The following is a 134692-nucleotide window of genomic DNA, read 5'->3' on the forward strand; positions in this document are numbered from 1 at the left end:
TTACCTTGATATTCATTTTGATGTAGCCACATTCATGTAGGCCTCAGATATTCTCTTCTCGAAGTGCAATCATGTTTTATCTTGAAAGCCTCTGTTGACTGTCTCTATCTCCTGTGGAATCCAAGTTTTATCCCTGGATGACACATACCTTTTCCCCCAGTGGAATCCTTTCTTATCTCCCCAGTGGTGTTATACTCCTCTCTATTCCATAATCATACTTAATGCATCCATTAGCATCGCATTATACCTTAGGTTCAAAAATTGTGTGTTTTATATTTAAGTCTCTTCAATTACATCGAGCTGAGGATTTTAACCCTCACATCTCCGGAAAGAAGAAACTTAAATAGGGGCATCTGTCATACCCCAATTTTTGACCCTAAGATCACACATCATTTGCATTCAATCGTCAATCAAGAGCACCATTGTGAAGCTTTATCTTTGATACTGTGATTATCTCTGAGGGGAATTATCGAGCATTTATAGCCTTTTATTTGTTTATACTAATTAAAAATCAAAAAAATATATGTTTTGTCTCTTTTGTTTATATTTTACAGGTGAAAGATCGGGCAAAAATCAAAACAGTGCAAGAAAACAGTTTTTGAAAATTTGAAGGTGGAAATCGATTTACCCCTGTGGGAAATCGATTTCCTGTGCGCAAAATTCAAAAAAATATAAGGAGGGAAGCTTGACATCATTTTGGCACCTTTTTATTTGATCATTTTATCAATTTTCCACCTCATCAAAATTAACTCATTCATTAAACCCACTTTAACCTCATTTTACCATTTTTACCATTTAATTGCCACTTTAATCACCAATTAAACACAAGTTAATCACCAAACACAAAAAGACCAATTTGCCACTACTCTTGCTCCAATTCTATAAATAGAGCCCTCTACTCTCTCATTTCTCAAGCTTTTGATAGCCAAAAAAGTTCTTGCAAATTCATTTCTCAAGCTTTTGATAGCCAAAAAAGTTCTTGCAAATTCATTTCTCAAGCTTGGATAGCCAAAAAAGTTCTTGCAAATTCATTTCTCAAGCTTGGAGAGCCAAAAAATTGCTTGCAAATTCATTTCTCACTCTTTCCAAAACCCTCACCCAAAGTTCATTTTCATAAGATTAGTAAGGTTCACATTGAATTTTACTAATTTTGAACTAAGCCTCCTACATTTCACTCTTTTCTTTGATTGTTCATCTCCATACTTGAAGGATCTACACTTTGTGCTTGTTCTTGAAGCTACTTCAACACTTTAATTCAAGAATTGGTAAATTTCTCAATTCTAAGATGTAGATCTTTTGTGCTTGTGTGTGATGCATCTTTGATGCTATATTGGTCCTATTTGATGGTGATTTGATGGAAAATTCGTGCTCCAATTGATATGTGATCATAAGGTGTTTGTATGTTTGCTTAAGTCAAGTTTTATGCCTTTAAATGTTGTTTTTGCTGAAATTTGCACTGGTCAAATCGATTTCCTTAAGGCTCAAATCGATTTCCTGCTGAGCGTGACTTGTTTTTTTTGAAAACTGCACTATGGAAATCGATTTCCCTCTGTATGAAATCGATTTCCTGCTGGCAGAATGTGGTTTTTTGCCTTTTTTATGCTTGTTTTGGTTTCCTACTTCCTCCACTTCATTAATATCATTGGATCTAGGATGTTGATAGGTTTGAAATGACCTAATCCATAATATTAGATGAATGATATTAATGATAGTTTGAGTTGATTATCTTTTGTGAATTTTATTCTTCTTCCTCCATTTCATTAATATCATTGGATCTAGGATGTTGATAGGTTTGAAAGAACCAAATTCATAATATTAGATGAATGATATTAATGATAGTGTGAGTTGATTATCTTTATGCATTTTATCTTCTCCTTCTCCTTTTTTTCTTTTGATCGATGAAAGTCTTAATACTTTGAGAATTCTTATGGATTCTTAGTAAAGACTAGATCGTTACCTATTTTCTTTTCGTGCGGTATTGCTTTCGGAAGGCGATCTACATATCGTTCTTCTCGCATGCATTAGCACATAAAGTTTTGACCGGCCTCGTTGTAGGGTGATTTCTACATAAATCACTTGGCGATCTGCTTAACATAGCGCAATATTTCGTGTCCCGAATAAAAAAGATCAAATATGGAAGAGAATTGTATGCGGTTGATTTAAGACTTGTGGAGGTTCTTATCGTGTAGTCGCTATGATTTTATCAAGCTTCTAATAAACCCCATTGAATTTAAATCTGAGTACATCATTCACTCACCATAGGTCTTCCTACTAACTTTGATAACATACTTGACAAGTTTCAAGATGGTTATCTTTAACATTTAACAACTAACTTTAATTTCCGCACCTTTACTATACCGCTCTTTATATTACCGCTCTTTATATTACCGCTCTTTATATTTCTCGCTTTATCGCTTTACTTTATCATTTCATCATATTTACTTTCCGTCATTTTCTCTTTGTCCACTTGGACATATGTTTATGTTTCCGTTTTTTTTTCTTTGTCCACTTGGACCATACTTTATTTTTTTGCTAAAACACTAATAAACAACCGAAAATATAAAAAATACATAAGGCTCTTTGGACTATCGGTTACTATCCCTAGCACTTTGGAGATTCGGACTTATGGACCTAGTACCTCTGGACTCATTCTATTACTATCCTGTGATTGTTCTGTCTGTCTGGCATTGTTCTGTTGTATGTTTATGTGTGCAGGTATTTCCTTGAAAGCCCTTGATGGTTAATTCCAAGGCATTGATATAAGGATTTTACCTGAAAAACAGCCGTTACTCTGCCCGATTTTCGTCAGAATCTTAATGTGCTTAATGAAAAAATGGTGCTAAGACAATAAGTTCATCTGGATCCCCAAGTGTTAATGTGTTGGTATTGATAAATCCAAAGGATGGGAAAACTACCTTGGCTCTTAATGTCAAGTGTTGGCTTCTTATTCGGTTAGACCGTTTCTTTCCTTAGCTTTTATTTTATGCATTAGGTTAGCCTCTTCATCTCCTCCCATTCTTAAATTTTCAAAATCTTCTCCCTTTTTCCAAAATATTCTTATGTTTGCAATCTTTTCAAAACCTTTTTCTTAAAAATATCTTTCGCCTTTAGTGGCTTTTCTTCAAAAGTTTAGACACCGTTAATTGTCGAACGAGTGGTTATACCCCACGATTTTGAAATTGATTGATAATAACGAGATCTTTTCCGCGTGAGAGAGCTAGTGGCATATTCGTTGATTTTATCCGAGTTGGAGCCCTTCTTTCATTTGCGATGCAAAGAACTTGTTTGTTCTCATGCTCAAGTTCAATGGCTGAGTATTTCTCTCTAACGACAACAAAGTGTTTATTCGTTTTTAAAACGTTTTTCCCAAAAGCGGAACTACATTAGCTCTGACTTCTCCATTGCACCGAGGAGGTATGTAGGCCCAAAGCTTAACGCTTTGCCGAGCTTATTTTAAAAATAAAACAAACTCTTTTTTAGCACACACACACACAGATTCTCAAAAAGGTTCCTGTGGAGTACCACAGATATGAGGGGTGCTTAAAACCTTCCCCTTGTATAATCAACACCCGTACCTTAGATCTCTTCTTTTTGTTTTAAAAAACAAACTTTGGGTTTTTTTCGTTCTTTTCCCTTTTCCTTTGGAAACAATAAAGCGCGGTGGCGACTTTCACTGAAATATTGATTCGAGTCATCCTATGGCTTTGATATCAGATTTTCCCCGCTACAGACGCGTTATGGTTTTTCAAAAACGTTTTTCCCCTCTGCACCGCACCACCAATAAATCTAAATGATCGCATCATGTGTATTGGATGGCTTTCAAAATCAAGTAATTTTGTGCAAGTTTACTTGAAAAACGGGATGCCACATACCACCTACGTCACCGGAATGGGCGCTTCATCATACTGATGATGCCAAGACGTGGCCGAATCTTTTTGTTGAGATGATGCACGAATTCGAAAGATTGAACAACATCGAAAAGGAATCGAATAAGGAAAAGTCAAAATTGGAACCACCAATAGATTTAGCCGGCGATAGTTCTTTGGATGTGTTTTGTAGTTTCAAAGAGTAATATATGCACTCTTTAACATTGCAATATAATCATTTTCTGTCATTTATAAATTCTAATTCAAGGTTTAGTATGTGTTTATGTCTTTTTAAATTTTGGACTGCATTATAATTCTGTTCTGCTAAATAAACTAACAAGGAAAGTTTCGTAGATGTATCTACGGAAGGTTCAAAATTTGCAAATTATGGGTTTTTTCTGTAGGTACACCTACGAAAACAAAACATCTTGGTTCTTTCCGTGGATATACCTACGGAACGTTCTGTGACAGAAAATGTATGGTCCATATTAACCTAGGTTTTCTATAAATTTGAGATTTCTAATGTTGTATTTCACACTAACATAAATATGTCTCAATATGAGTACAACGTTCGTTGGTATGTCGCAAGTGTCTCCTACTCTGACGGTAGAACACACGGGAGGACGCTCAAACTCAACGAGTACACCTCGCTCGATGTTATCATTGACAAAATCCACTACCGCCTACCTTACGGTGACAAACGAAAGGTTGTAAAGCTCGAATATCGTTCACCTTCATTTGACAACGGAGGAAACTTCCTTTACAGCAACTTTGAGCTCAAGAACCTAACGGATGTTTTGGCGATGTGGCTAACATATTTCGTTTTCGAAGAGAAAATCCCACTCGAGTTCGTAGCAACAGTGGAAAGAACAGTCGAGCAAATCTTAGAGATGTGCAAGCGTCCACCAAACTATTGAAATGTAATGTTTAATTTGTTGTTACAATTATTGATGTAATGGAGATTTTAATCTATGAATGTTGTTTTTATCGTTGCAAATGTTGTTTTTCTGATATTCTATATCTGATTTATTCAGTATATAAATTTAAAAAAGTTTTCCGTATATACATCTACGAAAAGTTTTTACGCAAATATAAATATATATTTTTAGAAATACATCTACAAAATATAGGAACAATTTTAAAAACACATATGCTTGCAGCATAAGAATCTCAACGGATGTGATAACAGTTTTCATAAATTAATTGGAGACTTGTCTTGCTTTAAGGTAATAAAAAAAATCATATGAGCGTGGAGTCATGCACATGGACGAAAGACAAATCGATTGATACAAGGTTTTTTAAACTCGACACGTGTGGAAACATATACATCAAATGAACTCCAAATTTATTAACTTGCTAAGCTAGCTGTTGGTTGTTGCATCATAAAATGGATCTTCTTTGAAAAACTATAGTAACAATTACTTTTACAGAAAATAATATTAAATTTTCCGTAATTTCAACACAAGTGAAATGGATAGAATATAAAGAAGTGAAGATTCATTTGAATTTCTGACATAAATATTTAAAATTTAATTTAGCTTCTCACATTAAAACAAAAAAATTTAGTCACTTATAATGCAAACCGGAATACTTTTTCCTTAATTACACCTTTATTAGAATTTTTTATATGTATTTTTAAGTAATATTTTTAAATATCTAAACTTAGTGATTAAAATATTCAATATATTAACAATTTTTTTCTTATCTTTAAATATCCAAATTTATTATGTATGTGCTATATGATCTAACTGAAAGACAATATGGTACCTTGCAATAATTACAAATATATATTTCTTAAATTTTTATGTTTGATTTTTTTTAACCAAAAAAAAAATATATTAAAAAGAAATAATAACAACACAAGGGAACCAAACCAAGATCCTTTAATAATAAAATTTTAATCTAAGAGTATTATTATTGTCTAATAAATAACAATATCACTATAAATTTGAGAGTACCAAAAAAAGATCTAGCTTTTAAATCTAAGTTAGCAAGATGATCAGCACAGCAATTGACTTCCCTATAAATATGAGAGATCATAAAATCAATTGAGTGTAGGATAAGCAATTTAGCCAATGAGACTTGATTCTCCAAGGGGCCAAGCTAGAATTAGAGAACACCTGAACCACCAAAAGACAATCTGATTCAAGCCAAATCTTCTTCCAATTAAGATTCCTAGCATTTTCAATGGCGATCATAGTAGCTGTCATTTTTGCAACCAGAGTAGTATTAGCATCAAGAAAGGCCCTAAAACTACCAACATGACAAGCCTCTTCATTCCTAAAAATGCCTCCACACACTGTTAAGGGAGGAGAACCTCTAGCAAGACCTTCAACATTACACTTTATCCAGCCCAAGGGATGAGGAGACCAAAACACCTCCTTGGTCACTAAAGTCTTGCTAGGATGAATAGATATGTCGAAATTCTTAAGGATAGAAAAGATAGATATGGACGAATTCGACAACTTTTGAGTGAGATTACCAACCAATCTGACCTAAGCAGCAATAATGGGAATGCATTGCTTTTAATGCAGCTTTTTATCTTCAAATCTAGACAAATTCATGACCTTCCAAACTTGATGAAATATGGATATAATACAAGTAACGATAACAGTTTGAACTTGAGGAGACCAATTCCCAAGAATGACTTCCTTGTGGTTCAAGAAATTAGGAATGTTCCCATGAATACTAAACATATCTTTAAACCACTTCCATAAATTCTGGACAAAAGAGCATTCAAAGAATAGATGAGTAGAAGTTTTATCATGGGATCTGTAGAGGTCAAAAATGGAAGGAAAAACCAAACCTCTCATGGCAAGGTTGTCATCGGTTGGGATCTTGTTATATAAAAAAAGTTTAGACCAGAAATGACATGGTAGGAAGAATGTTCTTATGCCAACGGAAAATCGACCGGAAAGCATATGGACTAGGCTTATTCCTAAGATTATAAGCTTGCTTCAAGCTCAAAAGGACATTTTATCCTCATAATTCCACACCAAATCATCTTCTATATCATTTTTAGGAATGTGGATATTTGAGACAACACAGAGTAGATTTGGGAAAACAGTTAAGATGTCACTAGAGATGTCTCAAGAATTGTTCTTTAAGAACTAACTAACAGTAGAGGTTAAAGTGTTATGATAAATGTCTGAAATTTTAAACTTAATGACTTAGGGGTCATCAAGCCAATAGTTGGTGGATTTCCCATTTCCAACCAACCGGTGAGAGTGCTCTGTAATCATTGCAAAACTATCCTTAGTGTTGCTCCAAATGGAAGATTTAATAGAGTGTTTGATGATACTATTATTTCTTCTGACTCTTAAAGCAAGGATCTTAGACCAACTTTCTTTAGCTTGAAAAAATTTCCAACGCAAATGCATATTAGAAGCATCATTAAAGGTTTTGACAGATTTGATGCCAAGCCCTCCCTCCTTAAGACTTTTGCAGCAGGTCTTCCAAGCAACTGTCATAATCTTCTTATTGTCTACATTTCCACTCCATATAAATTTTCTCATCCGAGTTTCAATGCATTTGATGATGCTAGCATGCCATCATGCTCAAGATAACTGACTTAACTAGTTGCATTCTTCCAACAATAGAAATGACGCTTGCTTTCAAATTTTTGAATAACTAAGTGTATCTTTCAGATAAATTAATCTTTCAAAGTAGCTGAAATTCATTTAAGAGATTGAATTCTCCCATCATTTTTTCCTATGCACCGTTTCTAAAACAATTTATTATGGTACTTCAATATCTTCTGAAAAACATTATTTTTTTTAATTTGTTACTCCTCATATAATCTAACATATCACAATTTAAAATTGAAATTCATGTTGCATATAACTTGTTCCATTATGTGAATACTATTTTTGTTGCAAAATATAGTCACACCAAAATCAACAATTTTAGGAGTTAAATGTCATTAAAAGGTTCATATCCTAAGGCTATTTTCCCCTCATAAAATAGGCCTTTTACCTCCCTTCATGAAATAAGTACCTACTATTAAAACCCTGAGAGGTTGGCCTAGTGGTGAGAATTGATTTTATGTAAGTGTGTTTTTCTCAATGTCTCAGATTCGAATCATGTTAAGTGCAAACAATTTAAGTGTCAGATCAAGTCCATACAGAACTTCACTCTAGCTTTAAACAGAACCACCACAAGTGAACGGTGATATTAACCCCCTTAAATTAGTCGGTTGTAAAATCATATATCAAAAATTTTAAAAAAATTATTAAATCAAATAATATTGCCTCTTAAACAATGTTTGTCTAAAGCATTGTTAAAAAGACACAGAGCTCTTAAACAATGTTTATTTTGAAAAAATATTGTCTAAAGCACTAATATTTCACCAACTTTTTTTCAAAATTGCATTCAAATGATTTAATAAATAAATTAAATTGAAAATATATACAATAACAACATTAGCATCAAACCAACTACCTGTCGAGACAGGAGTGAATGCAAAATGCCCTAATGTGAGTGAAATTTATTTGAGATTAGGAAAGAGTGTTGAACTGACCCAAACACCAAAAAAACACGGAAGTTGTTAAGCCCATACTTGAGCCCAGCCCTAAACCTAATTCAGATGTTGCGCTTGAAACTATAAAAGAAAAAGAGAAGAAGTATGTACAAACCACTTCTTTCCCACAGAGAGTAGTTAAATCTAAACAGATGGATGAGAAAGATAAGGATATTTTGGACATATTTGGGAAGTTAGCAGTAAACATTCCACTTCTAGATGTGATTAAGCAAATTCCAAAGTATACCAAGTTTCTTAAGGACATATGCACTCACAAGAGGAGATTGAAAGGAAATGAAAGAGTGAATATGGGAAGAAGTGTTTTAGCCTTCATTCATCCTAAAGTACCTAAAAAAGTTACAAATGGGCAAAATGTCTCAGCTCTCACTCCAGTCGTGCCCCAAAAGTGCAAAGATCCATGAACTTTTGTTATTTCTTGTACCATTGGGGATAGTAAATTCAAAAATTGCATGCTCGATTTAGGAGCTTCTATTAATGTTAGGCCTACTTTTATTTATAACAATTTTGATCTTGGTTCTTTGCGGAATACAGGCTTAACAATTCAGTTGACGAACAGGAGCAATGTCAGCACTGCTGGAGTAGTAGAAGATGTACTTGTTCAAGTTAATGACTTGATATTTTTTGCAGGTTTTTACATTATGGAAATGGAAGGAGAAACTAATTCAAGCAGGGAACCCATCATTTTAGGCAGACCATTCATGAAAACAACAAAAACAAAAATTGATGTTGATGATGGAACATTGTCCATGGAGTTTGCGGATATCATTGTTAAATTTAATATTTTTGATGCTATGAAACATCTTGTGGAAGAACATTTTATTTTTCACATTGAATTGCTTTCTAAGTTAGTTGATGATACTTATTCTAACTTGTTTTCAGCTGATTTTCCATCATTGTCTGACTTTGATGATACTTACTATTGTGATTAATGTACTTACACTAACCTTTATTTGTTTGTGTTGAGATTGATGCAACCTTCTAGGTAGGAATTTTTCCTACAGATGAAGTTGTCGATGAAGTTGTTCATGCAGCTGAAGCTCTCGACATATCGGTTGCCCCAACCACACCATCCATTGAACAACCACCTTTCCTAGAGTTGAAACCACTTATTGACTATTTGAAATATGCTTATTTATAGAGGAAGGAAAAGTACCTATGATAATTTCTTTTAAACTTGATTTTGATCAAGAATAAAAGAAAAGATAAAATGATTGCAAATTTGTTGTTTGAAAAGTGAATTAAATTTTATTTCAACTCCCACAATTTCTTTCAATTTTCTTTTGTCCCTTTGAATTTTAGCCTAGTACCCCTTAGTATTTATCTCACCCTTACCTTGTCCACGTTACAACATGAATAAAGCCCTTGCATAGTCCTTTTTAATGTTAATTGAAACCTAAACCTAAACATAAACCCCAATTTTTTCAATTGGTCGGTAAAATTCAATATAAGAGTCGATGTGATACGACTCTCGAGTGTTGCTTCCCTACACTATAGTTTTTATTTACCTGTTTTAACTCGTGTGCGACAGCGGATCAACCACACATTAGCCACCAATTTATAGGTCATGAACAAATAGGAGGCTGACACTACATGATCATCGCAAAAACTAGAAGAAGCCCCCTCATGATCGTTAATATCGTTCTTCTTGAATAGATTTTCTTTAGAAGAAAATTTATCTCCCAGAAGTTACCAAGAAAACCCACCACCTTTAATTGGGACCAACTCTACCAAATTGCAGGAAGAGTTGGAAACACATTCTCTACACTCTCATTAGAGATATGGCCCCTACCAGCTAGGCCATATAGGTTCTCTCGAGTTAAAGAGATGATAATGACAAATATGTTTGCATGGGAGGCAGATGATGGTTGTTAGATGTGGATATGTTTCTTGATCGCTTAAAATGAGGCATTACTTCTTAACTGTTGTACTTTTTTTATAGTATTATTTTGCTGGAAAGAAATTCATATATGTGAATTTGATTATATAAATTATGTTTATTGATCGCTTATCCAAGATGTGATGGTTAATTTGATAGTTCTTATCAGTTTTATTATGTTGAAAGTGTCTTTGTTTATGTGACAACTCTTTCAAAACAGGCCTGCGACGAAGGACAACCTGAAGCGTCGTGGCATCATAAATAACTATTCCTTAAGTTATTTAAGAGTATATGGAAATGACGAAAATATTCTTCATTTTTTCGAGTGTAATTTTTTTAAAGAGTGGTACGACATTTTGAATTGGTTGGATAATTTTAGTGTCTTCCCCTAATGATTCAAGGCACCACATTTAAGTTTTTATGGTTTAATCTCTGATAAAATGAAGATGTTTAAAGGTCTTTAGTTTACTTGGTTAATGGTACACGTTTTATGAAACGAGTGTACTAAGTAGCTTTTTGACCTCCAAAAATTATCAACATTGCATATTTTGGATCAAATTAAAATACTGTCTTGGGCGTCGCTTGGGTAAAAAACAATTTTTACATGATTTAAATCATCGATGGTTCAAGTTGTTAGTTGTCGAGGACACAATATTTTTTATGTATCTTTTTCTGTTATGTGATTTTGTTTGTATGCTGGTTTTGTTCAGAGTTATCTCTTCACACTTCTTGTGTCGAGATAGTTTTATTTATTTTAATATATTTATTTAGCTTTTTAAAAAAAATCATATTCATAAATTAAATTATACATTTTTTCAATTATTAAAAGAGATCATAACGTCACTTAATCCAATCACATAACATAACATGTATGTGACACATAACGTCACTTGATCCAATCACATAACATGTATGTGACACGATGGACTCATAATGCGTGGAGCAAAACACGATTGACACGATTGATTGATAACGCGTGGAGCAAAACACTACATATTAAAAAATTAATATTTTTAAAAATATCTAATTAAAGATAATTATTTCAACTTATTTTCATAAAAAGTATTGTACTTTTGATTATTATGAGTAAACATTTTAATTTAATAAAATAAATATTCAACTCATCTAAAGATTTTACAATAAAATAAATAAATTTATTGACATATATGACATCACAAAATAGTACTCCTATATAATTTAATAAATACAAAAAGCAAGAAAACGTGGCTTTATATTGCTCTCTCACTGACAGCATCTCTCCACTCACCTACGTACCTACGAAGAAATTCACCTTCCAAACAAAACACAGATCTTTGTTATTTATATATCTATCCTTCATCAAATCACAATGGAAGAATCAAACATCATGCAACAAAACAACGTTCCTGCTTCTCCAAAACCGACAACAACATCTTACATAGGTGTTCGAAAGAGAAAATGGGGAAAATTCGTGTCAGAAATACGAGAGCCAGGTAAGAAAACCAGAATATGGTTAGGAAGCTATGAAGAGCCACAAATGGCAGCAGCAGCATATGATGTAGCAGCTTTTCATCTCAAAGGTCGATCCGCGAGGCTCAATTTTCCTGAGTTGGTTGAGAAGCTTCCAATGCCAGCAAGTTCTAAGGGTGAGGATATTCGTGTAGCAGCTCAACAAGCAGCATTGCAGTTCAAGAAGAGGCCAATATCAGAAGGGGGTGTCAATAGCAATAGCAATAGCAATGGCAATGGGAATGGAAATGGAAGTGTTGATGTTCCTGCAGTGAGGGTAGGGCTTTCACCTTCTCAAATTCAAGCTATCAATGAGTGTCCTATGGATTCACCAAACATGTGGATGCAAAGGACAGAAGCAGCACTCATGTTTGGATCATTGGAATTTGATGAATCTAGGAATTATGATGTTTTTGAGTTGAGTGATTGGGAAGAAATTCAGTATGAGTCATTGTGGGACTAGTTCATTATTTATTCAAGAGGTATAGTACTAGATTTATTTAATTATAATAATTAATTCATGTACCCTCTATTTAGGGACCAATATATTAAAGCATCGTATTGTATAAGCAAGACTTATTCAATGGGAAGTATTTTTTTTATCAATTTTTTTGGTCAATTTTCTTTCATATTTTATGTGCCATTTGCTTCTACCGTATGAATTTTTTTTATAGTCATTTAATTACATTACAATAATATTTTTTAGACAAACATATTTATACTGCTTATATATTTTAAAGATGATATTAATAAATTAAATTAATTTTAAAATAAGAATATATCTGATTTTTTCATGAACAATTTAAATTTTTGAAGAACAATGTATTTAATATATTATTAAATATGTATATTTATATACATGTATAAAATATTTATATTTTTTCTTTAAGACAATTTATTAGGTATATTGAAAAACTATTACTCCCTCCGTCTCACAATACGTGTCATATCTTTTCCTTTTTTTTGTTTGTCTCAAATTATTTGTCCATTTAAAATATCAATGTGTTATTTATTATTTCTTTCCACTAACTTACCCTTATTTATTGTAATTTAATTCATTTAAGTACTCCACTACTTATTATTAATAAGATTCTTTTAGTAAATGAGACTTTTTTTTGTAAGCAAGATATATTGAAAAGAAACAAAGTTCTCAAATGGAGATTATAAAGAAATGGTCGAAACCGTGGGGCAAAATTGTCCACCAATTGAAACCTAACTTAAGTAAAACAAAGAGTTTTTGTCAAACTCATAAAAGTTACAATTGGGGTAAGAAATATTTCCAATGAACGACCACCTCCAAACCAATGATTTAACCCCCATACTACATCCCGGATGTTCCAAACTAAATTCTTGAAAATAATACAATTCCTAACATAATTAATCATTTTCTTAAGAAGTGTGAAAATCTCAAAGAGTACACCTATTATGAGACGGAGGAAGTAATATACTAACATATACAATTATATATGTTGACCGTAATTGTTTTATACATGATAATAAATTAAATAATTCTAAATTACATGTTTTTTAACATAATATTTAAAAGTTATATATATATATATATATATATATATATATATATATATATATATATATATATATATATATATATATATATATATATATATATATATATATATATATTAGCAACATGCACTATGCCCTTTAGAATGTGTTTAACATTTACTTGCTAATACATTTTTTTTAAATGAATGAACGTATTTTAAGAAATATAGAAGTAAATTCACACCTACATATCTATTTAAGAAAGAGTATTTTAGCAACATGCACTTTAGTGTGTTAAAAGTATGTTTTGAAACCTTAAGTAATGAAAAGATAAAAACATGTTTTGAGATTGTAAAAACTCAGACCATTGAAAAGAAATAAGAATGTTTATTGAAAAATAATAAGAATGTTTAGTCAGACCATTGAAAAGAAATAAGAATGTTTATTGAAAAGTAAGAAGAATGTTTAGTTTGAGCGGTTTATGGATATAGAGTTTGGTCAGTTCGCTTTGCAGATCTATTTATTTAATGTTAGAATATTGAATAAATATTAATTTAAAAATAGTATAAATTAATATGACATGATATTATAAGATATTTATAATATTTTATTATAATAATTAATGGGTTTTATTTTGGGTTTTGTTATGGATCGGTTGGATTTTAAGGGAGAAATAAGAGTTTAGTGAATTTTAAGGGAAAACATCGAAAGACAAGAGTTTTTGGAAAATCTTTGGAGGTACCTAAGGGGATTGGAAATACTTCTAAACACTTAGGGTTTGAGTGATTCATATAATGAGAGTTGAAGAGATTGAGAAACACTTGGGTAAAAAATAGGGGGTTTGTTCTTGGGAACTCTGAAGGCGAGGATATTTTCTTGTAACTCATTTTCTAGTATCTTGTAACAATTTTCTAAATATAGTGAATTGGAGAGGTGCTTTCTCCTTCAGACGTGGATCTTTTCATCGAATTGGGTAAACTTTTCGCCTTTCTCACCTTATTCTCTTCTGTTATATTTTCTGTTTATTAGTTATTCTTGTAGAAGAAAATTTATTTTAGTTGTTACTGTTTTTTGTCCCCACACATCAAATTTCTTGGTGTGATTGAACCGTGAAAAGTTTCTTTTGATTAATTCTTCTATCAATTTCATAACAAGTGGCACCCATCGTGGGGCAAAGGGGGATCGTTTACAAGTGAGCCCCATGAGTAAATGGGAGATCGAGAAATTTTCCGGAAACAACGACTTTGGGTTATGGAAAGCTAATATGCAAGCAATTTAAATTCAGTAGAAGTGTATTGATGCTTTAAAGGATGAAGCATTGATGCATGCAACACTTACACATGTACAGAAGACCGAGATGGTGGATAAGGCTAGAAATGTCATTATCTTGTGCTTCGAGGATTAAGTTCTAAGAGAAGTCTCCAAGGAGGTAATTGTGATTGTGATGTGGGAAGAACTTGAACCTTTGTATAAGACCAAGACTTTGGCTCTCAGGTTGTGTCTAAAACAACAACTTTATTCATTTTGAATAGTGAAGAACAAATCTTTAGTTGAACAGTTGGGAGAATTTCATAAGATTATTGATGATCTTGAGAATATTGATGTGAAAATCGATGATAAGGACAAGCCTCTACTCTTGTTCAGTTCATTACCCAAATCATTTGAACACTTTAAGGATGGTCTTCTTTATGGTAAGTAAGCTACTATCTGTAACACCCTTCTAAACCCCGCGGAAATTTATAAAATAATTCAGAGTAAAACATGAAAACAAGGGTGCCACAATTCCAATTAAAACAATTTATCATAAATTCATTGTCATGCTTTCACTAAGGAACAATTCATCATAATACATAAACATCTCATGTTAACACAGCAGAAAATTCATCATACGGATAAGCATAACACCATCTATGCAATATCCCACAGAATCTAATACAATAACAACACGATAGAGTATCATCATAAACTCTAAACTAGCGTTCCCCCAGTGTTACAATATCAGAGCATGACACCTGACGCTACACTAAAACACTGACTTATGAGCTAATCCTCACCAAGTCGAAAGCAGCTATCCTCAATCTGAAAATGTCAACAGTAAGGGTGAGTCTCATCATAGTTAACAAATGTTATTGCATCTTAAATAACAACACATCATAGTTATATTATTCACCCAATTTCATCATATTCAGATTATCAGGAACATCCATCATTTACACAAACGTCAACAAAACACATCTTTCAAACAGACAATCATACTCAACATTAATTCAACAAAACAAACAACCAACACGTCATCAATATTTATAACACTGGAATACTTCCAATCATGTTATAAAAGTATGCATATGTATGAACTGACACTATGCATGTGGTACCAACCTCATCAAATGGGAATAACCCATGATCGATCCAACATCATCAAGATACGGCCCTGCCAGCACAGATTCCACACAATGGGAATCATGCCCTTTACTGATCCAACACACCCTTATGGATACAGTATCATCAATGAATATGAATGAATGCAACATATACAACATACTTATACCATCGTCAAGTCTAATGAGTAACATCATCAAATACCCATTTCATCATCATCATCATCATCATTGTTAAGTGCCAAAATGTAGTTATTTTGTGTTTGTAAATAATGGCACTTATCGATACTTTTTGTTAATACCGTTTGAATAATTCCCCGTTTTTGTGTATATTTGTATCGTTTGTGTTTTGTTACGTTTTCGTGTAAATATATACCATTTGATAGTTTTGTTGTCTTTTTGTAGGTATTTATGCGTGTTCGAAGCTTTGAGGAATAAAGTGTCGAAGACACAGCGGCGAGCACGCGATTTTACCAATTCTTCGACGGACAAAGCTCAAAATAAGGATGATAAAAATCATCAATTTGGTTGCAATTTATTCATTGTTAGATAGAGCATGAAATAAGCTTTCCAACGCTTCGAACCGGGCACAAATCGGAGTTACGGTTCTCAAGATATGACCAAAATAAGATTTCCATTTTCTGTTGAGCGGGCTAAGCGGGCTTGACCGCGCTAAGCGCGGTCTGGGAGCATTTTTGACCCGTTTGGCAGAAATTTGGGCGCTTAGCGCGGGTTTTTGGCGCTAAGCGCGGTCTGGAGGTTTCAGAACAATAAAAAACAGCCCGCTTAGCGCGCTGGGCGCGCTTAGCGCGGTCTGCGACTTCAGTTTTGGTATATATGTTGTAAAATCACATTTTTAGGGTTTTTTATCACCTCTTTCCCCCATGGAAGAGCTCTGGTCCAATTTTGATAGTTTAGAGGCTTGGGAAACACCATTGGGTGCGACGTCATGTGGATTGATCATGGATCTGTCTCGATTTCATTGTACCGGTGAGATCTTTCCGGTTCATCTTCTCTCTTCCCTTTGTTTCATTCCAATGGTGGGTGTTGTATGTATGTTTCTACTCTTATTGTATGTATATTTGTGGATCTTGGGATCGTTTATATATTCGCTTTACAAATCATCATTGTTGTTGTTCTTGATCTTTTTGCTTAAATGCTCTGGATTTGTGTTGTTGCAGACATGGACACCATAGATCTTGATTAGGAATGATAACTGTTAGTTTCTGGGTTGCAGACATGGATTTAGGACTAACAATCGTAGTGGGTATCGAGTCTAATGCCTCCGTGTTGTTTGTGTCGGTGGAGAAATCGCTGATGAGAATAGTACGGTTGAGCTTTCGTCGGTGTTGCAGACATGGACACCGATGTGGCATCTCGGGTGATGCCCGGTGATGTTGATGCGTATTGTGAGTGTCGAGCGATAGATCTTCAGATTTAAGTATTCGACGGGTAGAACGAAATGCAATTCCATAACTATTTCTCTTAGACTATTGAGATTGTTTATCTGCTTTTATTTACTTTTCCCGCATTTACTTTCCGCACCCAAATCATGAAACTTAGAACGCGAGATAGTCGAACGGCAGTTTTTCTCAACCAATCTCTGTGGACTACGATACGATATAACCTATATCACCCGGTAATAAATAATACCTATTACTTTTTGCTTGCCGTTTTACCGCTTCAACAATCATCAAAGTATGTTTATATACATTAGCATCATTCAAATACAATCAATTATCATCATCATCATCATTAAAGAACATACATGTGTCCACATCAATCATCATCATCAATAATAAGAACACACATGTATCCACATCATTCCAAAGCAAATCAGTCATCATCATACAACTCTCAACAAATCATCACATCATAATGTTTTTCAAAACAACATCTTATATTGTCACATTTCATCATATATGTCAACAATATATCATCCAATTAAACAAATCGTCACATGATTAATATTTCAACGTAGCATGTATTTAACACATCTCATCACATATATGTACAATACATCACTCACCAAGAAATAAAATCATATTTAAAAATAATTGGATTCGCACCTCATTCCATCATTTAAAACATAGGCTATCTCATAAGATTCATCGTGCTCGAAACGGCACTAAAAACAGACCTACGGTTCTAAAGTTACACATCATTTAACTCTTCTAAGAAAACAACTAACGCTACAGCACGCGGCGCAACCAAGGTTCGCGGCGCGACCTGAACCACACAAACGCGTTCGCGGCGCCAACCTATGCACGCGGCGCGATACGAGAAAACAAGTACGCCTTCGCGGCACCAACACATGGACGCGGCGCGACCTGAGCGTATCATAACTTCTTGGAATTCTGTCCAACGGTTCGCGGCGCGACCTGGCGATTTTGCAGAATTACGGGTCTGCGTTCAGACTCTGCGATCTCACCCAATTTGAGTCCAAAACTGACTCTAAACATCATATACAGGCAGTTAATCATCAATTGCATCATTATTCATCATCACACATCAAAACAACACATAATCAATCAATAATCCATGCAATTTTCATCAATTCATAACCTCCCTAAACCCGACATATAATCCAATTGACTCAACAACATCCCTAATCAATATTATTATCCAAGAATACGATAATAGATGATAACCGGAGAGTCCCCCCTTACCTTAGCCAAAGATTCTTGATTAGCCCTCTTCCTCTTCTGTTCCTCTTTCACGTATCAGCACTTCTACTCTTCTGCTCCTCTTCCACATCTATTTTCCTTTTTTCCTCAATTCCTTATTTTTATGAAAATAGATTTAATTTAGTAAAAAGGCCTACTAATATAGCACCCCCCCTCTTTACTAACACCACATCAAGCCCAATAACCTCTTTTTCTATAATTCTTCAATTAAATCCAATCAAATGCCAAATAATTATAAATAATAATTTAATTTCTGATTAAATTAAAATTATAAAATATGGGGTGTTACACTATCACTTTGGATGAAGTCCAAACGACGGTAAAATCCAAAGAATTTTCAAAGGTGGAATATTTGAAGATTGAAAATAGTGGTGAATGCTTGAGTGTTTATAGAGGATGAATTGAGCATAGAGGAACTTCCAAATCAAAGAGGTTTGACAAGTCAAAGGTAAAATATTTTAATTGTCATAAAATCTGGCACTTCAAGAAGGATTGTCCTGAGAGAAAGGTCAATGATGATTCTTTTTAAGTTGCAGTTGCCTTGGATGAGGATGATTATGAGAGGGTTGGTGCACTAGTGGTATCAGGTTTATACACTGAAGATAGTTGGGTCATAGACTCAGGTTGCTCTTATCACATGTGGCCAAGAATAGAATCCTTTGAGACTTTGAAACTGAAGCAAGGTGGAGTAGCTCGCCTTAGTAACAATAAGGCTTGCAAGATTCACGATATTGGTACATTCATACTTAAAATGTTCTATGATCATGAGTTTCTTCTTCACAGTGTGAGTTATGTTCCAGAACTCAAGCGAAATTTGTTATCTATAAGTATGTGAGATGATCTAGGCTATTGCACAAGAGTAAAACATGGAGTGATGAAGATTTCACATGATGAAGTGATTATAGCTAAATGGTCTAAAATATGTGGTATACATATTTTAGATGGTTCAAATATTGTTGTCCATTCATTATTAACTAGTGGAGGCTTTCATGACAAGAAAGAGCTTTGGGATTTGATGTCAAGGCATTATGAATGAATGCTTGAAGGATGTTTCAGAAGTGTATGGTGAATTTTTCATAAAACAAGGGATAAAAATTGCATGAGACCACTAAGTTGTCATTGAGTTTCTAGGGTAAGGCTGGTGTTAAAGAATCTTATTTGGTTGTCAAAGAGTATCTTTAAAGGAAGAAGAGTAAAAACCAAGGGATAAACCTTTTATAAACTATGGCGGAGAAAATTTAGTATAAGGTGGAGTTTCCTACATTGCCACTAGTAATAGTGAGGGAACGGTTACACAAATTTCATATTATCATTTAACTCGTGATAAGGTAATGAGGGGATTGTAGCATCTCAAAGGGACGACTATGCTAGTCTTGGTTGTTATGCTTTGAATATGGTTGAACGGTTGCAAAATTTAGAAAGAAGGACCTTCAGGGAGGCATTTGAAAGTAGGCAGAGTCAATGATGGTTGAAGAATTCTTGCATATTGTTAAATTACCTAGGCAGAAAAAGGTGATTGGAAACAAGTTGGTGCAAGTGGAGAGATCAAGATTTAAGGGTGTTTTCAACTTAATCAAGGTTATTAAATAGTGTTTCAATATGGTAGAGAGCATCAAGATGATTGATGATTAAATTCGCATCACCATAGTTTCAAGTCAAGGTAGAGATTGTTGAAGTATGTCTTAAAACCTTAAGTGATGAAGAGAAAGAAAACATGTTTCAAGATTTCTAGAAATCAAGAAGCCGAAAAGCAGCAAGAAGGTTCGGTTTGGGTGGTTTGCGGATATCGGGTTTGGCTGGTTCGGTTTGTGTATCCATTTATTTAATATTAGAATATTGATTATATATATTGTTTATATTAATATAAAAATATATTATAAAATATTTATAATATTTTATTCTAACAATTAATGGGTTTTGTTTTGGGCTTTGTTATGGATCTATTGGACTTTAGTAATTATAAATATGTATCTCTTCTGTTATTATAGTGTGAAAATTTTAGAGTCTTAGAGCAAAAAGCGATAAATAAGAGTTTAGGAATTCTAAGGGAAAATTTAGATAGGCAAAGGTTTTTGAAAAACCTTTCAAGTTATTTATGGGGATTGGAAATCCTTCTAAACATATTGGGTTTGAGTAATTCATATATTAAGAGTGGGAAAGGTTGGAAAATACTTGGGTAAAAATTAGGAGTTTGTTCTTGGGAACTCTAAAGACGAGGGTTATTTTCTTGTAACTTATTTGTAATATCTTGTAACAACTTTTTGAGTATAGTGAATTGGAGAGCTGCTCTATCCCCTAGACATAAATCTTTTGATCGAATTGGATAAACAAAACTTTTGTCTTTCTCGCCTTATTTTCTTTTGTTATATTTTCTGCTTATTGGTTATTATTGCTAAAGGCAGTAATTTTGGTTCCTGCTGTTCTTTGTCCTCACACATCAAATGTTTTGGTGTGATTGAATTGTGAATAGTTTTTTCTAATTAATTATTCTATCAAGAGATCAATATTAGTAGATATTTTAAATTTGACCATATAATTAGTTATTTGATTGTCTTCACGGAGAGTGTGAATAACTTCAAATAAATTATTTTCAAATAAAATATATTCAATACCTTGAATCAACATCGTATATTTTGATACTTGTTCAAGGGATGTCAATGAAGCTGGTATAGTGGGATAAGTATGTATAATGTGTCGTATCATTAATGTCCATGTCTTTGGCTGACGATTGGCCTTTATGAATGACAAGAAATTCTGCGTGGATGATATCTGAAGAGTTTAGAATAAAAAATGGAGAAGTCGCATGTCATATCCCTGATGAGGTTTAAAAGGTACCATCAAAGCCAATATGAGCTTGCGTGCCAACACAACTTCCCTAAACGTTGGTAATAATGCATGAAGAGTTAAGGAAGTATCACTTGAAAACATTTTTTTGTTCCATGTTCATGGTTTACCAAAACAAATGTGAAAGGAGTTCTTCATGGCATAACCACAGAGACGGATCTAAGTAGTGCTAATTGGGGTCAAGTGACCCCACTTGATTTTTTTCATTAAAACTAATAATAATAGTTATTGATATATTGATCCCACATAAAATATCTTAATGTCTCCACAACACTCATCTACTTTAAATTTTATCTTATAGGAAACATAAATCTTACACTTAATTTTTCTTTATTGTTTTTATTTTCAAAAGTAATTGCAAATTAAAAAGGTATGAGGAAGTTGAATAGAGTTTTTTAAGTAAATCTATCGTAGCATCATATTTCTTAATTCTTTCATTCTATTTTCTTTTTTGTCTTCTTCTTTCTTCTACACACTACTTTATTTTTTTCTTCACAAATCTCCAACTTTAAATCTTTTTTTTATCTTTTATCAAAGTGAAGCTAAAAGACAATCATTCTAGTAAGTTTCTTCCTTCATTTTTTTCTTTGGGTATATTATTATATTATTGTGTTGTGATTTTATATTTTTGTCTTAATTTTTATGATGTTTTTAATTTTAAGCTTATGTTTGTAATTATATCTGAATCAAGTAACTAATTAGAGTTATATTTTTATGTGTTAGAAATGGAAAAGTATTTTAAAAGAAAATCAACATTAGAGTCTCAACAAGTTAATGAAGTGGAAAATACATCAACACAACAATTAGAGCCATCTTTGAAAAAAAAGATTTTTAGATGTTGATTTGGATAATCTTCCTGCTGATCCTGGAAAGAGGAATCAAATGTCATGTTATCATCCAAATGATCGAGATGAAATCCGAAAAGCTTATTTACAAAAAGGGCCTTTTCAACCAAAGGAGCATAATTTTCCACAACGACAAATTGGTACGTCTTTACGTAAGTTCAATCCTGATTGGTTTCTAGAATTTGGTAGTTGGTTGGAATATAGTGTATCAAAAGATGTTGTGTTTTGTTTATGTTGTTACCTTATGAGATATGAGATAGGAGAACACAAAGGTTGGAATGCATTTGTGACTGGGGGATTTTTAAATTGGGAAAAGAAAGATAGACTCAATGTCCATGTGGAAGGTCCTAATTGTGCTCACAATCAAGCTTGGAGAAAATGTAATGCACGAATGAATCAAAAACAACATATTGACGTTGCTATCAACAAAAAATCTGACTTGATTAAAAGGGAATATCGGATTCATTTAACTGCAATAGTTGATTGTATTAGACTTTTATTAAAGTTGGGATTGACATTTCGTGGTGATGATGAATTGATGAATTCAAAGAATAAAGCTAATTTTCTTGAGATTCTACAATTTCTTTGTAATAATAATGAAGAGATTGATAAAGTGTTGAAAAAAGCTCGGGGAAATCTCAAATTAGTGTCACCTAGCATTCAAAAAGATATTGTGAAAGCTGCTGTTTGTGAGACCACAAAAGTTATTATTGATGATCTTAACAATGATTTGTTCTCTATTTTAATTGATGAATCTCGAGATGTTTCAGTTAAAGAGCAAATGGTTGTTGTTTTACGCTATTTTAATTTATGATCTTAACAATGATTTGTTCTCTATTGACCTTGACCCTACTTATTAAAACATTTGGATCCGTCCCTGCATGACCACCCAAGCAAAAGTGATACACGGGGATGGTTTCATGAGATATACATGTAAAGTTAAGATTTCTTCAAGTCTACTAGATCCATACGCCAAATAGGTTATGACAGGGTGCCATGAATCTCATTTTTTAGCCAAAAATTTCAAGTACGGGCCTAATAAAAACAAGAATGAGTAAAACCAGTGTACTGTCAAAGGCTTCTAGATTCCCTATAGTCAATAATGCAATGAAGAAATGGATCTTTTCTATGTCACATCTTAAGCATATAGTTAAGCGACCATGTTGTGGTGATGAAGCAGAGAAGGTGTAAGAACATAATTATGGCAGGCAATCCAAAAGAGAAACTTAATCTTTTTCAATAATAAGAGTTTCAAGATCTATTGTTAGGATTGGGTGATCCGTTAGGATCAAGTCAATTTTCTTTTTTGTATGGAATCCAAATAGTAACCATCCTTTGTATTGTAAGTGTCATTTATGTGATCAGATAAATTGAAGACAACTTCTAAATTGAGGTTGAAGCTTATAATCTTGTTGGTGAGCTCAATGATAATATCAATGCACTACTGAGAAAAACCATGTTACCTCGGTGTGAAAAAAGAGATTTACCTCGGCTTCATAGGGAAGGTAACAAAGGGCGTCAAGAAAACTTACCACTTTTCTCCTCGGTTATAGTTCCATTGAGAGAAAAGTTATATTGGTCATGGGTTTGATCCCCATCAACAGAATTTTTATATTTTCAAAACTAGAAAACGTGTGCCACTATACCTCTCGATTTCTGTTAATATTCGAGGTAGAAAGTATGTATTTACCTCGGTTCAAATTAAAAACCGAGGGGGAAACGTTTTTTTGCCATTTTTAAATTATTTTAAATTTTAATTTGACCAGTATTTTTTTAGACATAATCTATATGCACATTTTTTACAGAGTTTATATATACACATCTGTACCAAAACCAGAACACTATATTTTATAAAATAACATAACATATTATACACATAATAACAAATTACATTGTTTACAAAATTTGTAACAAAATCTAATATAAACATATCTAAAATGGTAAACCAAGAGAACCTATAGACATATTTGATAACAAATACATATGTATAACATAAAATTTATACACATTGTTTACAGCAACCAAGAGAAACTAGTGTTGTTGAAGTTCATAAAATGATAGAAAGAAATCAGCCCAACGTGAACATATGTCACTTATATCTTTTTGTGGAAATGGTGTCAGGTATTTAAACACCTATAATTTGACTAAAATTTAAATTAGGACAACCATATAATAACAACATTAAAGATCCATTCTCCACAAAAACAATAACATAAACCTTTTACTAACTAACAAACAACAAAATATCCAACATATATTTCATAAGGATAAAGTGACAACTAACAACTAACATATGTTACCTAATAACTTAACAACTAACATAAACAAATTACATGCATGTGGATAAAGTGAATACCTTAACACATGAATCAGTGATATTTTCGGAGACAATATCCAACATATGTTTCATAATATAGTACTTACACGAATATTTATTAGGTTGTTTCCTCGTCTACAAATAATTTTCATATAGTTATTAATACACAAAAAATACAAGTAATACATTAGCAAAAAATAAAAGAATGTCAAAAAGTACAGGTAATACTTACTATTGGGAAAAAAGAACTTTGAATTTGTATTTCTTACTTTACGAGCCATTAAATTGTATCCTTGCATACCTCTGCATGTTGGAAAAAAATTAAACATGATTAAAAATATTCAAAACTAAATGTAAAATTTGACTATTACAAATAATTACGCGCTCAAAATGTCTTTCATCGTTGAATCAAGATTATAGTTTAACGAGCATAGCATAATTACACTGTTTTGCTTGGGACATACAATTATTAGTTGACAATGTCCATTGCATAAACATCGAGAATAATCAATAATGTGTATAAATTTGTTTTATAAAAGAAAACACAAATTTATATTTACTTACTAATGGAAAACGGTGCTAGGTAGCATTCTCTTTTCTCTTGAATTAACATATTTTGTTTGTACTTCTGGACAACGTTTGGTCCCTGTTGTTGAAATTAAATATTGGATAGGTCTAAGAAATAATATGTTGTTCAGTCTCTTTCTGCAGGTACCTAAATGTTAACACAAAAGTCAAATCTTGACGTGAGTCTTGACATTAAAAGTATTTGAGATCAAAGAATATAAATTGAAATCACCACAAAATATGTACTTAAGTACACCATAATTATAGTATGGTTATGTCCGGCCAATTAATACCCTGCAAAATATAACTCTTTCCAATTATATAATATTGACTTGGTTCATGTTCTAATGTTATCACGATTGTGTCTTCCATCTCCTCTACCACCCTTGATAATCTTAGCATGTTACATGGTTGAGGTATTGTGGTTTTAAAATTGTGTTATGGGGCAGAACAACTACCTTTCGTGTTTGCACCACCCAAAACAACCTTCTCAGTTATGCCAAACTTATTTAAATTTAGGTGAATGAGTACACTCATCGATTTCAATTACTGCATTACAAGAACAACTACAACACAATACATAAATTTAAATACACAAACAACAACACACAACACAAATTTTTTAAACCAAACTTATACTTACCCCAATTACATCCCGGGTACACTTCTCCCTCATCTACTCTATCAACTTCTCCCATTCCTCCTCGGCCAACCTCTCATGTTCTTTCTGATGCACCATCTCCTGTTTCTCTTGAATCAACCTTTCACGCACCTCTTGGATCGATCTATCACGCTCCTTCTGATGCACCCTCTCCCATTCCTCCCAAGTCACACTCTCTCTCTCTCTCTCTCTCTCTCTCTCTCTCTCTCTCTCTCTCTCTCTCTCTCTTGTGCTCCCTGAGTCAACTTATCCTGATGCACCGTATATGCTTTTCTAAATAATTTTATCATATTCAAATAGTAAAATTCATATGCACCTTATATGTTTGCCTAAATAATACTACCCTAACAAACCCTTGACTCAATTAATAATCATGTTTAGATAGAGAAGTGCAATTTTTAGAATTGTGGTGGTTGAAACTGCCTTAATGTTCACATTTAGACCACCACTTTTCATCAGTTTCTTATAATGTTTCTCAAGATGCTATTTGGATAGATCCAGTTTTGGAGAATTTTGGCGATTAAAACCACCACAATATTCATATATAGACTCCATAATATTATCTAAACAAACTCAATTTTTTAAAATTGTGGCGGCTCAAACTTTATAATGTTCACATTAGAAGTTACAATTTACTAGTTTTTTTTTAGTGTTTGTTTGGAGTTACTCGTCTCATATATGAATTTAAGGAAAAATATATTTTTTCAGTATTATGTTTACTTTAGTAATATATGATGCAAATGGTTAATTTATTTGTAGGATAATGCTTTTGTTTGGTGAATTGTTTATTGATTAATTTGTTATATAATAAGTATTTACAATTATGTTTTTTATTTGTAAGGTGGTTAGTTTCTTTGTAAGATGTATTTGATTCCTAAATATTTGAATTTATATTGTTGTTTGTCTTATAATTCAAAAAATGATTGATTAGTACTTTCTTTAAAATATTTATGTATCAGAGACGCGTCTTTGTATTCTCAGGACTTTATTGGACTTATAGTTATACCTCATCAGATTTGATTGAGTTTAAAGTTGGGTTCAAGTCTATAAAATTGACTACGTCTATTGATAATCCCTCACCTCTAGCTCCTTTTTGTAATCTGGATCCTTCTAACATTAGTACCTAGGGTTTAATAGTAATGACAAGGTTCATCTCACAAAGTGGATCTTAAACTTTCACACCAGTATGTTGTGCTAAAAAGCTTGTGACACCGAACCCTTAACAACTCGCATGGGCATATATTTCAATGCATTTAGTTTAAGACAATTTTTTTTATAGACTCCTGTTTTGTTGGGACTGAGGTAAAATCCTAAAATATTTTTATATTTTGGAAATGCATTTTCGAAAATAATTTTTTTAGAAAAAAAAAGTTATTTTGAATGTGCACTTTTGAAAAAACTATTTTTTTTTAAATGTATTCGAAGATGCACTTCTGAAATAACTCTTTAGAATATTTTGGAAAAGCACTTCCGAAATATCAACGCCCACAATTTAACCATGTCTAAGAAGTACAAGCTTTTGTAAATCTGAAAAATTCTTTTTTTGGTTTGACTTCAACAAGGCTTGCTGATGCTCTTTTTCATCAAGTTTTTGATATTTACAACGCTTTCTAAACCTTTTCATATCTTTCCTTTTGACAATGTTCTCAAACTATTTTTTAAGAGACAAGAAGAACAACCACAAGGGAAAAAGAAGAAAACAGTTTTGAACAATAATCACAAATTCAAACATGACTTCACAAACTCACCTCAATTCTTCAAAATCTTACAACCAAGCAAAGAATCAAAAAGAAGGAAAGAAACGCTGTCCATCATTCGAATTGCCAAAACAGCTCTGTCGAAATAAGCCACGAGCAGCCATAATCGTTGAAATTAGTTCTTATTATTATTAATTAATTAAGACAATCGCTTTTGTAAATCTGGAAAATAATCTTTTTAGCCATAATCGTCGAAATTAGTTATTATTATTATTAATTAATTAATTAATTAATTAATTAATTAATTAAGAGTGAAGATTCATTTTGGTCCCTCACAAAAATCAAACAACCCAAATTAGTCTCTCACAAAAAAAGGATTCGATTTAATCCCTTACAAAATTTAACCGGACCATATTAGCCCTTATGTTAATATTTTTACCAAATCGGTTTTTCATTACTTTTAAACCGTGACTGACCTGCCGCATTGGCTTTTATTTTTTATTTTTCATTTTTTAAATACTAAATTAATTTTTAATTATAATTTCACTTTTAAACAATTCTGAATTAATAATATCAAAAAAGTCAAAATTGTTTTTTATATGGAATTGAACCTATGACCTTTAACCAATATCTTAAGTCCTTACCACTATTTCAATGTATATTCATGATAAATAATTCTTATAATTTTAGAAATAATAAATAATATAGAATTTAAAACAAAAAAAAAGTTAAAATTTGTACCAACGGGATCTCAAATTCAAATCTATTTAAGTTAAATGATAGTCACTTTACAACTAGACAAGTCAATTTATATTGTTAATATTATTAATAATGAGTACTTAAGTTAATAATTCATAACAAATATTTACTTATTTCAAATTAAAAAAATAAATATTTACTAATATTAAATAATACAAAAATTTATAAATAAAATTAATAAAATATAAATTCTAAATAAAATTAATCAAATAAAAATAAATAAATTAATATTTAATTGAATTACTACTAAATTAATTGATTACTGTTTAGTTTGTATTAATTGAATTACTAATTTAATAATACAAACTAAACAATAATTAAAAATCCTAAATAAAATTAATCAAAATAAATAAATAAATAATAATTAGTAGGATTACTATTAAATTAATTAATTATTATTTAATTTGAATTAATTTGAAATAAGTAAATATTTATTTGTGTGTTATTTAATTTCAATTACATATAATTTAATTTATTTCTAATTGATTAAATATATTGAGGTTTTACATTTAATAAATTTTATTTTTAAATTGGTGTATTATTTGAAATTAGTAAATCAAAGAGGTTCGAAAATCCATTGATATAAATTTTATAATTTTTGTTCAACTAATTTTATTTAGGATTTATTTATTATAAATCCTAAATTAATTGACTTACTATTAACATTAATTGATTCCTTATAAATTTTTTTTTGCCTTTTTGATATTATTAAATTAGAATTGTTTAAAAATGAACTTATAATTAAAAATTAATTTAGTATTTAAAAAATAAAAATAAAAAATAAAAGCCAACGTGGCAGTCTAGTCACGGTTAAAAAATATCAAAAAACCGATTTGATAAAAATATTAACAGAAGGACTAATATGGTTCGGTTAAATTTTGTAAGGGATTAAATCGAGTCCTTTTTTTTGTGAGGGACTAATTTGGGTTGTGTGATTTTTGTGAGGGACCAAAATGGGTCTTCACTCATTAATTAATTAAGACAATCCCTTTTGTAAATCTGGAAAATAATCTTTTTGGTTTGACTTTAACAAGGCTTGTTGATGCTCTTTTTCATCAAGTTTTTGTTTTGGAGAAGAAGAAGTCATGGCCATGGAAGATTTTTGTTTTCGGAAATCCATCTCCGAAATAATTGAAAATGTGAAATGGGTTTTTGTTTTCGGTCTTGTAACATAGATTTATTGAGTAAATATCTAACAATATTAATTTTATACAAGATCAAAATCTTTATGAGTAATAAATAATATTCGTGTTTGGTACGAACATAAAATAGAGCAATATTGAAAATGACTTAATCTTAAATCTCTTTAGGAAATTGACCTTTTCCATGAGACTTTGCAACTCTTTCTTGGTGTTGGGAGGCCTATCTTCCAAAATGACATTTGCTTTGTCTTTTTCTACACAATCCCTTTGTTGTGCACGAAAACATAAAAAATTATCCGTTTATAACCCAAACATTTGATTGGGTTCATCTTTGGCTCATTCTAGTTCTTCAGTGAATTTTACTATATAAACCTTTTTTCTTTTGCCAGTAAGATCCACTCATATTCTCTCCATTCTTATTTATAAGCAAACTTTAACTTTTTAAATTTATTAAATAAATGATGTATCTAGTTTTTATATCATTCAAATACAACATTTATTTAATGAATCTAAAAAGTAAAAATTTGCTTATAAATAAGAATGGAGAGAATATATCCCAAGGCCCTAGAACACCTAAATGTTGTCTTGTTAGTGATCCGCTCGGTTAGAATGTTTTATTGTAACCACAATATCAATCCATGAAAGTAAGAACAATGTGGCTATACATCCTTCTTTGTTTGGTAAACCGTGTTTAACTAACTCTGTAGTCTAATCAGGCATACAAAAGCAGTGTTTGTAACATTCAGTCAGTTCCACCAATTGATGCTTTTCCGTCTAACTTTAGTAGTCCGCTAACTTTAGTCATTCTATATTCTTCAAAAGCCCTCATATTGACCTCCACTTATGGGTCTTGTACTTCAAAGATTGGCAATTTCCTCTGAATAAACAAACTATTTGCCTACTTAAGTTAATTTCAATATCCTCAATCGACCTATTTTGAGACTCTTTGGCTTCCAACACCCTGACTTTGGCTTCCATCAACTCAAGCTGGTCCAATGGGTTCCTCGCCTGTAGAGGCAAACTAATCATTGAATACTTTATCAAACAAACGTCGGTCAGTCTTATCCTTCAATTGAAACCCCTTATTAGTAAAATTGTATGCTTCTATTATCATGTTTTCATACTCTTGAAGGATCATAATGGGATTGAGATGAGGTGCATAAACAAAACAAAAATCACTACTGGTGTCTCAGTCTTCCCAACAACTGGTTACGGGTTACAAACATCATCGTGTAAATTGATTTGAAAAGAAATTTGCCAATTTCATGTTCTACTTAAATTTATGAGATTTGGAAGGATGCATTTTTTCCGGGGTGTTGACAAGGTGAAAGTTTTGAAAAAGAATATTGTTAGAACAGAAGACGTTTATTAAAAAGGCAGCAGTTACTTAAATAAGAAAACAATTATTTAATAAAATAGTTATATATCAGCGGAAAGTAGACAAATAGAGGACATTGGATATGTTGATTGGTTTGGGAATCACTTGGCTCTCTAAATCCTAGTGGACTTACCTAAGGTTATTTTCTGTTTGTTATGTTTCTATTGGTAGTATTTCCTTATTTCCTCTGTATTCTATCTAGAAGTTCCTAGAGTATAATCAATAAACATTAAAGTATTAATGTTGTTTCAGCTAAGCATGTAACTTATACAGGACAGTAAATAAAGCCAAGCACGTAAATAAATTGTGCTTCCAATTAAGCAAATACTGTTTCAATTCTCAATAGATAATTTGATTGAGCGAACTCAAGCCAACCAATATGGCAGCTTTTAGAGACGCAATGCAAAATGAACAAAATAGCATTGCAAACCAATGTGGCCTACATTATTTGCCAAAAATACAGTACTAACTGCGCGGCAAAACTAAATATCTGAAAAATTAAATCTCCAGAAGTTCAAAATCACACTGTAAAATTGAATGTATGGAAATATAAAAATCACTGGGCAGTGGCTTCCTTCAGATATGCAATAAGATCAGCGCGTTCTTGAGGTTTCTTAAGACCAGGAAACACCATCTTAGTCCCTGGAATATACTGCACAAAAGCATGACATACACAGATCAGTTACATAGTGGTGAAATCGCATTTGTTGTATATTTCATCAGGTTGATTAATAGCCAATGAATATAGAAATACTACTAGATTGTAATTGTACCTTCTTGGGATTAAGCAAGTAATCATATAAAGTCTTCTCCTCCCAATTCACAGCCATGGCCTTATTAGCTGCTGAGTAGGAATATCCTGGAGTAGTGCCTGATTGCCTTCCAAACAAACCATTCAGATTGGGTCCTGAGATTGTCACCAAGGCAAATATTTTAGTCTTAATTCATAATCACATTATTCAACAAGTTCATACACGCAACACAAAAATAACTTAAATTATGGAGATTATGATCAAACTCAGTTCAGCAAAAGCATAATGAATGAGGTATTCTGAAATTATGGAGAAAACAAACTTGTGACAATGACATTAGGCTATAAACAGTCTTCATACATCAATAGCAACAATATTGTAGAAAAATTGCAACGTTAATAAACCTAATAATCGAATATTGAAATAACTATTATTCGTTATATCAGACTGTTAATGTAATAATGTCAACTAAGGTTTTAAAAAACGGTAGCGTCAGTCGGTCTGCGGTATGAACTAACCACAGTTTATTGTTTATCACAAAAAAAAATAATAATAATAACACATATCATTTAATATGCAGGATCTACAAGTGCTGAAAACAGATATCGAAGAATTCACAATATTGTCCCAGTATACAAAAGCTTTAATAATCTCTGTTTTGAAAAAGTTACAGAGCAAATCCATAAAATATTGTCCAAATCCACCAAATTGTAAATCAACAGTATCCAATTTAATGTATAATTAAATAATTACATTTTTAATGAGATCCAAATCAGATTTAATTATCGAATACAACACGGAAAAAAACGGTTTCAAATCAACCATGATGAAAAAAATTAAAGAATATAGCCAGAAATTAATCAAAAATATATAATGAATCCACGCATTAACAATGAAGAATAACAATAACAATTACAACACATCAACCCAAATTGTGTAACTTACCTATTTCCAAAAAAAAAAAATTGTGTAACGAATGAATAGAGAATAATTACTGTTAAAACAGGTAGATCTAAGGCTTATACTACATAAATAAATTCAAAAAAAAAAAGAAAAGAAACAGATCAAAATAAAATTCAAATCAAAAACGAAAAAGAAAATCGATCTAACCTTGTTTGTGGCCGGCACCTTTTTCTACGGTGTGGCACTGAGCGCATTTGGTTCGAAAGATTTTATCTCCGGCTTTGGAATCACCGGGAGGTGCTTGTTCAAACGACGCCATTGCTTGAATTCTCCGCAAAGAAAACGAGAGTTTGGTATTAGGTTTTGGGTTGGGCGAAACAGAAGAGAAGGAGAATGGGAGTATTTATAATAGGAAGTTGCGTAGCTGCTGCGTTGGAAAATGGAACGCGGTTACCACGGTGCATGCAATGCATCTTAGTCCGCCCTAACATTTTTGTTGACGTGGATCGCTTTTGGTTCATCAAATTCTTTTTCTTAGCGTTAGCGTGGGGCAAAAGCCATGTTTGGTATGTGGTTTTGGGTGGGCGTTGGAAAGTTTATGTTCGTATTTTTATTCTGCATGTGAAGGCTATGATCACAATATTCTTGCGCATAATGATAATAATAACATTTTTGGTATCTTGACACCCTTTCTTAGGTCAATATCTATATCATATATATTGTTCATTGTATTTATCTGAACAGTATTATTTTTATAAAAAAAAATTATTTTATAAGACAAAGGTAAAAAAAAAAATAATAATATTGTGTATTTAATCAACTTTACCATTGTATTAACCATAAAAATATGCATTATTAACCTATTATTTTACTTATAATTTATTAACCACATTCACTACTTTATTAACTAATAAAATAGATATTATTAATCATGTTTTGACACTAGATTATAAATGTAGTATATATCAATTTTTACAATTTATTAACCAACTTTATTTTACTATTTAATTTTTGGGTTAAATACACGATCCTCTGCCATTAGAGCCAGATTCGGTTTTGCCTCCCTGAAGTTTTTTTTATGAAGGCACCCTTATAAAAAATTTAATCAAATTTCATCATACGCTTTTACTCCTCCTGCTGAATGGGCGTTGACCAATTGGCTTATGTGGCAATAACATTTAAAATTATGTATATCTCAATCTAGGGTTTTTTCCCCAAACTGTTCCATACTTGCCCTCTTTTCTGGAAATTCTCCTCAGATTCTCCTACACTCTTCTTTGTTGTTCTTCTTCGTCCAGTCAATCGGAAGAATGGTAGGATGCAGTTCGCGTGGAAGCAGTATTGATTCAGTCTCGTATCCTGATTTGCCAAGATGTGGCTGTGGTAGAGCAATGAAGATACGGGTCGCCAAGACAGTGCAAAACCGCAATCGTAAGTTCTGGAAATGTCGAAATGCTGGGGTGAGTTTGTTTGTGGATTAAGTGTCGAAAATTCTTAGCAAGTGTTGATTTTTATTGATGCTAACACAAGTGTAATCGTTTTTTTGTAGACTGTTAGTAGCTGTGAATCATTCCTATAGGATGATGAAATTGGAGAGTTCAACAAAAGGGAAACTGTCATTCATCCATTTTGTAAAAAGTGTGAGGTACTAGAACTGAAAGTGGAGAAATTGAAGACGAAGCTTGAAGCTCATAGAAGGAATAATATGCAGCTTAAGATAGCATTAGTGATGTGTTGTTTGGTTGTTGGTCTGTTGTACAAGTCCATGTAATTTTTAGTTTGAAACAAATTCTGCTAAGCATTTGTTGGTCTGTTGGAAAGAAATTATGCTATAGCATTTGTATAATGTAATTATGAAATTATGCTATTGGAGGGAAGTTATGATTCTGTCAAAACTACAAATTGTAATGTAGATTGAATCAAATTATAATGTAGATTGAATCAAACTATAAATCTGATTTTGGTTAACATTATATTAAGTTGTTAACAACATATACAAAGTACTACCAAAAGTGCGCATAACACTTGACATTACAATTAAAGCACCAAAAGTGTGCATAACTTAATTGTCAAAATAGAAGTGTGCATAACACTTGACATTACACTTAAAGCATCAAAAGTGTGCATTCTACTTCATTGTCAAAATAGAACCAAAAAGTGTGCATAATTTACTGTCATAGTATGAAACATTACATAATACTTTTACAAATCATAGATTTCTTCTTTGGAGTCTTTGGAGCCTTCTTAGGTGTACTTGCTGGAGCCTTCTTAGGAGTAGTATTTGGAGCCTTCTTAGGAGTAGTCTTTGGGGTCTTCTTAGGAGTAATCTTGGGGGACTTCTTAGCAGTGATCTTTGAAGCCCTACTTGTAGTCTGTGAGGCAATGTTGTCCTCTTCTTCTGTCAAGCAGAGAGGTTGGTCTGGGTCAGACTCAGGACCTTTGAAAGGTTTTGGTTTTTTAAACCAATTTTCCTTAATCCTTTCACTTACCCTCTTTCTCATAGGTTTGGTATCATGTTTGATTTGAGCCTTTCCCTTGTTTTCACTACTAATTTTTTTCACAACTAAATAGATAATTTTCCAAGCTACCATTTGAATTGGAACTGATACATTATCTAACATGGTGGAGAACCACTTTCTGAGGAGCCTGGTGATAGATTGAGTGCTCCTTGAGGCTCATGCCCAAGGGGATAGATCGGTGGGTGATTTGAAGGTTAATCTTACTTCTGTAAATGAATCACTAACTCAAGAGTGGGAGTCAGTAAAAAAATTAACTAAAGAGCGGGATGAGGTGAAGCGATTGTAGGCGAAGCTCAAAGAGACCCTCAAAAAGGTAGAGACATGGTCCAAAGCGCTTTCGCTTTCAAATAACAACCTGAATGAGTCCCTTAAAGCTGCCTTTCTTTCTAAGAAGAAGCTTTAAGAAGATTTGTCTTCCTGCAAGGATAAACTGGTGGATACTTTTGACCAATACTTTAAGTGCACCAAGGATCACGCAGCCTTTTCTCTATCCTGACTTGGACTTGATTCAAATGGACTTATGGGATTTTTGTAGTCACTCATTCCCTTTGGGCTTTGTGCCCTTGGATGCTTTGATACGTTTTATGTTTGATTACTCATGTCTTTAAATGTATCCTTTGGAAGAAATCTTTGAGGCAGTTGTGCTTCTTAAAAAGGGTTTGCGTTCTGAGGCCAAAATTCTAGCTTAACTCTCCTATTGGGCGACAAGTATTCCTATATGAGGATCCCGCATTTTATAGCCTCGTAGGCGGTAATGATTCCTCCACGAGGATCCAGCATTAGATAGCCTCATAGGTAACAAATATTTTTCCTTAAGGATCCAACATGTAATAGCCTTGTGGGCGGCAAGGATTCCTCAATAAGGATCCAACGTAATTCATTGCCACTTGGGCGACAAAGATTTCTCTGTTAGGATCCAGCGTTTAATAGCATCATGGGTGGCAAGGATTTCTCCATGAGGATCCATCATAATCTATTATCATTCGGGCTACAAGAATTCCTCTATGAGGATCCAGTATAATTCATTGCCACTTGGGAGGCAAAGATTCCTCTGTGAGGATTCAGCATTTAATTATCACATCCTGCAAAATTGGAAGAAAGGACTACACAAATTTATAAATAAAGGTGGGGCTCGTCATTAAAATCCCTTGAAAATGCAGCGGAAAATGGTGCTACCCCGTTAAACGAACAATGTTTTCAACATAAAATACACAGTCGACAAAGGTGAAACCTTTCAATAACTAAGAAAAGTGATAACTTAATCAAAGGAAACATGGAATTAATTCTAACAAAGTCTCTGAGTTTTCCACGACATCCTTACCTTATACTCTCACGCTCCTCTAGAACAGTGCAATCGACTCTTCCTCTTTTGGAGGCATCATCTCCTCCCCTTAGGTCTCTACTCTTGGATTCACATCCACAACATTTACTTCTTGCGCATATAGCTGCTGAACATGGGCCACAACCATAGTTTCCCTCTTTAGCCTCAATTCGTCTAGATAACACCTTTGGATGGCCTCCTGATAAACTTGGACAACTTTGACACGCCTGTTAGATAGTTGATACTCCATACACAAGTATAGCACAGATGGGACATCTCCCAAGAGGTTTAAAGTAGGTCGCCCTACAATCATGTTGTATGAGGATGGGTGTATATCACGGGATATCTTACCTTGATCATTTTTTCACTTTCCTCTATCTCGAATACAATCTTCATGGTAGTGTAATTATTTACCTATACCAGTTTTCCTGAGAATCCAACTAGTGAGCCTTAAAAATATTTGATATCATTCAGATATAGGAGGAGTCTCTCAAAGGCATCCCAATAAATGATGTTTGAGGATCTCCCTTGGTCATTAGTATTTGCTTTATTTCCCAATTATCACACCTCACGGTTATGAAATGGGGTCGTTGTCATGGGGATGAATTCCAATAATATCCTTTCTCGATAAGGTGATATCAAATTCTAGTTTCCTTTGTTCCTAGGTCAGGGTTGGCAGGTAAACTTTTTACGGTCATGACTTGGCGCACATATCTTCTATGAGTGAAGCTAGTCTTTTTGCCCCTAAAATACCTTTATGTTATAGTATTGAGGTATGATGCACAGGTTTGTCTTCATCTCCTCTATTTGGCTTCTTGCCTTTCTTAGATTTAGAGCTTCTACAAGGATCTCACCCTTGAGATCTACAATCATATGATGACTGATGGGAGCTACCCTGAATGTATTTCTTCAGATGACCATCTTAGATGAGACGCTCAATCTCCTTTTTTGAGATGATAACAATCTTTTGTGTGATGGTCCTTTATCTTATGAAATTTACACCACCTACTGGGATTAAATCCCATGACTTATAAATTTGGGGATGACAAAAGAGGAATATCATGTGTATGAAGGACCTCATTCCATATCTATTTGGGACTAAAGTTCATGGGGCATGAAGTTCTCCGTAGGCTTCCTGCTCTACTTGAAGGACGTCATGGCCTTAACACGCAAGATATAATGGCTTTTATGTTGCTTCTCTGAAGAATAAGGGTTTCTAGATGTTTGCTACTTATCATCTCTAGCCTTTTAATATGCACTACTCTCATCGCCTTTTATGTAACATTTGGTGTACGTCACTATCTCCGTCACGTAAATGACATGTCTCTAGGCGGGGCATTTATTAAAATGTTAGGCCCACAATCTGTTTTGGAAGGCTCCTATGACCATCTCGTGATTTTAGTGGATGAACTTGTTAATCACCTCATTGAATCGAGAAAGATACTCCCTCGAGGATTCTGAAGGGCTTGGTTAGATGTTGATAGGCTAGCGTTCGACATCTTCCTATGTTTAGTCACCGAGAATTGGTGGACAAACTTCTTTACTAGGTCTTGATAGCTAGTGACTGTGAGTCGTGGCAGACTCTTGTACCACTTCAAAGTGGTGTCCTTGAAGGTATTGGAGATGAGATTTCATTTTAGAGAATCCAAGGATCTGATGATCGCCATGTGTTAATGGAGACATCATGCTTATGGGGATCGCTTCTTCCATCAAACTTTGCAAGTGAAGGCGGCTTGAAACTTTCTGGTACGGGGGAGTCCAAATCTCGTCAGAGATATAAGGCGTCCAAAACACATGTCTTCTTAGTGGGATCAGTCTCCCATTGGCATTGGTGGTGTTTAAAGATGTTGTCCTCCAAAGTCTAATTATGGCGACGAAAATCATCCATAGCAATATGCTTCTCATCTATAGCCTCATGTAGGGGTGGCAAAGCGGGCGGTCTGTCCCGTCATATGCCCGCAAAAAAAAAACGGGGCGGGCAAGCCTGCAAATTGAAATGGGCATAAAAATCTAGCCCGCCTCGACTATTTTTTTATTTATTATTTTTTCATTTTTTAATAGATTTTTTTACATTTTAATTAAATTTTTCACATAGTTTTTAGAATAATTTTTTATAAAGCATTTTTAAACAAATTTTACTTAAAAATATTGCATATATTCACAAATAAATGTATAAAATAAAACCATCAAGAATTAGAATTAGTAGAATTAACTTTAAAAATAGCTCAATTCGACGGAACGACAGGTTTTGGCGAGCGGTGGGCTTTGACGAGACGGGTTATGGCAGACCTAAAATGTCAACCAACCCGCCATTTTTGGCGGGTGCGCGGGTCGGTCCGGCAGACCACAACCTGTTTTACCACCCCTAGCCTCATGATTGTCACCGAAGCTGCTGCTGGTTAAGGTCGCTACTCGCATATACATTATATTGAAAAGGAATGAAGAGGCAAACACCGAGTTGAAAAGGAATGAAGAGGCAAACACCGAGTTGGTCATTAGTTTATGAGTGTGACCATGTTAGTTTTATCAGGCCCCCCACAGTGGGCACAAATTGTACTTGTAAAGGAAAGTACAATGTGGACAACTCTTTACTATGTAGGGTTGTCTATGATGTTTATGGTATTTGACTACGTTTAGGGCTAACCCTAGCTCACGTAGGGTTGTGAGAAGCTATGTGTTATTTTTTAAGAGCGAAAGACTTGATTCATTTTTCAGCCCTAGATCTAAAGTATTTATAGAGGTTCATAAGGCCTGGACAAGAGAACTGAAAAGTCGTTTTCCTTGCATCCATAACTAGAGAACTTATTCTTCCTGAAATCATGGAGGAAACAGTTTTTTGTATTGACTCTCTCTTCATTTATTGGACAAGTGAGGGCTACTTCGATCTGCTCAAGCCCAATGGACATATCATATTTCATGTTTATAAATTAGATTAACAATTTTTATTAAACACAGTAAATTCAATCAATCTAGTTATCTTCTACTTAAGTATTTCAATGGGCTAAGAGAGATATATTTTAACTCGACTAGAAGTTGTAAGTTCGAAAAATGAAGTGGTATTAAAAATTTTATGAAGAATTTTATCGTTAATTGTGATTTTTCCGATTCGAGGGATTAATTCCGCTAAAAAAACCTTATTCATGTAAAAAAAAATCAATTTATCTTCTATCAATTATCAAGCTATAACAGTAACCTTATTCATGTAAAAAAAATCAATTTATCTTCTATCAATTATCAAGCTATAACAGTGTCTGCTTTGGTCTAATTTATCAATTATTTGTTATTTTTAATAAAACAGAATCATTAATTTCCCTTGTGTTCTTGTTAAAATAAAGTTGGAAAAAAAAAAAAACATAGCTATAACATTACTTGCATAAACTATATGTAGATATGTACATTAAGGCTTTGCTTGCAATTTCAAATAAAATGGGTGGATTTTGGATTTAAAAGTAAATCCTCAAACATGTTGGTGAAGATTTAGAATCTAAAAGTGTGTTAAACTTGAATTTTTGAGTTCGAATTCAATAGATGCTAACAATTTATGTATTTGATAGTCCATACAAATTTAATTAGGTCTCAGCTTGAATTAATCGATCCTAAAATCAGATTTTCAAAAATATAAAAAAGATAAATATAAGTAACGATAAACATTAAGCTTGATTATGGAGGTTAATTTTTCTATATAATACACAATCCTCTCTATAAAACAAGGGAAGTAAAAAATTATGAGAAAATGGGTCATGCACTGACAGTGTAAAATATTTCTACACTGTCAACCAATCACCACCATGCATCTAATTAAAACATTTTTTTATTTAAAAAAACTTTAATGACATGGAACATTCATGACTCTCTATTGGATGACAGTGTAAAACTATTTTACACTGTCAGTGCACTACCTTTTAACTCAAAAATTATATCGAACAAAAGGAATATTAAAAGATTTTAAAAAGCTTTTAAAAGTTTAAATAAATTTTTCGAATTCAATCTATATTATTATAATGCTTTCAATATTTTAAGAATATATTACTAATAAACATTCAATCTATTATCAAATCAATCACCACGTATTTGTAAGAAGATGACCATGAGCAAAAGGAATATAGAAGTCAAGAATGTCGTGCTATGGTTTTTCATTTCAAAAGCATATTTTCCTAGCCTGAAGCCCTGAACTGCCTCATTCTTGGACTTCATTGACCAACAATTGGCCAAATAGGCTGGTTGAATAAACTTTTCTAAAAGTACATGTATAAAAAAATAATTTCATTAACTACTAATCTTTTTAACAACTTTTTTATAAACAGAAGTTTACTACCTACTATTACTAGTATGTAAGTTGAATCCCAGACTTCCCTGGGTCTCAGAAAGACGTACTTATAATTTATCTCTTTGAAACTCTTCCATTTAACTTCTCTCTAAACATCGATAAGCTTATAAAAGTTTTCATAAATAAAGAACCATAAGTTTATTATAACTAAAAAAGCTCTTATAATCTAGGCCCTACTAGAAAACAAGCATTCTTTCCATTGTGACTTTTAATCTAGAACCTAATATAAATTAAGCATTTCATCCATTGTACCTAGATAATTTCTTTTGGATCCATTCCGTTGTACCTTGATATGAGATGCCTAAATTAGTTGTTGTAATAACAGATTCATCAGATCATAATCTAAAATATATACTTGCTCCACCTACCAAAATATGTAAGCATTCATAATAATACTACAACTAAAGGAATGTCAGATGATAAAACCATCATCGCCATGATTCACGGTTTTGAAAAGGCGGGCTTGCGGAGGCCAGGTATCTGCAAAATAATTTTATTAAAAATTATATGAACCACATGTCAAGTAGTGTGGCAATCAAATTAAATCTAAAATATCCGCTTAAATATACAGCATATGGTCCAGTATGTTTTTTTTTTTAATTCTATTTAAATTGTTGAAGAGAGCAGCAGGTTAATGAATTGCAAATTATAAATGGCATATTTTTTTATGGCCATCATTCAGATGTCTGCAACTTGAAGAGCTGCGAAATGTCAGATGCATAAACCAACCAATGTAACTCAGAATTTTTGTATAATCAATACAATTTAAAGTGCAAGTGAAACTGCAGATATTGCCACGATGAGCATTTGCAAGATAGGATCAAATTGGGTTTTTCAAAGTACTACGGATAAAGCTATGAAAGGATATGCTGAGGGATGAAACTGCCAACTGGGTAGTTGTACAGATCGGATGGCTAAATAAACAATGGATTGTGAACTGGGCTACATGAAAACAGATATGTGTGTGCGTGTGTATTCGATTTCGGAAGCTTCAGGGGATTATCTGCCCCATCTGACTCTTGTGGCTACTTAGTTTTTTCTGTTTGCCCTCCAATATAACCACCTCAACACCAAAAAAAAATCTACTTTCCACTGAGCTGAGGTTGAAGCTCAAAATTGAAATGCCTATTTTGTGATTAAGGTTACAAACTAAGTAATCCATATAGAATGAGAGAAACCTATCCCGAGTATGGATACAATAAAAAAGAGAGACACAATATTCTTATTATGTGGACAAAACCCTCTAGGTCTTCATAACATTAGTAAACAGCATTGATAAGAAATGAAAAAGATACATACCACGACTCCATTAGGGCCTATTTGATTACGAGAAATAAAGTTGAGAACCAGTGTTGCAAATTCATCAGGTACATCTTCCTAAATATATTAGGACAGAAGATGTTAGATTACAAAATAGTGAAGAAAACCATAAAACAACATAACGAATGCAGCAAGAAACATGGCAAGTACAAACCTGAATAGCATGCCCAGTGTGTCTGACAACTATCATTTGAAACTTCCCTTGCATTTGACCAATTGTGAGAGATCTGTTACAGAAACAGTGCCAATAAAAAAATAAGAACTCCACTTGAACAATTTCATGTGCTCATAAGCTCGGGAAAGAAAGAAGAGAAGAAATAAAATAAAACTATATATAAAGCTATTTTCACCGGGTTATTCATATGAAAAGTTCATACTACTAATTTCCATCAATCCATCTTATTAATCAAAAACAGATCAAGAAAGTTACAATCTACATATCAATGCATACCAGATGAGACTAGGTGAACTAAACATTAATTTCAATGAAGAACATAAATCACATTGCCTTATTGCTAAGAATTTCAATATGAATTCAGGATTGCGCACATAAAATGCTATCATTGTGTACAGCAATAAAGGAACGGAAAGAAAAGGAGGAATCAGTGGAACATAACCTTTTTGCAGGTAATAGTGCATAACAATCAATAAACTAAGAACTACTTAATTCTCCCTCCCTAGTTGAACTTTTCTAGAAAATAAAATCTCCAAAAACATTTAGACAATTATCATTTCCAGATTATACGTTTGAACTGCAGCTATTAATGAAACAACATAAAATTGAACTCGTCACATCTCTGATCACAATTAGCTTTACTACTTAGACCAGACAGTTATCATGAACACTTTTTGGAGGTAAGATATTAAGAAAAAAATTGCATCCAATTGTTTAATTCCACTCAAACTATTTAAACTGATAAACACAAAAGAAAAGGTTTCCGTGGAAACCGTCAAATAAAGTTTAAAGCACTGCCATAAACTAAAACAATTCAAGGGATGTTACTTGTCCAATCTATCTGTTCCTGCTAATAGCAACAGCTTCGGAACAGGACACGACAAAAATATATCTGAGAGGCCTTCGTACCTGAACGGAAAAAAAAAAGTATATAATGTATAATCCGATGATAAAAATTCCATGGAATTTACTTTCAATTTGATAAAATGTGTATCCTAGTTCTATCAGTTTAGAATTGAGTTATCATACTTTGCATAAAAAGGACGAATATCAAAATATAACTCGAATTATGAAAAAAAATGAAAATGTTTGATGAAAAGTTCTATATTTCCAATCCATATCCATGCAATATTAGGCAATTAGCCAACACTGATTCCAGATAACCTCCATCTGCGGTACAGATGCAAGTCAAAACAACTTATCCGGAATTCGTAAAGAGGTTTTACCTCATGCATAAGACACATATTGAAAGCCAATGGTTTCATGAATATTATTAGGTGTTGGAGCTAATCGAGTTAGTTGTTAACGTATTGAGGGAGAAAGAGAAATATGCAGATTAATAAAACTATATTGAACCTTATTACCGAAGAGAAAGCAGCATTCCTTATGAATACTTAGTGAACTCTTAATCCTCATTAAACAAGAAAACATATTGTGATATATAACGTGATAAGGAACTAAATGGAAGGTAACTCTTAGTTGGTTTGTTAACGATAATGAATTACTTAGTCAGTTAGTTAGTGTGAGATGAAAGGCTAAAAAATAAATAATAGAAAGGAGAGATTAGATAGATGATCTTTGGTCTTGTAAAGGGCTTAGAGAATTACTTAGCTAGTTGGTGTGAAATTAAAGGATATAATAAATAATAGAAAGGGGAGACTAGATAGATATTTGGTTTTGTACAGGGCTTCGAGAGAGGGAGAGAATCTGGTCTTTTGAATAACTGGAGTGTAATATTATTTTCCATCAATAAACACCAATTCTACAATAATATAATCTGATCTGGCTGACAGGCTCCAATCAACGTGTATCACAGCTCCAATCTTGGAGGGGTGGGGGGATTTGGGGTGGAAGACTTCAAGACTGAGGCCAGTATTGATGCGAGCGACGATGCCTGTTGGTGGCTAATCAATTTAGATCAGTATTCTGAGGCCATTTGGAGTGTGTGAGGAAAAGAAGCTTTCATGGGTCTGTATGACATTGGAATGAGAGACTCTTTTGATGGTTTTCCTATAGAGCAATAACTGGAGTGCTACATTATACACCTTCAAGAAGGCTGTGCTCATGTGATTCCAACAAGAGCTTGGTTTATCTTCAGGATTGGGATCCAGATCAAGAAAAAAAAGTAAATTAAGATGAACTTCCAAGGATCAAGAATATTGGTGATGATGAAGAATCAATTTGGTTGATAGGCCAAGAATAGAATCAATAACAACAGCAAAATAAAAAGGCCAATATAGTGGAAGAAAAGGCAAAAAATGATCAAGAAGCATTAGACCACCTACTATTATTGTTATTATATTATTAGGCTGCAGATACTATGTTATTAGGCCCCAGCCAACAGTTGTGTTATTAGGCAGTTATTGAATAAGGACAACTGAAGTAAAATCAGTAGGCATTTTATTTGAGGTCTGGGTATTGATTGGAAGCAAGCTCTTGAATTCTTAGAAAGGGGAGACCAAGACTCTAGAATTTCTTGGATAGGAAGTATCTGTTTTAATTTCCTTTGTTTTCTCTCTCATAATTTCGTAAAGTAGATTTCCTATTCTAATCCAAATTCTGTCTCAGTAACCAGAACTATTCAATAAAAGCCAGTTATTTCCTTTATATTTTTATGTTTAGTACCAGTTTCCAATCTAACTTGTTTGTGTCTTGACTAACTTCAATGAATCAGAGAGAAGTCAGCCAAGACCAAGAACAAAAGCCAGTACAACTGCTCCTCAACTTAGTGGATCAAGAATAAAAAGTTAGAAGGTGGGGTGAAGACCGTTGCCCCAACATGAGAGGGGAAGAAAGATTATCTTTTGGGACACACAATACTAGAATGGGATGGAGAGGAGTAATAGCCTAGCCATGGACCTTGAACTTCCATAATTTCAGCCAGTCTGCGCCATCACCAGAGCCACCCAACATGAATTTGACCAGCGAATAAGACAGGGCATTGGCTGCAAAGAGAAATGGGTTTCTTATATACTGATTAATCTTTCACCGATAGAACCAGAAGAGCCAGTCCTTTGTATTAGAACCGCGAGAACCATAGAGAGAGCGTAGGACAAGGTCGTGGCGTGAAAGAAATGCATAGGGCGGTACTTGGGAAAGGAATGATAGGTTAAGTCCAAATATGTACAAGAAGTTGGAATGCTGTAACGAAAAACCAGAATCCTGGGTATCGGACCAAATCCAGCTTGCTGAGAGGGGAGATGAGTTGGTGATATCTGCAAAGATTAGGACTTCAACCAATACAACCATCCCTCTACCATTACCGACCCCACGAAATGAGATTTCCTCAGCAAAGGGTGGCGTGCTATCGAGAGCGGTGAAACTCAGGCCCAAGAAAACATGAAGACCCAAAATCCAGAGTAACAACAAATTTGGGCCATTACTAGAACTCCGGCGGACTGCACTTATGACAAAACCCGAAACCAGGCTACAGCAGGGACAAAATGGGGCCAATCCGCAACTAAGGAAAAACCCGGGCCAAACTGCATTTGGGACTCTACCAGGGCCAGACTACTTTTCTGGGATAGCTGGAGACAACATGCTTTTCAAGGATAGTCGAGAGGAAGGGAGACATGGTGGTGACCTGATTTAAGGCTTCTAAGATAGGCTATAAAAGCGAAAAACAGAAAATCTTATTAACTAGATCGAAATAGAGAAGCAAAAAGGTGGGTGTAAACTGTGCACAACTAACCAGAAAAAAGGATAGTGTGGCTCCTGTTCGGGGTGGTTTTTTGTTTTATGTTTTAAAATTTTCAAAAAAACCAAAACCAGTTTTAATTTTTGAGTTAAGTTACTCTATTTACCTCACCTCATTGTAAATTTATGTATGTGTTTGAGCTCAAGCTACGCCATCACATATTGGAACCCGAAACTCCAAAAAGAAATCTACTGGTTCACTTCACCTCTGGCCGGAACAATGGCGAAACTCACAGGACCACAATGGCAGGGAAAGTACTGGCAAGTTGGAATAGAAAGGCAATATCACTCACTGTAAAAGTTGAAACAAAACTTATTTTTGGTTGAGTTTTAGGTAGAATCTGTTTTCAAATTAAGGAAAAAACCATTTTTACTCCAATTTATCCAAACAGGTTTTGTTTTCAAATTTGAGTTTTAAGACCTAAAACTCACAAACAACTACCCCGAAAGGAACCATAGATAATGACACTGTTGAAATAGAATTCTGAAATAAGGAACGGGTATCAAAATAGTCATAAGAGGATGATATCATTTGCATATCGTGTTGAAGTTATAGGGTTAGTCTTTTAGACATAGAGGTCGAAAAAGAAAAACGTACATCAATAAATTACATTCATATTGATGTGAATGATATGTTGGACCTTATTATAGAGGACAGACACAAATCCTTATTTATTCTAGAACTAGATTCTCGTTCCTTTCACTAGTAAATAAGGAAACAAATCATTGTATTTACTACAAATAATCTTAGTAAGCATGAAAAGATTGAGATAAGACATACCAGCCTTTCCAATACTGTTCAGTCTTTTCCAGCTCTGTCCGATAAACATAACTGTGGCATCAAATCAAGATCATTCCATGGAACCAGCTTGTTCAGATTGGGTAAAGGAAAAGGACTATATTTTGGATTATTATATCGCTGTAATGGCCAGGAGAGAAGTACCAACCATTTCTTTGAATCATCGTATTTTAATGTGGCAGGGACTGATACCCGGGCAGAATCAATATTTCTTAAAGTGCCAGCCCTGACACTCCATTCAATCTGCATACAAGCAGTTTCAACTTCATTCAAAATTCACCAATACAATTGAAACAACATTAAAGCACTGATGTTCAAGCAGTACGTAATAAATTAGGAATAGGGATGACATACAAAATGCTTTCATAAAATAAAAGAAAAAACAAATGACAAAAAAAAAACTACTAAAATAAATAAGATCTAAATGAAAAACAGTTGTGTCAACCATGTAAGGAATAATTTAAAATGCAAATGAAAACGGGTGAGGATACAGAGCTTACAGCTTTTTCAATGCTTGAAAAATGTTGCATCCTATTTGATAGAATTTTCTGCATATGAATCAGTGAAGCCATTGCTGTTCCCTGAAATTCTTGTGACAATCAACATTTTAGTGCCTATCAATGATGAGTAAGTAGTAGTAAAAGCAATAAGGAACTTAAAAATTAGGAAGTTAGAAACCAACCTCTACAACATCCACAACAATCAACCCAGCCAAGGTTGACAATAATTTCTTCGCAGCGACATGCACAGCAATTGACCCTCCCATGCTTTGTTGACGGAGAAAATTTTAATCAATAAATAGTTAATTATACACCAAAATTAATCATCATTTATGTAAGGGCTGTTAGGCCTCTAAGGAAAAATTATGACTTAGCAGTTGTATTATTAGGAACAAAAATTATATTATTAGGGGCAATTACATTTTATTAATTGTGTGTATGTTTAGAATAAATAAGGGAAGATAGGGGAGAGTTTGGCATCAAGGACGTTATTGAGGGGTTAGTGGGAAACACCCAACTCTCACATTTGGCAAGGGGAGAGGTCACGCTCTAGAATCTTGGAATGTCTATGTTTTCTAGTTAATTCCTTGTATACTTTCTGTCATTATTGTATTCTTGTGTATGCAGTCTGGCTGTGAATTATTCTTCCAGAATTGTTATTAACAGTGTTTCTATAGTACAAATAACCACTGTTCAGAACCAGTTTCTATCATAATCTAGTCAGATTAGGTTCGCCAACTATTTCTATAGGAATAAAATCCATTGAAGAAAGAAAATAAAAGTGAAAAACAAAGGCCAACCGATAAAAACACAATTAAATAAAATAGAGACATATGAATATCTGCGCAAGAGAAAATGCAAATGCAAAACTTACTTTATTGTGCAGAATATCTCTAATTGATACCAAGTTCAACAATCACATACAACAAAAAATCAAAACATTTCTACAGCTATGCCTTAGAGTTCTACAGCATGTACATTTTGGTTATGAAAAAAGACATCTAATGACTGTAGAATGATAAATCTAGTAAAATGAAGGGAAGCTGTGATGACGAGGCAGATAAAAAAATGGGAAAACCTTAAAGGTTCTCTTTTATTGTCAACTCAACTTAGTTTGTTCCGGTGATTACTCATCCATCCCCAAAATATTTGTAAAAACCAGAACCAAATTAAATTTCCTTCATTGAACCTCACTTAGTATAAAAATTCGTGACACAACATAAAAATATAAACAACATGCAATATCCAATCTAGCATTGATGATACTTGTCATTGAACAGGACTCTAGACGATACAATATAACTAAAAGACCCTGAAATTTGTCCCCTTATACTGTAACAAATATAAGACGCCAAACTTTTATGTGGTTGCCAAGAGTTATATCATATCATCATCTAATGAAGACAGTAACAGCAGAATTAAAGTTTCAGTGCATTAAATCTAGAAAAAAATAACTACTACATGCTTCACAAAGACGCAAGTCTGTCAACAAAGTGGATCTCTTTGTTCATGAAAAAACAGAGACTGTAAAATAAGATAAGTCCAGTCAAATTAAATCACCTGTGACCAACGAGAATAATTGCAGGAGGCGAATCGCCATATAATTTCTTTATAACAGCCAATACATCATTGCACATGGTCTGCACAAAAGAATGATCACCACTGCAATCACATGAAAATTATAACAAAAACCAGAAAACTAAACTCAGCATACATCTTCACAAACAATGTACCTCAACAGATAAGTCAAAATCATTATCTGTCACCGATTTCCCATGACCTCTCAAGTCCATCGCAACCACTCTAGCTTTCTCCTTAATTATACCGGTTGACACGGAAAATGAAAGCCTGTAATGAAATAATGTGGAGCCTTTTACCATAACGCTAACTTACAATAATTGTTGAAAAAACTGTAGTTCTACATAAATATATCTAAATCCATACCAAGCGTACACACATAAGGTGCTGAACTAAAAGCAGGTTCAAAGCATAATAACTAACAAGTAACAACATTCCAAATTCTATGTTACCTCATGAACAACAAATTAAAAAATTAGTAAAAATTAAAGATAAATTAAGTTACTAAGAAATGCATTAGAATTACCCGGAATAACCACCACCGTGTAAGCAGAAAACAACAGGACCCTCAGTTCCTGCCATGTAAACATGAAAAACCTGAATATAAGTGAAATAAATTGTTAGAAAAAAAAATCAATCTAAATCATAAATCATAATCTAGCATGATATTGATTTTGCAAACTAACATCATTTGAATCCGGAATAGCAACATCGTCTTCTTTGTCAAAGTAATCGGACCAATCTAGCGGTGCGTACTTTTCCGACGAACTCCTACAGTGAATAACCGTCAAAACGAAAAGGAAAACGGAAAACGACGTCGTAGAAAGAGGAAGATCGAGGTGGCGGAAGGTTACTTAGTTGGAGGACGTTGAGGAACGGAAGCGAAAACGGAAGCGGGTTGTGGAGGCAGATCGTCGGTGATATCTTCGGGAAGTGAGGTCATGTGTGATGAATCCATTGAGTTCTGTTTGGTTTTCTATTGCACGTCTCGATCGATCTCGAAAGTTGAATACGATTGAAGATTGCTTGTGTTGTGAAATAGAAGGACCACACTTGCACACTTTTTTGTCTTTTGAAATCCACTAACAAGTTCTTTCTCTGTGGGTCCTATAGTTTCGTTTTCATGTTTCGTGACACCGCACCTTGGTTAAATTGGTACAAAACAATTTAATTTACCTTGTATATGAAGCGGAACTTAGCGGAAGAAATAACACTAAACTTATGTTTTGATGTAAAAAAGAATTTCTTAACCTTTATAACTATCGATATGATAAAATTGTCCTCATGCTTTCGTAGATGTATTTACGGAAGCACTTTTATTTTAAAAAAATTTGGTTTCTTTTGTAGATGCATCTACGGAACCCTTTAAAACATAGTGAAACGTGAAATTTTCTCAATTAATTGGGAAAATCATAATGTTGATACATTTACATAACACTCTATTGTCAAAACCCAAATTAATTAAGTTTAATTAAGGTTTTTCAATTAATTGAAAAAATATTCTGTAGTTACATCTACGAAAATGTTTGATGGATTTTGCCAATAGAGTGTTTCGTAGATGCATCTACGGAACTTTATACGCTTTCGTAAATGCATCTAGGGAATGAAGCAAATTTTTTCAAAATATGGGGTGCTTCCGGATGTGCATCTACAGAAATAGAGGGCAAAATTGTAATTTTGCGTGGTGTATAAGAGACCTATAAAGTTGAATGAGAAACTTTCTATGAAAATTAGTCTTTTCTATTATGAAATACTCCGATAATGAAGAGACATTTTTATTTCGTTTTAATCCATATTGCTTCATTCTATTCTATTTTGTTTTGCTCTGCTTTGTTAATCTTTATTCTTCCTTCTCTCTCTTTCTCTCCTCACTAAAGATGTCTGACACATTAACAAATTACTATCTAGAGCATCAGAGATTATGTTAGGTTTGGTCATGTTTTCAATAATCATACGTCAGTGATCATGTTTCTAGGATCGTGGGTAGTTAATCAATCGCTGCAGAGATAAATAACACCAATGGCAGTTTGAATTCCCTTATAATTCTTGACGGGAAAAATTGGATCTGATGGAGAAAACAGATGTAATCTTTGTTCGGTTTTCATGAAACCCTATAAGTGGTCAACAATGTCGTCCTTGAGCTTGTTGACAATGCAATTGATGCCTAGAGAGTTATTCGTAAGGATGTGAAGAAAAAAGATTTCATGGCTGCGTATTGTATCTAGTTGGCAGTAGATGTGACAAATTTTGATCGAATTTCTCATACTGAATTGACGTAGGAGACATGAGATATTCTTGTTAAGTATTGTGAAGGAAGTGGGAAGGTTAAAAATAGTCAAGTTGTAGACATTGCAAAGTCAATATGAATTACTGCAGATGGGAGAAAAAGAAAATATTGTAGGCTATATGTCGAAAATGCATAATACTGTTCATTTCATGAAAGGTTGTGGTGAAACCCTTACTGTTAAGATAATATTTGAGAAGAAAATATGTACATTAACCTCTCATTTTGATCACGTTATCGTAACTATTCAAGAATCCAACAATCTTGAAATCATGAAATTAGAATATTTGGTTGGTTCGTTAGAGGCACATGGGTTACAGATTATTGAGAAGTAAGGGGTTCAAAATTCGATACAGATCCTACAGGTTCAAACATGGAAGAAACATGGTGGTGCTAACAAATTCAAAGACAAAAGAGACAATACTCAAAGCAAGAAGTCTTGGTCAAACATGCAAAAGCATAAAGTCGGTGATATGACTTATGAGTCCTCAAAAAGAGGAGAAGAAAACTCCTATCAGAAAAAATGTGTGAAAATGGGGTCATTTGGCCAAGGACTGTTGGTACAAGAAAAACAATAGAGCAACAAAGGAAAGGACGAAGGAGCGACATTCATTCCCTTATGTGGGAAGGGTTTTAATGAGGTCCCCTTAATTGTCTTGTTTCAATTTTTGCAAGGTTACTGAGAAGAAATTCTAATTCCTTAAAGTCTTGCCTAAGAGACCTAGTCTTAAGTCTTGTATGAGGGCTTGATAAAAGTCTTGCCTAAGAGGGTCAATGCCTCATATGAAGTACTTCTATTCTCATCAGCCATGCTACATATTACTTCGTCTGAGGGACTTCAAATTCCCAAGTTATTTAAATTGTTCCCTTGATTGACTTAGAATTTCATTAGACGGGACCAAGACATACAAATCTGGCCCTAGAGGCTCGACTGAAATCTTGCCTGAGAGACTTAGTCTTAAGTATTGTCTGAGGTCTTGATAAAAGTTTTGTCCAATAGGGTCAGTACCTTGCCTTGTGGACTTATAGGTTCATCAACCATGTGACATATTACTTTGCTTGAGGGACTTATAGTCTCATCGACCATGCTATATATTAGTATGTCTTCGCTAGGTGGTTTGCTTAGATAAAATTGTTCTTATCATTATTTGGCACTCCTTGGTATGAACTATTAGAAAATGCCAAAACAACTTAATTTTTTCAAAGAATGTAGATCGACGTGGATGATATGGAATATATGTGCATCTCTCTTACCCGAAAATGATATTTTGGTAGGTCACCGACTTACTTATGTTTTTCCCGCTAATTAGCTTACAAACCCTTTATGGTCTCTCGATAGGGATTCAAATGTGTGCCATGGTTTTCTTGAGGTTGTGGTCCTAAGTTGCTTTTTGATGATATTGTTATGTTAATGGTGATTATATTTGCCAAGCTCTAATATGGTTCAATTGGTGGTATGATGATGCTCAGACGTTTAGTTCTTGGTGGTATGATGATGCCTAAACGTTTATCACTCGGTGGTATGGTGATGCTTGAATGTTTGATTCTTATCTATTTATCTCTTTCTCTTCTTTTACATTTCCTTTTTTTTTTGCTTGTTTTTATGAGACTGTTGTGTACTTCCTGTGTTGTCTTTAACTCTTTTGTAATTCGAACACCTTAAAAAATATAAACCCAACTGTTTGTAAGCTTATCTAATTATAATGTTAACCAAGTTAACTTGACACATCAAACCTCTTTTACGTTGTAATTTGACACTCTAGCTTAAATGACTATCAAATTGTCTTGTTATTTGTTTATTCCCTTACCATCATTATATAAAAATGTGACAATTAATAAAATGTTTATAACTTATGAAATAAATTTTATAGATTTTGAAGTTGTGGATGTTTTTTTGACGCTACTCGAGGGTTATATAGATTTTGAGACTGTAGATGCTTTTTTCAAACGCTATTCGAGGGTAGTGTTTTAAAAACTAGACCGGACCGGTCGGTCGAGACAATGAACCTTAAACGAGTGTTATTGGTTCATTGGTCGAGAGTACATTCCTTAATTTGTGTGGAAAAACCTTAAACGACACTCATTTTAAAATAGAGGGAGTGCTATTTTATTGATTGTGATTACTATGTTTAGAATTGAATTTAAAGAACGAATTTGTGAAGTTATGATATTTTAAAATTTTATAGGTGTCGTGATTTTTTTTGAGACCGAGTCATCAGATTAAACCAATTTAATGACTATATAGTTTTGTTATAGAGATCAATTTATTCAACCGAATTATGCGATTTAATCCGGATTAATCATGTAATTCATCTATTGACTCAATTGTTCGACTAACGAACCAATGACCTAGTATTCTCATCGGCTTGATGACGGATCTGACTGGTTTTTAAAATATTGCTCGAGGGTACTCATAATCCGAGGGTTGGAAAATGACTTCCGTAACAATAGAGTTTCATGTACCCCCATTAAATACAAAGCCCATCAGCCCATGAAGAAAGAGAAACAACACATAGGGGTTTAAGCCCACACGTGACAGGCAAAATAGCGTAGACAGGTCGTAACCCTAAAATCCATCTCCTGAGATAAAATATCCTTTCATCATCTCGATCGAACTCGCGTCTCATTCATTTCTCTCTCATCTTCATCCCCACCCACTTCTTCACTCCCGCGCTTCGATTTCACACCTTATTATGGCCGAAGAAGAAGTTATTGTTGCACCCGCTCAAAGCCCCGTCCCATCCGATGGTAAGCGCAAGTTCGAAGATCTGCACTCTGAACCCACCGAACAACAGCCTCTCGAATCTAACACCGACGGTGGTGAAACCGACGCCGCAGTTGCCGACGAGGGCGAGAACAAGCGCCCTCGCCTTGACGACGATAATCAGAATGACCTAGGTACTCCATTTGTTCCCCAACTTGTAAAATGTTCGTAATTAGTTCATTTTTCATCCTCTAGAACCACAATAGTATAAAAATTTGGCATCGATGAATATTCTACTGTGATTCTTAGTGTATTTTGATGTTATGTTTTTGGTGTTTGTAGCTAATACTAATGGACATCAAGAACCGAAGGAAAATGATGCAACTTTGGAGAATAGTCCTTCGGAGGCAGTTCAAGATGTATCCAAAGGTGATTTAGAAGAAATTGCCAAGGAACAAACTTCTAGTGAAGAGGATCCTGTTGAGGATGCTGAAGAGGATCCTGTTGAGGATGCCGAAGAGGAGGATCCCGTCGAGGATGCCGAAGAGGTTCCTGTCGAGGACTCTAAAGAGATTCCTGTTGAAGACTCTGAACAAGAAAAAGAAAAGGAGCCCTCTAAGGAAACTGAACAACCATTTAAGGAGGCTAATGAGAAAGATACTTCTGGAGACAAACAACCTGATTCCAGTTCTATTGATCCCGCCTTGCAAAATGTATTCCAGTTCTATTCCTCTTCTTTATCATAAAGTTCTTATAATTGTTAAAGGATATCTCACTGTAGATTTTTAGATACCAGAACGACATATTTCCATTTGTTTATAATTGCCCTGAAGTTTTACTGTTGCCCGTTTTTGAATTTTTGTATTTGCTTTCAGCAAAATGCTTCTTCTGGACCAAAGCAACCTATATCTGGGTCTGACACAACGACAAGAAGAATTGAAGTTCCTAGCAATAAGGTACCTTTGTTCTATTAGGTTTAGATGCGTATTATTGGGCTCAATCACATCGCATGCTTATAGTCAATCTTTGACTTTGTGTACAAACAAATTTGACAATGTTTAGTTGAAGAACATGATGCACTTCAGATATTTCCTCTTTGTAAGGGTTTGTTTACTGATTGATTATATGTTGGATGCATGCCCATATGTTGAGATGGCTCCAATGTGTTTTCAGAATTGGACTCCTAATGTGCATTACACCAGTTGTTTGGACTATGTGTTTGTTTTTTACTGAGTTGAAATAATCAAGCTTGCCTGAGTTCAACACATTCACTACAAAAATGCTCGCCTTATGGACACCCTATTGTTTTCCTCAAATTCATATTTTCACGCTTGCCCATGTTTGAGGACTTTTGTAACACATTAAGTACCATTAGCCAGATTGCGAGGGAGTGTAGATGAAAAAGATGAATTTGCTGTAACTTGTTTTCTCTTTAACGATAGCAGCTACTTGGTAACCACGAGTCAGCGAGAAAGTAGTCTACAGGAATGAGATGACTCATGTGTCCGTTATGATCGTTGAATGAACATACATGACATGATTATAATTGATTACACTAGAGGGGAATTTGGGGTTTGTAATCTAATTGGGTGAGTTGGTCATGTGGGTAGAAGATGTATTGTCGCTTCATTAAGAAGACAAGATGCATGTTAGGATTGAAGCTTGCAAACATATTTTTGAATGAGCTTGATGCATCAATTCAAAAGCATCCCCTTCCATTTCAAACCGAGTTCCAAGCCAAACTTGAAGCAAAAATCAGTTTACAATCGGACATTCAGACCCAACTAAAAGCTAAACAAGATGTTTTTTCTTTGTTTTTCATGGGATGTATGGGGCTCCGAACTGGAAAGCAAACTTACACTAGATCACATGGATGATAGTCTGATAGAGGGAGATAAAAGAAACATTGACAAACTAATTCGTGAAAATCCAAGCATTACCTTTAGATATGATTTACATTAGAGCATTGGTTGCTTAATCAATTTTGATGTCCTTACTAAGTGGAAAATGGCTTTGTGGTTGTATCTTCAGTAGCTTGAAACCCCGTTTTGCTGGTCCTCTCTATTGTGGGTTTTGTGCGCACATTTCTTACCTCTATGTTATCGATAATGGGTGATCATTTTCCTTCTTTTTTTTTGGTCCATAGTTATGCTTTTTGAGCCATCACTGACGTGTTTTAGGCAGGCATATTTGTTTCTTACATTGTCACTGGAAGCCGTGTTCTGTACAAATCTTAAATTTAATTTATGTGTTGGATTGCAAGCAATTTAACTACTTAGTTGCATTCCATTTATGTTCAGGTTGGTGTACTTATTGGCAAGTCCGGTGATACTATACGGTACCTGCAGTTTAATTCAGGTGCAAAGATCCAGATTACGAGGGATGCTGAAGCTGATCCCCACTCTTCGACAAGGCCTGTGGAATTAATAGGAACTGTGGAAAGTATAGAGAAGGCCGAAAAGCTAATGAATGCTGTGATTGCTGAGGTTCGATACCAAATCCAATATTTGTGTCATCCTTGTTTTTCTCTTGCTATTATTATAATATAGTTCTTATTCTTATATTTTTTTTCTATTGAAATTCCACAGGCTGATGCTGGAGGTTCCCCTGCACTTGTTGCTAGAGGCCTCTCCCCAGCTCAGGCTATAGTGGGATCTGATCAAGTTCAGATTCAAGTTCCAAACGAGAAGGTGATAAACTGATAATATCCGTCTATTTATGTTTTAGATTATTCATGGTTTATGTTAAGGAAGCTTTGAATTTCAAAATATACAGGTAGGATTAATCATTGGGAAAGGTGGGGAAACAATTAAGAGCCTACAGACCAAAACTGGGGCACGCATCCAGGTAGTTGTTATTGTTTACCTCACTCTTTTTTGGTATTAAACCGTTAATGCAGATGGTAACTAAGTTGGAAATGAATTAGCTGGCTAAGAAATCCAAACATTTTCATTGAGTCTCATCATTTTCTTTGTTCTCCTTTTCACTTTCTATCAGATAGGCCGTTTGTTAAAAATGCATTTTGAAATTAGTGCAATGTTGTTGTTTGGTTTGTTGAGTGATATCCTCTACTAGCAGAGTTTTGTGGGTTTCGATTTCTTGGAATCTAATTTCCTCAATCTTAAGAGTTGCAATAATGGAAGTATTGAATTTTGTAAGAGGGAGAAAGTTGGTTGATTCTTGTACAATGACATTCTTTTAGGATTTCTAATTTTATTGGCTCTGATGATGCTCTTTTAACTGTTTTAGTTGATTCCTCAACACCTTCCCGAGGGCGACGAATCTAAAGAAAGGACTGTCCAAGTTACTGGTGATAAGAGGCAAATTGAAATTGCTCAAGAAATGATAAAGGAAGTCTTGACTCAGGTCTGTTTTGCTATACTATCTTGTGATGATAATGTTTGCAATTAGATAGTTTAGATATTATTTAAGTATATTTCTGTTTATTTTTTACCTTTTTAACTACGAATTTCTGTTTACCACACTATTATATCAATGCTAACCTTCTGCCTTTTGATGTATTATTGATATTCCTTTTTCTATTGCAATTTTTTCTTTTTCTTGTTTAAAACATGGTGCATAAACTAGTTCAGTCACTCATTAAATTTTCTTAAATAAACTGAGCTGTTTTTCTTGACTTAAAGTAGCCTTTATTATCTTGCATGCGTCCAGACCCATTTTTGTGCCAACTTATGCCTCCTTCCTTTCTATGGTAGACTGGGGTTTATATGTCATGCTGACTGGGGAGTGACCAAGGGATATTTAGCTTTAATTGGTTGCAATGTGCTGTCGTTCTTGATTAGTATCATGGTATTGGGTAAGTTATTTGAAGTAGTATATGGGATATTTTTTTATGTTTTGCCGCTGGTTGAAAGCATGTATGACCAGTTAAGATATCTCATCGGTGGCTGATTTTGACATTGTTCCTATAGTTATGAGTTCTATTTATCACTTCATTTGATTCCATCATGCAATGAAATAGTAGTTATGAAGAATGATTGCTCGTAATATAGGGATCCTTGTGAAAAAAGATCTAGACATTTCCTGTATTGTTAGCATGTTTAAAATAGATACGGACAAACGCTTTATATGTATGCTATTTTTGGGTTAGTGTTACTCTACAGTTGTATCTGCGAACATTATAGAAAACGTGATTGTGTGCGCTGGAGTGTCCATGCATTTGATGCCTGTTTGATTCATTTATGGAAGTATTGTATCAATTGTTGCCATGCAAGTGAGATAGATCACATGAAACAGTGTTCATGAGTTTGGAATTTGAACAATAATCCATGCCAAGGTCAATTAAATCTTTTAGGAAGATCATATATGTAAACCAAGATGACAGTTGCAATGATTTATTTTTCTTGAGGTGCCAATTTCGAATTGGTTGGCTTTAAAAATGCAGATTTGGCCATTGCCTTTTCCTTGGGGTCAGCATTGCTTTCTTGATGTCATAGACAGCATATTCACTTTCATGCTCTGAAGAGAGGTGGCAGGCATAAAAACCTCCGATAGCAGGATGTTTAATGGTTGGTAAGATTGCTTCAAGACTTAAAAATAATGATCAGTAAGACTATATTGTGCTGGCCTTGGCGCTCAAAAAGAGCAGCTGTATGATTTGTATGAAACCTTTTGGAAGAAAAGAGTCATACCTGGTGAAGTCATGTCGTTTGTTGATTTTTTAAACTGTGTTTGAGTTCTATTCCTCTATCTAGTTCTGTAATTAGAAAAACCATAATAAATAATTCTTGTCATCTGGTCTGCTTTGATGTTGGGTAGATTTTAATGAAGGTAGTCATGTGTTCCTAGATTCCAGTACAAGTATGTTGTGTTGATTTACCTGCTTCTAACATATCTTTGGCCTGGTGATCTTCTTGGTTGAAATTGAAAAGACTACGATAGCCATATGAACAAGGACCAGCATAAATATGTTCATTTACCTGCTTTCTAACATATCTTTGACCTGATCATACTCTCGGTTGCAAAGAATACCATATATCAGATGAGTGTCAAGTTAATGTTTTAAATGCAACATATAAAAGAAAGATAATATTTCAATCCACCCTCTATTAGCTACCGGAAGGATCCTTCCAGTAGTGTATTCTAGTGGGGGCCTCTGAGAATATACAGAGGTGGATTGAGAAATTATCTAAAAGAAACTTGCTTGATCATCTTTTAAATTAAAACTTGATTTGAATGTTGTATACTAAAATGTGCTTTTGTGGATTTTTCTTACCGAGCGAAGACTATCATGCTTAATCCTATGTATTCGTTTGCTATGCATTTTCATTCCCTTTTGGAATATGGTGATTATAGGCAACTTTGACACGATCTGTCCAATGAGTTGTCACTGCTGTTTCAACGTGGTTCAGTTTTCACTTCATTCTGTCTTTGAATCATAATATCTAGAATATGTTGGTATGTTGAAAGCAGCAGAAGTATTTCAATCTGTCGCCTCTTGTAAGATTCACCATATTTGTCTAGTTATTGTGAAATTGGTTGATTGAAATTAGCTTATAGTCAGTCATTCCTAGTTTTGCTTTTGCATTGTTGGCCTTTTTTCACTCTCCTATATTTGCTAAGGTGAGGTATTTTTACTGTATAATATCAAACAACCTTTTTGTATAACTGTTTACTACATCTACCGTAGCTGAGCTTTGAGATAATGACATGCTACACACTATATTGTCTGACAGCTTGGTGCTTGTTATTTTGCTACTTGCCATTCAGCAGAAATTTTGATTACATAGTCTTAACATGCCACATTTGTAATGTTACATTCTTCTGAAATTGTCCTGAGAAAATTGTTTTTACCTTATTATTTTCGGAGGAGTTTCCTTCAACCAGATTTATATCATGGCAATTGTAAATGTGTGCGCATGCAAATATTTTCTCCTGGCTACCATGGCAACCAGATTTTAATATTTAATTGGATCGCTATAGCTGCATCTTTGCTATTTTGGCTTAGTCAATTTATTCTGAATATGATTCTGGTTAATATTATTTTTTCCTATTTACTTACTTTTGTATGCTGTGCTTTTATAGCCTATCAGGTCATCAACAGGTGGTTCTGGCCAGCAGGCTTACCGTCCGCCTAGAGGATCTGGTGGCCCACCTCAATGGGGTCAGCGAGGCTCACATTATGGCCACCCGCAATCGTACGACTATCAACACCGCGGGCCATATCCTTCTCACAATCAATCATATGCTCCTACTCCTTATGGTAATTATCCTCAACATATGGCTCCAAGGAGCAGTTATGGTTCTGGTTGGGAGCAAAGGCCTCACCAGAGTATGCAGGGGCCACCCTCACATAATGGTGGTTATGATTATTACGGCGGACAAGGGGGTCATTCATCTGAGGCTCCATCATCTGCGCAGCATCCCAGTTTAGTCCCCCAGCATGGTACCGGCCCATCTCCTTTACCCTCCATGGGCCCATCACCAGCTCAGATGAATTACAATTATGGACAGCCTCAGGGCCAGGATTATGGACATCAGACACCTTATCAGCAGGCAGGACATCCTCAACAAGGTTATGGACAAGGTTATGATGAATCAAAGTATGAAAACCGTGCCCCTGCACAATATCCTTATGGAGGGCACCCAAATTCTCAGCCAACCTATCCTCAAGCCAGTGCTCAAGCGAATTATGCGCCTCAGCAGCAGTATGGTAAGCCTCCATTGTATGGCATGCCACCTTCACAAGGACAACATCCTCAGTCCTATGGCCACCCTAGAGCCACTCAACCTGGAGAAATTCAGTATCAGGGTTCTACTCCAGCACAATCATATGGCACAGTGCAACAACCATATCCTTATGCATCATCTGGGCCGTCACAAGCAGCATATCCCACATATGGGTCCGCCCCAGCTGCAGATGGTTACAGTCACCCTCAATCTGCTCCTGGACAAGCATATACCCAGCCAGGTGGACAGCCCAGTTATGGGCAGCCAGGTGCTCAGCCCGCAGCCAGTTATGCTCAAGTTGGTCCTACTGGTTATGGATCTTACCCATCTTCTCAGCAGACTTACCCTGAACAGCCAGCCTCTAACAATGCAGTTTATGGTTACCAAGCGCCCCAAGATCCTGCCTACAGCAGCGGGGCTGCACAAGCATATAGTGCAGCACCAACTGTGCAGCCAGGTTATGTTCAACCGACACAAACTCAAGCTGGTTACGACCAATCTAACCCACAACAAGCAGTTTATGCGGCTGTACCAGCAGCAGGAACTGCTCCAGCTGCGTATGGCAAGACAGTATCACCTCAGCCTGCTTATCCCCAATATGACTCCACCCAAGTTTATGGCGCTCCTCGATGAATTGTATTTTTTTGATATCGACGGCTTATTTTAGTATTAGCGTGTTCTAGATCATTGTCCTTTCTTAGTGTAACCTGCTCATTTTCTTGTAATATGTACTGCATTGAGTTGTGAACTTGAATTCAAAATTTTTGTTGTTGGAAAAATTGATGCGGTTTCTAGATATTATTATATAGAAATCCGCAGTCTTTTGTTTGAGCAGCAAAAGCTTTTATAAAAGGAATTGTAACTTTAATGCTTTGCGGAAATTTATATTACCATCTTGTAACATTATGTAGTCTTGCAATGTTATAATTTTACCTTCATCTCTTGTTCCACATCAAAGTTCAACTTAATTTCTAGTTTCAATAAAGTGCCTTAATTTCTAGTTATCTTTCCACATCAAAGTTCAACTTAATTTCTAGTTTCAATAAAGTGCCTTAATTTCTAGTTATCTTTAGATGATAGTTTTTTAGCTAGTTGATAGTGAAAAATCTAGTTATTGAATTTGATAACATTTTATAAACTTGGCGACGTAAGTTTTAAACCGTGACCTTGCCAAATAGGTAAAACGTCCCCCTTGAAAGTAAGCATTTGTTAAGAAATGAATCCGTGTCTCAATCTCAAGCAATCGTGATGTATTATAATACGATACAAGCATGTGGATCCTGCTTAGCAGCATTAACAAGTATTTTTTAAATAAACAATACAATCAAAAGGAAAGTCCATATCAACTAATTCATTTATTTTTCTGCATAAAAAAAGGCAAGCATTTCAATATTGAGTTAATTTAGAATAATAAATTGACAACATCTTTATGAAAAGTATTTTAAAATTTCACTTAGAGAAATCAAGTTGCAAAGAAGATAAGCCAGTGGTGCCAGGGTTCCTGAGCTGATCTAGCTGTTTATGGCCACGTCGAAGTAAATATTCAATGTATTGAAAATTCTTCCGATCCACTTCTTTGGAATTACGCCGAAACTCTTGACATACCACAGACTCTATCTTGCAGCGTTCTTCCTCAGATTTGGAACGTGCTGCACGTAGAAATCCTCTGTATAAGCTAAGTACTTGCTTTTGCATTCCAGAAAGCTTTTGCCCTCTGGTTCCTCCCATTTCATATTCTTCTTTTTTTCCCCTGTCACATTAACACGACTTTATCGATTGCTGAACATTATGAATTGAATTTTTCATCGCAAAACAAAAAAATATACTAAGAATTGAAAAAGATTAAAAAAAAGAAATTCTAGGAGGAAATTTAGTTTACCTCAGAGCAAAGGGCGCGAGAATTGCTTGGGATCGAAATTCAGAGGGAGACGATTTGATGTAGATTCGTTTTGTGTTCTGGAAAAAAAGTTGAGAAGAAAGATCTGAAATGGACTAAGAAATACTTGGGTTGGGCCTGCATAACCCAATTCATGGCAGTTAATTTTCACACCCCCTTATTTTCTAAAAATACGTATTAAATAAAAATATAATTCTAAATTACATAAATATGATTTTTATTAATATACTTATATCCTAAATTATGACTTGAAATTTTTTGTATGAATTTCGTAATAGCTAAATAATCTTTTTTATCATAATTTTTTTTTTCCTGAGAATGAGAAAAACGGACATAATTTTTATTTATTTATTCATGAACATTGATAATTAGTTTTCATTTTGCTAGTTGTTTATCTTGTTTATATTGTCTTCATAAATTAATACAACGTTTCTCAAAATTAAAAATAAAAATGAAATGAAATAAATTGAAAAGAAAGAATGAATTGTCTCATACTTGCAGCCATCAATAAAAGAAAAAGTTTACAAGATTTCATCCACAAACCTAAAGTAATCAAATTTTCTGATCTACAAATTAAATATAAGGCGAAAAAAATGCGATGAACACTAGTAAAATACTCGTTATAACAGTCTTTGTTAACAATTTATGTACAATATTTGGCATTACATTGCTTGATTTTGCACCAAAAAGGACAAGTTGAGGCTATAGAGCTTCTGTTATAGCATGCTTCATGAAAGCTTCGGCTATAGAACATTAAGGGCTAAGCTACAGACAACCTTAACTTAACTTATCTGTCATCGTATCTCTCACTTTCTATCGATTTATTTGCAGCAATTGGTTTGAAAGTCCTTTGTTTCCCAATTGCATTTCCTCGGTACTCCAAAGCTTCCCGAATAAATTTCTTCTTCCTAATCCTCTTGATCTTCATCACCTGTCGAGGATCAGCCCTTTTTAGTTTTTCCAACTTCTCTTTCCTTCCCTCTATATCAGCTTGCATGACTTTACTTCTCTTATCATCAGGCAATAAAGCCAATCTAGAAAATTTCTTGGGACTCACAACTTTTAGTTTCTCAGTAATTTCGTGGAACGCTGGAACAAGGCCGCGCCTTATAAAGCATCCATTGATAAGTTGCATTGAATTTAGTTCAGGGAGTTTCGGGGAATCTTTTAACTCGAGATCCAAGCAAAACGGGGAGTCTTTTAGCCACATTCGAAGAGAGTGAGCCTTGGCTACAAGAACACCGTGCCTTGTCTTACAAGGAAGAAAAGGCGATCCCATTTCCCAAAGGCACGCCTTTAATGTGCTATCGAGCGATACCATGTTATATTCTGCTGTTCCTGTTATAAGTACAACTGATTTTGGTGACTCTGGATAGCCCTCCAATGAGGCGTCCTGCCATGACATTGACGTCCAAATGATAAGGTCAAATATAGATAAGCTCGGACAAATTAAATGATGAAACATAGGCTCATGCAAAATCGTAGTATCACAAGTATTATCACTATGAAAATAACAACATATTTTAGAATTTAGAAGCCAAAAATCACAGACAATTTTGAAAGCAACTTAGGAGGGAAACAGAATTTACCTGCATGTGGTCAAGCCATAATGTAAGACCAACAAGAGCTGAGCCGGCCGAGAGCTTTCTAAAATCAGCCCCCCAGTCCTTCTGAGCAACTCTGCCATTGACAACGATACACAAAATAAGTAACCAAACAGACAAAGTAACATTTCCGGAAAAAAAAACTTCATTTTCTATACTGCTTACCTGAATATATCATGGCGATAAATGTTTTTCTTGATTGCTAATTGGAAAACCCATGATGCAGTGGCTCGGAGTTCAAATGCCCACAAGAGATCCACCAAAGCATTGACAAAGTTAAAAGCTGCATTATCTTCCACATGTTCTAGTCTCTCCAGACATTGGTCAACCTCAGAAACTAACGACTCGGATTTTTCTCTTAGAAGCCTATATAACATCAGTATAATGAATTAACTAGAGAAATATAAAAAGCAAATCTTCCTCTCAAAAACTTCAAAAAAAGAAACTTATCGATACCTGATTGGAAGATCAAATCCAACACCTTGAAGTGCATTTAAAAGATTAATGGCATCATTTGCTTCCTCAGACAAGCTTGCGGCTCTGATAAAGCACGTCCATATTCGATGATCTGGTTCTATGGCTGCTTCCTTCATCTCAGCAAGCTTCTCGATTCCGGCATTTGCATCTCCTTTTTTGAGGTATGCATCAATAACAGAGCTATAAGGCAAGGTATCCAGAACTGCTCCCATTGTTCTCAAGCTTTTAAGGACTTTGTCAGCTTCTTCAGGTTGCCCAGATTTACCGTAAGAAACCATTAGCATATGCATGGTTGCAGTATTGGGTTCTATCCCTGCTTCTTTCATCATGGCTAACAGATTTTCAGCTTTCTGATGATCCCCAGAAGTTCTATACATTTTCATCATTAAATGATAAAACGAGCGGTCCAGTTTATAACCATTCGATCTAAGCTCTTCAAAAAGTTCCTCAGCCTGATCATAGAGTTGCTGCTTACTGAATGCTGCAATCATGCTTCTGTAAGTGTCTCGCTTAGGTTCCAACTCAAGATTTTTCATTTTATGCATCAATGACAAACCTTCTTCTGGTCTATGGTCTCTGCAGTACATTGTAATTAATGTATTATAAGTTTCCTCGTCTGGTGTAAGACCAGCATCTTGCATCATCTGGTAAATATCAGCCATGTGTTTGAATTCTTCAATACTTGAGTATAATTTAAGTACAGAATTAAAAATTTGAAGATCGGGCTTAAATCCCGCCTCCTCCATCTCGCTCAACATGACTCTTACATCTCGTACTCTTTTGAATCTGCACAGCAATCCAATCATAATTCTGTAAAGATGCATGGTAGGAAAATAACCAGCAGCTTTCATTCCATTGTATACTTTCTGCACCTCAAATAAGTTTCCTGCACGAGCAAATGCTTCAAGCATCAAAAGAATAGAACTTTTACTAATCTTGAAGTCCATGTCTTGCAACTCCTGAATTACAACATAAAGCTCATTCAGTCTCCCATCAACAATTAAAGCTTGTAAGAGACCATTTACGGATTCTACGGTCGGGGAAGGGCCGTCTTTCATCATTGTATTAAAAATAGCTCTTGCTCGTTCGTAACAACCGCTGAATGCATAAGCATTAATTAAAGCATTCCAAACCTTTCTGTCGATTTTTGAATATTTTTGCCTAAGATTCTCCACTATACTTTCTGCATTTTCCCACATCTTTAGCTTTCCATACGTTTCAACGATATCGATAATATGAACAGTTAGATTATCCAGTATAATGTCATTTTTCTCTGCATGATACAACAAATGGTGTGCTGTCTCCGGGAAGCCGATTCTGCAGTATACAGACACCATACTCTGGTACAGAGATTCAGATGGCTCAACACCATTGAATCTCATGTCAGAGAAAAGCTGAGAAGCTATGTCAAATTGTTCACTCTTCACACATCCTTGAATAAGAGATTCATACATCGTACAACTCGTAAATGAACCAAGTCCTCCTCTACTTCTGTATTCCTCCAAGGCTGCATCTAGCTTTCCAGCTTTGCAAAGTATAATGACGAGTGCTTCTGTGATCATTTGAACGTCGCTGGGAGCATGTTCTCTAAAGAATTCAAGAAGTTCACATGCTTCTGAATATCTAGCAGATGAGCTATATGAGCTCATGAGGGATAAGAAAATTTCACGATCCAATTCATAGCCATTGCTGATGGCAACTTTCAACATTTTAGCACCGTGATCATAACACCCCCCTTTAACAAGAACCGATGAAATATCACGTGGGTTCATACCGCTCAGCTCTTCCATATCTCGAACAATTCTTTCAACAACATCCCCCATGTTTTCCCTAACAAGTGCAGGTAGTATAACCTCATAAAGACCATTATCCGGCGTGAAGCCTTCCTGAATCATTTCCTGATACAACACCATAGCCTTTTTTATCTCGTTGAATCTCAAAAAGAAATCCAACATAACTGAGTATAATAGATGATCAGCTTTTATATTTGACTCACGCATGCGATTAAATGTTTCTTCAGCTTCTGCTCGCTTCCCAACCTTTGCATAAGCACAAATTAAAGCACTATACGTGTGCAAAGTCGGCTTAACACCTGCATCCAACATTTCTGACATAACTTTTGCAGCTTCCTCAATCTTACTTGCTTTCCCGAGCAAATCGATCAAAACAGTATATGTAACCGCATCAGGGTTCCTTTTAGATGACTTCATGTCTCTGTAAACCTGTAATGCCTCATCGTGCCGGCCATGCTTCCCATGCATGTGTATAATAGTGTTGTATGTCATTTCATCCTTGCGAAACCCCATTTTCACCATTTCGTCACAAATATCCCTTACCTTTTCCGTATTTCCTTCTTTTGAAAAAGCATATAACAAAGAGTTATATGTGACTGCATCAGGTGAAAATCCCTTAGACTTCAATTCTTCAAAAAGATGCTCAGCTTTCAAAGCAAACCCACATCTACCATAAACCGAAATCATAGCATTATAAGTCCAAAGATCTGGTTGGCAACCGTTAGTCTCCATGTCACTAAAAACAACAATTGCTTCCTTTAAATTACACTCTCTAGAACAAGCACTTATAAGCGTATTATAGGTTATTATATCCGGTCTAAGACCAAACTTACCTACTTCATCCAAAATAGCTAAACCAGACACAATAGCACAAGACTTCACCTTTGCATTAATCAAAGTATTCAAACTAACAATATCAGGCTGACACTCTCTTTCACGCATTAAATCAAACACCTGCTTTACCTTATCAAAATTTCCACTCCTTGCATAAACACCCATCATAGCATTATACACTTGGACAGTATCATCTATAATCGACTCAGCTTTCGTAAAAACTTCAACAGCAATTTCCTCTTGATTAGCCTTCCCAAGCACACCCAAAATAGTGGAAACCATCCTTGCATTAGGTGCATACCATTGCTGCATATTCAAACACTCGTAAAGCTCAAGCGCGCGCTGCCAACTCGTTTGACCAACCGATTTAACCACAAAGCAAAAATCAACTGGTGTCATCATAACTCTGTGTTGTTCCAACACATCACCAACAAACTCATCAGACTTCAAACCCAAAATCCTATTAGTTAACGTTTTCACTCTTTCCCTCCAATTCATCTCTTTTCTGAGCACCCATTTGTTCATCCTTTTGACCTTCATCTTGCTTCTACTGTCCCTCATAATTTCACCTTCTTCTTCATTATCATTCCGTTTGTGGGTTTCATCCGGGGTTTCCAAAGTTTGAGTCTTTTTTACGAAAACATCGTTTTGAGAGAAATGGGTGTCTGTGGAAGGATACATATGAGAGAGTTTGGAATTGGGCCATCGAATTGAAGGTGATGCTCTGCTATAGTTGAATTTAACAACAGGGACAGTTTTATTGTCATTGTTATTGGAATTGTTGTTGAGTTGTTGTGGAGAAGAATCTGTAGAGGAAATTGAAGAGGAAACGATAATGGTGCGTCTGTTTGAAACAGAAAGTGTGAAGGGTATGGGTGTGGAAGGTGTAAGAGTGAGTAATCCTGTGGAGGAGACAGAGATATACATGATTGTGGTTTGGTTTTGGAGTATCCTCGTTCATGGGATTATGAACTCACTTTATCACAACCGTCTGAGTAGAGAGAGATATTTTGTTGCTAGGCGGGATGAGAAGAAGCCAAGTTCAACAGATTCGGATTAACTACACTAACATTTTCCTTCCATTGGTTAATCTTTGTATAGATACTGTATATGTTTGTCTCTATCTATTTTCTTTTTCTTTCTATGATTTACATATATTCCAACTTTGGAAGTTTACTTTAAATGATTTCTCTAATAGATTAAAGTTAGAGCATTGTCAGTGTAAAACATTTTACACGTAAGACATCACGACTCTTAAAAAAAAATATCTTTTTATGTAATTTAAAGAAAAAGTTAAATTTTTATAAAAATTAACGATTATGATTTTACTGGCCGTGTAAAACTGCTATACACCGTCGTTGTATTTTCATTAAATTCTTTCTTTAAATGAAGGTAAAACATGAATTATCAAATTGTTAAATGATTCGATTCCAACATATATGTGAATTAATTCCAGAAAACAGAAGGAAAATAAGATTTTAGAAAAATCTAATTGAATTGATTTCAAGTAATGTGTGAATCAATTTCAACAAACAAAATCAACTCACTAGTTTGAGAAACATCATCTTGAATTGATTTCAATTGTTGTTTGAATCAATTTCAATAGACAAATAGTTTGAGTTGGATATACATTACCTTGAATTGATTCATTCAATGTTGACTTTGGTCAATACTTTATTATATGTATGGAAATGCTATTATTTACGTGTATGATGAGAGATTCAATTGAGGAAGTAAAAAAACTATAAAGCATCAATACAACGAAATAATCGATAATGTGCTTAAGGGTAATTTCAAAAATCTTAGAAGACAAGTGATTGACATTGATTCTTCATTCTATGATTCGTTGGAACATTAATGTGTAAATCTTCTCTAGATATACAAATTTTTCATACGATGCAAAGTTCGTTCTCATAGACGACACCAAATGATCTGATGTCAGAGATTCTTCTTCAAAGATTGTCATTTGTTGAAGATCAAATGAAGAACCACAATCTTGCTGCTCTAGTCCGACATGGGGAAGGAAATACATGTATGCACTTTGACGCCCACGTTAATGACAACCATAAGTATGGGGTTTTTAGGGTCAAAAAGTGGATATGTCTTTTTCCTTTTTTTAACCATGTCTCTTAGGGGTTGGAGGCCATATAGCCTTCTATTTGTGCAATTTGTCTATGAGAAAAAATGTCGATTGATCATACAATCTCACCATCCAACGACCCAAGAGAATCGAGTGACCTTGTCTTCAATGTTACCTAGGTTCAACACTCATTTTGATCTGTTAGATAATGTCTTCTATTCATATTCCACTACATAGCTAAACGTAATTTTTTTCATATATTTTTCTTGCATTTGGAATCATATGTGAATTAAGTTCTTATATATATATATATATATATATATATATATATATATCCGATCTAACTCTTTCACCTATCATTTATAAAATGTAACGCCAAGTGATTCAAGCACGATAAAGTGGGGTGATAAAAATATAGTTTGAGAGCGAGAATAAGATAATACATGTAAATGTCACATGATAGAGCTTGTATATGACAGACGACTAAAATCTTGTATAATTCGATATGAGATGTGAAGAATCTTCTAATTAAATTTAATGACAAGTGATGCTAGGGAAAGGGGGATAAAGTCCCCGACGCTTTGCCGCGATTCTACTTTTCAAATTTTTTCATCTATGCATATTATTCACCTTTTAAATTTATATGCTAAATAGAGTAGTGTTGGATGTGAGAGGTTGTATAAAACTAAGTACAATTTATAAATAAATATTTTAAAGTTGATTTTATAATGGAGTATTTTTCGTTTAATATTTATGTAAGGGGAATGCTCTTTCCACCTTTATGGGTGCTTCCACACCATCATGAAAAGCCCATAATGTCCCTATCATCATGAGATGCATCTCCGGACGCTTTTAATTTCGCCATTTTTCAAACCAAATTGAAGAGACTCCCCTTTTATGTTAAAATTTAATTCAGAGATGCATCTCCGTATGTACTAAAAATACGTTCAAAGATGCATCTTCGTAAACACCACTTATTAAAAAAATGGGAAACCATCGAAGATTTGTCCGGAGATGCATCTCTGAATTTGCTCTGAACCTGTTTTTGAATATGCATCTCCATATTAGACTTAGTAAAAAAATGAGGTTTTTCTGTGGAATTTGTGAATTTCTCCAAACAAGTTGTTTAGATTTGTCACTATTTATAACACAGGTGCAATGGTTGAAGACAACATTCGTTGGATCAGGCTATGACGTGAGATGGTCGCAACGATGACCACAAGGTCACAAGTTGCTGATAACTTGTTAGATGTTGCATCTACTTCGCAGCCCCGACCATCTAGTTCTCATAGTCGACTCTCTCAGGCATGTCAGACATGGAGGGGTATATTTCTTTTCTTTTGCAATCCATATGTTGTCAACTAATTAAATCAATACTAATGCTTATGTTTTCTTTTTACATGATCGTGATTTTTTGAAAATGATTAACCACGACAGGAAGATACTAAAGTTGCCACAATCCACTGATGCTTGGTTCGGTGATGTTATTTGTTATTCCGGTCTTGCCAATTTATGTTCTTTTATGTACGTCACAATAAATCATGACATGAATGCGACTTTTAAGGACAGGTGACACTCAGAGACATCCTCTTTCCACCTACCTATAGGCGCGATGACCATCACTTTGGATGACGTCTCATGCATATCCCATCAGGGGATATTACTGGACTACGAGAGGATCGGGTCGATCTAATGGTCACCTTGTTGGAGGTTGGCCCTGGTAAAGCGGTGTAAGAGACATTTCGCACTAGAGGTGCTTATGCACAATTTAGGTTTTTTTGGAAAAGCTTTATAAAGAACATATGAAGGGAGCTTTGGATGTCGTTGATGACGATGTGCAGGTTGAGTACCATCGACATTGTGCATTGAGGTATTACCTCTTGTTCTTGGTTGAAACATCCATGTTTGTGGACAAAAATGCAACAAATGTCAATGTGGTCTACCTTAAGTACTTCATAGACTTAATTGCGATTCACGAGTACAACTGGGGGACCGCCTATTTAGTGTACATGTACTTGAAGTTGGGAGATAATTGTCTTTGGAAGACAAAAAAATGACGGGGTACTGCATACTGCTTACAATAATTTCTTATTACTAATATTTTCACGATTCATTTGTTACACTTGTTATTAATATTATGTTCGAACCCTTTTCAAGGATGAGTCATCTCCCACTACTCTTGCATCATCGGGTTTAAAGCTACGCTTAAATACATTGAGGACTAGCCTCGTGCAACCACTTTTGTTCTGTAGAGAAGGAATTATGGGGTCGAACCATTTAAAGTCTTTCTTGACTGTATGGTACCAGATGACATTTGCTTCTGCCTATACGAGGGTCACCTCCAGACACGTCAGTTTGACATCATTTCCTTATACTCCGTTTGACTTGGATATGAGTTATCTCTTATGTATCCTTATCTTCTTGGGCGAGTGATGCACCAATTTGACTTCTTGTAGATTATTTCGAGACCTTATCACGAGTCTGCTCTTCTCACCGTTCCCTACAGAGACCTATAGGAGATATTGGATGATTTCAAGAGTCACCTGGTACTAGAGAAGTATCGTCGAGAGCCAACTCATGAACATTGGGCTTGTGCTGAAGGCTACTTGTCATGATTCTATAAGGTGTCACATCCTATCATGAAGCCAGACGCTCATGGAGAACTACCTAGGTCGACTAACCTGGAATTACTTGGTTCAGGATGAGCAGGTAGAGAGCATGCCAACGATATGTCAACACGTTGCAGAGATGGGTAGAGCAGTCATAGAGTCAGGACTCTTTGAGGATAGCAGTCCCAAGTTGTTCCTAGTGGAGTACATGGTTTCTGAGTTACAAATTATCGTGTAGTGCAGGCGGCGGAGGAGGCAAGCAGTTAGACATACCCAGTCGTTTATATTGAGATGTATTTTTTTTGAAAATTTCTCACCCCACCCCATAGATATTTGGCGCACCACAGAAGTGACAAAACATCCATCGTGCTTCCATAGATGCATCTTCAGAAGCACCTATTTTTTAAAAAAATTTTGGTTTTTCCGTAGATGCATCTACGGAACCCCTTAAAACATAGTGAAACGTGGGATTTTCCCAATTAATTGGGAAAATCTCCAATTAAATTATAAATTAATTGAGAAAATCCCAAAATTTTAATTAATTGAAAAAAATCTTCCGTAGTTACATCTATGGGGTTTGATTAATTGAGAAAATTCCAAATTGGGAAAAATCTTCCGTAGATATATCTACAGAAATGTTTGATAGGGTTTGATGGGGTACTTCCAGATGTGCATCTACGGAAGTTGTGGTCAAAAATGAAATTTCGTGTGGTGTTTAAGATATCCATGGGGTAGGTTGAGAAATTTTTTTTTTTTTTTTTTGGTATTTTTGGATGTATTTTCTAACAAATGTTATGTATGAATTTTCTTAAATTTTTTTTATTAATGTATGTATTTTCTTGACTTTTTTTTATTAATATATGAATTTTTACATTCCCTTAACTTTAATATAACTTCATTTTATTGTGATTTTCCGTTAATATAAATTGACCTTACAAAAATTGAATGTTTGGACAACGATGCTATTTTGATATGATTATGAAAGATTTCAAAGATGCATTTCCGAAATAATTCTTCATTTATATTTATCACATTTTCAAAAAAAATTCAAAAGACATTTCAAAAATGCATCTTCCAATATACGAAATACATATCCTAACCATATTTTGTTCAAAAGAAGTAGCTATCAGATAACACACTTTAGAATGTGGGTACGTTTTGGAGATCAAGAGTAATTTCATTGAACAATTCTCTTATGTAAAATATCATAAGTTAGTATGTATGGTTGATACTGTAAAAATTTTTACACTAATCCCTCGTAAGAACACAAATTACATTTCAAAATAAAAATGTTCCATAACTATTAAGGTTACTGCCCTAAATTTATGGCAAAAAAATGAACATATGTTTGAAGCATTTGCGATCTAAAAAGCTTGTACACTATGTATTCCCCAAACCTTGCATGTTACAGAATCTTTATTGCACTTCACCTACACAACCACAAACCATAGCCAGAAACATAAACCCACTAATCCATACTCTCTCCTTACAAGGCAATCTTGAAGAAGCACTTTCACTTGTTTACACTCACCCTTCTCTATCCCTACAAGACTATGCCTTTCTCTTCCATGCTTGTGCTCAGAAAAAATGGATCCACCAAGGCATGGCATTGCACCATTACATATTTAACAAACACCCCGCAATTCAAAATGATGTTTTTCTCACTAATAATCTCTTAAACATGTACTGCAAGTGTGGTTATTTAGATTATGCTCACCACCTGTTTGATGAAATGCCTAGAAGAAACTTTGTTTCTTGGACTGTTCTCATTTCTGGGTATGCTCAGTTTGGTTTGATCAGAGAGTGTTTTGCTTTCTTCTCTGGCATGTTGGCTTGTTTTCGACCCAATGAGTTTGCTTTTGCAAGTGTGCTTAGTGCTTGTGAGGAGCGTGATGTTGAATATGGCTTGCAGGTACATGCTGTTGCTTTGAAATTTTCGTTGGATTTCAATGTGTATGTTGCAAATGCTCTTATTACAATGTATAGTAAGTGCTCTGGTGGTTTCGGTGGTGGCTATGATCAAACTTTGGATGACGCGTGGAATGTGTTCAAGTCCATGGAGTATAGAAATCTTATATCTTGGAATTCAATGATTTCAGGTTTTCAGTTCCGTGGGCTTGGGGACAAAGCTATTGGCCTGTTTGCATATATGTATTGCAATGGAGTTGGGTTTAACAGTGCCACGCTACTTGGTGTTTTCTCTTCTTTAAATCAATGCAGTAGTACTTTGGATGACGTCAACAACACCCATCTGAGGAATTGTTTTCAATTGCACTGCCTCACTATTAAAAGCGGTCTTATTTCAGAAGTTGAAGTGGTAACTGCATTGGTGAAATCCTATGCAAATATAGGGAGTCGCATTTCTGACTGTTATAAGCTCTTCCTTGATACAAGTGGCCAACATGATGTTGTGTCATGGACTGCTATTATTTCCGTGTTTGCAGAGTGCGACCCTGAGCAGGCTTTCCTTCTTCTCTGTCAACTTCATCGAGAAAATATTGTGTTGGACCGGCATACATTCTCAATCGCCTTAAAAGCTTGCGCCTACTTTGTGACTGAACAAAATGCAACAGCAGTTCATTCACAAGTAATTAAACACGGGTTTCAGGATGACACAGTTGTTTCAAATGCCTTGATACATGCTTATGGGAGGTCTGGCTCCTTAGCTTTGTGTGAACGAGTATTTGACGAAATGGGTCGCCGTGATTTGGTTTCTTGGAATTCAATGCTCAAGTCTTATGCCATGCATGGTCGAGCTAAAGATGCGGTAGAGCTCTTCAAACGAATGGATGTCCAACCAGATTCTGCAACCTTTGTTGCACTTCTTGCAGCATGCAGTCATGCCGGGCTTATTGAAGAAGGAGTAGAAATTTTCAACTCTATGATTGAAAGCCATGGCATTTCTCCTCAACTAGATCATTATGCGTGCATGGTGGACCTCTATGGACGAGCTGGGAAGATATTTGAGGCGGAGGAGTTGATACATAAAATGCCAATGAAACCTGATTCTGTGATTTGGAGTTCATTACTTGGATCTTGCCGGAAGCACGGTGAGGCTGGCTTAGCCAAATTGGCAGCTGATAAATTTAAAGAGTTAGATCCTAAAAATTCTTTGGCATATATACAAATGTCAAATATATATTCATCTGGAGGTAGTTTTATTGAAGCTGGCCTTATGAGGAAGGAAATGAGAGACTCTAAAGTGAGAAAAAGACCTGGATTAAGCTGGGTTGAGGTTGGGAAGCAGGTTCATGAATTCACATCTGGTGGCCAGCATCATCCAAAAAGGGCCGCTATATTGAGCCGGCTCGAGACATTGATTGGACAATTGAAAGAAATGGGTTATGCTCCAGAGATTAGCTCTGCATTGCATGACATTGAAGTGGAGCACATAGAAGATCAATTGTTTCATCACAGTGAGAAGATGGCATTGGTATTTGCTATAATGAATGAAGCAAATTTTCCTGGTGCTGGAAATGTCATTAAAATCATGAAGAATATCCGTATTTGTGTTGATTGTCATAACTTTATGAAATTAGCATCAAATCTGTTTCATAAGGAGATTGTTGTAAGAGATTCGAATCGCTTTCACCATTTCAAATGTGGAACATGCTCTTGTAATGACTATTGGTAACATACCACCTGCATTCCCTCATTGAGTAACTTGAGATGAAATTTTTATTTTTATTTCATCATAAAATATAGAATCCATGAAATGATAGTTTTACTCTTGTGTATATTTCATCTTATTTCATTTCACTCCATTCCAATTTTAGCTGAATGTATTAACACGCCTTGGATCAAGTTGCCTTAGTTGAGGAAGCACACAGACTCTTAAATGGCAGAACCAAGACGGATTTAGATCCTCTCACTTTCCATTATTTATAATAGAATGAATTTATTGAAAACTAAAAAATAGTTGTTTATTTGAAAAAAATTATAAGATGAAATAGACTATAGTGTATGCATATTATGATTATTCCATATGTTTTCCTAACTAAATAATTTCTCTAGAATAGGTTGGATTTAAGTGGTCTGTATGAAGTTTGACCCATACAATAATTATGATATTTGACTTTTAAACCAATAGAATCTAAATTGACACTTTGAAATTTATAAGTAGCTTTATGTTTAAAAAGAGATTTTTCAGTGGCAACTGTCTACTTCGGTTGATCCCTCTTCGGTTATTATATTTTTGAAAGAGAGTCGTCTTCTTCCTTTTATCTAAATGAGTTAGACTTCTTTAAAGGTGTTGGTTGTCTCTTGGCAAATGTTACAAGAAAGACTTCCGTCTAGAGATAATCTATCTAAGATAGGAGTAGTTTTTTATTTTAGTAGAATATCTTGTCCCATGTGTGAGTATTTGGTTGAGACGGATCTCATCTTTTTACTACTCGTGAGCAAACTTTCTGAGCGTAGTATAAAATCTTTAAATGATTGAGATGACACATGATTATCCCTAATGAGACTAGGGTATTTTTTGAGTTTTATTGCTTCCTTTACGTTTAAATATAAAGGTGGTTATCTCCAGAATTGACATGTTGTAATTTGATCAATTTGAAAAACTCGCATATTTGTCATTTTTAACGAAGTCACAAAATCAATGAATAGGGTAGAGGAGAAGAGTATTTTCTTAGTCGAAAAATGGTTTGTGGGTAAATCAGAGGTGGACTATTGTATCTTAGTTGAGAGGCTTCAAAACCCTATCATCTATCTGTACTTATAGTAGATCGAGTGTCCATCTTGATTCTGATGTATGTTTTGGATTTTGATTTATGTTGTTGCTTTTTTGATGAGTTCTTTGATGAATTTTAATTTATTAATGATGAATCTGGCGACTTGATCTAACATTTTCAGTGAAGTAGTTTCTTAATATCTTGGATTTTATTAATTAGGGTTTCTTAATATCTTGGATTTTATTAATTAGGGTCTCACCCGCTGAATTGTTATAATTGGATTGATTCTATTGTTTGTTGTTGAGATTGTTTTTTTTTTCTTTCATGTAGTCTTTGACATTTCTTATACTTTGAAACGATCCTCGTTAGAATTTCGCATTTTCACTTATTAATATATTCTCATCTGCCATAAAAAATGTTTAAAAGTGACATTAAAAGAGAAAATGGTGCTTAAACTGATGAATCAGGCTATGTAACAAACAATTATGGGTGGAGTAGGTTGAGTCTCACAAGACTTTGCTTAAACCAGTATAGACTTTTAAAAAGTTCCAAGGTTTAAATATGATAAATTACTTCATAGATTTATTTTAGACATTATTTGACCCTTGTAAAAGACCTATTTGCTTCGCATGATACCAATATTTCAAATTTTATTCATCAACTTAAATTCTCTGCTCAGGTCATGTTACAATCCTTTACCCATTAGTACAGACAAATAACTAACAGAGTCAACTTAGGTCATTCGCAAATTTAGAATTTACCAAAGCTGTGCAGGCAAGCAACTGCCAGCAACTTCCTCCCAAAAGGCATTTGCAATCATCAATACCTTACCTCAAAAGTCATATCTTCCATGTCGTAAAAACATAAATATCAAACATAAAGTCTGCTCTAGGAGAGGCGAATTACAGAGTAAAATTACAAGTTGAAATAACCGGATAAGAACAATGAGGGTGTAATGCTGTGAGGATAAGTAGCTTCATTAGTCTTGGAGGAAGTGGGATAAATGGCACTGAAGCAGTAATATGACTAGGCATTAAACAGACTAAATTTTTATTTACAACTGGGTGTTTTATATTCATCTAGTTTATCTCCAAGATAGTTGAAAAAGTAAATGTGAGGATCAATAGTATAACAACATTGACTTGTAGCGTGTAATGAACCACATACTTCACCAAAGTTTACAATCCTTAAACCATACACAGTGTAAGGGATAGGGAGAGCAGACTTGTGGCATTACTGCTTTGAATCTGGTTGCATTGTCTGAACTGTCGGAGCTGTAACTACTGCCAGTTTTGTATCTGTAGCTTCAGAATCCCCAGCTCTTTCGCGTATTTCACGGTACTCTTGACAAACGGCACACAAATGGCAGCAAAAATGGGTAACAAAATCCCCACACGGTGCTTCCTTCATAAGACAAAAAGAATATCATTATGCATCACATCAGCATAAAGTTTCTTTAAGTTGTTGTCATTAACTCATTATTAACATTACACAAGTGACTTCAAGATTTTTTAGATCAGATAATTCATAGAAAGTGCTAAAATTTCTCTATTAAAGGCAAATACTTTAAGCAAAGGCCTATTGAGAAGTGTTTCACAGTACTAGAAACGTTTTCAAGAGAAACATGCATTCTTTCAAAGTTTGAACTTCCCTTGAACTACTTTTACGGATTCTTATATGTTTACAAAGAGAAAGTCCTACAAGTATATTCCATTTTTCTATTACCGGCAAAGTTTAAAAACATATTATAAAACTTGATGTAAAGCATGGTTGTATATATTACCGGCAAATTATGCTTTGATCGTAAGGTTCTGCGGTAGCCACAAGCATAACAAGAAACCAGGCATCCAGGTAATCCCCAAAACAGGCCGTCAGTTATTATGCAGCAGGCTGTATTAACAAGACTCCATAATATAAAATGGGTAACACATGATCCCACAAACGTGCCAGAACCCAGAAATTCTGCATTCTTCCCAAAGAGATAGCAAGGAAAAAAAAAACCTATACAACCTGCACAGATGCAGAAAGTTTGTAACCAGTCTTTTCAGTTGCAAGTTTATAAAATATTAACAAAACAAACTTCTTGACTTGTTGCAACATATAGAAATGCAAAAAACATGGGTTTTTTGTACCAAAATTTAAATATTTGAATCAACAAGCTAAAAAAGAATTTTACTAATTAAGGTGTTAAATATTGATGAACAAACACAAGAAAAAGCTACAGTCAATCAAAAGCCAGTTTGAAAAAATAAACTTCAGAACTTCCCGTCCTAATCCAAATTGTCAAGGCAGTCACAATATTAATCCTACTAACAATCTTCGACGTCCATGGGTGATCCTGACCATTTTCCCAAGCCATCCATCCTAAAAATAAATGGTATTTTGAACGGTGTAGCAACATTATATGTTTCTTGATTTCACTGTGGGTCTATGGAAGCCAGTCTTCCCATCCATTTTCAAGAGACTGATTCCATAACTCCAACCCGCAACCCATAACTTTGATTCTATTTTGTTTATGTTATGAAGATAGTTGGGATTCCTTGGGATCCTCAAAAAGAAATGGAGGACTATGTTTATAAGAGAGATAGACACGTAGAGAAGTTTGGCTGGACCAATTTATAGAATTATTTTCAAACACAGCTCCAACCAAACTCCTCCGTCTCTATCTTTCCAAATGGAGCCCTCAACTTCTTTCAAGAAATTGAGAGGACCTCGACCGTGCAATATAAGATTCCAACCAATGAACCTATTTTTCCATCTATCTATCTATCTATCTATCTATGCTAAGAAAAGTCTTCTCCTAAAATTTCGCACCGCTACAATAGCATATACTCCACTAAGTAAGATCATCTACATGGACCTAATTCTGCCATAATGTTCTATCCAACATCATGCTTCTATCCAATTCGTTATTTTCAAGTAGCAGATACCACACAACAAAAACTAGGATTGAAAGAAGAAGAAGTACACAAGCAAATATTCTCAAACAAACAAGCATTGCATACATAGTCAAGAAGCACCTTGGTACTAAATGACTAGGTAAGGAAGTAGCATACAGCTCGGCATATCATCGCAACAAGCACAGATTCCAGAAGACCATTGAGCCTGCATTTGACTTGTTCCATTGCTACTATCATCACCATGGTGTAGAGAAACACTCATTGCATCTGAATCTGATTGCCCCAATGGAATATAAGCTGGTGGCACATAACTACCTTGGTTCTTCATATTCTTATAATAATGAAATTCTTTCTACAAAACAAAAACAAAAAATCAATTCTTAGTTAAATCAATTCCTCTACAAGCATGATTATAAAAAACACAACAAAATCATGAAAACCCTTAAATCTAAAAAAAATCGATTAAGCTGAAATTAAAATCTTCATTAAGTAATTAAGCTAGCATCTTCATCAAGATTATGAAACCCAATCTCTAAACCCGTAAATCTAAAAAAAAAATGATTAAAAATGAAAATTAGCGAAACCGTGAATTTGAATTATGATAAAAATATGTGAAAACGGATCTGGTAATTGGAGAATTAATTTGAATTATGATAAAGAAGAAAGAAATAATGTTTGTTTACCTTAAGTAATTAAGGTTGAATGAAGTGTGAATGAGTGAGTGAGTTCTCCTCCAAGCGTTGCGTTGCGATTATCACTTTCTGGGTTTCTTGCTACTTTATGTCTTTGTTCTTTCTTTAATCAAATATTTTGCCTTTTCCAAAAAAAAAACTATTTTTAGACAAGTTGTGCTTAGACACGGTTGCGATTTTAGATAGATGATGTTAAAACATGGATTAAAAAATCAAAATTATAATATGTTTTACTATGTTCGGATGAGAGGTGAACACAATTGATTCTATTAGTTTGATAAATTAATTTAACATAATTGATTTATATTTGGATATATTTATGAAAGTGAGTTAAACAATAAATTTTAAAACAAAAATTATCCAGAATCAATTTTGAAGATAGAAGATAAAAATTTTAACTTCAAATTTAATCAATTCTAAAGACAAAATTAATTCTAGAGACAAAATCAATTCTATTTTTGATAAAACAAACACTTCAAAATTACCATCAATTTTATACCTTTAAATTTAATTATAAATCTTCCAAAAGTCAATCCAAATAGACTAATAATAGTTATATAATGTAAAAATATGCACCGAACCGAAGCCCAAATATTTTTGTCTTAGTAATAAATAATAAGGGTCATGCTAACGAGTGCCACATGGACACTCTTTAAGCATTCCATATAAAAAAAATTACTTAAATAAACTATTTATTTCACTATCCAATACATTAAATACAAACAATTTTAATAAAACAAACTTTGTTATTTTTTAAAAAAGTCAGTTATTTTCATTTCTAAAACATTAAATATAAGTATTACTTACCTTTTTAAACTCTTAACAAGTGCCCCTGGGGCACGCATTTCCCAAATAATAACCATTAAATTTTATAGGGTTAAATATGTTTTTGGTCCCTATAAATAACCCAAAATCTTGTTTTAGTCCCTTTAACATTTTCGTTCAAAGAATGATCCTCATAAAGTTTTCCGTCTCCAATTTTAGTCCCTGCCGTCAACTTTCATTAACGGAAGCTGACGTGACACGTCACGTGGAAGACAACTTGGCAAAAATTTTAAAACGCATTAGCTCGAGGGGGTTTTAAACCTCCTCTAAATAAACCCAGAAAATTTTAAGAACAAAGTTCTCGCAGACATTTTATCAAACACCTTAGATGTACCATTTAAAACTGCAAATTCATTAACAAATTCCATTAAAGCCTTCACAAATTCAAATCTGTAAACAATACAAACCGAACCAATAAAATTCGAATGTAGTTTTGTATCTTCAGCAGATGTAGTTTTGTTCATTATGTAGTTTTGTAAACCCAAACCGAACAAATTCCATTACCTTGCAATTTACATAATAAATGTCTTATATCTTTAGCAAATGTAGTTTTGTTCATTCTGATTTTTTTGACTTAACTCAGTCTGTAATACCAAGGAAGCTACGGGTCTGTGTTTTGGTTTATTTGTGAATCTTTCATTCTTCATGTACATATACCCATTCTAGCTAGCTACTAAATGGCCAACAATGTGACCCTTCAATCCAGTCTATGACTTCCAGTTGATGCTTACATTAGATTCACTTAATTAACTATCAATCCACCAAATTCCACATGTAATTCACGCAAGTTTATCCTGAACCAACCCATTGTTTCTATTCTCTCTTTCCCTGCAGCTTGCTAGTGTAGCATTATAATATCAAGTGCCTCTAAATTTTTTTGTTTTTCTGGCTTCATTCATGTGTCAAGGGTTTTTGGTTTTATTTGATATCATGATTTTATGCTTAATTATGATTAACTTTAGATGTTTAGTTGTAGCTGAATCCCATGAAAGTTCTTAGTGGGTTGTCTAATAAGTTTTCTAGTTAGAGTTAAAACTTTTTATGAAGATGATTTAACAATTTATTTGGAGATATAGAAATGCACCCACACATATGACATGGAATGTGATCAAAAGCATTCATGATGAGTTGCAATTACTAAATATGATTATGCAATTCCATTTTTACTTTCACTATTATTTTCTTTTTTTTTTTAACTAAAGTAAAAGTTGCATACATTATTTTTCATTTCAAGTGATCCTCTAAATAATTTGACATTATTAGCTAAATTCAATATATATGATAGCTTCCCTGCAAACATAAAAATCTTGTGCCTTATTAATCAAAGAAGGTTCCTCAATCTTCTTTGCATTCGAATTTCATTGGTTCGGTTTGTATTGTTTACAGGTTTGAATTTGTGAAGGTTTTAATGGAATCTTTTAATGAATTTGCAATTTTAAATGGTGCATCTAAGGTGTTTGATGAAATGTCTGTGAGAACTTTGTTCCTAAAATTTTCTGGGTTTATTTAGAGGAGGTTTAAAACCCCCTCAATCTAATGCGTTTTAAAATTTTTGCCAAACTATCTTCCACGTGGCGTGCCACGTCAGCTTCCGTTAATGAAAGTTGACGGCAGAGACCAAAATTGGAGACGGAAAACTTTATGAGGATCATCCCTTTGAACGAAAATGTTATAGGGACTAAAACAAGATTTTGGGTTATTTATAGGGACCAAAAACATATTTAACCCAATTCAGTGGCGGAACCACAAAAATTATAAAGCCTTGACAAAATTTTAAAGGCCGCAATTTCAAATTATATATAATATATAAATAATCATCGATCAAAATAAAAAAGACTCGTCATTTTGTCAACAAAAGTATAGTTAAAGTAAAAGAGATTAAATATAACCTTACAATAGCATGTTAAATAAAATCACGAGGCAAATGTCCTTTTCGAAATTTTTTTATATGGTGAATGTTTGAATAATATAAATATCATCAAGTGACTTGAATATCTTCCGCTCGGTGTAACATACTATCAAGTCATTGAACCACACATCGTTGATCTTATTGCGCATTTAGACTTCATAATCTTCATTGGTGAAAAAGCTCTTTCAACGGATGTAATCGACATCGACAATATCAAAGCTAATTCAATAAGTTTGTAAGCCAATAGAAATACCAAATGTTTTTCAGTTTGAAAAAGCTCTTTTTAATTTTAGGGTTAAATATGTTTTTGGTCCCTAGAAAAGCAAATGACATATTTTGGTCGCTACTGTTAAACTAATTTGTATTTTTTGAATGATTATTTTGCAGACATGTTTAGAGTTTAAAAAGATTCTTTGAAAAAATAAACTCAAAATTTGATTTCTAAGACAAATTTTTCATTAATTATATCATTATCTTTTGAATTTTAAAATTTGAAATTTTCATATTTAATTCTTTTCATTTTAAAAAATTCTAAAGTTTGATAAATAAATATTCTACAATATTCTAAACATGTATAAAAAAATTGTTCAAAAATTTAAAAATTAAAGAGTAATTAAACCGTTTTTATGATTTTAAAAAATAACAGGACTAAAACTTCACGCATAAATTTTTTAGAAAGACCAGAAATTTTTTTTAAAAACTAAAATTAAATGTTAATTTATTTATAAGGAAAAAAAATATATATGCCCCTTAATTTTATTTATTTATTTTTAAATATAAATATTAAAAAAAAATTGATCGAACCGAGCCAGGGCAATTGCCCAACCTTGCCGGATGTTGGAACCGCCAGTGACCCAATTTTATATGTGTTTAATTTTTTTATTATATAAAAAATATTATTAATAAATTAATATTTTTATATTTACACTTCATATTAATTAATCTCTTATTTATATTAAATAATACGTTAAAATACCCCAGGACAGAACTGATGAGTTCTGCATTTTTCTGTGTCTGCTATGGTCCGCTAAGCGGGCTAAGGCCGCTAAGCGGATGCTGAGCATTTTTCCAGAAATTCGCGGTTCTGTTGAGCGGACCCTGTTTGCCCGCTAAGCGGAGGATGCTGTTTGTGAAGAAAATGATAAATCGCGAGCCCGCTAAGCGGACGTGAGACCGCTAAGCGGGGAAACAGTTGAGGTTCGCCCCTGGAAAGCCCGCTTACAGGCCGCTAAGCGGCCAGTGCTGGGCAGAATTATATTTTTCTTACCCCTTGAGTGCAGTTCTGGTTTTATTCGTAACCGGACTCCTCCCTATTCGATTAGGTGTACCTGTTGATGGTATGTGACACCGTTAATCATTAAAGTTTTGTATTTCCATTTGATTATTCGGAATTTGTGAATTATGCATAATTTGAATGTGATGGTTTAACTACTACTAATCGTTCCTTGATGCTTTTATGAATGCAATGTGATGGAACCTGAATAATTGCTAAAGCCCGTTGTTTCGGTTAAACATTTGGGTTTGTGTGCATTGTGTGCTTTGACGCTTGTTATGCGTGTGTATGCTTGAATCGAAGCGGGCCAGGGGCTAGGTTGATTTATGACTCGGGCTTTGTGATCAATGAGTCGTCCCGGGCTTTGTGATCAATGGGACAGCCCCGATCATGTGATCTTGGGCTCACACCTGAGCTACCGTTGCAGTGTGCTTGTGAGGGTCTGGAGGCTTTCCCACTTGGTGTTAACACACTTGCGTGCTCGGTATGGTGGGGTAAATAATATTTAATAAATAGTTATTATAGAGTTAATATATAAAATAACTTGATAATTATAATTTTGACGAAGAAATTATTAGTATAAGATGATTGATTATTATTAGTGTTATATAATATATTCTCTCTTATTATAACAAAATAATTACTTTCACACTAATTAAAAAAGTTAAATAAGTGTAATTAATTTTCTTGTTTCATCAAAATAATATTTACTACTCCATAATATTCTTGGTTATATTTGATGAATCATCCACTAACATTAAATGATGTTGAAATAAATTGGGAGTATATTTGATGAATCATCCACTAACATGTCTTTTTTTAACTGACCTCATGCTCTGCAATATGTAATTTTGTCCTAAATTCATGAGTCGAGTCTAAAGTAAGGATGACAGCAGCGCAGGTCGGAGACGGTTATTACCTCCCTCAAACCCAAACTCGAATCTTTAAATAATTCTCGTTCTTTGCTCAAACTCAAACAGGGATGGAGAATTAAAATCTAAACCCGGCCTAAATGGGTTCGGTTATTCCCGCCCTGCCACCATCCATTTAGTGAAATCAATTTTTTTAATAAAAATACTTATTTTTTCCAAAATTAAATTACTTTATAAATAATAAAATAAAACAATTTCAAAAAAATTCATACATTTTAAATAATAAATACAAATCAAAATAACAAAACTTTGACCACGTATTTAATATTCTAAATTATCACAAATATAAAATAATATACACAATGAAATAAACGGGGCGATTCGGGGTGGGTACTAGTGTTCCAATTACCCGACTCATCCCCATATTTTGTAATCGGGAAAAACCCAAACCCGAACCCAATCTCAGTCAAGACGGTTTTCTTCGTCAACTTCGGGTGGGTACCCGCGAGTAGGACTGTCAATATGGGCTACCCGGCCCTAAACGGGCCGGCCTTGGCGGGCCCTGGGTTTTTTAGGACTGGGTCAAAAGGTCCTGTGTAATATGGGCTCGAGATTTACTACCCGAGTCCGACCCTAGATGAGCTTCGGGCTATCCGGCCCTTAATAAGCTTTTTTATTTAAAAAAATTAAAATAAAAACTCTATAATATTTATTATAAATAAAATTAAAATTATGTTATTTTAAACATAATACATTTTTAAGTAATATATTATCTCTTATAAATACTATAATGTGTTTCTAAATACAATATATATCTAAATTGTATAAAATAATACTTGAATATTTATTATAAGAGAAAAACTAATATAATACGATGAAAAAATATTGATTATATTAATGTCTAATATTTAAAAGAGGAAGATTGAATAAAATAGAGATAAAATTTAGTGAAGTGAGAAAAATTAATATGCTATTTTGGAGTAAGATAATATAAATATTAATATATATTTTTTAAAATTTATAATTAGGCGGACATCATGGGCTACCCACAGCCCATATGGAGTAGCCCTAATGGGTAGCGGGTTTTTTAGGGCTGGGCTAAAAAGGCCCTAAAAAATATGGGCTATAATTTTAAGGCTCAAACCCTATAATTTTTCGGGCCTAGCGGGCCGATCCATGTACGCTAGCCCATTTTGACAGCTCTACCCGCAAGTACGGATTATATTGCCATGCCTAGTCTAAAGGAACAAGATTGCCTAATATTTGAAAAGTGGCAAGCTGACACGCACACTGTAACCCATGTGTTGTTCTAATTAAGCAACCGCATCTTTATTGGCTAGAACCAACAAATTTCACCTTTCAAGCTCTTTTCCAATGAATTGTATAAAATGTCTTAAGACAAAATCGTGCAACCTAAAATAGAAAGAATTGTTATACCGATGCTCAATGTTGACAATACTCTTTTAAAATGGCCCTCTGATTGAACCTGGCTGTAACTTCAACATGGTGTTCATAGCATTCCAATTTCGACATAAATCTTCCTGGCTTGTAGTCAACATGTTTTTTAGTCTACAATGAGCTTATCCACCCCAATAAGGCTCAACAACATTTGCATTTTTGTCAATGCACCTCTCTTGCATGTTCTATATGTAGCTCTAGCTGTATACACCTGAGTAACACTCGTGAGATTATCTAGATTTTTGGTTTTCAAAGCAATAACTATGTACCTTTGAGTCATATTGTATTTTCTCATGTCATTCACAAATTTTCTTTCATGATCTTTTAGACGCCCAATATGTCTTGGCCTTCCAAATCCTTCGATATTTTAAGATTGTGCATCCTACATCTAACCATCACCTTCCAACCGATACCACTTGGCACAGATCTCAGCCTAAACAGACATTTAACTTTCATACTATAAAAGGCTTTGTGAGGAAATAATGCCTTTGGCGGATTTATTCTTTCTTTTATAATTTCCTCCTCTCTCACAATCCATAATCAATTTATCCTTTCTCTATAGTATTCCATTAGCAGCATAACAATGACAACACTAATGTCATGTCGTTTATCAATAGCCTGTGCCCATGCTAGAAATTCATAACAAAATTTAAATATCTGTCGATTATAACACATAAATATTAAACTGTCACTTTCATAGATATGGTGAAGAACTCCGTAAAATTTGTATAAAAATTCGTCGAAGAAGCTGTCGTCTCTGGACCACACAAGAAAAGAACAGGATCTACAAACATACCAGCAATTTCAAAATTTCTGATAGATTTTGTGGCAAAGTGAAAAAATTTCGATAAGATACTCTGATTTTCTCTTTTGGCACCGAAAATTTTGAAATTTCCGATAATTCACTATTGAAAATTTGTCAAATACAAATAATTTCCGATACCAAGCAATTTCGTGTACCAATTTTTTTTATAAATGTATCGGAAATTTCAAAATTTAATGATTTTTAAAAAATATTTTTTTTAAAATAAAGCTATTTTTTAAATATATAGTATAAGGGCATTTTGGTTAATACAAAAATTCGGGAGTTAGGGGTGACATAAATTATAACAAAAATGATATTCTTACACTAAGCCATACATCTACACCGTATGTACGGACGACACTGTTCATGTATGGACATCATTGTTCATGTACGGACGATTACTATTCATGTATGGACGAAACTGTTCACATTACTATTCATGAACAGTACTTTATAATAGTCACCAAATTTGGATAATGTAGTAATGAAGTTGGTTAATGCAACATTCAGATATTAAAAATAATTTTTAGCTGTCACCAAACTTGGTTATATGCGGTGTAAAAACTTAGTCAATGATGTAATAAAGTTGATTAATGCAACATCTAGATATTAAAAATAATTTTTAGCAGTCATCGAATTTGATTAATACAGTGTAAAAATTTGATTAATGCAGTAATGAAGTTGATTAATGCACGTCTAGGTATTAAAAATAAACGTCGTACATGAATAATATTCGTCTGTATATGAACAGTGATGTCCGTACATAAGATGTAGCGGTATGGCTTAGCAGGGCCGGCCCAATCAAACTAGAGACCCTGTTCTAATTTAAAAAATGGACCTAAATAAAAAAAAAATTAATAATTAAAAATGACGTACCATAAAAAAGACTCAAAGTAATAAAAAGAAAATATATATACACACACATTGTGCAAATCACACTTATCTTTTAAATTTATATTGACGACATTGCAAATTAATAAATTTCTATTGAATGACTGTAAAATTATTTTATACCATTTAAAAATTATGTTAAAATTTTATTTAAAAACTATTTAAAAATTACATGTTTGATAACTGGTAATTTTTCATGATTTAATTGTTTATTTTTATAATGTTTTATAAAATGATTTAAGTATTATATTATATATATATATATATATATATATATATATATATATATATATATATATATATATATATATATATATTTTAATATTTTTCCGATTATTTTGATTGAAAATGAACAAGTTAATTAAAATTAAATATTTTATAACTTACTTTTTTTTTCTTTCTCAATAATTTCATATCATATAAAATAAAAATAAATAAACAAACAAATTTTATGGATTAATGTTTTTCATCTAGTTCCAATAAACTATAATAAAAGTAATTGAACATCCATAGTTTCATTCAAGAGAGTCCAAATTAAAAAGTTGAGACATACAGAAAGTAATATGGATGTAATAGCACCGTTTCATATTTTTTAATACGTAATCTATAATATAAGAAAAGTAATGGTTCTGGAAAAGTCAAAAATACCCTTATTTAATTTTTTGACACCACATTAAAATTGTGGTTTTTTGGTCTTTGCACCATAAAGTTCTTATTTTACTATTAAAATAATACAACTCTTATATTTTATCAAATCTCTCTTCATTCTCTATTTTTTCTCTTTCATCACTTTCTCACTTCTTTCTTCTAAAAAAAATTATTATTGATATACATTTTTTTTATATACGAAAAATGATATTTATAATCGAAATATTTTTTAATAAAAAATAATATACGAGAAAAATTTATTCAAAAAATCTATTGTTGATCTAAATATTTTTATATACGAAAATTTAATATTGATCCAAATATTTTGTAAATTATACCTAAATAAATATAATATTTGTATACAAAAAAATTTATTATTTACGAAAAATTATATTTATGCTCCAAATATTTTTTATTCAAAAATGATACACAGGAAAAAATCTACTATTGATCTTAATATTTTTATATGCGAAATTTACTATTGATCCAAATATTTTTGTAAATGATACCTAAAAAAAAGAAGTTTGTATACGGAAAAAAACCTATTATTTATCTAAATATTTTTATATACGAAAAATGTTATTTATGATCCAAATATTTTTTATTCAAAAATGGAATAGGCCAAAATATCTATTATTGATCTAAATATTTTTATATACAAAAATTTGATATTAATCCAAATATTTTTGTAAATAACACCCAAACAAAACTAATATTTGTATATGGAAAAAAATCTATTTTTTTACAAAAAATTGTATTTATAATTCAAATATTTTTATTCCAAAATGGTATACGGAAAAATAATCTACTATTGATCTAAATATTTTTATATACGAAATTTACTATCGATCCAAATATTTTTGTAAATATTTGCCTAAACAAAACTTAGGTCTGTATATGGGAAAAATCTATTATTGATTTAAATATTTTTATATACGAGAAATAGTATTTATGATAAAATATTTTTGTAAATATTTTCCTAAACAAAAATGAGGTTTGTATACGGGAAAAAATCTATTATTGATCTAAATATTTTTATATACGAAAAATAGTATTTATGATCAAATATTTTTTATCCAAAAATGGTATACGGGGAAAAATCTATTTTTGATCTAAATATTTTTTATACGAAAATTTAATATTGATCCAAATATTTTTGCAAATGATACCTAAATAAAAATAATATTTGTATTATTATTTACGAAAAATACTATTTATGATCCAAATATTTTTTATTCAAAAATGGTATACAGGAAAAAAATCATGTAAATATTTTTATATAGGAAATTTATTATGGATTCAAATATTTTTTTAAATGATACCTAAACAAAAATGAAGTCTGTATACAGGAAAAATCTATTATTGACCTAAATATTTTTATATACGAGAAATGGTATTTATGATCAAATATTTTTGATCCAAAAATCGTATACGGGAAAAACTATATTATTTTGATCTAAATATTTTAATATACGAAAATTTAATATTGATCCAAATAATTTTGTAAATGATACCTAAACAAAAATAAAATTTGTATACGAAAAAAAATCTATTATTTACAAAAAATAGTATATATGATCCAAATATTTTTTATTCAAAAATGGTATACGGGAAAAAAATTATTATTGAGTAAATATTTTTATATACAAAATTTACTATTGATCTAAATATTTTTGTAAATGTTACCTAAACAAAAATGAAGTGTGTATACGGAAAAAAAATCTATTATTGATCTAAATATTTTTACATAGGAGAAATGGTATTTATGGTTAAATATTTTTAATCCAAAAATGGTATACGGGAAAAAATCTATTATTGATCTAAATATTTTAGATATGAAATAATCAATTATTTATCTAATTTTTTTCTTTTTTAACATTTTCATTTAAAATAAATAATGTATCTAAATTCGCGTAACCGAACAGTATTGAATATTAACGGAAATCGGAAGTTACTGATTAAAATATTTTTTATTAACAAGAACATGAAGTTACGTATATTAACTGAACATGAAGTTACTTATCATAATATTGAATATTAATGTGAACATGAAGTTACTAATCACAATATTGATTATTAACAGAAACATGAAGTTACTGATTAAAATATTTTTTATTAACGAGGACATGAAGTTACTGATCACAATATTGAATATTACGGGAACATGAAGTTAGTGATTAAAATATTTTTTATTAACGGGGACATGAAGTTACTGAACACAATATTGAATATTAACTGAAACCTGAAGTTACTAATTAAAATATTGAATATTAACGGGAACATGAAGTTACTGATCACAGTATTGAATATTAACGGGAACCTAAAGTTACTGATTAAAATATTGAATATTAAGGGAACATGAAAGTTTCTGATCAAAATAGTGAATATTAACGGGAACATGAAGTTATTAATTACAATATTGAATATTAACGAGAACCTGAAGTTACTAATTAAAATATTGAATATTAACGGGACCATGAAGTTATTGTTCACAATATTGAATTGAATATTAACGGGAACATGAAGTTATTGGTCACAATATTGAATATTAACGGGAACTTGAACTTACTAACTAAAATATTTAATATTAATATGAACACGAAGTTACTGATCAAAATATTGAATATTAACGAAAATATGAAGTTAGCGATCAAAATATTTTGAAATTAATGGAAACAGATTTACTGAGCAAAATATTAAATATTAACGGGAACATTCAATATTAATTGTTCATATTTTGAAGTTAGCTGTGGTATTTATTTCTGATTTTTTTAGACAATTTAATATTAATTGTTCTTATTTTTTTTCCATAAAATGTTAATTACTTTTAATATAATTTTTTCTATTAAAAATTATATATCTAAAACAAATGCGCATCCCATACCAGAACCCGTACGAACGCACGGGTTTGTTACTAGTTGAAAGAAAAAAACCTTTAGAATATAGCACTGCTTCGTTTTCATAGCTGCTAGCATGTTTCATTCTTATCAATAAATAACTGATTAAAAAAAATTAGGGGCCTTTATAATTGTGGGGCCCGGCGCTACAGGGCTTGTTGCGCCTGAAGATGGCCGGGCCTGTGGCTTACACATTTTTTAATTATAATGATATTCGTATATCTCTTCTTTCTTTGCATCCGTAGAATACAGGTAATATACTGTATAGTGTTACTCGTATATCTGTACTCTACAGTTGGTTCCCGAGAACAAATTTTCGGTGCCGCCTCTGTCATTTTGACTCTCTTCAATGAAATTGAACTCAACTCAGATACAACAACCATTACCATGAATACTATGATCCTTCTTAATTCACGCCCTTGTTTCAAATTCAATAAACCATTTGTCATCAATACACCACCCTCCTCCTTCCAAATCATTGAACTCAAACGCAACTTCAAGTTCAAAAGCGATTATAGAAAAAGCTCTTGCAAAGCGGTCTTCTCCGATGATGCTCCTTTCGCCGCTGCAATCGGCGCTTGTATGCTCACTTCTTTGGTTTTTCCGATACCTGTTGCCACCGAAGAGGATGAAGAATCCGCTATCACTTCAACGGATACTAGGCTGGCAGTTATGGGGATAATGAGTTTCATCCCTTACTTCAATTGGCTCGTATGTATAGTTCCCTTTCGCAATTTTTTTGTTTTTGTTTAATCATTCTCTTGCTGAAATTGATTTGATTAATTTGATTACAGAGTTGGATTTTTGCGTGGATTGATACTGGAAATCGACGTTATGCTATTTACTCGCTTGTTTATCTGGCTCCTTATATCAAGTATTTGCCTCTCTTGTTCTTTTCTCTCTTATTTGAGTTATTTGTCTGTGATTTGGGTTATTTGCATTTTATTATCATCTCATGCTGTTGTGGACTGGTGGTTTGATTCGGTTACTTGTTTGGATTGGTATCATAAACTGAATTTGTCTTCCTATTTGGTTTATGAAACCTTTTAAACATGAGATGTAAATGTCTATTTTCCATTGTGTTTGTTTGTGTATGTGATATTTTTATTGGGAGGTCGTATTTGTTGATGGAAATAGATTATCTGCAGTCACTTTCGACTGCAGTTACGACCGAGTTGTATGGTCAGGATTGCCTGCTGTTGAATTCAACTGCAGTCTTTAAGACAAAATTACCTAAAAAAAGGGAAATGGTTTGATAAAAACAAGAGGGAGTGGCTGATAATGGCTTAAAAGCCTTTATGAAGGACTCTACAATTGTATTCATCTTCAGGCAATCTTGATTAGACGATTATGATGTGAGCCCTAATGAATTGTGCATATACCCCGACTGTATGACTGTAAAACATTTTTAATGCATGTAATCTGAGCTGTTCATTTATGTACGAAATAAGCCATTTGCTAGTTTTATATTACTACATTCCCATATAAATTCGAGTTTTTTTTTATGTTCTTCCACGAGTGGTTCACAGACCCTTTTCTGTGTGTAAACCATTAGTTGCTTGACGCTTTGGCTTCCCAAATTAGAGCTGCTATTTGATAGGGAGGCAAGTTTGTACCTTTTTTTTTTTTTTTTTTTTTTCAGGTTGTGGCCACCACCGGTCTCGGGTCTTTTCAAGGGGTTTTTGTGGCTTTGTTGTTGCCTGGGTTCTGTCAGTTAGGTGGCTTTTGTTTTTTACCTCACTGGGTTGGGTTTTAGAACATACCTGTTGCTTTATGTTACCCTATTATCTAAGAATATGTTAAGCTTCTTTTCGCTTTTACCCCCAACGGCATTTAAATTTAATGTATGTTATTAATGGGTTGTATTTGAGTGTGATGGGATGTTTTCATTCATTCTTAGGTCAAATCTATCAATTTCGCCCGAGGAAAGCTGGCTGCCTATTGCTAGCATTCTCTTCTGCATTGTTCACATTCAGGTTTAAGCTTAGCTTATCACACTGTTTTTATTGTTGTTACATTCTCCTTCCTATGCTCATTTACAACTCTTGGTTTTTCGATTATTGAACTTTGATTAGCAAACGTATTGCTTAACTAACAAAAAACAAAAAAATTTCCATTGCTTGATCATGAGGCTTGAAAATATCTAGTATCAAGCTGTTTGTCGAAGACAAATCCTGTTGAAGTGACACTTTTTTGTGTGTTTGAACTTTTGGTAATGATAGATTAACTTACATTGCAGCTGGAAGCAAGCATAAAAAATGGAGATATCCAAGGATTTCAACTATTTAAGAACGTTATGGATCAGCAATCATCTAGTACACGGAACGAAGGCCGTTTGAGTCGGAATCAAGAGATGTCTAAGGTACTTTCCTCACTGTTAAAATAAAGTCTGTGTGTGATGCCATAATGTCAATAAGAGTATTTCTGTCGAAAAGTTACATTTCATGGTTCTCAATTCTCAAATGTTGTAAATTGTGATTTAGGGAAGCAAGAATGAAAAGAAAAACCTACCATCTGCCGAAGAACAATCAAGAGACATCGGAGGTTGGGAAGATTCTCAGGGGCCTTTAGAATACAAGCAACGCTTGAATGACAGCATAGACGATGACGACGAAAAGAGGAGCAAGCATTGAACTAGGAGATACATGCATTTTCAGATCATCAAACATCAACTGAAGATGAAGATTCTGACAAGTTTCATGCCTGATGTTAGTACTGTATGTAAAGCTGTCTGGTTAGTTTTAATAAAGTATAAGTCATCATCTGAATGTTGTTATGTTATGATCATAGATTCTTTTTCACAGTTGGTGTTCAGCTCATGCTTATTTACCAAGTTATACTAAAAGTGTCATTTCCATTGCCTTATAGTTAATCAGTTTTGTATAACGAGATTAATGGCAGAGCTTCACCAGTTCTTTTGCTGAGACCAAAGTCAATAAGTGACTTTGTAGGATTGAAATTAAAAACTACTAAAAGACGAGAAGGTATATGGCATTGTTATATGGCATTGTTAATGTTGGTCAATTTAAATTATGCTTGTCTTATAATCAGTTCATTCAATCACATTCATCGTGACCTACCTACAAACAACACCGTTAGACCATTTAGTTTTAGTTGCTACCAAACCTTCGTCATCACTTCCCTTAAATGCCGATAGCTCAAATAGCTTTGACAGTTTCAACGGGCTCCATTAGCACCACCTCCCTTAAATACTGATAGCTCAGGTAGTTTTGACAGGCTTCAATGGGCTCCATTAGCACCATCAAGAAGCTCAAGGAGACACGCCTCACCTCTGTAAGGGGCTTGGTTACACTTTGCTAACAATTCTGTGACTTTTCTCTGTGTGTTTTTAATCGCTTGAGTTAATCTAGCTATTGAGATTTGTGCTGAAGTGAGTGTTTCATAGGATCGTACTTGAAATTGAAGGGTATCGTACTTGAAATTGAAGGGTAGAGAAAGTTTAAGTCAACACATCGCTAGAGAAAGTTTCAAAAAATAATTTAGTCTCAACCTTTGATGTTACTAAAATGCAACAGTTTTTTGTTGAAGTGAAATATAATTGTATAACATTAAAAATCAAGAGATTTGACCAATTAATAACAGTATTTATAAAAATATAACACTTAAAAAAATCAAGTTACAGTTAAATCACTTAATTACATACACTACATTCTTATCTTAGTCTTTAAAAATACAAGTTTCACATGTATAGCTCTATTTGAATTGTTACCATTTAAACATTTTTTAATATAAATATTATAAAATGCATTTACTTAACATATTTTTCAGTAACTCCCTGAAACCCTGACACTTGTAGATTTTAGTTTTGGGTAAAGGAATTTCGTGAGTTTGACTACTTTAAAACTGCACGATGCAACGACAGATTGGGTTAAGGGTAGTAGATCAACCCAATCGGCAATCACCAGAGTTGTTGTGGTTCTGACTACTGCAATATTACGATAAGAAGAAAATTTTAAGAGAACACCATAATAAGCACAACCATTACCATAGGTCTAATATTAAAGCTGCATAAAAGCAAAAGCAAAAACAAGCTTACATGCATAAGAAAGTAGTTCATGTCTAGCTATGTCTCAAGCCCAAACTCTTCAAAGAGCATCAACCTGCAGTGCAGTCTGTGCACACTCTGAAGTTCAGCACAAAACATACACAAGCTAGAATAACCACACACTTGGCCGGTCACAAGTACTGCCCTTATTTATTATTTTAGAGTATAGAGGCACGCATATACATATATTATCTTCTAAAGGAAAGGATTATAAACTATATCAAGGATGAGAGTGGGGCTTCTCCAAGTCCTCAATGCTGATGGGGCGAAACCAAGCCTTTTCCTCAAGCACTGACCCCGCAGCAGCAGCAGCAGCAGTTGCATCAGCAGTGGAGGCTGAATGGAAGCCAGCAGTGGCTTGCTCGCCTGGGGGCCCAAATACTCCAGTCTGTGGGTGTGGTGCCCAGTATTTGGTGGATTCAGCTGCCTGGATCACATCATCAGGGACTGGCCCGGAATGGTTGTGATCATCAGCGTTCTTGTCGTACAAAGAACTGTATGCTGCCCTCCTGTATTCCGGTCAAATAAAAAGAACATAACTAGTTAGATATTAACTGCCATAAACTATATCATTGAAACATTTTTAAAATTTTGTAAAAAAACTATTCTTCTTAGACAATTTTTTAAAATATACTCTCGTTTCCTGGGTGACAAAGAGATCAAATTATAAACAATAGCGGCTGGATATGAATGAGTCATCCACATGGATGGTTAGCTGTCAAAGCAAAGAATAATGATCACGTGATGGGTATATTCGACCTTAGTGCGGTTTGAACAACCAACCAATCCACCTGCTTTTTGCAATTTTATGTATTATTATACCCGCATTTTCCACGCCCCCCTCTTCCAGGCCAATCGGTTTGAAACCAAAAATATAAAGTTCTAGTAGGATATTTCATATAATTAAGTATTTAAACATCAAACTTTAAGTCAGTCAAGTTTTTAAACAAATAAATCTAAATGGTTCTTAATTGGCTGAATTTTTTATTATAACAAAGTACACTTTTATATATTATACCAATTTTTAAATACAAACTTATTTAAAAAAACCTTACTTAATAAAATAATGATAAGACAAATTTAGCTCTAATGCCATAAATTGACATTATGCACACATGTACTCCACCTATAAGAAAAGATAAGATAGACATAGGCGTCTTTAGGAACACCTTATCCATATCTGTATGTGCACAACTTTTTAGAAAATAACGGACGAGATTTAGACTACTAGACCATAGCACATTGACCACCCTACCGGATAAATCCACCGTCACCGCCTTATTCCCACCGCCATAACATAATTGTCATGAATATGAATTTTCAACTAAGAGTTTAGAACTTGGGCAGGTTGTTATACGCCGAAGAAATACATTTAGAATGACATATAAAATTTAATAGATAATAATAAATAATAAAAGTTTTTAAAATAGGGTTCCATGCGCTTCGTGAGGGACAAAAAATAAAAATAAGGAAAGGAAAGAAATAATAAATCCAAAAAGAAGATGAAATAATATAAGTTTATGGAAAGCATGAAACACGCATTGTATGCGCGCAAACAAACAAAAAGGTATCGTACCATTATTCGATCCATATTCATATTTGATTTTAATTTTAATACTATATAATAATAATTCACTTATTCCATGGCACTATTGACGAACATAATGCCTCTATTAAAATTAGGCATTCAAAAATTAATTGATCACGCAATGTGTTTTCTAAGCTTCTAGAAAGGTTGAAAAAGAAACCAAATTGCACATATACCAGAATAAGTATCAATTTTAAAACACATGAGCCTTTCAATTATATATGCTTATATAAACATAAATATAAGCCATTCAAAATTATACGCTTATATAAACATAAATGTTTATAAGTAAATAGTACTAACATAAATATAAAAGAAAATAGATTGGACCCAGATCTTATCTTTAATTTACACGTTGACAAAATAGGAAAAGAGCGGCTATTTCGTATGGTTAACCAAAAGATTTTTGTTGACTAAGGAAATCTAAAAATTGACGTTTATCTTTGTTAACTAAACCGACTACAAGTAAAATAATGCCTGTAAGAAATTCCTATTGGTAAACCAAAATATTTAAGATATTGAAGATATCTTCTCATATATCAAAAAAGATTGAATTTAATTTAATTTAATATAATACACTAACCTTTATTTATTAAATTAAACAGTTAGATTTGGAATAGTAATAAGAAAAGCATAATAGCCCTGAATACAATACAACAAGTTGAGAGGGTACAAATCTGGGGACATAAAATTGAAAGTGACATGGTGGGTTGAGGAGGTGGATGGATGAGTAGGAAAAAAGTTACCCCAATCGCTCTCTTTCCTCTCCGACAAAGGAAGGTTGTAGGGACGAAATTTGCCGTTGTCATATCAAACTTTGGCGTATATTATCATACAAGATAAAAAGCAATCAATAAACATACTAATTATTTTTATCATTGTTTCATTTTATATTTTGCTTAATCCAAAATTATAACAATAAGTTACAGACGGCACTGGAGAAAGAAGTGAATTCCTATGCAGGAAACTCCAAGATTTAAGGAAATTAACATTAATTAATCATTCATAAAAAGTGAAATGGATCCAAAATCAGAAAGGCAATGCTACACTAGTTCATGACGTCAGCAAAGAAAAGTTAAAGAGGAATCAGATAAAGCTGAGGATAAAAAGATTGGAGCAAAAGAACCGCACAGAGAAAAAGAGAGGAATAACAAATTAACGGAATCTTGTTTTCAACGTTTAATTGAAGCCTAATATTTTCAGCAAAAGAAAACGAATGAAATATAAAAATATACTCAAAATTAAAAGAATATTTCTAGAAAATCTATAATCCATGATTCGATTTCACTGCTCGGAAAAGTTTCCCCATAGTAAGGAATCGAAAATGATCTCAGAAAATCATAACCTACTCGCAAATCGCAATAAATAATCAACCGTACGAACTAAAAAACTAACTACTCCAAATATGAAAACCTAACCGATCACAAAATTTGTTCATAAATTGAAATAAAATCTTGATTAATTAGCAAAAACGTGCTTACAGTTCAATTAATAGTGCTATTTATTATACTATAGATCAACTAAACACATAGAAATATGAGAAATCAAGCAAATAAAATCAGCAAAAACAGAGTAAATTACTATAACTGAAGAACAAAAATGAACCGATGATGATGAACTAGAGAAAGAAAATTATACCTAGATGCGATTGGGAGAGGAGAAGATTTAGAGTTGGAGTTCCAGATCTGGATGAAAACTCGCTTCCCGAAGCCAGAAATCGATCGGCTACTCGAATTGGCTGCCATACAATGAAACAAACAAAGAGAGAGAAAGAGAGAGGGAGTAAAAAAGAGTAGTAGCTGAAATGAAACGGGATTTGTTGTTGTTGGTGAGTGGTTTGTGAAATGGATATGTATTTATACACAAAAATAGATAGGAATAGTGGAAAGGTGTAGAGGTACTTCTTGATTTGAAATAGTGAAATGGAAAGATGCTGTGAAATTCTCCGTTTGGTTTTCTTCGTACCTAACACGTACGATTAGAGAAGCTTACGGTCAATATAACGTCGCGTTTATTTGTTGACGAACGCCGTTAGTTGCGATAACAGATAGATAATCCATAACAGCCAAATTGTTTTCTTGGGTAATGTAGTAGTTACTGGTAGTTTTTAAAATTTAATGCAATGTCAACTACTGTAATTCTCTCTTGGATTAATGGATAATTGACCAATTAAGGTACATTAAAAAGATTTTATATAAAATAAATATGGGTCATGCTAACATGTGCCCTTAGGGCACATGTTAAGGATACTATAATTAGAAAAAGTAAAATATAATTAAATGTAATAAAGTTAAATTTAAAGTTTCGATACATTGAATGCACGCGTTTCAATAAAATATTTCTATAAATATCTTGTTAACTTGTGTCCTTGGGGCACATGTTAGCTTTTTCCAATAAATATATGTAGTATGTTTACTAAATTACTGTTGCTATAAAAATATTAAATTGAAAGTGATGCATATAATATAATTAATGAGAATTTATATTGATACAAAATATTTAATATTATTACAAATTAAAATGAGTTAGTCATTTTAAAACAATTTTATTTTATAAATAGATCATTTATTTGTAAATATAATGATTACATTGTATTTGTCTGAAAAGTACAGGAGTGTATGATACTCTAAGTTATTGGGATGAAATATTTCAAATATTAATATAACTCACAATTTGCAGCAAAAGAAAACGAATAACAAATTAACGGAATCTTGTTTTCAACGTTCAATTGAAGCCTAATATTTCCAGGAAAAGAAAACGAATGAAATATAAAAATATACTCAAAATTAAAAGAATATTTCTAGAATATCTATAATCCACGATTCGATTTCACTGCTCGGAAAAGCTTCCCCATAGAAATCAACAAGAATCGAAAATGATCTCAAAAAATCATAACCTACTCGCAAATCGCAGTAAATAATCAACCATACGAACTAACAAACTAACTACTCCAAATATGAAAAATCTCGAGTAGTTGCAAACCTAAAAGATCACAGAATTTGTTCATAAATTAAAATAAAACCTTGATTAATTAGCAAAACTACTTACAGTTCAATTAATAGTACTATTTATTAGACTTTAAATCAACTAAATACATAGAAATATGAGAAATCAAACAAATAAAATCAGCAAAAAACAGAGTAAATTACTATAACTGCAGAACCAAAATTAACCGATGATGATGAACTAGAGAAAGAAAATTATACCTAGATGCGGTTGGGAGAGAAGATTTAGAGTTGGAGTTCCAGATCTGGTTGAAAACTCGCTTCCCGAAGCCAGAAAACGATCGACTACTCGAATTGGTTGCCATACAATGAAGCAAACAAAGAGAGAAAAAGAGAGTAAAAGAGTAGTAGCTGAAATGAGATGGGATTTTTGTAGTTGGTGAGTGGTTTGTGAAATGGATATGTATTTATAATATAAGAAAATTTGTTGTTATGAAAATCACAAAAATATCCTTTTGTTATTTTAGTCTAAATTATTAATTTGAGGACAAAAAATGTCTTTTGTTGGTTTTTTCAAACTCATTTTTCACTTTCTAACTCACTTTTCACTTTTCACTTTTCCAACTCACTTTTCACTTTTCACCTTTCACTTTTTATTACATTATTATTATTATCTATAATATAAGAAAATTTGTTGTTCTGAAAATCACAAAAATATCCTTTTGTTATCTTAGTCTAAATTATAAATTTGAGAACAAAAAATGTCTTTTGTTAGTTTTTTCAAACTCACTTTTCACTTTTCACTTTTCACCTTTCACTTTTTATTACATTATTATTATTATTATTATTTCTAATAAATTATTAATCAAAATATTTCAATAAATTATTATTTAATAAAAAGATTATTATGATCATTTTAAATAATTGTTAATTTATATTTAAAATAATATTTAATTTTTAAAAATTAATTTTAATAATTGAATATTAATAACAAAGAAATATAATTTGAAATCATTTTTATTTTAAGATACAATATTTTTTAAGAAAATAATAATATTTTTAGTTTTAAAAAAATATTTCAATTAAAATGAATTTAAAAATATACTTGAAAAGATATGTTATTGGATAAAATACAAAAATGTGTGTCACTTATCATTAACTTTAATTTATATGATTCATAATATTATTATATTAATATATGTCATTAATGAAGTTCATACAATTAAAATAATGTTTGCACAAATAAATATTAGAAATTTATAATTTATAATATAAGAAAGTTTATTGTTCTGGAAATCACAAAAATGCCATTGTGTTATCTTAGTCTAAATTATAAATTTGAGGGCAAAAAATGTCTTTTGTTGGTTTTTTCAAACTCACTTTTCACTTTCCAACTCACTTTTCACTTTTTCACTTTTCCAACTCACTTTTCACTTTTCACCTTTCAATTTTTATTACACTATTATTATTATTTCTAATAAATTATTAACCAAAATATTCTAATAAATTATTTTTTAATAAAAAAATTATTATGATCATTTTAAATGATTGTTAATTTACATTTAAAATAGTATTTAATTTTTAAAAATTAATTTTAGTAATTGAATATTAATAACAAAGAAATATAATTTGAAATCATTTTTGTTTTAAGATCCAGTATTTTTAAGAAAATAATAATATTTTTGGTTTAAAAAATATTTTAATTAAAATGAATTTAAAAATATACTTGAAAAGACGTGTTATTGGATAAAATACAAAAATGTGTGTCACTTATCACTAACTTTAATTTATATGATTCATAATATTGTTATATTAATATATGTCAATAATGAAGTTTATTCAATTAAAATAATGTTTGGACAAATAAATATTAGAAAAATTATTATTTGTTATTGATGTCATTTCACAAATATATGTTATCAATGTAATTAGGAGAGATACATATCTACGAAAAAAAATGTACTACTTATTCTATTAGTATCAAATCCTATTGAATGCAATCATTTTGTTAATAATTTTATGGATGATAATTATTATTTGGCAAAGGAAAAATAAATGCAATAAAATTTTAATAAATTTATTTTCTTCTAATATAAAAATTATATAAAATAGAACAATGAAACTATTAATTCAAATATTTAAATATGAAAATTAATCAACTATTAAAATATTTAATATTAACGGTAACATGAAATTACTGATCAAAATATTGAATATTAACGGGAACATGAAGTTACTGATCACAATATTGAATATTTACGGGAACCTGAAATTACTATTTAAAATAGTGAATATTAACGGGAACATGAAGTTACTGATCACAATATTGAATATTATGGAAACATGAAGTTACAGATCACAATATTGAAAATTAACGGGAATCTGAAGTTATTGATTAAAATAGTAAATATTAACGGGAACATGAAGTTACTGATCACAATATTGAATATAAACGGGAACATGAAGTTACTGATCTAAACATTTTGAAATTAACGACGGAAACATGAAGTTACTGATTAAAATATTGATTATTAACGGGAACATGAAGTTATAAAAGGTTGTTTAGACACAATTTAATTTTGGTGCTTTCAATTTTGTTTCTGAATTTTTTTAGACACAATTTAATGTTAATTATTCTTATTTTTTCCGCAAAATATTAAGTACTTTTAATATATATTTTTCTATAAAAAATATACATTTAAAACAAATGCGCGTCCCGTACCAGAATTCGTGCTAACGCACGGATTTGTTACTGGTTTATACACAAAAATAGATAGGAATAGCCAAATAGTGGAAAGGTAGAGGTACTTCTTGATTTGAAATAGTGAAATGGAAAGATGCTGTGAAATTCTCCGTTTAGTTTTCTTCGTACCTAACACATACGATTAGATAAACTAACGATCAAGGTTAGCGTTGCGGTTATTTGTTGACGGACGGCGTGTTATATTATCAGGAAAAATTTACTTCTTACCCCTACAATTAGACCTGTACTCCTACACGAAAAATTTTGGACCAAAATACCCTCTTATAAATAATACATATTTTAATTTTTTTCATTTTTTCCTCATATTTTCAAAAAAAAAAATTGAAACACCAAAAAATATATAAAAAGTTTTCTGGTTCAAAAAAATCACACCGGAACACTTAGAAAAAGAGTTCCGGTAGCTTAAAAGTGGGGTTTAAAGATGCATACCGGAACACTTATTAAAACTATTCCAGAGGTTTAATTTATTAAAAAATTTCTAAACTTTACACAACGGTTATAAGCCGTTGCCAAAGGGTATTGGCCAACAGATTAAAACCGTAGCCTATGCTGATTGGTTTCAAACCACACTTTAGGCAACGTTTTTTTAATTTGTCATTCACTTTAGGCAACGGTTCAAAACCGTTGCGTAAAGTCTAGAATTTTATAAAAAAAATAAACCACTGGAACACTTTAAATAAGTGTTCCGGTATGCAACTTTAAACAACTGAAAATTACCGGAACTCTTTTTTTAAGTGTTCCGGTGTAGTTTTTTTTAAACCGGAAGACTTTGAAAAAGTGTTTCGGTTTATATATTTTTGAGTGTTTCAAAATTTTTTCTAAAATGTGAGGAAAAAATGAAATTTTTTAAAATATGTACTATTTATACGAGGGTATTTCAGTCCAATTTTTTTATGTAGGGATATAAAGTAAAATTTTCTATTAACAAATAGATAATCCATAATCAGCCAATTGTTTTCTAAGGTAATGTAGTAGTTTTTAAAATTTAATGCAACGTCAACTAATTCTCTCTTAGATTAATGGATAATTCACCAATTAAGGTACATTAAAAAGATTATATATGTTTACTAAACTACTTATACTATAAAAATATTATATTTAGAATGATGCATATAATATAATTAATGAGAATGTAAATTGATAAAAAAAAATTATTAAAAATTAAAATGAGTTAGTCATTTAAAACAATTTTATTTTATAAATAGATCATTTATTTGTAAATATAATGATTAAATTGTATATGTCAAAAAGTACAGGAGTGCATGATACCCTTAAGTTAGTCGGGATGACATAGGCCTTAGTAATTTTCTTATTGTGAGGGCTTGTTCGCAGCGACAAGAAGTTCTATTTAGTAGTGTTTTTGGTTATGGAGAGAGCAAACTCACGTGAAGTGAAATGTTCCTTTGGAGAAGAGGTATCTATAGTGATATTCGGACCTTTGACTCAAGGAACACTTAAGAAGTGATAATTGACCCACCTTGACTGGAGGAAACTGTTGAGAGCATATTTCCTCGTGAGTCATGACATGATTCCGCACATGCAAAGATGCACAACATTATTACAGTTATTGTACATATTTATTTGGAGGCAATGAAGCCTTTATAGACTGAAAAGAAACTACATTCTTGCCTTCATATTCCTGGTAGAAGGCTCCATACTCCAGTCTCTTAGATTATGAGCTAATACAAGTTATCCACATCTAACTCAGAATCACTGTAGTCACTTTATTCCATTAGCTCTGCAACAACAACTTCTAACTTTCTTATCTTATCGATATTCAAGTTCTTGATCATAATCTTCTTATTTCCAGATGTTTCACTAGAAGGTTCATTAATGGTTATGTTGTCCCTAATATCTCATCCTTCATTGGCCTTATTTAACCGATATTCCAACATATCACCCACATATTTAGGAATCTCAATTTCTTTGACATGGATGATCCCACTCGAGTCTCAAGAATCTTGATTCATGTATGATGATGAGCTTGAATATTCAGAGTTTGATCCTGAATCTGAGGGCAGTAAGAACTACAAAGAAGGTTTTTCTTGCTTTTAACAACATCCAACTTGTAACATATCTCAAAACATAAAATAATTCTCCTTATTTTTAGTGCCAAAGTGGTCTTAAGGGAGAGAAACACTTTTTCTCTTTTAGCACAACTCCCCAGCATTTATTACTACAAGGTTTCACAGAAGTAGACCTCCACAACCATCTTTGACTTTTCAACCATGAGATTCTCCTTTACGACAACCATCTTTGCTTTGTTTCTTCATGTATGACTCTCATATTGTTAAGTTCCTGAAACACAGAAAAAACACTAGCATAATAATAGAAATAAAGATAAAACAAGGATAAAATGTGTGCAAGTCGAATCACATATATAATGTGTTTTGGTGTGTTGCACCCCAAAATTTTCCCTCTTTATTTGAGCTATAAGTTATCCATGACGTTTATTTCGTCATTCAAAATTGAAGAAAATCAATAAAAAGTTCTGGTGGTTTTAAAGAAGCGCAATGTGAAAAATGGTTTAAACAGTGGAAATATGAGAAAATTCACAAATCTTATTCTGAAGGTGGTATGAGCGGAGTTCTCGCGTGGCCCCGACTGTTTCGACGATATCTACAACCTTCGTGTTTGGCTCGGAAGCCGGTTCTTTGAGGAATGTTGTCAAATTTGCAAATTACTTGAGATTTTGCAGTGAAAAATGGTGCTGAATGTAGGGTTTCGTGCCTCGGAAAATTCATATCTCACAATCTGCTTGTCGGATTCGCTCGAAAATTTAACTGAAGCTTCGTGCCATCATTACCAAGATTTCATATGTTCGGACCGAAGGCCAATTATGCATTGAAAACTCCCAGCATTTTGAGGAACGTCGTAGTCTTTCGGTAAAAAGTGCATTTTCGGGTATGTCGCGCCAAGTTTGAAAATTCATAACTACTTCGATTTTTATCGTATGAAGTCCATTCCGGCGGCATTTTCTCAGAAATTTTTTGTTAGCTTCGATTCTTAGTCACACATGCTTGTTCATATTTTGAGCCGAAGATGGAGTTTTATCGAGTTCTTTGAGCGGTGCGCACATAATTCTGCACAGTCGCGCCTGATGAATCGACGTTTCTCGTCATTCAAACGCGCGTAATTTCTTCATCGCTTATCGGATTGAGACGATTCTCGCGGCGACGAGTCACGAATTTGGTCATCTTCATAATGGCATTGGTTTCGTTCCGTAATTCAGACCCGAACCGAGTTTCCTCGAAAACGAGTCAAAAAAGAGATAATTAAGGGCGTTTCGGACGTTTCACCATTCACACTATATAAGTTATTTTCCTTCACATTCTCTCATAATTTCAATTCTCCCAAAAATCAAAAACAATTTCTCTCAATTCTCTCTCAATTCCCTTGGATCAAAACCACAAATATCATAAAACTTTCATCAATCTTCATGAACATTCATTGATCTTCATCAAATTCAAGAACAACATGAATTGAAGATCAAGATATTAAGTTCGAATTCTCCACTCTTTCTTGCAAATCTCGCGTGCCTCTCTCTTCTCTCCCCTAGGATTCGCGTTTTGACTTCGCTTTGTGTTCACGTTCGTGTCGTGTTCGCGCGTCGAATTAGAACTTCATTCGGTAAGCTTTCGTATCTTGAATTAAGTGCTTAATTGTTGATTATTACATGAATTTGAATCTAGATATAGGTTTTATTTTTGATTGATGATGATTGATCGGTGAATTTGCATGTCGGTGATTGATTTGGTGCATATTATATGAAGTTTGATTAGATCTAATAATTGTGGCATGTAATTGATGTTTGATGATGTAAATTGACATACTACATGTTGAATTGATTCGAATATGAGAGTTGATTGTTGCTTGGTAATTGATTGTTGGTAATATTGAGTTTGTTCTTGATTTCAAAATTGGCACATAACATGTTTGATAAAATGAATGTGAGAGTTTATGTTTGACTATAATTGATGAAAGATTGAAAGGCGATGTTGTGGTTGTTAGTTGTTGACATTTGCTTATGGTTTAGTGTTGATTCAAAGTGATAATAAAGTTTGTTTGCATGTTAATTGTTGCTCTTACTTGCTGGAAATTTCTGTTATGCTTTGCTTGTGGCTTTTTTTCCTCAATTTTCCACAACGCGCGCGATACGTCGGCTTTGCTAAAAATGTCATATCTTTTGATCCGTGAGGAGTTTTTTTGACTTCTTTACATGTATCCGTACTAATTCGATGATTCTGAAGCTTTCCACGCGAACGGAATTCTGATTCGGGCAATTTTTGTTAAATTCTGGAAGTTGTGACAGCAATTGCGAAAATTGACTTTTTGGGCCAAAAATTGACCGAATCGACCGTTTTGCCGAGTCCGATTGCATGGAAATCATCACCGAAAATTCTTATAAATAATAACGTTTCATGCTGGAGCTTTATGTTGGTTTTATGTAGCGTCTCAATGCGTTTGCTTGTTATGTTATGTTTGCCGTAAATAGACGTAATTTGTTCGGTATTGTGTTTTATCATATCTTTTGATCCGCTTAGAGTTTTAACGCATGTGAATAATGTTCTTCATACGTAATAATGTTTTCGGAGCTGTTTGTACAGTTTATTTTCAGTTTCGGCCGACTTTTTTTTACCGTTTTTGCTACTGTCCCGTTTCAAAAGTCGTGCCTCCGAGCCGATTTAATAAATTCCGACCGCATATTTGAGTTCTTTGGCATGTTTCTAGTTTACCATAAAATTTTGGTTTGATTCCGACAAGTTTAGTTTTTATCGTTTTTACCCGATTTTAACGTTTCGGTGTACCTTTTGACTTGTAAATACTTGCTTTGGTTTCCATATACTTGTGTACATATTTGACTAACATTTGAGTGCTATTTCTGGTTGTTATCTTACTTTCGCTCGATTTATGTTTTAAAAGTGTATTAATGTCAAATTTCTCATTTCGTTATCATTTTTCGGTGTAAAGCACCAACGCAATTCTGATTGCGATGTTTAATATCTCTAACTTGTGTGCTAGTGTGCAAGGCATTTGGATAGTCACCGATCGACACTTATCACTTGAGTGTTCCGCTTTATTTGCGGGACACAATTTCATTCACTCGTGTCGTGTTCTCATCTTGGAGACATGTTTCTTTTACTTTATATCTGTTTGCTTGGATTGCTTGTTCCTCTTGCAGGTGTATTGTGATTATGCTCGACGCATACGTCGACCCTTGTTTGCTTACATGGCTAATCGGTGTGCTGACTATTTGCTATTGCTTTGCTAGCTCGCTCGCGGGATCCTTAGTTTTCTTGCTTTCTTCGCTGCACTTTACGGATCATAATCCGTTCGGTATTGATCCCGTTTCATTTTATTTTTCTTGCACTTTATCGCTTTCTCGCATCATCCTTTAACATGAGAAGTAGGACCTAGACATGCATCTGGCCAAGCCCTCGAAAGAGGCTCTATTTTTGTTGGTGTGTTTACATTTGTGCTTTGCGGCAGGGAGTCACGGTGTAATAAGTCCTATATGGCACTCCGTTAAGTCCTCATGGAAGGCATGCGGAAAGGGTTAGCAATCAACCCCTGCCTAGTCTCATCGAGTCTGTTCGGTATGCGCACGTTATGCGTCGCTTGCTTCTGAACCAACACAAGATCTTGTTATCGAGTATGTCAGGAAAAGGGTTCATGTAGTCGGACCCGCTCATCTTGTCTATGGCCCGATCATTTTCACGAGGTCTAATGCTTGGTTGACTCGGGTGATTCGCTCCCCTTGGCTATGGCGGGACCGCTTTTCTACTACTCCGCCTGCGCCGGTGGTTTTGTTTGCTTTACGAGCGGAGCTCGTTTGTGTGATAATATTGTTTGCCTTTGCCTTTTCCCCCGTAGGTTGCTAGTTTAGTTTAGACTTGTACCCTTTGTATGATAACATTAGGTAGGAAGCTTTCCCCCTTAGTTTAGGTTTTCCTCATGCATTCTTTAAAACACAAACCATACTCTTTGATTTTTCATTTCTTAAGAGCTTGTTATTTCCGCTCTATTCCCAAGCATAAGTCTCCAAAGGTCGAGCAGCGGAGTGTGAATGTAACTCGTTCACCTAAAAAACACAGAACAAACAGAAATTAGTTAGCCGAGCTACGGTAGCTCTGATTCTGCAAAACAGATACGTAGGCAGCGGGGTAGGGCCCGTGCGAGCATAATCCTTTCTTTTCCCTATATTCTGCATTCATTTTAGTCCAGATTAGCGTAGATTTGTTACACACCCATAGTTTTAGACACAGGCGTGGATACCATCAAGTACGATGGGCGCGAGGGGTGCTAACACCTTCCCCTCGCGTAGCCGACTCCCTTACCTTTTTTTCTCTGGTCCTGAGACCGTTGTTTTGTTTTGTGGTTTGCTGGCATTCCCTTCCTTTTCAGGATAAATATGTTAGTGGCGACTTTGTTAATTTTCGCGGTAGCGACATGGTGTTATTAGATAACAACTAAGGTGCAAGAAATAACAAGCGGTTATAAATGCAAGCATACCAAGCTAGAGTTTAATGATCTTTGCAAAGATTCTCTAATGATGACACTCAACGAGAATAAATCTTATGCATAATCTCCAAGAGTAATTCAAGCAAATGTCTATATGACTGAATTATCTGACAAGTCTTAAAAATTTAAAGAATAAAAGAGAGAAAGTGTGAAAGCTCACCAAGTCGCGTCTGAGTCATTTGAGTGTTGTAAAAACACAAGGATTTTTTTCGTAAAGCTATACGGCTAATCACACACACACACACACACAAAATTTATAACTTATTTTTCTTAAAGAAAATATTTCTAAAAATGCTTTGAAGACATGTCGGCTGAATTGGGAGTTTCCAAAAAAGTTCTGGAGATTTTTTTGTATTGGCCAATCGATTGACACTTGTACCCAATCTATTGGGTTAGTGCAAAAATGCTCCTTAAATATTTAGGACAATTTTCTTATGAAAGATAACGACTATATATCTTTTTCTTTCCTTTTAAAACCTTCTAAAGGTTTATTTTTATGCTAACCAATTAATTGGAGCATGATGTCAATCGATTGGCTCGTTAAATTTGGCCCTAAAAAATTCCTTTTTTGTGTCAGCCTCTAGCTATAAATAGATGTCCCTCTTCTCATATTTTAACATCTAGAATCATGAGTTTTTATATCACATTGCTCATTCTCTCTAAAAATATTTTCTCACTTTCTCCCTCTTAGAGATTAGTCGTAGTGCTTTCAAGAAAGGTCTTATGTTTGGTCGGGAATTTTGTATTCTGGAAGGGTATAATTGTATGTTCACCAAGTATTATTATCTTGGTTGAATTACTTATCCATTAGGAATTGTTTGTTTGGGTTCGAAGCTAAACCCGTTAAAAGCTTTGGTTTGGGGATTTAGATTCTAAGTCACCGGTTCAGTTCGAAAGCTTAGTACGTTCAAAATATTTCTTTCGTGCGAGATCGGCCCGGTATAAAATCGAAAATTGGTTCATGGTCATCCTGGTAAAATTCTGATTTGGTTTGTAAGCCCAACCCAGTTAAAAGCTTACTTATGTTCGAGATAAGCCTTGTATAAAATCTCATACTAGTTTGTAGTTAGCCTGGTCAAAACTTCAGTTTGGTTTGTGAGTTCATCTCGATACAAAAAGCTCACCATGGTTCAATATCAACTAGTGTAAAATCTCGGTTTAGCTTGGGGACTAACCACTTGAAGTTGTTGTTTAGAAAGAAGACTAACTGCTTAAATCCTTCGTTTGGAAGGGAGACTAAGAACTTCTCTCTAGTGTATGCTGTTTTGTTAGAAGTTAGCCTGAAACTTCATTTTTCTTGTATAAGGGGGTTTCAAAAGTTCAACCTATTAAAAGCTCTTATATTGGATACTCTCAAGATCAAATCTTAGGGACAAGGCTAAGTCTTATGGACTGAACCTGTATAATTCTCCGGTGTCTTCTCTCTCCCATTAATTTTTACTTTTCGCAATTTAAATATTTGCTTCCATATTATAAAAAAATTTCAAAATGTTCTTAAACTCTTTGAATTTATTGTTTTTCTAAAACACACAATTCACCTGCACTCTTATGTGTGGAGTCACATGTTCATCTACAACAATTTTTGTACAAAACAATTATAAACACTCTTGAGACACACAGCTATCAAAATCCCTAATACACCTAAAAAATCATATTTTGTTGTATCAGTACAAAATCCAAATTAATTATATCTATTTATATTAATACTCCAATTTTATTTTATTTCTACTATTAATACGGGAGTCGTCGGATAAATTTACCATTTGACTTAATACTAATACCTATTATAACTTTTTTCTAAACATTTTTTATGTTGATGCTAGCTAGTAAAATTTTCTCAGTTATAAAAGTTTTGTTAATATATATTTAACGATTAGAATTTCAACATTGAATCTTTAATTTCTTTTAGAGCTCGTTTGACCCAATTTTTTATCTATTTTTCTTCTTCTTATAAGGAGATGGAGGGACAAACACATTTTTTTATAAAGTTCTTATGAAAAAAAGTAGCTTTTTTTAAAAGACAAAAAATTGAATAAAAAGAGCTTGTAAAAAAGGCGTTGAAACCAACTTTTTCGGAGCTTAAAAGATGTGGTCGGGGTTCGAATCCCAATGAAAACATTTTTCTTTAAAAAAAATGGCGCTAGTGAAGTAGACGGCAATTTTTCAATTTTTTCTACAATTCATAACATCTAAAGTTATGTTTTATTTATTCTTTTTTTTCTTTCTTGTGTTTACATCATCATTTTTGTAGATACTAGTATTGTCCAACTTTCTATTTGTTTTGTATACTATATCTTATTTTATAGTATAATGATTTTCAATAATAATATTATTAATTTCTTATACTATACACTAAATTATAGATGTTAATAGTACAACTAATCAATATGCATTATATATATATATATATATATATATATATATATATATATATATATATATATATATAAAATTTACGAAACAACTTCTAAATTAAAAATAACTTTAAAGTTTAAAAAATAATCATCACCAAACAACTTTAAGTTTGTTTTAAAAGCTCTTATATATTTTTAATTTTAATTTTAAAGTAACTTTTAAGACTTAAAAAGAGTTGGGCCAAACAGACCCTTAATATTTAATTCAATTATTTCAAGTTAGTGAAACCAAATATAATAAATGTGCTTTAGACAAAATAAAGTCTTTAAAAATATTTATGTAAGATATAACACTTTATATTTTTATAGCTATTTAACTAGTTATCCTTAAGAGTAAAAAATATCCGAACTTATTGAAAAGTTAAACCCCAAAAGAATTAAAATTTAATTTCTAATTAATAAATTTTCATATTTAACATTGATATTACTTGGAATATGTTTAATTCAAAGGAAGAGAGGGGCACATGAAAAGAGACAAAGAAAATTCAATTTATTAAAAAAGATATACTAGTATACTACATCTTTAAAGTGGATCCTGCTGTTTTTCTTTTTTAAAATAGAGAAGTTAAATAATTTTTCTAAAATTTATTTAATTAAAAAATGTACGAGTGTAAACCTAACACAGCATCATATTTAATAAATATAAATAATATTTTAGGTTCCTGTGTAAAGCCACACACTTACAATATTATATTTAAGAACTAGTAACAAACCCCTGCATACACACGGGTTCTATTAGGTTACGCGAATTTGAATATATTATTTATTTTAAATAAAAATGTTTAAAAAAAATTAGATAAATAATTAATTATTTCGTATATAAAAATATTTAGATCAATAATAAAATTTTTCCCGTATACCACTTTTGAATTAAAAATATTTAATCATAAAATACCATTTATCATATATAAAAATATTTAGATCAATAATAGATTTTTTTTCCGACTTTATTTTTGTTTAGGTATCATTTACAAAAATATTTGGATCAATAGTAAATTTCGTATATAAAAATATTTAGATCAATAATACATTTTTTTCCGTATACCATTTTTAAATAAAAAATATTTAATAAATAAAAGATTTTTTTCTGTATACAAATATTATTTTTGTTTAGGTATCATTTACAAAAATATTTGAATCAATATTAAATTTTTGTATATTAAAATATTTAGATCAATAATATTTTTTTTCCCGTATACCATTTTTGAATAAAAAATATTTGAACATAAATATCATTTCACGTATATAAATATAATTAGGTCGATAATATATTTTTTTTCCTTATACAGACTTCATTTTTGTTTAGGTATCATTTAAAAAAATATTTGGATCAATAGTAAATTTCGTATATAAAAATATTTACATAAATAGTAGATTTTTTCCCGTATACCATTTTTGAATAAATAATATTTGGATCATAAATAATATTTTTCGTAAATAATAATACAAATATTTTTTTATTTAGGTATCATTTACAAAAATATTTGGATCAATATTAAATTTTCGTATAAAAAAATATTTAGATCAATAATAGATTTTTTTCCCGTATACTATTTTTGGATAAAAAATATTTGATCATAAATACCACTTCTCGTATATAAAAATATTTAGATCAATAATAGATTTTTTTCTCGTATACAAACCTCATTTTTGTTTAGGTATCATTTACAAAAATATTTGGATCAATAGTAAATTTCGTATATAAAAATATTTAGATCAATAGTAAATTATTTTCCCGTATACCATTTTGTAATAATAATATTTGGATCATAAATACCATTTTTTTTGTAAATAATAGATTTTTTTCTATATACAAGTATTATTTTTGTTTAGGTGTCATTTACAAAAATATTTGGATCAATATCAAATTTTTCGTATATACAAATATTTATATCAATACTAGATTTTTTTGGCCTATTCCATTTTTGAATAAAAAAATATTTGGATCTTAAATAACATTTTTCGTATATAAAAATATTTAGATCAATAATAGATTTTTTCCCGTATACAAACTTCATTTTTGTTTAGGTATCATTTACAAAAATATTTGGATCAATAGTAAATTTCGTATATAAAAATATTTAGATCAATAGTAAATTTTTTCCCGTATAATCATTTTTGAATAAAAAATATTTAGATCATAAATACCATTTTTCGTAAATAATAGATTTTTTCCGTATACAAATATTATTTTTATTTAGGTATCATTTACAAAAATATTTGGATCAATATTAAATTTTCGTATATAAAAATATTTAGATCAATAAGAGATTTTTTGAATAAATTTTTACTGTATATCATTTTTGACTAAAAAATATTTCGATCATAAATACAATTTTTCGTATATATAAAAAAATATCAATAATAGATTTTTTTTTTTGTGGAAGAAAGAAGTGAGAAAGTGATGAAAGAGAAAAAAATAGAGAATCGAGAGAGATTTGATAAGTTTGATAAAATATAAGAGTTGTATTATTTTAATAATAAATTAAGAACTTTATGGTGCAAAGACCAAAACACTACAATTTTAATGTGGTGGCAAAAAATCAAATAAGGCTATTTTTGACTTTTCCACAACCATTAATTTTCTTATATTATTTCCTGTATATCATTTTTGAATAAAAAATATTTAGATCATAAATACCTTTTTTTTTTGTAAATAATAGATTTTTTTCCGTATACAAATATTATTTTTATTTAGGTATTATTTACAAAAATATTTAGATCAATAATAGATTTTTTGAATAAATTTTTACCGTATATCATTTTTGACTAAAAATATTTCGATCATAAATACAATTTTTCGTATATAAAAAAAATATCAATAATAGATTTTTTTTTGTGGAAGAAAGACGTGAGAAAGTGATAAAAGAAAAAAAAAAGAATGGAGAGAGATTTGATAAGTTGATAAAATATAATATTTGCATTATTTTAATAATAATATTGAGAACTTTATGGTGCAAATACCAAAAAATCACAATTTTAATGTGGTGACAAAAAATTAAATAATGATATTTTTGACTTTTTCACAACCATTAATTTTCTTATATTATAGATGAATTTTCTTATATTATAGATGAACGGTTTTAAATCAATACATATTATTATATTATTATTATAAAGTAGTAGCACAATTTAATCATCTTTATAAATATAATATTCGTTAAAAGCATGTACTGATTTTTTTTAATTTTTATTTCAAGCATATACCAAATTCAAATTCAAGATGCTAAGAAAAACAATTACATTCAAATTCAAGCAACGACGCGTTTTAAACACGGGGTATGAAATTCGGAATATTCTTGTCCCATTTATTTTATTTTACTTTTCATTATAAAAATGTTTCATTGAGATTTACATTATCTCATTGGCATTTGGGAATTGTGAACTGCTGAGTGTTGATTGGTTGGGCATTGCAGACTGCGTGACTAACGCCGTGTTTACTGATCCGCACAAAACATGACCTCTTTCATGACCACTTTTAATCTTTTTAATAGCTAGGCGTGGCAAAATATCCATTCGGACCCATCCTAAAATTGATATAAAAAAAAAACTATTATGATTAGATGTAAACTAAATTTAGATTTGATACAAGGACATTAGTACCTACTCTGAAGTTAACTTTGATTCTGTCTCGTTTATTTTATTATATTTATTAATATTTAATTTTAATAATTAAAATATTAAATAGGATTTAATGAATATGCACTGAAAGTATAATATAATTAAGAGTATCATTCAATAAAAAAACATTAAAAAAATTTAAAATAAAAGTGTGATGTGGCGGGATTCATTATCGTCATTGGTTGATAGAGTACATCACCTAATGTTTTAATATTTTGATTTGTATTTGTTATTTAAAATATTTGAAATGTAGAAGAGTTTTTTTTTAAAATTGTTTTACTTTGTTATTTATAATGTAATTTGATATTATATATATATATATATATATATATATATATTAAAAAAATAAATTTTACTAAATGGATGGTGGCGGAGCGGGGATACCTGAACCGTTTAGAACGAGTTTGAGTTTTAACTTTTTATTTCTGTTGGGGTTTGGGGCGGTGAACATTTTAGAGATTAGAATTTGAGTTTGGGAAGGTAAAAATTGTCTCCGATCCTTCCCATTACCATGCTTATAACAAAATTAATTTTTTTTAGTTTTGATAATAGTTTTTTAAAAAGTTATTATAGTAAATAATAAATGTTGGTGATGCCTAGGATATATAATTATTTAAAGATAACTTGAGATAATTACTTCAAGATGAAATGATACTTGTTTCGTTCAAGAATTGGAGATAAGTGATGAAATGATGGAGTAAAGTTTAAGTGAGTGGATTAGACTGCTGACAAGATGCACATGGATGGATTTGTAAGATTAACACTCCTACGTCTAAGTTATCGAGTGAGTGAAAAATAATTTGAAAGTGAGAATGAATTGAATACCTGAAATGATGCGAACAAATCTTTATATAGTATGACCGATTCAAATCATTCGTGAGTGATTCAGCGCATTATGCAAATTGTCATTCAATTGGATCAAAGAGCGACAGATGTGGTACATGGCATGATCGGCCCTCGACAGGAGCGATGGTCCACCTGTTTCACGCGCCTTCTTTTGTGACACTCGTTACCAAGCATTCTTCATGGGCCTTGTGGGCGGTCCAACGTAGTAGCCTGTAAAACCCATGTTCCTACATCGTAGAATGAGGATTTCATCGGGTATGCCTTTAGTTTAGCCTCTGATAGAATGAAGTAGAAGAGCCTTGATGGGACGTTGATGTCATTGGGAAGAGGTGCATTAAATGTATCCCTCGTGTTTAGGAATATTTGCAAACACATCTCAACATGTGTCCATACGTCTGACGATAATGATTCTTTCTAGTACCAGGGCATTTGAGTGTTATTAAATAGTTCACGATGAAATCTCGATCGTTGGTGGTGTGGTTCATGTTTCCCAACGTTGCAGATCGTACAATTTTTCTTCCTTAGAGGACATATAAGGAGTTATGGAGTTACAATTGTCCCATTTTTTTCTCCATTTGTGAATCTTTGAAGAGCATTTCTCACGCATTTGCAACGTCCTTTATCTTCACCAATCTCTTCCTACCATTATTGTTGACGTACTTGAGCTAGAGCATACAATACAATGCGTGGGTTTCTAAGCTCATATTTTTCAAGGTAACATCGAAAACTTTCTTTTCTTTTCATACTTGCTTACTTTGTTAGGGATTTTTGAGAGGAGTTATTACACTTGAATTTTCAGCTAGAAGAAAGACAACAAAGATGCCAAACTGAAAAGACATTTTTTGTTAAGAAAACATTAATGAAGTGTTTTAAGAACATTAATGATGAAGCGTTAACAGAGCATCACTCAATGTATCAACGAAAGAAAATATGGTTTGAAGGAATCTCAAGAACAAATCCAAAAGATTAGTATCATCTGGAAACATGTCCAAGAATCTTGAAAAGGGCAGTCGACATGACCCTATCTACAACAAATATACCAGTAAATGGGACCACAAAAGGTTAAAAATAATAGACTCATACATTGTAAAAAGGTTACAAATTTTCATAAATACTCTCCATACCACTGGAGTACCCGAGGAAAAGAGCGAAATAGTGTGTGAGAAACATGTACGCGTCTGCGTCCAGTCTTTTCATTATTTTCTTGTTTCCTTAAATGCAACATTTACTTTCTTTCACTTTCGCTTTCACTCTTATTTAATGTCATTTACTGCATTTTACCTTGTCATTTATTACAACTTAACATCATTTAAATTTTATTTCTACGCCGTTATCGTGCAAACGACAATCACATTTAATTCACATGCACGTGTGTTCACACGAATCATTTGCACAAATTGCTTTGAATATTTTTCGAGTTAATCTCAATTGCTTTCTAAACTCATGATTGGTTAGAAAAAACACCGGTAAACAGGAGTGCTATGGATTTTGAGAGAAAAATTGATATTGGTGGTAGTACGCTATGTGATCATATCCACTCTAAGGAGATGATAGGGTTTTAAATCTCTTTTGTCTCGTACTTCGGTGAATTTTCTCGCCATAGATGAAATTTTGCGCGAGCATAAAGTTTGCATTTATATCAACCATGTGCTTCTACTTACAATTATTTCTTTTATGTGTTGGAAACCTCTTTCAAAATGGACAACCCACAACTGAGTTTGAAATGCAACATGAAACAACTTTACTATGTGGGTGGATCAAGAGATAATGGATATCGTCTATGCCTTCGTTGGTGAGGGTAACTTGGATCATGCTTTTATTAAAATGGGTCCCTCCTCAAACTATGGAGTGCTTCCCCGTCCCGAAAGGGATACGAGGATATACAACAAGTACCATGGTGTTACCCTAGGATTTGACTTACTAAATAAATGGGAAACTAAGGCCCAAAATTGGCAATTGGGCCTCAATTTGGTAAAAAAGGCCCTAAAATTGGTAATTGGGCCTCAAGTTAATATCTACACTACCAGTTGGGTCGAAGCGTTTCGACCAAATAACGTTTAGTAGTCGAAGCTGTTCGACTAGGAAGATCGTCTGAGGTTTTAGCGTTCGACCAGACCAAAAGGACGCAAAGACTTAAGGGTTTTTGGCTGCAGAAATCAAAGTGGAGGTCGAGAGGCAGTAGAAGTTAAGAGGCAGTTCCAGGCAGTTTTTCTGGAAGTTCTCACAGGACGCGTGGAAGTCTCACAATTGAAGATCTTGCATGTCAAAGACACGTGTTGACTAATAGCCAGTCGACCGTTAGTAGTAGTTATTTTATTTTTCTATTTAAGCAAGTTTCATAGGAATAGTTAAGGGTCCGCATTTTCTACATAAACACGAGTAAACTCAAATCTCTGCGCAATGAGTAACGAGTGCAACTTTGGAATGTATGTATGCGTACCAGTTTAATTAAATGCAATCATTTTACATTACATTTTATCTTTCAGTGCACATTTACTGCCTTCTTTTTTATTGCTTTGATTACTTTAAAGCCTTTAATTTCAGTGCTTACTTTTACGTTAAAGTCACTATTTACATTTAATACAAATCAGATACACATAACATAACAAAATAAAGCAATCAGTCCTGGAGTATTCTAGTTGACTCCACAAAGTAACCTTTAAAAAGGAAACTAGCGCTTGTTTACCAGTTTTCTGGGTAAACAAATTGGCACGCCTAGTGGGACCCGTCGATTGTTCATTATTTTTCTTTAGTTATGAATGATATTAAGAAGTGGTCGGAAATTAACTAACATGGCTGAAGTTAATACAAATAATTCTGATCTTTCTGGAAATCAAGGAGGTGTTCTGAATGGAGGAACACCACAAAATGCCGCAGATTCGTCCCCAGTTGGAACAACAAATACTGGTGGATCGACGACAGCAATAATGGTATCATCACCAACGAATGTACGGTCACCGTTGAATCCATTACGACCGCCGTTTCATGGAATGATGCCTCCACCAGGTTTTAACCCTCAGTTTGGAATGCCCACGTCTATGATGCAAGGTTTGCATACAAATCCTTCATTATATTCTGACAGCATGATGGCTACAAGCACATCAAATCCAGGGGGTCGACCTATAGGCATAGGATATAATCACCAGGTTTTGCCATCTTTAAGTACTACGTCAATGTTGTCAATTCGACAACAAATGGACGAAAGTAATCATGAAATGGTGAATGCCCTTACTCAACAAATGGGAACTGTTTTTACTCCCATGATTAATAACACAAATCAAAGTTATGAAATACTGGCGGGACAAATGGCCAGAATTGCAGATTTCTTTGGAGCGCCCCCACAACCAAACCTTTCGACTACTCAAGGGTCGAATGTGAGAGGGGTCGAACCTATAGGACAAGGAGATCAAATTGAGCCAGAGATCCCTAGAATAGTACAAAGGCATCAAGATGCTGACCAGGTTCTTAGGAACATCCAGCAAGATGTCAATATTGGACACAATAATATCTCTAATGTAGTTGAACAAATTTTAGTTCAGAATGGAATAAATGTAGGTTTGCATAGACCAAATTTCGTTTCCCCGCTGTCAGAATATGTAAGGCAGACAGAATTGCCTAGGGGGTGGAAAGTCCCAAAATTCACCAAATTTGTTGGTGAGACTGGCGAGTCGACGGTCGAACATATTGCTAGGTTCCAGACAGAGGCTGGAGAAATAGCAAACAATGAAAATCTAAAGATGAAGTATTTTCCAAGTTCTTTAACGAAAAATGCATTTACTTGGTTCACGACCTTATCTCCCCAATCTTTGTTCTCATGGAACCAATTAGAACGATTGTTTCATGAACAATTTTATATGGGACAGTCGAAAATTAGCTTGAAAGAATTGGCTGAAGTTAGGCGAAAGGGTACAGAACCAGTCGATGACTATCTAAACCGTTTTATGTTACTGAAAGCTAGATGTTTTACACAAATTCCTGAACATGAGTTAGTCGAAATGGCTGCAGGTGGGTTAGATTATTCCATAAGGAAGAAATTAGACACCCAACATTTGAGAGACATGGCACAACTGGCAGATAGAGTACGCCAGGTCGAAAGGCTAAAAGCTGAAAAAGCCAGAGCTAGTAAATATCATAAGAAAGAAAAAATAGCTTATGTTACTACAAGTGAGTTCGACTCTAATAGCGACAGTGAATACGAAGAGGGAGAGGTCAACGTGGCTGAATTAAAGCCAGGGCCACCATATATCTGTAAATTGCTTAAACCTTCAAAAGATAAAAATCTGGTTGAAAGTAAGAATGAAAAATTTTCTAGTAAAACGTATTCATTTGATATAACAAAATGTGACGAAATATTTGATTTGTTGGTTTCTGATGGGCAAATCATAGTACCCCTGGGACTTAAAAATCCTCCTCTTGAACAAAAGAAAAAAAGAGGATTTTGTAAATTTCATAATTTCTTGGGTCATAAAACTTCTCAATGTGTCCTTTTCAGGGATTTAGTGCAAAAAGCTTTGAAAGAAGGAAGGTTACAGTTTGGAGAAAAGCCAAAGTCATCAATGCAAGTTGATACTGATCCTTTGCAAGTCGAAGAGGCTCATTATACTGAGCTTGCTGATGTGATGATGGTCGAGACTACTGATGGTTTCGTTAGAAAGCAAGACGGCGCTACTGATGGCAAAGTTTTGAACATGGTTTATCCTGAACCAAAAGAGAGTCTTTTGAAATTCCTTGAGAGATGCCACAATAACAACTCTCAAGTTGGATTATGCCCAAGGTGTGATGCTGTTTTCAATGTCGATGCTGCAAACAAAGTGGAGTTCGACCCTCGTCGAGGCAAGAATCGTCAATTCATGTATACAGGAGAAAACAGTGGCCGAAAGGCTGGAGAATACAGGAAGATGTTTGAAAAACCAAGGACTTTCCGTCCCAAGACGGATGTCCCTGAAGACAAATGGGTGAAACCCATTAACTTCAGAGGTAAACGTCCAGAATGGCAGATTCAAGGCGATGGAACCAATGCTGAAGGTTCTTGGACTGATAGTGGATCTAAAAGAAAATATTACATATCTCCAAACTACAAAGGAAAGAACCCCATGACTCGAACGCAATGGAGGCGTTACCAAAGAAGTCACAAGAATGGACAAGAGGGTTCAAAAATGGTGCAGGCAGGATTTTCTCACTATCAGTCAAAACCCTTTCATAGGAAGTTGACTGAGGAGCAGGCTAAAATAGCAAATGAAAGATTAGCTGCTGGGATGATCCTAGGAAAGAAATTAATCAAAGAATTGGTCGACGACGATGCTCCGATCCCCAATACAGAAAAAGAGCCTGAGTATTCTCCATTTTCAGATGAAGAAGTCGATGATAACTTTGACATAGAGTCAGATGAATTGCTAATCGACTGTGGGATTGTTTCTGTACTCCCGGCTGAGTTCGACAGAATCTCTGAGGTATCTGAGAATGAAGATGATTTTCTTCCTGACGAGAATGTGGAAGAAACACCTGTTTGTTACTATGTGATGGGAAAAGGAGTGGTAGAAGAGCAAAAGGCTGTGTTTGAGAGGCCAGGTCGAGGAATGATGTATCATTTGAAGCCTTTATTCATAAGGGCGAAAGTGGATGGTGTTCCAATAAACAAAGTGTTTGTCGATGGTGGGGCTGCTGTAAACTTAATGCCTTATTCTTCACTTCAGAAAGTGGGAAAGTCGGATAAAGACTTAAGACCCCATAATATGGTACTGTCTAATTATGAGGGTAAGACAAGTGGAATACTTGGAGTAATTCAAGTAAAACTAGCTGTTGGTTCGTCTGTCAGGTCAACCGTCTTCATGGTGATTGCATCGCAGGCAAATTTTAAACTGCTGTTGGGTCGAGAATGAATCCATGGTATTGGGGGCAGTTCCTTCCACCTTACATCAGCGTGTGGCCATTTGGAGGTCAGATGGTATAGTGGAGAATATTGAAGCTGACCAAAGTTATTACAAAACTGAAAGTGGTCGCAGACACTTCGACCAACATTTGGCAAATGTAGCTCCTTGCTACAAAGCAGAAGATGTATATCCTTCTGATGAAAGTGTGTCTAAGTATCTGAACTTAGACCCAAATTATGGTTTCATTTGGAATAAAGAAGATCCTAATGAACCATTGAACCATGAAAGTCCTCCAGAGCAGAGGACAACAATCAAAGACGATGACCACTGAGTCAGAATACCTGGCTCGAATAACGGCCTATTTGGCCGAAAACAAAGAAAAAGCGGCTTTAGAAGCCGAACTAGAGAAAAATATGACGATTGAGGCCATGATAGTAAAAAATGAAAACGATCAAGAAGTCGATCATCAAGTCGAACGACTTGACGGGATATACGATGACGAACCTTTAGGTTTCGAAATGGATCCATCAGGATCGGTAAAAAGGATGCAAGCTCAAGATCCTCTTGAGGAAATTGACTTAGGTGATGGAGTCATTAAAAGGCCTACTTATGTAAGCACAAGGCTTACAAGTGACCTAAAGACCAAGTTGATTCGACTTTTGAAAGAATACAAAGATTGTTTTGCATGGGATTACAATGAAATGCCTGGTTTAAGTCGACATGTGGGGGAACATCGACTACCACTAAACCCAGGGAAGAAACCTATCAAGCAGCTTCCTATAAGATTTGCGCCAAAGGTTATGGAAAAAATCAAAATAGAAATTGAAAGATTGCTGAAAAGCAAGTTTATTCGAACTGCGAGGTATGTCGAATGGTTAGCTAATATAGTGCCTGTCATAAAGAAAAATGGTAGCCTTCGTGTATGCATAGATTTCAGAGATTTAAATAAGGCTACTCCTAAAGATGAATATCTCATGCCAGTTGCTGAAATGTTAGTCGACTCTGCAGCCGGATTTGAATATCTCAGTTTATTGGATGGATATTCAGGTTATAACCAAATTTTTATAGCTGACGAAGATGTACCCAAGACGGCGTTTCGATGCCCAGGTGCTTTGGGAACTTATGAATGGGTAGTAATGCCTTTTGGTTTAAAAAATGCTGGCGCTACATACCAACGAGCCATGAATTCCATGTTTCATGATTTTATTGACAAATTTATGCAGGTTTATATTGATGATATTGTAATAAAATCTAACTCCGAAAATGGTCACTTAGACCATCTTCGACAATCTTTTGAACGAATGAGGAAATATGGACTCAAAATGAATCCTTTAAAATGTGCTTTTGGTGTACATGCAGGGGATTTCCTGGGTTTCGTGGTTCACAAGAAAGGCATTGAAATAAATCAAAATAAGACGAAAGCGATCTTGGAGCTAAAAGCGCCAGAAACAAAGAAACAACTGCAGTCATTGTTGGGGAAGATTAATTTCTTGAGGAGATTTATCTCAAATCTAAGTGGCAAGACGAAGATATTTTCACCACTTGTGAAACTCAAGAACCAAGATCAATTCAAATGGGAACAAGAACATCAACAGGCATTCGACCAAATAAAAGCTTATTTAACTAAGCCTCCTATTTTGTTACCCCCCAATAGGACAAAAAGTATGAAGTTATACATAGCTGCATCACGCTCGACAATTGGAAGTATGTTGGCCCAAGAAGATGATAATGGCGTCGAAAGAGCTATATATTATCTAAGTCGAACCTTAATAGATGCTGAGACTAGGTATAATGATATTGAAAAATTATGCTTGTGCTTATATTTTTCATGTAACAAACTTAAGCAATATATAAAGCCTGTTGATGTGTATGTGTCTTCTTATTTTGATATTATTAAACATATGTTGTCTAAACCAATTTTGCATAGTCGAATTGGTAAGTGGGCCTTAGCGCTAACAGAATTTTCCTTGACTTATGTCCCTTTAAAAGCTATGAAAGGACAAGTTGTGGCTGATTTTATAGTCGACCATGGGTTAGTCGAATTGTCTGTAAATCAAGTCGAGCAAACTAACTGGAAATTGTTTTTTGATGGTTCTAGTCACAAAAATGGGTCAGGAATTTGAGTCCTAATTATTTCCCCTAAGGGACTTCCAACTAAGTTCCATTACAAAATGAAAGAAGTATGCTCTAATAATGAAGTCGAATATGAAGCCTTGATTACTGGTTTGAAAGCCCTAATAGATTTGGGGGCAACCCGGGTTGAGATTCGAGGTGATTCTGAACTAGTGATTCGACAAATCAAAAAAGAGTATAAGTGCATTAAAGAAAATCTAATAATGTATTATGCAATCGTGATACGCTTATTAGAAAGCTTCGAACATGTTGAGATCTTGCATGTACCAAGATCCAACAATTACATTGCCAATGAATTGGCACAAATTGCTTCTGGATATAAAGTTTCTAAAGACAAGTTAGAAGATATGGTCGAGATCAAGAATAAAGAAACTCATGAAGTATTAGACAAATTGGGTCAATTGTCGACGTCAAAATTCGAGGGGGTAGATGAGGATGTTGAAGTTAAAAATCTGTATGCCTTGGAAATTTTTGTCATCGACAATATGACTGATGCTGATTGGAGGAACCCATTAGTCCAATACCTAAATAATCCAGTCGGAGGAACTGATCGAAAGATTAAATATAGAGCTCTAAACTATGTGATATTAGGAAATGATTTATACAAGAAACAGCTGAGGGTGTGTTGTTGAAATGCTTAAGTGAAGCTGAAGCATATCTGGTTGTGTCAGAGGTTCATAGTGGTGTTTGTGGAGCTCATCAATCAGGTCATAAGATGAAATGGTTGTTGTTTAGACAAGGTTTATATTGGCCGACAATGCTGAAAGACTGTATTGAATATGCAAGAGGATGCCAAGAGTGCCAGAAATTTTCAGGTATTCAACATGTTCCAGCCAGTGAATTGCATGCGATTATCAAACCTTGGCCTTTTAGAGGATGGGCTTTGGATTTAATAGGAGAAATCAAACCTGCGTCTTCTAAGCAATAAAGATTCATCTTAGTAGGAATAGATTATTTTACTAAATGGATAGAGGCAATCCCACTAGTTAATGCTGATCAAGAAGCAGTGATTAGTTTCATACAAAAACACATTATCTACAGATATGGGATCCCAAAAACTATTACTACTGATCAAGGATCAATTTTTGTTGGTAAAAAAATGCAAGCTTTTGCAGCAGAAACAGGGTTTAAATTGCTAACATCTACTCCATATTATGCCCAGGCAAATGGTCAGGTCGAAGCTGCTAATAAAGTTATCATAAATTTAATAAAGAAGCATGTGGGAAAAAAGCCAAGAAATTGGCATCAAACGCTCGACCAAATCCTTTGGGCTTGTCGAACATCACCAAAGGAAGCAGTAAAAACTACTCCATTTCGTTTGACATTTGGGCATGATGCTGTGTTGCCTGCAGAAATTCACCTACAGTCAACAAGAATTCAACGACAAATTAGTCTGTCGTCTGACGAATACTGGAATATGATGTTAGATGAGTTAGTCGAATTAGACGAAGAGAGGCTAATAGCGTTGGATAGATTAATAAGACAAAAGGAAAAAGTGGCGAAGGCTTACAACAAGAAAGTCAAGGAGAAGACATTCATGGTAGGTGACTATGTATGGAAGGTTATTCTACCCATGGATCAAAGGAATAAGTTATTGGGTAAATGGTCCCCAAGTTGGGAAGGACCGTTTAAAATTTGGCAGGTGTTTTCAAACAATGCATATGAAATTGAAGAACTAAATTCAGATGGTCGAATCTTGAGGATAAATGGTAAATATTTGAAAAAATATAAACCTATACTTCAAGAAATTCGATTAAGAGAATAAAGAACTAAGAGATTATATTAAAATGGCTAAAAGTCTTGGCCAGTCATTACAAAAAGTGCCTTCATAAAAGGCGCAGTCATTACAAAAAAGAAAAAAACTGGCAAACCCTAAAGCCACTAAAATATCCAATGTTAGTGAACTCTTTGGTCGATGTCCTCCAAAGATAGTAGAGGCAGACTTTCGGCTTCGAACATCTCTATGCGCCCGGCCCTGCGCATTTTCCTCACTACACCTTGCTTGAGAAATAGGTAAGACAAGAATCTTCCATAAGGAAGACAAGTCACCATTCCTTGACGAGAGGCCGTCGAAGAGACCGCTTCCACGAGTTGTTTAAAAATCAAAAGAGGAAAGTTGATTTTCTTCCCCTGAAGAGCACAAGAAATGAACTCCAAGTCTTCCACCATAATTTTATTTTTATTATGGTTGCGCGGACGAAAGTTGCCTACCAAAAGTTGGTGCCAAATTTTGATAACTCTGGCACAAAAGGGGTCATTGTCCATGAGATCCCTTAACATATCAGAAGTGTTCATGTCGAAGGTGTTGTCAACAAACGTTGCACCGGTATTGCTGTATTTCAACAAATCAGAGATTGTTGAGGGAGTGATGATGACATGAGCCCCTCGAATGGTGGAGGTTATAGTAGTCTTCCCTTCTGGATCTATGCGCAAAGATGCAAATCTCCAAAACTCAATCAGCATGCAGGGATAGATGTTTCCATCTAGAATTTCAGGATAAAATGCAAGCCCCTGGCTAGCATAGAGGGCACGAGCATTGATATGATTCGAATCAAACTCTTCTGCGGAAAGCTTAAATTCTTTCTTAATGCAGGATCTTATGTTGGCATTTGTTAAAGGTTGCGCCATGGTTTGAAAAGATTGAAAAGATGAAAGAGTTTAAGGTGTTGTACGTAAGGAGATGTAAAAAAAGAAATGGAAGGAATGAGGCTATATATAGGGAATGTGTAGTTACTTCAGCAAGACAAACGTGGGGGAAAGAAGTTAGAAGACCAAAAAATCGTATTAAATATCTTGGAAACTGACACAAGCAAGCTGGGAGCAGTTAATAGCCCATTACCTAGCGTTTAGGTAATAATTAGTGCCTGGAAAAATGAAACGTAATCATGGCGTAATGGGAATTAACAAAAGTCGAAACCCAAGAAAGAACTGAAACGACATCTTTCTCTTTCCTAAAGTCAGTCGAAAGAAGTCGCTTGGAGGGGCAATTTGTTACCCTAGGATTTCGACTTACTAAATAAATGGGCAACTAAGGCCCAAAATTGGCAATTGGGCCTCAATTTGGTAAAAAAGGCCCTAAAATTGGTAATTGGGCCTCAAGTTAATATCTACACTACCAGTTGGGTCGAAGCGTTTCGACCAAATAACGTTTAGTAGTCGAAGCTGTTCGACTAGGAAGATCGTCTGAGGTTTTAGCGTTCGACCAGACCAAAAGGATGCAAAGACTTAAGGGTTTTTGGCTGCAGAAATCAAAGTGAAGGTCGAGAGGCAGTAGAAGTTAAGAGGCAGTTCCAGGCAGTTTTTCTGGCAGTTCTCACAGGACGCGTGGAAGTCTCACAATTGAAGATCTTGCATGTCAAAGACACGTGTTGACTAATAGCCAGTCGACCGTTAGTAGTAGTTATTTTATTTTTCTATTTAAGCAAGTTTCATAGGAATAGTTAAGGGTCCGCATTTTCTACATAAACACGAGTAAACTCAAATCTCTGCGCAATGAGTAACGAGTGCAACTTTGGAATGTATGTATGCGTACCAGTTTAATTAAATGCAATCATTTTACATTACATTTTATCTTTCAGTGCACATTTACTGCCTTCTTTTTTATTGCTTTGATTTACTTTAAAGCCTTTAATTTCAGTGCTTACTTTTACGTTAAAGTCACTATTTACATTTAATACAAATCAGATACACATAACATAACAAAATAAAGCAATCAGTCCTGGAGTATTCTAGTTGACTCCGCAAAGTAACCTTTAAAAAGGAAACTAGCGCTTGTTTACCAGTTTTCTGGGTAAACACATGGGTATGTCATCCTTCTCCATGAATGCTTATCCTTTTTGACAGGTTTCCCCTTCCCATTAACGACTTGGAGGTAGGTGTTCTAAATCATATTGTAATTTCTCCTTCACAACTACACATGGTGATTTGTATATCAAATTCTTCTAAGAAAGTGTTTTGTCTCTGAATTTTCTGGTACATGCAAAACATGTTAATACTGATGTCTTTACATCAGAACAGTGTAAAGACAGATGTTATAACATCTGTATCCAAACTGAACAAATTCATCAAGTTGTGTTTGATACTGAAATATACAATTGCAGAATGATAAATAATACAGAAAGTTGTTAACCCAGTTCAGTACAACAACACCTAATTTGAGGGCTACCAAACCAAGAAGGAAATCCACTATCAACAGTATTAGTTCAAAGCTAAGCAGTCCAAGTTTACAACTTCTCACCTAATCACTACCCAGTGTAACTTATGCCTAGAAGTCAACATATAGACCTGGGAAGTCGACATCCCACAACCTAAATCACCTCAGTGATATCTAACAACACCAATTCCAGTGATTGTATCAAGAAACAACTCAACAAGAAGATCACTCTTCCAAAACTTAACTCTCTTGCTTAAAAGCTTCAAGAGTGAGAACAATACTCAACTCATCACCTAAAGACTTCTGAGTAAGACCATTACATCTACCAGAAGTACAAGAAGATACAAGGGTGACTCAAAACTACACAAGAGACTCTCAAACCCGCAACACTAAACTTCCCTTAATTTATAAATTATCAAAAGTTAAAATTACATTAGGTCAGGTTTTCTCTTTAAATACACCTCTGCAGTCCATGGGCTTCGAAATCTGCATCCAGATATTTCTTAATCCATAAGCTGATTGATGCACCAATTGTGTAGATAAATCTCCTTAAATTTTGGAACACAAATATCAAGTTTCCTAAATTGTCATAGCATCGAATTTTGGCAACTTGTACTGCTGGAGATACAAATATTTGTTCCAGATTAAATCTTCTTGACCTGTGAATTAAATTGAGATATATCCAAGAGAAATATCATAGAATCAAATCAAATTTGTCAAGATTTAAAAACAACTTGTGCTAATGTTCTGGTATGACATATTACAACATTTGTCAGGACATCTTTCTTGAGCAACATGTTAGAACATCTTCCATAACATCTTTGCAGTAAACCATGTTTTAGAAAGTTGTGCCATTCCTAAAACCATGATACTAACAATCTCCTCATTTGGCAAATTTTGGTTAAAACAACCAAGGACCAGACTTACAGGCAGGGGAATAAAACCACAAACAAACTATACAAAATATTAAAGATAAAGTTGTTACCCAAAAAAAAACTTACATGCTAAACATGTAAATTTTGTACATGAGGAAGAAGATAAGTGATACTCCCCCTCAACACAATGTATATGAGGAAGAAGATACAAGACTCCCCTCTAAAATGCAGATCTGATTTATCACACAGAGATAAATCTCCCTCTCAAGAGGAAGAAACACCTTTATAGGAAGTACAAGAGAACTAGCCTGAACAAATTAATGAACTATCCTGGTTCAACACATTAGAAGAATATGCAGGAAAAGCAACATACATAACTCAGAGCACAAGACACAACTATGCTCTTGACTCAGACCACAAGACACAAAGACATACAAGATGTTAAAACATCCAAAAAGACATCCTGCAAACAACCACAGAAGCAGTGTGAAGATAAACAAAACAAAACTCAAGACTCACTCCCCCTAAATTGTTGAATTCCTCAATTTAGAGACTAGACTCACACACACTCACACACACTTTTTCTCCCCCCTTTTAGCAAAAAATTGACAAACAAGGAGCAAAAGAATAGAAGTTGAAAAACAGAAAACAAACACAAAAATCAAACCAAAATGTATTTACAAGACTGTAAAAAGAAAGAGAAGAAAACAACACGACCAAGGACACTTACCCAAAGGAAAAACTAAGGGTTTAAAATAAACTGACTCAATAAGCACAAAAAAACTGACTCAACAACAAGAAAAGAAGCACACAATTTTTTTTTGTTTTTAACATATAGCATGAGTTAGCTTTCCAACACTACCTTTTGATTCCATAAAATTTACCCAATCCTTATCAGCATCTGAGTCTGAATGAAGTATTTGATCATGCTTTTTGTTGAGGAATTTCATCCTAGTTATAGATGTTTTCCCTATTCTGGATGTTCAAGTAGATGTTCTAACATCCATTACAGTGTTTGACACTTCCTTCTTTGAACCATAACACACTTCCTTCTTGATTTTCAGAAGATAAACTTACTTGTCCACTCATCTATGTGTAGACTTTTAGAGGAGAAGTCTCTAGGAAAAGTCATGTTTATTTTAAATGATAGTATAAATTGATTTTGTTGTACTAAATTTACATTTACTACTCATTTAAACATAAAATAATAAAAATAAAGAACATATTTTTAATAAAAAAAAGTGTTAAATAGAAATCACCTGAAAACAATATCTATAATATAAGAAAATTAGATGTTATGGAAAACACCATTTTAACCTTTTGTCTTTGTCCGTCACCTCATTATTTTGGAGGCATTTTGTGTTCAATTTTTTTTGCAACTAAATTGTACTTTTGCAATTAAATCGTACCACTTTGGGGGTATTTTGTGTCTAAAATTTACTTTTTGCGTGTATAAAATAATTATGCACTTTCGGTGCACGATTATTATTCTCTTTTTTTAATTCACAAGTAAATTAGTTTCTAAAATATATGTTTTTAGTCTAATTATGTGTCAAATGTTTGTTATGGGTCAAAGTCAAATTCTATTATTAATATAAATGTTTTTATAAATGATGCTTACAAAAAATAATATTTGTGTACGAGATAAAATAATTATTGATTTAAATATTTTTTCTTTTTTAATCTTACATTTAGAATAAATATATTATGTAAACAAATACGCATATCAGACCAGAATCCGTGCGTACGTCCAAATTTATTATTATAATATATGAAAACTAATGGTTCTGGAAATACCATTTCAAACCTTCCTTACAATTTTAACACATCCCAATTTTGGGGGCAATTTATGTCTATTTAATGATTTTCGAACTAGATGACATATCTTTTAAAAATAATAACTTGCTACTTTTAAAAAGTGCTCATTTGTATACTAAGGTACAAAATGCTCTTTGTTTTCTCATTTAGTTCAAACATATTACTTCAAAACCCATCATTTTCTTGCTTCCCTGTGTTGCATAATAGCTTTTGCATAATGCCGATACCCACACAATTCTCTCTTAGCCTCATCTCTTTCTTCTCTCACAGGATTAATTGTTTCTACTAATCCTCATTTTTTGTGTCTCTAACTTAAGGCTTGTTTGTTTTGGCTTTTTTTTAAAGATGATTTTTATAGTGTTACAAAATTTTGTGAAAAATTTTTTTGCAAATTTTTTTTTTATAAAAGCTTCAAATAAAAATTTTGTTCGAATAATTATTCTTAAAATGTGATTTTATGTATTTCATATATTTATGAAGAAAAAATTTTGATATCAAAATTTCAAAAAATCACTTAATTTTGAAGCTATTTCAAATAGATTTTCATAAAAATCATTTTTGAAATACAACTTTTTAAAAAAAAATTGCGATTTTGACTAAGTTTTGATCTTCAATAATCTATGTTTATGTTCTAGGATGTCAAAATTAGTATTTCATTTTAGAAAAAACAAATATAAAAAACTTGTAATATTTTGAAAAACAGTTTTGAAAAATCTATTTTTAAAAATATAAAGAAAAAATCCATTTTTTTAAAGCTGAAACAAACATACCCTTATTCTTCTCCCACCTTAATCAATATCACCTCTCTTCATTTTTTTCTTTTCAAAATCATTATCTTTTCCCCTCTTTTTAACCTTCATTTTAACATATTTTCCCTTTTTTTGTTTTTTCAGATTTGTAAATAGATCCGGAGATATGAAGAATGAAAACAACATCAATAATATAAGTGAACATTCGTGACATAGCTTTAATTTGATTTTTTATTCTAAATGTTTTAGTTGCAAATTTTTGTTCCTAGGTTTAAGGTTTCTAAAACACAAGGTGTGTTTTAAGTGTTCCAACTTTATCTTTGTTGGTGTTGATTATAATTTCTTATACTTGCAGTATTTATGGTTTCTTGTGAATTTCTGTCTCTTTGCCTTTTAAAACTTAAAATTGATTTGATATTTTCTATATTAAAGCTCATGTCTTTGTTTGTCTTCCATTTTCATCTCCAAATCTAAAAAATGTTGGGGTGAAATTTTAGATGTAGAGGCAATAATAGATCCAAGTATATCATCAAAAATATGTGATTTTATTTATGAATTTTTAAATTTTTATGGTTTGGTTTATACTCATTTGTTTATTTTGAATATTTAAGAAAAAACTTTCCTTTCATGCAAGAATGTTGTTCTTTTATGTTTTTTACTCTTTGATTTTCATTTTGTATGTGTTTGATTTGATTTTATCAAACTTCTTTATATGTTTTGATTTTCTACCTCCATTCTGTTTATCTGATTTATTCTTAAAAGGATTAATAGTAGTTCACCCTCGTAATGTTAGCGAATTTTGCTTTTTCTCCCTCCTTACCTTTTGGTAACCGAAACACGCTCATATTACAGGGGGGTAAACTACTATTAACCCTTTTTAAAAATTAGATCAAGGTTTATGATTGATTGATGGATAATGATAGAAGATAATAAATATAGTGACTTGGAGCAATGAAGCATTAGAGTGGTTGACTAAAAGGAAGGATTATAAGGATGATACTTTTTCTCAAGTTGTGTCAAATGGTCTGAACATGAAGCTGAGAGATGATTTTGAGTGATTGGAGAAGATCAAAAATCATGATTTTGGCCACTATTGTTGGCGTCTTCTATAAGAAGATCAAGTGTTTATATATTTTTCTTCCTATTGTTTGTTAAGACATAATAGCTCTGATATATGTTTGTTAATTTGTGTTGTAAAAATTTTGTGGCAAAAATTTGTTATTTTCTTCACCTTATGCTCAGTTACATTTTAGTTTTATAAATGGTAGAGACATAAAATAGGATTATTTAAATTATTTATGTGTTTCTAATTTATGGACTATTTAGAATGACATACCAATTTAATGATTTAAGTAAGTATCATTATAATGTTGTGTTATTTACGGTTAATATACAAATTATTTTTAGGGTTAAATATACTAAATCTCTATAACATAGACGAAATTCGCTTTTCTCCTTGTAAATTGTTTTTTTAAACACCCCCTTGAAATATAAAAATACCATGTCTTTTGTCCACTAATATTTTTTTTTAAATTTTCTCCTGTAATATATTTTTTTGATTCTCCCAGATTTGGTGTTTAAATTACACGCTTAGGGGGTAATCCAAAAAAAAAATATTACAGGTGAAAATTAAAAGTCTATATTACAAGAGTGAAAAATGGTATTAACCCTTGTTTTTAATTTTGTCTCAAGAATGACTGATCACTCTCGTTCCGACTTCCGCTGGATTATGGTTTGTAATTTGGGGGAAAACTATATCTATAGCGGCATAGGTAAAATTGAGGAAGATGAATCAGCTCCGTCGGTGAAACAACCTAAGGGTTTTGTGGTGGTGTTTGACGACATCCTTTCCGACGGTGTTGTTTGACGACACCCTTCTGCAACAGATTCGACGATGAACAGTTCTGGAACAGCTCCGACGACATCCAACGATGTTTACAACTAGCCGTGTTCACATGTTTGTTTCTGTTTTTCTACGTTGTTGTTGTTTTGTATTTCAATTTAGGCTGGATTAGAGTTTTCATGGAAGAACAAAAATAATTTGGCTCTCTTCTGAATGAGAATGAACTTGCTGGGTCGTCTTTATATGTGCCTTTGATTAATTTAACAAATGTTGTTCATCCTATTGAAAAGTCGACATTTGTAAATGTTGTGAATTCTATTAAAAAACTAGTGTCTGCTTTAGATATATCTTCGGATGTCACATGTGAAGCCGCGGTTCCTAAAGCGAAGGGTACAAGCGCAAAATCTTTTGCTCAAGTGTTGAGTAAGATATGTGCTATTTAATGGACCAATGAAAGAAACAATTTGAATTGGTCATCAAATAATTAAATGAGAGTTATTGGTTATTATTAGCATTGATTCTGTCAAGTAGTTAACAAACAGTAGCTATAGTTTAGGCATCATTCTAGCTATTTCCATTCAATTATCATCATGTATTATAGTTATATATACTGATGTAAATCTCTGTAAAAGCATTTCATACGAGTGAATAATATACTCTTATATGGTATCAGTAGTTTACTAAGCTTTACAGCAAAACCGATCCACAATCTCACCATGCCTTCCTCAACAACATCTGAAATTTCTATTACACCAAATACCAATTCTGTTATAGCCCTAAACACTCACACATCAGTGAAACTGAGCAACAGCAATTTTCCTGCTTGGCAAGTGCAATTCAACGCACTCCTTGTAGGGTATGATCTCATTGGTTATGTTGATGGCACCACTGCCAGTCCAGCCCAAACTGATTCAGCATACAAACGCTGGAAAAGACAGGATCAACTGATCCTGCATGCCATCATATCATCTGTTGATCCAAGCATTATTACCATGTTGGGGAATGTCAAAACCTCAAAACAAGCTTGGGACATTCTCACCAAGATGTTTGCAAGCAAAACTCGTGCAAGAATTATGCACCTAAAAGAGAGACTCTCTCGATTCACAAAAGGATCACAATCTATTTCTGAATACCTCCATGGCATCAAGGCCTTATCTGATGAATTAGCCATCATCAACTCTCCAGTGGACGATGTCGATCTTGTCATCCACACTTTGAATGGTCTT

The 134692-nt window shown here is 33.3% G+C and overlaps 11 protein-coding genes across 15 annotated transcripts; 4 read left to right on the top strand and 7 right to left on the bottom strand.

Moving 5' to 3' along the window:
* Positions 1 to 11563: 11563 nt before the first annotated feature.
* LOC131647102 (ethylene-responsive transcription factor ERF022-like) lies at positions 11564 to 12354 on the top strand. Its single transcript, XM_058917015.1, has one exon. The coding sequence runs from the start codon at positions 11631 to 11633 to the stop codon at positions 12231 to 12233; it is 603 nt and encodes a 200-aa protein (XP_058772998.1). The 5' UTR covers positions 11564 to 11630; the 3' UTR covers positions 12234 to 12354.
* An 18493-nt stretch (positions 12355 to 30847) lies between these two features.
* Positions 30848 to 32670, bottom strand: LOC131652521 (cytochrome c-2). Its single transcript, XM_058922397.1, has 3 exons — positions 32414 to 32670; positions 31325 to 31458; positions 30848 to 31203 (listed from the first exon to the last, which is right to left on the bottom strand). The coding sequence occupies exons 1-3, from the start codon at positions 32523 to 32525 to the stop codon at positions 31108 to 31110; spliced, it is 342 nt and encodes a 113-aa protein (XP_058778380.1). The 5' UTR covers positions 32526 to 32670; the 3' UTR covers positions 30848 to 31107.
* A 1725-nt stretch (positions 32671 to 34395) lies between these two features.
* Positions 34396 to 34827, bottom strand: LOC131650369 (histone H1-II-like). The gene has a single exon (XM_058920082.1). It carries the CDS (start codon positions 34825 to 34827, stop codon positions 34396 to 34398), a length of 432 nt encoding a protein of 143 aa, XP_058776065.1.
* Positions 34828 to 40294: 5467 nt separating this feature from the next.
* LOC131652522 (uncharacterized) lies at positions 40295 to 49591 on the bottom strand. Of its 2 annotated transcripts, XR_009298731.1 has the most exons (14): positions 49296 to 49591; positions 49128 to 49212; positions 48968 to 49038; positions 48597 to 48711; positions 48424 to 48503; positions 47046 to 47130; positions 46864 to 46944; positions 46512 to 46606; positions 46346 to 46396; positions 42697 to 42777; positions 41848 to 41920; positions 41673 to 41750; positions 40742 to 40853; positions 40295 to 40659 (listed from the first exon to the last, which is right to left on the bottom strand). XR_009298731.1 is itself a non-coding variant. In XM_058922398.1 (13 exons), the coding sequence occupies exons 1-13, from the start codon at positions 49397 to 49399 to the stop codon at positions 40815 to 40817; spliced, it is 1038 nt and encodes a 345-aa protein (XP_058778381.1). In that variant the 5' UTR covers positions 49400 to 49591; the 3' UTR covers positions 40295 to 40814. The 2 variants fall into 2 exon arrangements, 1 of the variants encoding a protein (XP_058778381.1); XM_058922398.1 differs by having other exon boundaries at positions 40295 to 40853.
* Positions 49592 to 53257: 3666 nt separating this feature from the next.
* Positions 53258 to 61022, top strand: LOC131652523 (uncharacterized). 2 transcript variants are annotated; one of them, XM_058922399.1, is made up of 8 exons: positions 53258 to 53623; positions 53772 to 54142; positions 54305 to 54385; positions 55730 to 55915; positions 56018 to 56119; positions 56205 to 56279; positions 56679 to 56795; positions 59475 to 61022. In XM_058922399.1, the coding sequence occupies exons 1-8, from the start codon at positions 53419 to 53421 to the stop codon at positions 60750 to 60752; spliced, it is 2415 nt and encodes an 804-aa protein (XP_058778382.1). In that variant the 5' UTR covers positions 53258 to 53418; the 3' UTR covers positions 60753 to 61022. The 2 variants fall into 2 exon arrangements, with proteins under 2 accessions (XP_058778382.1, XP_058778383.1); XM_058922400.1 differs by having other exon boundaries at positions 53259 to 53623; positions 56205 to 56276.
* A 437-nt stretch (positions 61023 to 61459) lies between these two features.
* LOC131652525 (succinate dehydrogenase assembly factor 1, mitochondrial) lies at positions 61460 to 62140 on the bottom strand. Its single transcript, XM_058922401.1, has 2 exons — positions 61999 to 62140; positions 61460 to 61869 (listed from the first exon to the last, which is right to left on the bottom strand). The coding sequence occupies exon 2, from the start codon at positions 61845 to 61847 to the stop codon at positions 61569 to 61571; it is 279 nt and encodes a 92-aa protein (XP_058778384.1). The 5' UTR covers positions 61848 to 61869; positions 61999 to 62140; the 3' UTR covers positions 61460 to 61568.
* A 359-nt stretch (positions 62141 to 62499) lies between these two features.
* On the bottom strand, positions 62500 to 67799 carry LOC131652526 (pentatricopeptide repeat-containing protein At3g18110, chloroplastic). Its single transcript, XM_058922402.1, has 4 exons — positions 64077 to 67799; positions 63786 to 63986; positions 63606 to 63696; positions 62500 to 63409 (listed from the first exon to the last, which is right to left on the bottom strand). Exons 1-4 carry the CDS (start codon positions 67649 to 67651, stop codon positions 62804 to 62806), a joined length of 4473 nt encoding a protein of 1490 aa, XP_058778385.1. The 5' UTR covers positions 67652 to 67799; the 3' UTR covers positions 62500 to 62803.
* Positions 67800 to 72659: 4860 nt separating this feature from the next.
* Positions 72660 to 75194, top strand: LOC131647103 (pentatricopeptide repeat-containing protein At1g71420). Its single transcript, XM_058917016.1, has one exon. The coding sequence runs from the start codon at positions 72750 to 72752 to the stop codon at positions 75045 to 75047; it is 2298 nt and encodes a 765-aa protein (XP_058772999.1). The 5' UTR covers positions 72660 to 72749; the 3' UTR covers positions 75048 to 75194.
* Positions 75195 to 76944: 1750 nt separating this feature from the next.
* Positions 76945 to 79841, bottom strand: LOC131652527 (protein PLANT CADMIUM RESISTANCE 10). Of its 2 annotated transcripts, none has more exons than XM_058922403.1 (4): positions 79673 to 79828; positions 79146 to 79341; positions 77873 to 78099; positions 76945 to 77493 (listed from the first exon to the last, which is right to left on the bottom strand). In XM_058922403.1, the coding sequence occupies exons 2-4, from the start codon at positions 79315 to 79317 to the stop codon at positions 77323 to 77325; spliced, it is 570 nt and encodes a 189-aa protein (XP_058778386.1). In that variant the 5' UTR covers positions 79318 to 79341; positions 79673 to 79828; the 3' UTR covers positions 76945 to 77322. The 2 variants fall into 2 exon arrangements, with proteins under 2 accessions (XP_058778386.1, XP_058778387.1); XM_058922404.1 differs by having other exon boundaries at positions 77357 to 77489; positions 79673 to 79841.
* An 11610-nt stretch (positions 79842 to 91451) lies between these two features.
* Positions 91452 to 94131, top strand: LOC131652528 (uncharacterized). Its single transcript, XM_058922406.1, has 5 exons — positions 91452 to 91970; positions 92054 to 92133; positions 93160 to 93235; positions 93499 to 93621; positions 93743 to 94131. Exons 1-5 carry the CDS (start codon positions 91467 to 91469, stop codon positions 93890 to 93892), a joined length of 933 nt encoding a protein of 310 aa, XP_058778389.1. The 5' UTR covers positions 91452 to 91466; the 3' UTR covers positions 93893 to 94131.
* A 1118-nt stretch (positions 94132 to 95249) lies between these two features.
* LOC131652529 (late embryogenesis abundant protein At5g17165-like) lies at positions 95250 to 100307 on the bottom strand. 2 transcript variants are annotated; one of them, XM_058922408.1, is made up of 2 exons: positions 100120 to 100307; positions 95250 to 95834 (listed from the first exon to the last, which is right to left on the bottom strand). In XM_058922408.1, exons 1-2 carry the CDS (start codon positions 100221 to 100223, stop codon positions 95546 to 95548), a joined length of 393 nt encoding a protein of 130 aa, XP_058778391.1. In that variant the 5' UTR covers positions 100224 to 100307; the 3' UTR covers positions 95250 to 95545. The 2 variants fall into 2 exon arrangements, with proteins under 2 accessions (XP_058778391.1, XP_058778390.1); XM_058922407.1 differs by lacking the exon at positions 100120 to 100307 and adding an exon at positions 98552 to 98818.
* Positions 100308 to 134692: the final 34385 nt, after the last annotated feature.

Source organism: Vicia villosa, linkage group LG2 (assembly GCF_029867415.1).
Source record: "Vicia villosa cultivar HV-30 ecotype Madison, WI linkage group LG2, Vvil1.0, whole genome shotgun sequence".
In the NCBI taxonomy this organism is placed as follows: domain Eukaryota; kingdom Viridiplantae; phylum Streptophyta; class Magnoliopsida; order Fabales; family Fabaceae; genus Vicia; species Vicia villosa.

Coding starts and splice junctions, on each gene's coding strand:
- LOC131647102 (XM_058917015.1), top strand. CDS start 11,631: ATGGAAGAATCAAACATCATGCAACAAAACAACGTTCCTGCTTCTCCA.
- LOC131652521 (XM_058922397.1), bottom strand. CDS start 32,525: ATGGCGTCGTTTGAACAAGCACCTCCCGGTGATTCCAAAGCCGGAGAT. Junction 31,459..32,413: donor AGGTGCCGGCCACAAACAAG/GTTAGATCGATT, acceptor TGACAATCTCAG/GACCCAATCTGAATGGTTTG. Junction 31,204..31,324: donor ACTTGCTTAATCCCAAGAAG/GTACAATTACAA, acceptor GCTTTTGTGCAG/TATATTCCAGGGACTAAGAT.
- LOC131650369 (XM_058920082.1), bottom strand. CDS start 34,827: ATGTTAGATAATGTATCAGTTCCAATTCAAATGGTAGCTTGGAAAATT.
- LOC131652522 (XM_058922398.1), bottom strand. CDS start 49,399: ATGGATTCATCACACATGACCTCACTTCCCGAAGATATCACCGACGAT. Junction 49,039..49,127: donor CTATTCCGGATTCAAATGAT/GTTAGTTTGCAA, acceptor ACTTATATTCAG/GTTTTTCATGTTTACATGGC. Junction 40,854..41,672: donor TAGGCCCTAATGGAGTCGTG/GTATGTATCTTT, acceptor ATTATTTTGCAG/ATACCTGGCCTCCGCAAGCC.
- LOC131652523 (XM_058922399.1), top strand. CDS start 53,419: ATGGCCGAAGAAGAAGTTATTGTTGCACCCGCTCAAAGCCCCGTCCCA. Junction 53,624..53,771: donor CGATAATCAGAATGACCTAG/GTACTCCATTTG, acceptor TGGTGTTTGTAG/CTAATACTAATGGACATCAA. Junction 54,386..55,729: donor TTGAAGTTCCTAGCAATAAG/GTACCTTTGTTC, acceptor ATTTATGTTCAG/GTTGGTGTACTTATTGGCAA.
- LOC131652525 (XM_058922401.1), bottom strand. CDS start 61,847: ATGGGAGGAACCAGAGGGCAAAAGCTTTCTGGAATGCAAAAGCAAGTA.
- LOC131652526 (XM_058922402.1), bottom strand. CDS start 67,651: ATGTATATCTCTGTCTCCTCCACAGGATTACTCACTCTTACACCTTCC. Junction 63,697..63,785: donor TATCGCCATGATATATTCAG/GTAAGCAGTATA, acceptor TGTCAATGGCAG/AGTTGCTCAGAAGGACTGGG. Junction 63,410..63,605: donor TATGGCTTGACCACATGCAG/GTAAATTCTGTT, acceptor ATGTCATGGCAG/GACGCCTCATTGGAGGGCTA.
- LOC131647103 (XM_058917016.1), top strand. CDS start 72,750: ATGAACATATGTTTGAAGCATTTGCGATCTAAAAAGCTTGTACACTAT.
- LOC131652527 (XM_058922403.1), bottom strand. CDS start 79,317: ATGAAGAACCAAGGTAGTTATGTGCCACCAGCTTATATTCCATTGGGG. Junction 78,100..79,145: donor TTGCGATGATATGCCGAGCT/GTATGCTACTTC, acceptor GCATCTGTGCAG/GTTGTATAGGTTTTTTTTTT. Junction 77,494..77,872: donor GATCAAAGCATAATTTGCCG/GTAATATATACA, acceptor TGTCTTATGAAG/GAAGCACCGTGTGGGGATTT.
- LOC131652528 (XM_058922406.1), top strand. CDS start 91,467: ATGATATTCGTATATCTCTTCTTTCTTTGCATCCGTAGAATACAGGTA. Junction 93,236..93,498: donor TCTGCATTGTTCACATTCAG/GTTTAAGCTTAG, acceptor CTTACATTGCAG/CTGGAAGCAAGCATAAAAAA. Junction 93,622..93,742: donor GGAATCAAGAGATGTCTAAG/GTACTTTCCTCA, acceptor ATTGTGATTTAG/GGAAGCAAGAATGAAAAGAA.
- LOC131652529 (XM_058922407.1), bottom strand. CDS start 98,658: ATGGCAGCCAATTCGAGTAGCCGATCGATTTCTGGCTTCGGGAAGCGA. Junction 95,835..98,551: donor CCTCTCCCAATCGCATCTAG/GTATAATTTTCT, acceptor ACCGGAATACAG/GAGGGCAGCATACAGTTCTT.